The 143,810-nt window shown below is 41.8% G+C and overlaps 9 protein-coding genes across 12 annotated transcripts; 4 read left to right on the forward strand and 5 right to left on the reverse strand.

The window, feature by feature from the left end:
* Positions 1-3,117: 3,117 nt before the first annotated feature.
* Positions 3,118-6,555, reverse strand: snrpb (small nuclear ribonucleoprotein polypeptides B and B1). The gene is made up of 7 exons (XM_029684891.2): positions 6,426-6,555; positions 5,577-5,728; positions 5,242-5,353; positions 4,788-4,940; positions 4,078-4,207; positions 3,705-3,830; positions 3,118-3,335 (listed from the first exon to the last, which is right to left on the reverse strand). Exons 1-7 carry the CDS (start codon positions 6,426-6,428, stop codon positions 3,298-3,300), a joined length of 714 nt encoding a protein of 237 aa, XP_029540751.1. The 5' UTR covers positions 6,429-6,555; the 3' UTR covers positions 3,118-3,297.
* An 8,740-nt stretch (positions 6,556-15,295) lies between these two features.
* Positions 15,296-31,958, forward strand: LOC115144135 (E3 ubiquitin-protein ligase RNF182). The gene is made up of 2 exons (XM_029684903.2): positions 15,296-15,632; positions 29,615-31,958. Exon 2 carries the CDS (start codon positions 30,503-30,505, stop codon positions 31,301-31,303), a length of 801 nt encoding a protein of 266 aa, XP_029540763.1. The 5' UTR covers positions 15,296-15,632; positions 29,615-30,502; the 3' UTR covers positions 31,304-31,958.
* A 1,179-nt stretch (positions 31,959-33,137) lies between these two features.
* zgc:109913 (regulator of G-protein signaling 9-binding protein) lies at positions 33,138-36,308 on the forward strand. The gene is made up of 3 exons (XM_029684917.2): positions 33,138-33,242; positions 33,754-34,285; positions 34,570-36,308. Exons 2-3 carry the CDS (start codon positions 34,084-34,086, stop codon positions 35,097-35,099), a joined length of 732 nt encoding a protein of 243 aa, XP_029540777.1. The 5' UTR covers positions 33,138-33,242; positions 33,754-34,083; the 3' UTR covers positions 35,100-36,308.
* ube2c (ubiquitin-conjugating enzyme E2C) lies at positions 36,103-39,767 on the reverse strand. 2 transcript variants are annotated; one of them, XM_029684948.2, is made up of 7 exons: positions 39,671-39,767; positions 39,048-39,156; positions 38,259-38,286; positions 38,059-38,145; positions 36,644-36,848; positions 36,419-36,478; positions 36,103-36,272 (listed from the first exon to the last, which is right to left on the reverse strand). In XM_029684948.2, exons 2-7 carry the CDS (start codon positions 39,146-39,148, stop codon positions 36,235-36,237), a joined length of 519 nt encoding a protein of 172 aa, XP_029540808.1. In that variant the 5' UTR covers positions 39,149-39,156; positions 39,671-39,767; the 3' UTR covers positions 36,103-36,234. The 2 variants fall into 2 exon arrangements, with proteins under 2 accessions (XP_029540808.1, XP_029540815.1); XM_029684955.2 differs by having other exon boundaries at positions 39,667-39,767.
* Positions 39,768-40,468: 701 nt separating this feature from the next.
* LOC115144164 (deoxynucleotidyltransferase terminal-interacting protein 1) lies at positions 40,469-52,946 on the reverse strand. Its single transcript, XM_029684970.2, has 13 exons — positions 52,529-52,946; positions 52,066-52,136; positions 51,352-51,448; positions 46,803-46,901; positions 46,635-46,703; positions 45,942-45,995; positions 45,785-45,846; positions 45,474-45,519; positions 45,170-45,228; positions 44,943-45,003; positions 42,943-43,014; positions 41,738-41,793; positions 40,469-41,495 (listed from the first exon to the last, which is right to left on the reverse strand). Exons 1-13 carry the CDS (start codon positions 52,604-52,606, stop codon positions 41,381-41,383), a joined length of 939 nt encoding a protein of 312 aa, XP_029540830.1. The 5' UTR covers positions 52,607-52,946; the 3' UTR covers positions 40,469-41,380.
* Positions 52,947-53,350: 404 nt separating this feature from the next.
* pcif1 (phosphorylated CTD interacting factor 1) lies at positions 53,351-73,802 on the reverse strand. Its single transcript, XM_029684983.2, has 16 exons — positions 73,697-73,802; positions 72,324-72,467; positions 71,740-71,864; positions 69,868-69,999; positions 69,452-69,597; positions 65,837-65,991; positions 63,736-63,883; positions 62,907-62,990; positions 59,745-59,844; positions 59,428-59,590; positions 58,946-59,115; positions 58,057-58,143; positions 57,501-57,685; positions 57,141-57,234; positions 56,677-56,852; positions 53,351-56,318 (listed from the first exon to the last, which is right to left on the reverse strand). The coding sequence occupies exons 2-16, from the start codon at positions 72,445-72,447 to the stop codon at positions 55,973-55,975; spliced, it is 2,235 nt and encodes a 744-aa protein (XP_029540843.1). The 5' UTR covers positions 72,448-72,467; positions 73,697-73,802; the 3' UTR covers positions 53,351-55,972.
* Positions 73,803-78,098: 4,296 nt separating this feature from the next.
* Positions 78,099-102,743, forward strand: pltp (phospholipid transfer protein). 3 transcript variants are annotated; one of them, XM_029684997.2, is made up of 16 exons: positions 78,099-78,247; positions 83,095-83,215; positions 93,343-93,442; positions 93,955-94,083; positions 94,327-94,482; positions 94,823-94,886; positions 95,200-95,263; positions 95,415-95,506; positions 95,825-96,001; positions 96,386-96,445; positions 97,111-97,275; positions 97,430-97,497; positions 97,767-97,809; positions 101,015-101,078; positions 101,219-101,295; positions 101,581-102,743. In XM_029684997.2, exons 2-16 carry the CDS (start codon positions 83,110-83,112, stop codon positions 101,674-101,676), a joined length of 1,461 nt encoding a protein of 486 aa, XP_029540857.1. In that variant the 5' UTR covers positions 78,099-78,247; positions 83,095-83,109; the 3' UTR covers positions 101,677-102,743. The 3 variants fall into 3 exon arrangements, with proteins under 3 accessions (XP_029540857.1, XP_029540866.1, XP_029540874.1); XM_029685006.2 differs by lacking the exon at positions 78,099-78,247 and adding an exon at positions 78,340-78,556; XM_029685014.2 differs by lacking the exon at positions 78,099-78,247 and adding an exon at positions 81,731-81,876.
* ctsa (cathepsin A) lies at positions 102,386-125,639 on the reverse strand. The gene is made up of 15 exons (XM_029685028.2): positions 125,531-125,639; positions 125,154-125,314; positions 124,733-124,844; positions 123,940-123,990; positions 123,272-123,358; positions 122,739-122,894; positions 114,956-115,047; positions 114,668-114,752; positions 111,060-111,151; positions 107,751-107,829; positions 107,124-107,272; positions 106,548-106,623; positions 104,665-104,754; positions 104,321-104,422; positions 102,386-103,626 (listed from the first exon to the last, which is right to left on the reverse strand). Exons 2-15 carry the CDS (start codon positions 125,312-125,314, stop codon positions 103,543-103,545), a joined length of 1,416 nt encoding a protein of 471 aa, XP_029540888.1. The 5' UTR covers positions 125,531-125,639; the 3' UTR covers positions 102,386-103,542.
* Positions 125,640-130,547: 4,908 nt separating this feature from the next.
* Positions 130,548-143,175, forward strand: ncoa5 (nuclear receptor coactivator 5). Its single transcript, XM_029685038.2, is given in 12 exon segments — positions 130,548-130,676; positions 134,460-134,748; positions 135,164-135,271; positions 137,004-137,070; positions 138,640-138,912; positions 139,006-139,115; positions 139,603-139,732; positions 140,050-140,252; positions 141,248-141,452; positions 141,773-141,858; positions 141,997-142,611; positions 142,614-143,175. Coding segments are annotated over 11 exon segments (2,073 nt in total). The 5' UTR covers positions 130,548-130,676; positions 134,460-134,576; the 3' UTR covers positions 142,718-143,175.
* The last annotated feature ends 635 nt before the right edge of the window (positions 143,176-143,810 follow it).

Genomic DNA, 143,810 nt, shown 5'->3' on the forward strand with positions numbered 1-143,810 from the left:
TGAGCTCAAGTGCATCCTGTGTTTCCATTGATCATCCTTGAGATGTGTCCACAACTTGATTGGAGTCCATCTGTAGTAAACTCAATTGACTTGACATGATTTGGAAAGGCACACACCTGTCTTTATAAGTTCACACAGTTGACAGTGAATGTCAAAGCAAAAAAACAAGCAATGAGGTCGAAGGAATTGTCCGTAGAGCTCAGAGACAGGATTGTGTCGAGGCACAGTTCTGGGGAAGGGTAACAGGTAACCACCAAGACTCTTCCTAGAGCTGGCCGCCCGGCCAAACTGAGCAATTGGGGTACAAGGGCCTTGGCTAGTGTGGTGACCAAGAGCCCGATGGTCACTCTAACAGAGCTCTAGAGTTCCTCTGTGGAGATGGGAGAACCTTCCAGAAAGACAACCATTTCAGCAGCACTCCACCAATCAGGCCTTTATGGTAGAGTGGCCAGACAGAAGCCACACCTCAGTAAAAGGCACATGACAGCCTGCTTGGAGTTTGCCAAAAGGTACTTAAAGGACTCTCAGACCATGAGAAACAAGATTATCTGGTTTGATGGTACCAAGATTGAACTCTTTGGCTTGAAAGTCAATTGTCACATCTGGAGCAAACCTGGCACCATCCTCACGGTGAAGCATAGTGGTGGCAGTGGCATGCTGTGGGGGTGTTTTTCAGCGGCAGGGACTAGGACTAGGGCAAAGATGTACCTTCTAACAGGACAACGACCAAAAATACACAGTCAAGACATCGCAGGAGTGGCTTCAGGACAAGTCTCAATGTCCTTGAGTGGCGCAGCCAGAGCCCGGACTTGAACCCGATTGAATATCTCTGGAGAGACCTGAAAATAGCTGTGCAGCAAAGCTCCCCATCCAACCTGACGGAGCTTGAGAGGATCTGGAGAAAAGAATGAGAGAAACTACCCAAAGACATGTGTGCCAAGCTTGTAGTGTCATACCCAAGGAGACTCAAGGCTGTAATCGCTAACAAGTTGCTTCAACAAAGTACTGAGTAAATGTTTGGATACCTACTCATTCCATATTTTTTCATAATTTTTGCTATTTTCTACATTGTAGAATAATAGGGAAGACATCAAAACCATAAAATACCACATATGGAATCCTGTAGTAACCAAAAAAGTGTTCAAGTGTTAAAAATATTTTCTATTTTTCAAAGTAGCCACCCTTTACCTTGACAGCTTTCCATTTCAATTAACAGTTGTGCCTTGTTAAAAGTTCACCTTCTTTCCTTCTTAATGCGTTTGTTTGCGACGAGGTAGGGTTGGTATACAGAAGGCCAAGTCCATATTATGGCAAGAACAGCTCAAATAAGCAAAGAGAAATGATAGTCCAGGAAGGTCAGTCAATCTGGAAAATGTCAAGAACTTTGAAACTTTAAGTGCAGTCGCAAAAACCATCAAGCGCCAATGATGAAACTGGCTCTCATGAGGACCACCACAAGAAAGGAAGACCCAGAGTTACCTCTGCTGCGGAGGATAAATTAATTAGAATTACCAGCCTCAGAAATCTCAACATCAACTGCTCAGAGGAGACTCTGTGAATCAGGTATTCATGGTCGAATTGCTGCAAAGAAACCACTACTAAAGGACACCAATAAGAAGATGCGACTCGCTTGGGCAAAGAAACATGAGCAATGGACATTAGACCAGTGGAAATCTGCCCATTGGTCTGATGAGTCCAAATTTGAGATTTTTGGTTCCAGCTGCTTTGTCTTAGTGAGATGCACAGTAACTGAACAGATTATCTCTACATGTGTGGTTCCCACGTACAGGTGTGATGGTGCTTTGCTGGTGTCTGACTTAGAATATGTTTTTCAACAGGACAATGACCCAACACACCTCCAGGCTGAGTAATGGCTATTTGACCAAGGAGAGTGATTGAGTGCTGCATTAGATGACCTGGCCTCCACAAGCACCCGATCTCAACCCAATTGAGATGCGTTTGACCGCAGAGTGAAAAGCAGCTAACAAGAGATGTGGTAACTCCTTCAAGGATGTTGGAAAAGCATTCCAGGTGAAGATGGTTAAGAGAATGCAAAGGGTGTCTACATTGAAGAATCTACCATATAAAATATATTTCGAGGTAACACTTTTTGGTTCCTACATGATTCCGTAGTTTGTCTTCACTATTATAATGCAGAAAATAGTAACAATATTTGAAAACCCTTGAGTAGTTGACCAAACTTGACAGATACAGTATATAAATGTGATATTTCCATTTTTTTATGTTTGCAGAAATGTCTAAACCAGTTGTCATAATGGGGTATTGTGTGTAGATTGATACATTATAAAGAAGCAATAAAATGTGGAGAAAGTCAAGGGGTCTGAATACTTGAGACCTTTGGATGGTTTATGCCATCTACTGGTCATTGAGGCTTTGAAGCCACTGGTCAGTAATATTGGCACACCCGAGTAGGGCCAGTCCTCTATAAGAAATAAGTAATTCAATTAAACTGTTACGGATAAAATTACATGCATCAGTATTTTGGGGACATTAGCACTCGTGATTACTATACACTAAGGGCAGTTTAAAGTATTTGTATGCTTAGCTGAACATAAGTATGCATTGTATCTAAAATAAATGTAGACGTACATTTCTCTAAATTCCAATGATTCCCAACCAGGGGGTACTAGGCCTATCCACATGAACCTTCCAGTTGCTGGTAGGGAACCAGTTAATGTGATCATGAAAGTGCTCAACCAATACAATACTTCCCAGGCAAAACTAGTTCCCCACCACAGGTGAATGTATTTATGGTTCAGTTTTCAAAAACATGCTCATACTTTAAGACCAATAGTCAACTGCCATTTTCCACCCAAGTAATTGTGGAAAGATCAGACAATCGTCAGTTAAAATGACACAATACTGCCATTACCCCTCCCTAGCTGTGAACAGCAGTCCATCATGCCACTTGGTGGATCAGATTCAGGAAACTGGCCCAATAGTCTGATCCATCAACACAAAGAAATTAGAGACCTGGCCATCTTAATTATTGAGAGCATGGTGGATTGATAAATGCAAGGACAAGCTCTCTTAAGATAATTTATTAAGACCATATTGTCTGTTCAACAAATCACACGTATGCGCTTCAGCCAAACACGGCATCAATATTCACTTTAATCTGCATAGCAAGTCAGAGGCCAACATTTTAAAACAAATCGTCCATGACACTTTATTAAAAAAATCAAAACAAAGTTACAAAATTCAAACTATACAGGAGCCTAAAGAGAAGGATTTTGTAGGGATTACACTTAAAAGACAACAGTCCAGTGGGGAGACTCAAGGTCTGGAAGGACGCATTCCTGGGGGTAGTGGGCCTGGAAAGAGAATATTCAGGATTAGTTAAACAGTGCCATGGCTTGAATAATGAAGGATTAACTCATTTTAACATCAAGTCTCCAAAGAGAGAAAACTCAGTCTGAGTTCATGGTTCTGTGCTCAGAGTAATCCTGCTTCAATGAGCTTCATCAGCATCAGGTTCAGCTCTAATGAAAATCATCACCGCAACAGAACCAATGTCTCAAAGGCTGCGTTTACACAGACAGCTTAATTCGGATCTTTTGTCACTAATTGGTCTTTTAACCAAACAGACCTTTTGCCAATAATTAAGAAAAATAACCAAATTCAGCTGACTAAACGCAGACAAACATAATTTACTCAGACTCCTGAAAGAAAGTCACCCTCACCTCTCATGCCTGGGTGTGGCGGCCTCATGCCGGGAGGGGGCATGCCCATTGGACCTCCACGGCCAGGGAGCATTCCCATTGGAGGACCCATGGGAGGCCTCATGCCTGGGGGAGGGCCCATCATACCTATAGTGGGCAAAGCATAGATTATGTTAATCTTAGTCATTAAATTAATGTAAGCATAAATATCCACTTCCTGAATACAAATGTTGATCATTCGAAGTTAAGTGAATGTTCTGGGCTCAGAGTAATCCTGCTGATGTAATGTTTCAGCATCAAGTTCAGCTCAAATGATCAATCATCACTGCAACAGAACAAAAGTCTACTTTCCACTGCAAATGAAGCTAGGCAGCCGTTGTGATTGAGTCCTTACCTGGAGGGGGTGCACCGCGGCCCATGGGAGGGGGTCCTCCTCTGCCTGGTGGGTACTGTGTGGGGGCACCAGCGAGGGTGGCACCAGCTGCTGCTGCAGCGACCGTTCCCCTGCCCTGTGGGGTCATTACCTTGGGAGGGGGGTCAAGGCACCATATTTAACAAACCAAAATTGCATAGTTCCAAGGCCCCGACTCAGATATCAAACTCTGGAGACAGATTAATACTGAACTTGTGTAATCAAACTCGTGCAATTATACAGAACTCTACATTATGATCTCCGCTCAGATGCAGCAGAGAGAAGATTGTGCTGTTTTAAAGCACATGATAATTTCTATGCACTTTACCATGACTTTCAGCAAACAAAACCGATACTGCTAAATATATTGTTTTGGAATTTTCTGTTTGCCAAGCAGTGTTATCCCGAAAACAATATTTTTATAGGTTTGGACGTAAGCAAAAACATAGTACCCATCCAATAATTTTAATTACAGAAAAATCTTTAGAAATCCTGCTTCAATGAGCTTCAACTCAAATGAAATGCCTCCCCTGAAAAATAACCAAAGTCTCAACCTTTTAGAACTTCAAAAACTGAAAAGCTGCAGGCTAATCCCCAGTAATCATCCACCATATAGCAATTATCCATCTTTAGTTTTCACTGAGATGCAGATGGGCTAAGAGGAAACTTGTGACCCGAGAACATGGCCTTACCTGTTGCGAGGGGCCTCCCACTCCTCTGACCGGCCCAGCAAGGCCTGCAGGTGCCTGGGGCATGGGTGCTCCGGCAGGGACGCCTCTGCCAGCTGCCCTGCCAACTCCTGGGCCTCCTGCCACACCAGCCAGGGGCACACGGGCAATGCCAGTCTGAAAGGGGGGGCAACACTAAGTCAGATAACACACCTATGAATTTCTAAGTACAGTTAAATCGCAGATGATTAAACTGCTCTGGGCTCAGAGTAATCCTGCTTCAATTGGTTTCAGCATCAGGTTCAGCTAAAATGATCATCACTGCCACAGAACAAAGTAACTTGTAAACCTCTCACAATGATCCAAGTAAGCCACCCATCGAGTAGGAAACCCCAATGGCTGATAAAAATGCCTTCATTATGACAGATACTGAGCATTTACACTACAGAAAACCTACAGATGGTGCGGAATGGCTTACATCTTTGGGAGGGGGTCCTTCCACTGTCATGGAGACCAGATTCTCTCCTCTGAGCAGCACCAGGCCCAGTACCCTCTTCTCTTCACGCTCAGGCTGTTTAGAATTCTTGGGCCTGTCAAGGGGAGAGTATGGATTAAATCAAAATATATTTTTACCCTTAAGTCTGGAAAGGAATACACAGATTTAACAAAACTCATTTTAAGTCACTGTTCATCCAATAGTACACACAAATGTTCCTTCTGCCGTTCTAAGCCTGCCCTGTTTGAAAGCGGCAGATGTAATGATAGAGACCCAAAAGCAATTACTGATTGTTCTTAACAAAAAACATTATTTACTTGATCTTTCTGAACTCGTCGCAGTCACACAAGATGAGGTTCATGTGTTTGTCAAAGGCTTTGAAAGTCCCGATGAAGATACGACCGTCCTGCAGGATGCACCGCATCCTGAAGTCGATGTGTTGCAGCATCTTACTACTCTTACCAACAGTCTGAAAAAAATTAGGCATAAATCAATTCATGCGAAATTTGCAATACTATAAGAACTGACAAACATTCTTTAATACATTCTTAACTTAGATCATGTTCAGACCTGAAGAACAAAAATGAGCCTTGATTGTAACTAGACAACTAGGTAGGTTCTAGATTGAATATATTAGCCAAGTGCTGCTAGCTACCCCAAAAAAAGGGACTAGCACAGACAAGCGGCACTTTCGCCACGATAAGAGGTAAATTGTCAGATGGAAATTTCGATAGCAACATACAATCATGAAGCAACATACAATCATGATAACATTGGCGGGCTTGGAGCCTAACATGAATGAAGCCGTGTATGAGCATGCAGCCAACCAACTAGCGTTAGCTAGCTATGTTACCTAAACAAGTTCTGGTCATGGTCAACTACGGCCAGGGTTTAGTTTTGGATGGACGTGTTGGTCAAAACTATACTGTATGCAAAATCACATTACAACAGGAACATACGGTATGCAATTTGTTTCAAGTGGCGAATGTAGCTAGTTAGCCATTGTAGTCTTATAAGCTAAGAGTGAAACAAAGGCCTACACGCCTACGTTGCACTGACGTTCATCACCGGGACAGAGAACAGAAAGTTTCCAACGAATAAAAAAACTAAAATATATCATAAAACACGTAGATCACACTTCAATTGAGTCCAGAATAAAGCCTTACCATGATTGCAGTTCTGATGGCTCCGATGTAAGTCGGATCACGCCAAACAAACTCAAAAAATTGACCCGCGAAGCTCCCAAACTAGGTGCTGCCAGGTCCGTCTTTATCCGCGAGTTACAGGAAGTGACGACGCACTCGTGTGAACCCGTTAAAAGCGAGAAGCGCTCTTTACACGCCACTTCGAGATAAGCTATGTCCGGAAGTAACTTCCGTTCGTAGTTGCTATCGAAGTTACGTGAAAAGTGTGTCCCCGTTAAAACCACCGTGTGTCATTCATTCAGTCACTCAAAATAACGGACCTTGCTATCGTGGATTTAAAATGGTTAAGGCAAGGGTGAAGGATAGTGTACAGGTTAGGTAAGCCTTTAGTTAAGGTTAGGGGCTAGGGTAAGAGTAGGGACATCCCAAGGATCCCGGATAGCACAAAACTCAAAATAACATCTAATTTATATTTTTGTTTCATAACTCAATTATACACATTTAAAACAGATACTGGTACACATGTATGATAATAATATCATGTACGCTCTGAATGGGTTCTTACGGGAACATAGAAAGTGAAACACAATTATTATTTTTTGCGCAAGAGTCGCGAGTCACATGGCTTTGACACATTTTATGACTTGAGACTTCATTTGATAGAAAGTAAAATAACTTGACTTGACTTGGAGCCTCAACACTCAGGACGCGACTTGATACTGATTACTTGCAATTGTCTGCCCAGGTTTTGTCAATCATTTTGTGGCACATAGTTTCAGCGGATTATTTTCCACACAGCCAGGGACAGTAGTGCCCTTGCAAAAGGAAAAAAAAATGATTGGCTAGGGAGACGCACACTCAGCCCTCTGATTAGACCAGCCAACTGTCAATCTCCACAGGCCGGGATGAGCTAGCTCAGTGAGAAACGTTTGGCGTGTTAGTTGGGTCATGTGGAATCGGTGAGGGTAACTAGAAGTGGTCTAATGATAATTGTTTGTGTTTATGTTGGGCAGAGGAAGAATGCGCTCGAAGTAAAACGAATTGTTTCGTTCTCAAGAAAAGGGAACCAATGAAAGGAGTGATAACTGGGGTAGTAGTAAATATTAACGTTGACCAGTGTATGTGATGCTCGTCGTTTGATGCGACGCAGACATGGTGGGGAAACAGAAGAGTCATTGTCTCTCTGTTCTTTTGAGTTTTGAAGTTGAGTCTTTGCCTGACAAAGTGAAGTTGGGATATATAAGTTATCCTGTAGTAGCGTATGTGCCGAATACATAAAGAAATTACAGGTGTCAAGTTTATGGGCATGTGGCAGCAGTGTGTAGGAGGGGAGGGTACAAGGTATGAGAAATGCAGAAGGGCATGAGACAAAGGAATGTGTTAATTGTAGAGGTGCCCATGGAGCTGGGGATTAGAAATGTCCCATGTGAGAGAGGCAGGTTGAGGTTTCCAGGGTTAGAGCAGAAGTTGTCATATGCTGAGGCAGTGAAGAAAGTAGAGGAAGATGGGAAGTGGTGAGAGTAGTAGAGATATACCAGTACAGAGGGATAGGCAAAAAATATATGAAATAAGTTAGAGTAAGATTGGATTTTTAGCATTTATAGCAATGGTTATCAATTATGCTACTGGGATGGAACGGAAGTCTCAGAAAATTGAGGTTGGGGTGGCAGCTGCAGAGAGGTCATTTGGGTGTGCGAGACTTGACAGCAGAAGAGTTACAGGATGTGTTAAGTGGTGATGTCCCATCCTTTCAGGGTGATTGCACGAGGTAGGAATAAATACATTTAATTAGTGGAGTAGGGGGGTGTTAATTTTATTTTATATAATTTTGAAATGAGTGAGTATGGTGTTAGATGGTAGGGTATTTATTTAGTACATTTTTCAAGTAGAGTATAAGTGTGTCTAGTAGGTGGCTGTAATGCAACAAATTGGATGCCAACCGCTGTTAAACCTTATAAAAGAAGAAGGTTTGGTGGGTGGGTTCCCACTGAATGGGAAAAGTATTTTTTTCATACATATTCTATTTGGCTACATAACATTTGCATTTTATATTTATACCATTGCTTATTCGATCTAGTCTCTAACATAGGCCTATGCCATTGCACCAAATTCTTGTTTCAAAAACATCTAAACTAAACGCAACATCTAAACGCAACAAGTTGCGTGTCTTGAATGCTGATCAATGATCTGTCAACGTCATTTGGTGCACAAAGGAAAGGCTGCCGTACACTTTGATCCAGAAAATCCCAAACATGCTCAATGGGTGACATGTCTGGTGAGCAGGCCCGGCACCACGAGGGGGCAAAAGGGTGCAATGCCCCCTTAGTTGGAATATTGTGCCCCCTCAGTTTTGTATCCTTATTCTGTACCACAATCTGCCCCCTCCGTCATGTCCAACTGATTTGTTGTGTATGCTTCATTCATGCATCATACGTACGTCGTACGTCATACCCATTTTACCAGTTTGATTGGCCTTCACAGTAGAAGGGCGGGGTAAATTTGACCGTTTAGGTTTACTTTCAAAGTTACATACTACGAAGAAAAAAAAGTTTCACAGCGCAGCTGGATGTAATTTAGCTAAGTTTAACAGTTAGGTAGGTAGCTGATAGCATGGTGGATATTAGAAAGTGGCTTCGCCAGGGCACAACTGCAGCATCGGATCAAAGTGGCGGGGAGGGGGAGAACCCCAAGGCCACTGAGCCGATGCTAATCACCAAGGCGAAGGTCATCGAGGCACGCATCAAGCAAATAACATTTGAAATGCATGGTACTTTGGACAGAAAAACAAGCAAGGAATGCACGGGAAGCAGAGATTTCAAAACTTGTGAATTCTGCACAGCTTGCAAGATATTGTATGTATTTATCATCGATTGTGGAATTTCCTGCTATCAACGAGCTTCCTCTCAGGTTAACTTTGGATACGATGGACGCAAGAGGGGAAGGGGGTGGTGGACTATTCCTGGTGATGTTAGATTATATGCTCAGGAAAGACGAGGAACTTGCCTTAAGCACAATTCCCTGCAATGCCACACACATCTCATGACATCCAGAACAAAATAATTGGGCTCATGAGTGATGTAGTCACAGAGGAAAAGGAAGTAGGTGATTCATGGTACACAGTTAAAGTGGATGGGACTGAAGACCCAACCGGGTGCGAGAACATTTCAATTGTACTCGTTATGTGGGCGAAAACAACCGTGTTTGTGAGCGGCTAGTGTCAATGGCAACGAGTAAAGAATGTGATACTTTATCGCTGACTAACTTGGTTCCTGTCAGAACTAACAAATGTTGACCTTAGCACCGAGAAGATTCTTAGTCAATGTTATGAAAGGTGGTGCAGGGCAAACTGAATCGGGAAGTGCCGTATGTGCATTGCTTTAATCACCAGCTGCATTTAGTCAAAGTGCACGCTATGTCCTCTTGAGGTTGCATTGGATGACTTTTTTAACGTGTGTATTTCCCTTTACAAGTTTCTCAGGAAACCAACTGTGTCTGTGCAATATTCAGGAGAGAAACTGGCCACAGTGAGTGTCATTATAAAATCTCTGGACAGCATCATCCACCTGCTCAGAGAAATCGAGAGTACCCGCACCTACGGTACAGAGGTGCGACTTGAGGCTGTGGGCCTATTGGACGCTGTTTACAAACCGTGTTTCAGATTCATTGCCTTCATGGATCACAAAGTACTCAGCCTGCTCGACCCCCCCCCCCCCCCCCCCCAACAAGCTACTTCAGGCTGATTAACTGATCTGTACACTGGCATCCGAGTCGTCCGCAGTGCGTGGAAAAACTGCGACGTGACAGTGAGTTTGATGAGTTATGGGAGAAACACATGGACACCTCCGCTCCAAGCAAACGGCGAAGAGTAGTGAGTAGTAATCTGAAAGAATATGTGGTCGAAAACAACAATGGGCCAGCAAGAAGAAATAAATGAGAGGGAGTCCAACATTTTCTTTTTCAGCACTCTGGATGCTGTACTGGGAGAAATGTCAGCAACATTAAACGAACAAAACAGTCAACTTGTCGAGGCCCTGTGTGCCTTGCACCCAGAAAATGAAACCTTTATGGATGTGAAAAAGGTGAAACCACTGCTGGACTTAATCTCATTAGACTTTGTGGAAACTGAGTTTACTGTCACACGCCAGTTTCTACAGACTGAAATCACCTGATCTGGAGAAGATCTGGGGCATCTAACAGCAATGCTTACTGTGATGACTGGCATTGAAACTGGGATGAACATTTGAAGCATCCACGGCAATTTGTGAGAACTCTTTCAACATTGAAAAACGTATTCAGTGAGCACAGACGAAGCATGTTGCACAGGAGGAAAGCGCAACTGATTCAACTGGCATTTGAGAGGGATTTTAGAAGCAAATTCCGTGGGGAGTGGGAACGAGAGACTGCTGAGGAGGTTCAACACAGCATCAAGGCGGCTGCAACTCTTTTGAATCTGGGTACGAACAGGCAGCCTGGCTGGGCTTGTATTATTTAGTTATTTGCTAGCTTTTGGAAATGCGTGGCAAATGTCAGAAATAGGCGTAGAAGTGATTTTCTTTATTGGAGTTGCTGCCAAGTTTTCTGCTTGATATCTGTGATTGGATTGGAAATGTTTGGTTTATAATCAGATTGTTTTTTAATGTTGTTTTATATGGTAGAAGAGGCGCTTTGCATTACATTGATAAGGGTGGGCAGACCTTGGCCAATGGTTGAGTAACAATGTAGCTATAGTGTTGCCATGGAATACTAATTTCTCTGATATCATATGCAGCGTAGTACTGCACTCTCGTGGGAAGACAGCTTGGTAGCTGCGTCCAAGCTGAATTGTACTGATAAATCCTGGTAGTGTATTGTACATTATTGTTTGCTTTCCGCTATTGGAAATGCATTGTATTGGCATTGGTTATTACAGTAATTAGCAACTGTTTTGCATTGCATTGATGAGTATTATGCATGTAGCGTTGTCATAACTTGCAATTTCTCCAGTTGGTTATTAATTGTCCATGTTTGTAAAGTGGTGCAGTAGCCTGTATTCTTGTGGCAAGACAGCCGTGTGTGGCTGCAAATACATTGTGTGTAATTGTACTATCGATTATTTTCCATCCTGTGTTAACAGCAAGCGAAAATAGTTGTGCCCCCTTAGTCATTTCTAATGCCCTCTTGCTGAGTTAATCCTACTGCCGGGCCTGCTGGGAAATGTTCAGTTTCCAGGAATTGTGTACAGATAATTGCGACATGGGCCTTGCATTACCATGCTGAAACATAAGGTGATGGCGGTGGATAAATGACACGAAAATGGGCCTCAGGATCTCGTCACGATATCTTTGTGCATTCAAATTGCCATTGATAAAATGCAATTGTGTTCACTGTCCGTAGCTTATGCTTGCCCATACCATAACCCCACCGCCACCATGGGGCACTGTTCATAACTTTGACTTCAGCAAACCGCTCACTCACATGACACCATATGTCACACGACACCATATGCCATCTGCCCGGTACAGTTGAAACCGGGACTCATCCGTGAAGAGCACACTTCCCTTCTTGATATGCCACTCCTGTCAGGTGGATGTATTATCTTGGCAAAGGAGAAATGTTTACTAACGGGCATGTAAATAAATGTGTTGACATAATTGTAGAGAAATAAGCTTTTTGTGTGTATGGAACATTTCTGGGATCTTTTATTTCAGCTCATGAAACATGGGACCAACACTTTACATGCTGCGTTTATATATATTTTGTAAATATACACCTCAATGATGGTACTAGCTATATCTAAAGATAGCTGTAACATCGCACTACCTTCAATACTTATGGGATGAAGATGTAACATATTCTGGTGAATGAATTACAATATTTTTGAGGAAGAAAAAGGCTACAGACTGTAACAGACAGATCATGTTTTCCAGTGGTGACCTGTCATTCAGGGCAGGTTGGGCCAAATAATACAAAATATGTGTTGCCTGTTTTGCATGTTATTTTAGGATTAATATGTGTCACATATCACTTTGCAAACAATGTCAAAATGTATATATATATATATAAGGTAATAAAGCAGCATACAAACATGGTCTCTTTTTTGCTTTCTTGAGTAAGGCAGCTCCAAAATACAGACGTTTCAGCCTAGCTCAGTGTTTTCTGTTGTGGTGGGGCAGCCATCGGAAAATACAGAGCGTAGGGGTTGGTCATTTTCTCTAGTTATGCTGTGATTGGCTTAGAGTTCTGTCACTCATGTGGACACTACGTCACAGCAAAATCTACGGGAGAGCTTTAAAATTCAAGCCCCTTAGGTGCTGCCATAGATTTACATTAGAAGTGCCCATCCAAGAAGGCTAAGGGCATTGGCCAAAGAATAAATTAAGTCAAATCACATATCTAATGTAGCTTTGATTGGACTGATCATGTCAACATCATACTTTCAAAATCTTAGCAAGCAAACTAGACAAGCAGTCATCATCATGAATCACGTTGACAATCTACTGGCAAATCCTTGTCATATGAAGATAAATTATAGATAAAACGTATCAGTGCTCATTGGCCATTGGACATAAAATGTACACAACAAATTGGAAATCGCAAATTCAACAATGAGTAGTTTGGAAGGAATCAGTGGCTAACTGCAAGAGTTGCAAAGCAATCACTAGCCTGCTATTCAGTGGCAAGGGTGTGTGGTCCAATTCTGGGGTTAAGGGTCTCTTTACCAAGCTTGAATGGATAAACATTCACATGCAACACCATGTGCCAGAAAAGGTTGAATACATAGGCCATGCTGTCAATCCAGCATGACTTCTGCCATGTTCAAAACAACTGGAAACTCAGAACTGGGAATTCTCAAATTTCAGTGAGTTCAAGACAACTGGGAACTCTGAAAAATAATTGCTACAACTGGGAAAATACCTTTTGAACAGTCATCCAACTCAGAATTCCAATTTGGGAACTCGGGCCTCTTTCTAGAGCTCCGACCTGAAGGGCACTGACGTCATGATTCAACCTTGTTTCTTTCCAAGTTCCCAGTTGTCTTGAAAACACCATCAATCTAGAGAATGCCACTTTGATGACAAAGTGCAAGGACCGCCGCGCCACCTTCCTGTTCAAGTGAGCACAGCACAACAAGGTGAGTCCTACAATGTATTGTATGCTGCTGCATAAATTATGAAATATGACAGGGAGAAATGTATACTGTAGCTAAGAAAGTAATACTAAGTGTATGTAGTGTAGTAAGCTGTTAGTAGCCCATGTGCCTCACCCTAATCATTTGGTCCCTTTCCCCATCATAACTTAGCCTACGGTTCTGACTTGGTGTTGCACATGTAGCCTATAGCCTGTTTTAGAGAAATGTCATCATCGAATGTCGTAAGAGCTTTGATTAAATGCCTCCTTTATTTATCATATGGTTCTGACTTGGTGTACAGGGAGAATACTGTAGGAATGGCCCATGTTCTGAATTCTGTCGCTGTACATTTCAAAAGTGCTGAACAAATAGTTATATTGACTACATCAGTCTTAACTCGCTCATTGTCTTAATTTAAATTACAGATTACCTCTTATCCGCTCATCATTCCCTTATGCCATAGTTTGTATAGCTCAATTGTCCTTAGAAACCACAGTTGTTTAAGCAAGTTAGCCATATCAGCTGTTTTTTTAAGGCAGTAAATGAGGCTGAATTAACTGTTTCGCTGCCAGACAAGGCTCCGCTGATAGCCAGGTGTAGCTGTGGTAAGGATTCACTCCATGGTGCTGAAAAGAAAGCTCTGCTGTTGGGACAGTTTTATGTAGGCCCTAACAGTTTGTTGGCACCGTTTGTCACCGTTATAGTGCAATTAATGTATTGTTTAGTGTTCTGTAGTGGCTTTGCTGGCATGCATCTAAAATAATCTGAGTTTTCCCCACCAAAATGTACATGCTAAAATTGCCACTGATGTTTTCCATCCGATTCTGCATCATCCGCTGCACACAGGTAGGCCATATGATCCTTCTTGCTCTGGATTCCAGAGAAGTGGGAATGTGACATATCCGGAGACGATATTGACTGCTATCATGAATGACTTTCAGCTCAAAATGCAGGTGTAAAACGTCGTTTGTTTCTGTATCTTGCGTTTTGAAAATGCATCACCGTTTATGGCTGTAATTACAGGCTACATTTGCGCAGCCATTGTGCGCGAGTGCATGTGCGGTGGTTGCAAGCTTTGAACCACTCCTTTTTGGGGCTTGTGGGTCAAAAGGTTTGAAAACTACCGAGCTAGCGAACAGATTGGGGATTTGCTGTACAGCTAAAGGATCAGGTGCAGCCCAACGGCAAATAAATTGTAGGGAGAGAGTATTGCTCAAGAATATGAACAAATTTGGCAACAATTGAGAGCATAGGTCTACAGGACTTTACTCTAAACTCGACCGGTTCTACTTATGACTGACTTCGAACTTGTGATTTGAGACTTGCCTGTGACTCGAATAATAGTGACGTGTCCCACCTCTGATTTTCGGTAACGCTAACCAATTTCCTAACCTTAACCTAATTATCCTAACATGCTACATTTATTCTCCTAACCTGCTGTGTAAATTCTAATTTGCCACGAAAAAAGGCGTGTTTTGTTCCGTACTCGCCTTTCCATTGAGGGATAAAGTGGTAGTTTCCTTGGAAACGGCTCGGGCTGCAGCAAAGGCTTGCGACAAAGACACAATTTGTATTTTTACTCCTGTCTGTAGGATATTCTTTCAGTTTCTCAGCTCATGCCCCATGCTTTTGTTTGATTTTGTCTGTGTGTTTATTTGTAATTTGTTTAACATGGAATGGTTATGTAGAATTTCTTGAAAATGAATAATTCAATTTATACAACCTTCCAGTGATTGGCATTGAAATGTAATGGTTCCACACAGTTCTGCCACAGGTTCTGCTGTCTCCAGCCATCACAGGCCACAGCGAAGCTTGACCGCCGAGGCTCGCGCAGCTCAGTCGCATGCAGCATGAGCTTGGTGTTGTTGCCACAGCAACCACTGAAGAGAAATCGGTGCAGGTCCTGATACTACGGAGCTCGCGCTACCGCATTGAGGGGGATGTAGCAGTCGGACACGGGCAGATGGGACCTCAATATCGACAGTGACTCACCGACAACGCGCGACATTAGATAACGAGGGAGGGAGAATGTGATGGCGATAAGCCTCAGGTACCTTGGACCTTGACGGGAAGACATTGTCACACGGTGTGCCAGGTTGTCCTACACTTGCGGATCAAGGGTGAGTGCACCTAACTGCGGCGAAATGTGATTGCTGGATTAGTCTGAATCTAAATTGGGCTTGTTGCGACTGGGCTATATTCAATCGCAATGAGGCTATGAATTATACAATTGTCACACGGCTCACACCTATATGGTTTTGGCAAATACATAAAATTATATAAATATATTCGTACAATATTATTAGTCTATAAGCTAGTATACAGGAGAATAGATTGCATAATGTATTACATCTTCGGGATGTTGAATTCTAATGAGTTGGTTCTAAATACTACTCCAAAGCAACAGGGCTGACATTTGTTCTTGTTAGGAATTATAATACACACATTAATGCAGCACAACAGGCTAATAGAAACAACAACAGCTGTAAACATGTTTTTGCTGAAATAAATATCTAGCCTATCACAATAGGTTCTAGGCTAGAATGATATTGTGCAGTTTAATTGCCTAAACTAAATATGGAGTCCATTTTAAAAGGCGTTTTTGAAATCGCCTGTAGTGATAAAACATTTGCAACAGGAGTTCCAGAGGCTTGCTGCTGATCAAAACGGCATGGGTGTTTGACCCCCACTTTATTAGAATAAGCTATTGTTTTAAATACTCATAAGCCTTCAATTGGACATATGTGTTTTTACTCACAAAGTAGTAATTTCATTAGTGCCAAAATAGTGTTAACATGGTAAATATAAACAGCTCAATGTCTTGACTTTGAGAAACGTCAAAAGATATTTATAATTTAAAAATGACATAAGACAGGGTTGAATAATGAATCCCCAAGAACTAGTATAATCTAAAAAAAATGTATGTGTCATTATTTGACTTGGCCATTTTTACCCCAAAAATAAAAAGAAAAAAAATGAAATGATAGTCGGAGAAGAAGAATTGACTGAATTATTGATTTTTTATTGTAGATACTCTATATATAACTATTTAAAAATGTGATTTGATTAATGTTCCAAAATGAATACAGGTCCTTCAGTACAGGTCTCAAAATGCCTGGCAACAACATGCATCTAAAACAATGTTGTTTTACTGCATGTCTTATACTTTAAAAGCAACCATGCATTTGCTGTACGATAAGAAAAGAAACCTAATTGTACAGCTTTTAAAAAATAATGAGTGACTTCAGTCAGTCAGACCGGGAATGCAATGAGTGGAAACGTGTGGTTGACCACCACTATTCCCAGTTGCATTTCCTATCAACCTGTCTGATCACACCACATCAGAACAGAGTTGACTATTTGCTGTGTCTCATACCAGAAAGAAGAAGACACAATAGTGTCTGTCTCATAAAGTATGGATTGTTTCTCTATATTTTTACATTCAAGTGAATTGTTCTTATATTTCAGTACCAAAAGTATAGTTTCCAGGTTCAAAGTGAATTAGGAAGGAAGGTTAGAATTGGGCTACCAAAATGCTATATTTTTTACATTCAAAGTGAATTAGCTTCATCGTATTATACAGTACCAAAAAAAATATATCTCAGGTTGAATTACCAAAATGCTACTATTTTGAATATATTCAGGTTCAAAGTGAATTAGCTTCATCGTATTATTACCAAAATGCTACTATTTTGAATATACAGTACCAAAATGCTACTATTTTGAATATATCTCAGGTTCAAAGTGAATTAGCTTCATCGTATTATACAGTACCAAAATGCTACTATTTTGAATATATCTCAGGTTCAAAGTGAATTAGCTTCATCGTATTATACAGTACCAAAATGCTACTATTTTGAATATATCTCAGGTTCAAAGTGAATTAGCTTCATCGTATTATACAGTACCAAAATGCTACTATTTTGAATATATCTCAGGTTCAAAGTGAATTAGCTTCATCGTATTATACAGTACCAAAATGCTACTATTTTGAATATATCTCAGGTTCAAAGTGAATTATTCAGTGTACAGCAGTTTCTTTTACTTCTTCATATCATCTTGTCAGGTATGTGGACTGTTCCCTGCAGCAAATATAACGTCAACACTGATTGTTTGTTTGTGTTTGTTTACACTATTCTGCTTTGTTTTATAGTTGATTTAGGATTTAAGGCCTGTAATGCAATTGGTGTTTTCTTGTAATGGCGATAGCCCCAGTAATGGCTAAGTGCCTTGAGCAAGGCACTTAACCATAAAATTGCTCTCCATTCAGGGGCGCTGTACCGCAACTGACCCTGTGTGTTTGTCTGGAAGTGTTGGGAAATTTGCCTGACGACTCAAACTGAATTATTCCGCTGGTCTATGTTCGCTACATACTTCAGTCTGAGACTGCCGTGAGGTGTTGTACAAAACAAAGTGATCAGCCATTTGATCGTCTCTAATCAATCAGAATGTCAAAGCCAATGACACATTTTCTAAACACTGCTTTACCCACTTGTGTTCTGGCTCTGGCCCGAACCCATCTGTTTCTGGGACCAATCCGAACAGTTAGAATGTGTTTGTGTTCTAGAAATTGTCGGGCAGGTACTCACGTTCAGACTCACTGCGGAGAAGAAACTAACGTCCGTGGGCGTGGTGTATCATTTGGCCGGAGCCAAATTGGGAATTGGGAAATAGGCAAAAGACGAATGGCCATTATAACCAAATGGACAATAACATTTCTATTATATTATTTTATATTCTATTCAGTTACTTTTCTACATTGTGGAACAGCCAGGCACAAGGGATGTGTAAACATAAACAATATTTGAATGTTACCTGTTTTTTTTAAAAGAACATCTGTACAATTTTGTTTCTGAATGAAAATATATTGTATAAAAAAGCAATAATTCACTATATAAATGATAGCATTTGTTTGCGGATGTAGCATGTAGGGAGCCATGGTATTGGCACAGTGATGTGTGTCAGTGTTTGTGCCTGCCATAGAAAAGGGGCCACAGATGTTTGCCTGTTGATCTGACATCATGCTGTCTTCTTAACAGGTATCTTACCTCCGACCTAGCAGGCCACACCAGCAGCCACAGGCAAGGCTTGATGGCATGTAGATTTCCTAGAAAACAATGCCCAAAGCTACATAATCCCTTTTGGAAATAAAATATATTGAATATATGTATTTTAATAATTTCAAATCACTCAATTTATTTTCTAAAATATACAGTGTAGTATATTGATAATATATTTGTGTGCAATATATCTCATGTCATAATATATTGGAAAAATATACAACTATTTGCCACATTCAGATATTGTAATATACAATACAATGACAACATTGTAGGGCAGTGGGGCAAAAAAGTATTTAGTCAGCCACCAATTGTGCAAGTTCTCCCACTTAAAAAGATGAGAGAGGCCTGTAATTTTCATCATAGGTACACTTCAACTATGACAGACAAAATGAGAGAAAAAAATCCAGAAAATCACATTGTAGGATTGTTAATGAATTTATTTGCAAATTATGGTGGAAAATAAGTATTTGGTCAATAACAAAAGTTTATCTCAATACTTTGTTATACACCCTTTGTTGGCAATGACAGAGGTCAAACGTTTTCTGTAAGTCTTCACAAGGTTTTCACACACTGTTGCTGGTATTTTGGCCATGCTGAAAGACCCAGCCACGTTTCATCTTCAATGCCCTTGCTGATGGAAGGAGGTTTTCACTCAAAATCTCACGATACATGGCCCCATTCATTCTTTCCTTTACACGGATCAGTCGTCCTGGACCCTTTGCAGAAAAACAGCCCCAAAGCATGATGTTTCCACCCCCATGCTTCACAGTAGGTATGGTGTTCTTTGGATGCAACTCAGCATTCTTTGTCCTTCAAACACAACGAGTTGAGTTTTTACCAAAAAGTTATATTTTGGTTTCATCTGACCATATGACATTCTCCCAATCTTCTTCTGGATCATCCAAATGCTCTCTAGCAAACTTCAGACGGGCCTGGACATGTACTGGCTTAAGCAGGGGGACACGTCTGGCACTGCAGGATTTGAGTCCCTGGCGGCGTAGTGTGTTACTGATGGTAGGCTTTGTTACTTTGGTCCCAGCTCTCTGCAGGTCATTCACTAGGTCCCCCCGTGTGGTTCTGTGATTTTTGCTCACCGTTCTTGTGATCATTTTGACCCCACGGGGTGAGATCTTGCGTGGAGCCCCAGATCGAGGGAGATTATCAGTGGTCTTGTATGTCTTCCATTTCCTAATAATTGCTCCCACAGTTGATTTTTTCAAACCAAGCTGCTTACCTATTGCAGATTCAGTCTTCTCAGCCTGGTGCAGGTCTACAATTTTGTTTCTGGTGTCCTTCGACAGCTCTTTGGTCTTGGCCATAGTGGGGTTTGGAGTGTGACTGTTTGAGGTTTATTATTTATTTTACATTTATTTCACCATTATTTAACTAGGCAAGTCAGTTAAGAACAAATTCTTATTTACAATGACGGCCTAACCCGGATGACGCTGGGCCAATTGTGCTCTGCCCTACGGGGCTCCAAATCACATCCGGTTGTGATACAGCCTGGAATCGAACCAGGGTGTCTGTTGTGATGCCTCTAGCACTGAGATGCAGTGCCTTAGACCACTGCTCCTCAAGGGAGCTCATATGTAGGCATACAAGTGTGAAATGTTCTAGATAATTATTTGCCGTTTCTTTGTCCACTATAAAAGGCAAGAATAGACTAGCAATAAAAGCAATACTGCTTGCCAAGTTGACATTCAATTATAGGGCCAGTCCGCAGTTGAAACAATAACAAACCGTCATTTGAGGGATGGGCCTGGAAAAATGTAACCACTCTCAAATTAATAGACTATGGATGGAAGGACTGACAATTCATGACAATTATCTTTTTAACCATGTTATGAGGCTACAGTGTTTGTTTACATTTACAATGTTTACACCCATTGGAGTAAAACAAGCTTATGTTTTGGGTTATGATGGGGTGTGCCAGTTGAACTTAAGCTCATGAGGCATTTATAAGTTATATTCTTCAAGAATCAAATTGATTTAAGTCCAAACATTTATGTAGCAACTTCAGATGTCCCCTTTAAGGAAATGGTAGGCGATATATACTGAACCAAAATATAAACACAACAATTTCAAAGATTTTGCTGAGTTACAGTTTATATACGTAAATCAGTCAATTTATATAAATAAATTAGGCCTTAATCTATGAAGCCGGTTGGACATACTGCCAAATTCTCTAAAAGGATGTTAGAGGCAGCTAATGGTAGAGAAATTAACATTAAATTCTCTGGCAACAGCTCTGGTGGACATTCCTGCAGTCAGCATGCCAATTGCATGCTCCCTCAACTTTAGACATCTGTGGCATTGTGTTGTGTGACAAAACTGCACATTTTAAAGTGGCCTTTTATTGTCCCCAGCACAAGGTGCACCTGTGTAATGATTATGCTGTTTAATCAGCTTCTTTATATGCCACACCTGTCAGGTGGATGGATTATCTTGACAAAGGATAACATTTGAGAGAAATAAGATTTTTGTGCGTATGGAACATTTCTGGGATCTTTTATTTTAGCTCATAAAAAATGGGATTAGGACATTTTATGTTTTGTTACTGAGAGCCATGAAATGACACAGTTGACTATTGTCTTCCTCATAATTCTACCTCTGGTGAAGAGTGATGCCTCCTCCACCTGTCTAGAACCCACCCTGGATGTATTGTCAGCTAATTAGACAAGGAAACACTATGTATTTCCACTGGGCACACACTGGTTGAATCAACGTTGTTCAGTGAAATGACGTGGAATAGACGCTGAGGTGACGTCTGTGGCCAGAGGTGTCTGCAAGCGTGTTAATGCCTTTGCAAATGATCAAACTGACACCAAATGGAAGTTGTTAAAAGCCACGAGAAGAGCTCGATTGTCTACTGGGCTCAGGTCAATGGGAATCGCCAGTAGTCTATTTTCTCTGTGTTCCTCAAACAGCTGTATCAGTCTCTGTGTGGTAACATGAGAGTCACGGTTCCTACAGCGTTGCCGTTTGTCACTCAGTTCGCTCGGTTTCCCAAAGAGCTCTGGTAGGATACAATAGTATCTTAGGGAGACTCAGTTTCAGTGGCCTAGAGGATTTGTTTTGACAAAAAAAAAAAAATACACATAGCTTAGTCTTAGTGCATATACCTATAATCTTAGTCCTAAATGCATTTTTGTTACCCTAGTTCCCGCAAGTTATTTCCAAATATTAGCTTCAGAGGGACCAAGCTATATTTAGCTCATGCACACAAGCTTTTTCGAAATGAGGGCAACTTCATTTTGTGCTCATTAACTAACCAAAGACACACACTCGCTTCATCAAAGTGATAAAATACAGCTTCATCAGAGGGATAAAATACAGCTTCATCAGAGGGATAAAATACAGCTTCATCAGAGGGATAAAATACAGCTTCATCAGAGGGATAAAATACAGCTTCATCAGAGGGATAAAATACAGCTTCGTCAGAGGGATAAAATACAGCTTCATCAGAGGGATAAAATACAGCTTCATCAGAGGGATAAAATACAGCTTCGTCAGAGGGATAAAATACAGCTTCATCAGAGGGATAAAATACAGCTTCATCAGAGGGATAAAATACAGCTTTGTCAGAGGGATAAAATACAGCTTCATCAGAGAGATAAAATACAGCTTCGTCAGAGGGATAAAATACAGCTTCATCAGAGGGATAAAATACAGCTTCATCAGAGGGATAAAATACAGCTTCATCAGAGGGATAAAATACAGCTTCTTCAGAGGGATAAAATACAGCTTCATCAGAGGGATCATCAAAGTGATAAAATACAGCTTCGTCAGAGGGATAAAATACAGCTTCGTCAGAGGGATAAAATACAGCTTCATCAGAGGGATAAAATACAGCTTCATCAGAGGGATAAAATACAGCTTCATCAGAGGGATAAAATACAGCTTCATCAGAGGGATAAAATACAGCTTCATCAGAGGGATAAAATACAGCTTCATCAGAGGGATAAAATACAGCTTCATCAAAGTGATAAAATACAGCTTCGTCAGAGGGATAAAATACAGCTTCATCAGAGGGATAAAATACAGCTTCATCAGAGGGATAAAATACAGCTTCATCAGAGGGATAAAATACAGGGCTTCATCTTCATCAGAGGGATAAAATACAGCTTCATCAGAGGGATAAAATACAGCTTCATCAGAGGGATAAAATACAGCTTCATCAGAGGGATAAAATACAGCTTCATCAGAGGGATAAAATACAGCTTCATCAGAGGGATAAAATACAGCTTCATCAGAGGGATAAAATACAGCTTCATCAGAGGGATAAAATAGTGATAAATATGTCCGGGCGTTTTACAGTGTCCCTTCAGGATGTGTAGCCGGTAATTGCATTTTTTTTTTTTTTTTGCAGACCAAGAGGACAACAGTGCTGCTTCTAGTGCCTCCTTGTCCTTAGAATAAACATCTATTAAAATAAACATATATTCCTTGGCCCTAGCATAAACATCTATTCAAATAAACATCTGTTCCTTGGCCCTAGCAGAAACATCTATTCAAATAAACATCTGTTCCTTGGCCCTAACATAAACATCTATTCAAATAAACATCTGTTCCTTGGCGCTAGCAGAAACATCTATTCAAATAAACATATATTCCTTGGCCCTAGCATAAACATCTATTCAAATAAACATCTGTTCCTTGGCCCTAGCAGAAACATCTATTCAAATAAACATCTATTCCTTGGCCCTAGAATAAACATCTATTCAAAGAAACATTTCCTATTGTTTATGCAACCTTGTGTTCTTCTTCCCATCCCCAGATCCCTTAGAGACAACCTGCCACCCAATGTCATCGTCATTATCTGTAAGCTATATCTGTCTCTTCGCTCTCCTCTTTTTCAGTCTCTCTATTCCATCAGCATAAAGAGAGGGCTCCCCTCCAACCTCCCTATCGCCCTGCTGTCTTAGAAGGAAAAAAAGGAGGCATTATATAAAACAACTTGTGTATCCCACCCAGCTCTACAGGTGGGATATTTATAGGCACAGTTCAGATTCTAACAACCTGTGCACAGGAGAAAAAAGGGAGGAGGAAAGATGGAAGGAAGGAAGGAAGTGTTACATAATGACAGAACAAGCGGTGAGAGAAATCAGATCTGTGCACTTGTAGTGTGCTGTGCTGCTCCTTCACTCTCCACAACTCTCTCCCACTGACATTCTGGTGTGTGACTCATCATCTTAGTAAACACACACAGAGAGAGCGAGGGAGAGAGAGCGAGCGAAAGGAGAGAGACCATACATATGTGCTACAACTTGTTGGCTGACTATTTCGATAGAAGGAAAATTATTTAATGCATTTTAATGCCTGATAAAAAAAATAAGGTACAGTTGAAGTCAGAAGTTTACATACACCTCAGCCAAATACATTGAAACTCCATTTTTCACAATTCCTGACATTTAATCCTAGTAAAAATTTCCTGTCTTAGGTCAGTTAGGATCACCAATTGATTTTAAGAATGTGAAATGTCAGAATAATAGTAGAATAGTAGAGAGAATGATTTATTTCAGCTTTTATTTCTTTCATCACATTCCCATTGGGTCAGAAGTTTACATACACTCAATTAGTATTTGGTAGCATTATCTTTAAATTGTCTAACTTGGGTCAAATGTTTCAGGTGACCTTCCACAAGCTTCCAACAATAAGTTGGGTGAATTTTGGCCCATTCCTCCTGACAGAGCTGGTGTAACTGAGTCAGGTTTGTAGGCCTCCTTGCTCGCACACGCTTTTTCAGTTCTGCTCACAAATGTTCTATAGGATTGAGGTCAGGGCTTTGTGATGGCCATTCCAATACCTTGACTTTGTTGTCCTTAAGCCATTTTGCCACAACTTTGGAAGTATGTTTGAGGTCATTGTCCATTTGGAAGACCCATTTGCGACCAAGCTTTAACTTCCTGACTGATGTCTTGAGATGTTGCTTCAATATATCCACATAATTTTCCTCCCTCATGATGCCATCTATTTTGTGAAGTGCACCAGTTCCTCCTGCAGCAAAGCACCCCCACAACATGATGCTGCCACCCCCGTGCTTCACGGTTGGGATGGTGTTCTTCAGCTTGCAAGCATCCCCCTTTTTCCTCCAAACATATCAATGGTCATTATGGCCAAACAGTTCTATTTTTGTTTCATCAGACCAGAGGTCATTTCTCCAAAAAGTATGATCTTTGTCCCCATGTGCAGTTGCAAACCGTAGTCTGGCTTTTTTATGGCGGTTTTGGAGCAGTGGCTTCTTCCTTGTTGAGCGGCCTTTCAGGTTATGTCAATATAGGACTCATTTTACTGTGGATATATACTTTTGTACCTGTTTCCTCCAGCATCTTCACAAGGTCCTTTGCTGTTGTTCTGGGATTGATTTGCACTTTTCGCACCAAAGTACGTTCATCTCTAGGAGACAGAACGCGTTTCCTTCCTGAGCGGTATGACGGCTGCGTGGTCCCATGGTGTTTATACTTGCGTACTATTGTTTGTACAGATGAACGTGGTACCTTCAGGCTTTTGGAATTGCTCCCAAAGATGAACCAGACTTGTCGAGGTCTATAATTTTGATTTGTTTTGATTTTCCCATGATGTTGTCGTGTCTTTGGCATCATTAACCTGAAGATGAACCTTTATCAAAAATTCTCTGTAATTATTATTACGTGATTAATCTACTTAATCATGTAACTGTAATTAACTAGGAAGTCGGGGCACCAAGGAAAATATTCAGATTACAAAGTTATAATTTTCCTAATATAACTTTCAGATCTTTTAATATCTGATAATTTAGTCTTCTGATTAATGAATTCTTAATTCCCTCACGTTAGTCTCATTCCAAACGTTGTAAATTGTTGGTTATCTGCACAAACCCAGTCTTCACTATGAGTCATCCATACATCAATTGTCTGAAAATAATTTATTTACTAACTAAGTACTCACAGAAATGCATAACAAACAAACAAGATATGGTTACAAAGAAATGATCGGGGTATGTTCCCTAGTGGGCTAAACCGGTATGGCGGCTTGTTAGACAGAGTGATAATTATAACAATTTAAATGCTAATCCTTTGCACATGAACGCCTACTCATTCGGGAACAATTGCAATCAATATATATATATTTACGCTCAGTGTGTCGTCGGGATCTCTGTTGAAAAGTTTGTTTCTGTTGGAGAGTCTGTCCGCCCGCTCTCTCTCTCTCTCTGTCGTGGTTAGAATTCAGAGTGACATTCATTCTTGTCGTTATAGAATAGATGTTTCGGCGGTTGTCGGTCTTCGCGTTCAATGTTACCGAATTCCTAGCTGCAGACTAGTAATTAATATCAAAGACTTGTTCTTATTCTGTCGGTATCGATAGTCTAAAAGTTTAACCACGTGGTATGGTTAAAAGATTCAGCCATTTACTCAAACCTTAGCCCTCTCGTTATCGAGGTAAGCTGGTCTGCAACCTTTGTCCTCTCGTAATTGAGAGAAACATGGTCTGTTGAGAAATTCTCAAGATGGGGGTTTTATTCGGAAGAGCAGAAAGGGGCCTGTCCCAGGACGCCAGACCATAACTGTGCTCATGGGCGGACCTCTGATTTAGTTCAACTCCAAAGGGAATTGGAGTTTCCTTCATTAAACAGTCCAAAATCACATTACACAATTTCACAAACAGTATAATCCTCACTCATTCATTTTATACAACAATTAGATGTAAGCCTCATATCTGAGGCTATTGAATAAACAGCGTTATGGTAATGTGGCCGTATTGCTCCCATGAGTTTCACAAAATTGTACCAAACGGACCAGTTCGTAGCTGGATTCTTCACCGATCTTTTATACCTTCTCCAGAACATAAATGTTGTTCGGACCTCAAGTTCTGTGAGGTGGAAGAAATTCCTTTGTTCTCTCTATGAAAACTCACTCTCTCTCTATACTGTGGCCATGAGGAGATAATCTCCTCCAGGAATTTACGACCTGAGGTCGCAGCAGCCTGAGTGTAGGAGACAGAGAGAGGGGGATGGTGCTTGCTGTACCCAAAGAGGGTAACGTCATGACAATGTCAAGCAAAGAGGCACTGAGTTTGAAGGTAGGCTTTGAAATAGATCCACAGGTACACCTCCAATTGACTCAAATTATGTCAATTAGCCTATCAGAAGCTTCTAAAGCCATGACATCATTTTCTGGAATTTTCCAAGCTGTTTAAAGGCACAGTCAACTTAGTGTAACCTCTGACCCACTGGAATTGTGATACAGTGAATTATAAGTGAAATAATCTGTCTGTAAACATTTGTTGAAAAATTTACTTGTGTCATGCACAAAGTAGATGTCCTACCGACTTGCCAAAACTATAGTTTGTTAACAAGAAATTTGTGGGTGGGTGGTTGAAAAATGAGTTTTAATGACTCCAACCTAAGTGTATGTAAACTTCCGACTTCAACTGTATGTAAAGGAGGGTCCCATAACACAATAGTGGTTTACAGTGCCACATGTCATAGGGCTTCCATCCATCCCTTTGCATACCCAACCCCCGTGATGCACAACTTCTCAGTACTGTGGATTGTATTAAAGAGAGAGGTGTGTGTGTGTGGAGGGTGGATTGATGCCCGTGACAGAAAGGAGGTGATGAACGGTGACGAGGTAAATTAACAGAGGGGAGGGAGGAGAAAGGCAAGTTAAAGGGGGCTATAGACCCCTTTCTGCGTTTACAAACATTGGCGCATGAGGGCAATGCGCGCAAGTTGGTGACAGAACAAGGGGGAGTTATTATAGAACGCCAGCAAAAAAAGCCTCTATTTACATGTTGCTTATGAGTGCATTTCACATTACTTTTGGATTATAATTGGATTTTAAGTCTCGTATGAATGTCCTTGCTTAATATAATGTTTGTCATCATCACAAATCAACTGCATAATACTAAAACCTTTCAACCAGTAAAATGGCTCTTTGGCTAGCTTTTTGCTATATCAATGAGCGTTAGCATTCCAGCTAACAACTGCTGCATCCAAAACAGTTATTTTGCAAAGATCACAACCAAATATAATCTTAACGACTGTTCAAGCAAGAATCAAAATATCATTGCAAGCGTATGAGAACCCCAAAATGTCATTTTGTTTAGAAGTAATAAAAAATTACATCTAGGCTATGTTGAATGGGCACAGATGGAGATGGCTTTCTTACTACCGCCATGAGTCGCGCGCATCTGAGCGTGATGTCAGTGTGTCGTGTACTGAAATAGGATCTATTACTGGGGACATTGAGGATCACCACAGTACCTATTATGGATGATGAATCATGATAAGCCCATTAAAGGTTGCAACTGGAATGACATTGGATGACCATAAATAAAGCATGAGATGAACACTCTCTTCTGATGAAGGATATAGCTCTGGGATGTAGGCTATATGATAGTGATGAAGGATGTGGCTCTGGGATGTAGGCTATATGATAGTGATGAAGGATGTGGCTCTGGGATGTAGGCTATATGATAGTGATAAAGGATGTAGCTCTGGGATGTAGGCTATATGATAGTTATGAAGGGTGTGGCTCTGGGATGTAGGCTATATGATAGTGATGAAGGATGTGGCTCTGGGATGTAGGCTATATGATAGTGATGAAGGATGTAGCTCTGGGGTGTAGACTATATGATAGTGATGAAGGATGTGGCTCTGGGATGTAGGCTATATGATAGTGATAAAGGATGTAGCTCTGGGGTGTAGACTATATGATAGTGATGACGGATGTGGCTCTGGGATGTAGGCTATATGATAGTGATGAAGGATGTAGCTCTGGGGTGTAGACTATATGATAGTGATGAAGGATGTGGCTCTGTGATGTAGGCTATATGATAGTTATGAAGGATGTGGCTCTGGGATGTAGACTATATGATAGTGATGAAGGATGTAGCTCTGGGATGTAGGCTATATGATAGTGATGAAGGATGTAGCTCTGGGATGTAGGCAATATGATAGTGATGAAGGATGTGGCTCTGGGGTGTAGACTATATGATAGTGATGAAGGATGTGGCTCTGGGGTGTAGGCTATATGATAGTGATGAAGGATGTGGCTCTGGGATGTAGGCTATATGATAGTGATAAAGGATGTAGCTCTGGGATGTAGACTATATGATAGTGATGAAGGATGTAGCTCTGGGATGTAGGCTATATGATAGTGATGAAGGATGTAGCTCTGGGATGTAGGCTATATGATAGTGATGAAGGATGTGGCTCTGGGGTGTAGGCTATATGATAGTGATGAAGGATGTGGCTCTGGGATGTAGGCTATATGATAGTGATAAAGGATGTAGCTCTGGGATGTAGACTATATGATAGTGATGAAGGATGTAGCTCTGGGATGTAGGCTATATGATAGTGATGAAGGATGTAGCTCTGGGATGTAGACTCTGATGGGATGTAGCTCTGGGGCTATATGATAGTGATGAAGGATGTAGCTCTGGGATGTAGGCTATATGATAGTGATGAAGGATGTAGCTCTGGGATGTAGGCTATATGATAGTGATGAAGGATGTGGCTCTGGGATGTAGGCTATATGATAGTGATGAAGGATGTGGCTCTGGGATGTAAGCTATATGATAGTGATGAAGGATGTGGCTCTGGGATGTAGGCTATATGATAGTGATGAAGGATGTAGCTCTGGGATGTAGGCTATATGACAGTGATGAAGGATGTGTGGATACAATTCTTGGATAAAGACAATAGGCTGATATTGAAGAAATGCATAGACCCAAATTCATTGAATTAAGTATTGGTAAACTGGTGTTGACATTACCAACATTTTGACAATAACCTGACACCTTGTCCGTTCATGCACTCTGAAATGAAAAATAGAATCCGGTCAAAGTTGATCATCTGTCGTAACTAGTGCATATTTTTTTTAAGGAGTGGAGCAGTCCCAAACGGAAATAGCAGTAGGCTGGATTCAAACCCATGCAGCGTACTGTATATGCAGCGGCTTAGCCTGCAAGACAATCAAAAGGCGGTGTGCAGGTTTTAGATATATTTTGGATTTCCAATGTTCCCTGACATATATTCCCTTGTGTTCTTTCCACAGAGGAGGGACCATGTTGCTGTACCAAGGTCCTGGGAATACCTATACTGGGAATACCACTGCCCCTCTCTAGCTGGATCATCTGACACCAACTCCCCCAAGATTTCCTGACGGATATAATCCAATTCATCCTTCCATATTTTGGATATTCGAAGCAATAGTGGCATTGGCACATGTAAACATGGTTCCCGCCTTCTATACACTTGTGTATTTTTTTCTGTTTACACATTTTACACATAACAGGGATTTTCAAAACCGGAATGTTCTCTCATTAAATTGTTCAAATGTTTTTGTCATTGGAAACTCATCTGGAGAGGAACATCTCTGATCCGAGGTGTGCATGCGCTACGTTTTGGTAGCGACCAGTCATACAGCATTGTTGAAGATGTAAAGCTGTCTAACCTCAGTCCTATGCCCTCAAATGCTAATTTAGCACCATACATTGTTCTGAAAGTAAAGCCATACTCAGCATGCATACTCAACTGTGAATACGAACTCTATTATTCAGGGTGTTCAGGATCAACCATGAACATATATCAGAGCATGATTGTTACCTGTGCAATGTAGGTGTGAATGTATTTTTACTATGAAAAGGTGTAAAAAAGTATGAGCCATCATATCAGTGTCTTAAATCATAATTTGGATTCCACTTCTTGTGCACGTCAACGTGGACAATACCAATTAATAACATTCACTGTATCTTCATACAAATCTTTTACAGAAATCGTACAAATCTTGGGACAAAACTTTACCGGAGAGACCGCAGCTGTTGTTGAAAGTGCAGGGTGTCTCAGTGCAGGGTGTCTCTAGAACACGGCACTGCTGCACTAGTGCCTACATTTCTGGCTAGCTGGGCATCCCTCCCTCCCTTCTCTCTCTCTCTCTCTTACAATGAGCCAGAAGTTGGAGAAGTTGACCTTGGAGACGGACCAGCCTCTGGTCTACACCGTGGAGGAGCTGGAGTGTAAGATTTGCTACAACCGTTATGACACTCGTACCCGCAAGCCCAAGGTGTTGGGCTGCCTCCACCGCGTCTGCGCCAAATGCCTGAAGAAGATCGTGGAGAACTCGTCCCCCAGCATCGTCAGCTGCCCCTTTTGCCGCCACGAGACGCACGTGTCCGACGATGACATCTGGCTGCTGCAGGACGACAGCAACATCCTGGCCATCCTCACCTACCAGGACCACGCCAGGAAGAGTGGTGGTTCCATCACCCCGAGTGGGGAGGTGCTGCTCACTCCGGGCAGCCTGAGCGGGAGTGGAGGTGGAGAGGGTGGCTGTGGTGGTTCTGGGGGCGGCTGCGTCACAACCGGTGAGCAGTCACACAGCTCCTCCGACTGCCTGGTCATTACCATCATGGAGGTGCCGGGCGAGTCGCAGTCATCAGACTCCATGAGCATGCTCAATATGGTGCGCCTGTACCGGCCCGCCAGCCTGGCCTCGCTGCCCTGCCACCTGCCTGCGCAGAAGTGCGGCGCATGGACCTCTCGCACCTTCCCCAGCTTCCTTATCGGCGTCCTGTGTCTAGTCTACTTCTCATCGCTGCCGCTGGGCATCTATCTTCTGATGATCCAGCAGCTCACCCTGGGAATTATCCTGGTCAGCCTGGTGCCCTCCACCCTGGTTCTGTGTGTCTTCTACGGCTTCTGTCAATGCCTGTGCCATGAGATCATGCAGTCCATAGCGACATAGCCACGCCTCCGCTTAACTCCCCTCCCCCATCCTAATACCAATGTATTTCTATCAGTGGATGTGACATAGCAAGACCTGTAAAAGACAAAGCCAAATCACCAATGCAAATCTATACACCCTGTCCTTTTGTAAAATATCCCCCCACCCCTTCCTTTTACCTTCTTCAGATAATACCAGCACTAAAACATCCGAGTGACCACTTGGATTTGGATGTATGGCTTGACTATTCAAGACAACCTGTGAAAGGCCCACGGCCTGATGAATGGTTTTCTAATTACACAGCTCAACCTGCATCAGATTGCTGCCGTTTGTGTTCATGCAGCTCACCGGAATGGGCTTCAGTTATTACTGTGATGATCACCAAACTGTATTGTTCAAAAATAATATGATCCTCTCAGTGTTAACTGTACTGTGGTAGAATACCCATCTGCTCGACCTATGGGCAACAGACTATGAAAACCCATAGTTTTAAGGATGTATTCAGACACTCAGCATAGTCACCATGTATACGCCATGTTCCTAGTTGCCTTTTAAAGGCATGTCTGTTTGTGCCCCTGCAGTAACTTAACGTTGTAAAACCTGTCTGTGTCATTGCATTGGGAACGGACAAACCGCCTAAACTGTTACTAGATATTTCAATAAAAGACTCAAGACACTTTTGTGATCTTTGCCATTCTTTTTTTTTTTTCCCCATAACCCACATTTCCTGGGCAACTGATTCCAATTTGCACTATTAATTGGATACAATCACATTCCTTGTACTTAAAAATGAAGATGGAATAAGTTATGTAAAAATGCAAAACATGCAAGTTATCATATAGGAAGACGACACACAGCTACATAAGAAGCTTCATGAACACTACCCACAAGGGACTGGAGAAATCAATGTATTATGCACAGTAGTCGTTTATGCTGAAGAATTACCCGCAGTGAAAAGTGTACCATTTTGTGATGTGTGAATCAGTCGGTTCCAGCCCCACAGACCCATTCTGCTAAAATGCTGACGTTTTGCTAACTCGAACTAATTTTAGTGTTGTTGCTCCGGAGACCTGGCACATGGGAGCACCCCCATGGCGTCGAAGGACCTCAGCTCCTAAAAGCTTCTTGTTAGCTATTACAGGAGAGCAACTCAAAGGAATATCTGGCTGGCACAATCAAATGCTACTAATTATAAGAAACCTTACCTAGCACTAGAACTTAGAAATAGCATTAATCAACCACAATATGAATATGATAGAACCACACAATTTGTGCAGAACCTGTGTCTAATGGTAACACTCCCAGTCTATTAGATCATGTCCACCATTTTTTTTTTTTTGCCTTTATTTAGGCAAGTCAGTTAAGAACAAATTCTTATTTATAATGACAGCCTACACCGGCAACACCCGGACGATGCTGGGCCAATTGTGCACTGCCCTATGGGACTCCCAGTCACGGCTGGTTGTGATACAGCCTGGATTTGATTTGGTGTCTGTAGTGACGCCTCAAGCACTGAGATGCAGTACCTTAGACCGCTGTGCCACTCGGGAGCCCAAACTAGCAACCCTCCAGTTGCTGGCTGGCCTCTCTAACCGCTAGGCTACCTGCCACCTCAACAATAAAAAAGCATCCAAAAACACAACTTTAGATATGATTAGGGAATATGATTTGTCAAAATGTGTTGACGTAAACCACTTTTATTTATGGAAGAAGAGCCAAGGGAACAGATGGTTCCATGGGCCTCAGCTGCTAGGGTTGGCCTAATTGAATAGTGTCTCCCTGAAGACCAGTTCCTGCCAGTGCCAGCAAGGAAACAGTAAGCAGGTGGGATGTGGAGGAGGAGCCCAATACTGACGGCTCACCCTGAAGTTGCTCAGTTATTTTCAGTCGTGTCGAAGGTTGTCAACTTGGCCGTAGGCTATAAGAAAGCATGAGACCCTGAGGAGACTTCAAAACAGAGGTGGGTTCTTAATCTAGCTTGATTATTTGGTAATGAATAAATTGCGAAGTAGCTAATAACTCTTGATTCCTAATTCCTTTATTTTGTGTTTCATATGTGGTCATTGTAATATTTGGTGGAGTTAGTGGCACAATATAGACTTCTGATAGTAATGCTAAGTATAAATGTTTATTGGAATATAAAAGGGAGACATTATGAAGCAAATACAACTTTATATTTTTTGTGAAAATTATATGCCAATCATCAGATTACATTATCAATACTCAGGTCTATATTGGTTTTATAATACCAGTCCATTTACCTGGTTTAGTGAAACTGTGTGAAGAAACATATTAATTCCATCACAAGGTCCATGACAAGGTTATTGCTTGATGGGCTTAAAGACGTCAACCAGTGACTTTTGTACTTTTACTGTTGAAGCGATATCCCAAATACAAATACAGTAAAAGCACACACACGAAAGGGTCAAAAATATGTTTTGAGCAAAATAGTTTTTTTTTTCTGACACAAGCGCAAACATCAAGGAGTATGGAATTCAAGGACTTGGTCTGATGGTAATCGGTGATGTCGACGGCCTCCCCCCTTGCTTGAGGAGCAATAGAGAACAAAAACCACCCCCACCCACACAACTTGTGCTGTCATGACATACCCGGACCACCTATTGAGATGTGCCTTTTGTTAGGTAAATCAGTGAGGTGAAAAGGAGACTGGAGTGTCACATTAAGGTCAGAGTGGCAGGGCTGGGTTGGTTACTTTCTAAATGTAATGTCACCTAAATAAAAAGGTACCTAGGCTGTCCAAAATTGTAATCGGTAATTTAGCTCTCTCTTGCAAGGTTCAGATGAATCGGTGGCGGAGATCAGTGGATGAGATTCAGGCCAGGAAACGGCAGGTCACAGAGTGTGAGCGTGCCCTGGAAGCCCTGTGCAAGGTGACTGCCTGTTTCCAACAGATGGCCATCTCTATCGGAAGTAACTCAGACGGCAGCTTTCTGAGAGAGGAGATGGACGAGACCAGAGCACTGGCTCATAGAATCTGCACAGGTAAGGCCACTATAATGCTGTTGAATGTTACATGAACCTCAAGATCTGACCCTTTCTTATTCTATCATTGAATGGGGTTCCACAAACAAAAGGGTACTGTGATCTGACCCCTTCCATTCAAATTCAGGTCAAATCTTTAAGTGCAACATTCTCTCAGCCAATTGGTGTCAAAAAAAAATCAAAATTGTTGACAGCACTGTCTTTTCAAAATCACACGTACTTTGTATAGTGTAAATCATACGCAAATTCCACTGTGAATAATTGTGCGTCGTCTCATGATCCAGGGTTGCACAGACGCCTGGTCCCTCTATTGACAGAGACGGCGACTGAACCTGGACAAGAGGATCGATTACAGGTGCAGAGACTGTGGGTTCTTTTCCTCACTGGGCTAGAGAACCTCCAACAGGACCTGCACAAGGCCAGTGACTTAATAGACCACTTCCCTTTGAAACAAAGAAATGACCGCCGGGCCCTGGTGAACACAGGAGCTACAGATGGGGTCACTGGGGTGTCTGCCAGAGCTGCTTCAGTCCAAACCCCGTGGCTAGCAGTAGAGGTGGAGCAAAACCCTGACCTAAAGACGCACATCACCCAGATTGACGTCCTGGTCAAGGAGATGCTCCAGAAAGTCAGCATTCCTTTCTGGGCAGTGGAGGCTACCCAAGAGGCCTGGGTGGAAGGCACTCAGTCTCAGGACGCTGCACACGATCAAGATGAGACTCTGGAAGAGATGATGGTGGTGTCCCAAGATGACCAGATGTCTAGGTGTTGTCAACCTCTAAACTGTAAGTTAGGGTGTATGTTTTGTCTATAGACCTGAAGACTGGGGTGTACTCTGAAACTGTTAATGGTCAGTGAAACTTTGAATAAAGCCTCATTCATACTGTACATACATTGTGCAATAACTACAAGTAGCTTTGCAAAATGGCAATCCTGTGTAAAAACTAAAATGTGTAGTCCTGCAATTTTAAAACGACAGTACACAGGACCGGCATTTTGCATAGCGTCGTGTTGCATACACATGGTATAAATTAGGTTTTTACATGCACAAGTCATTTCTATTTACTATTGAAAATTATAAACGTTAAACATCTGTAGATGCAGTCAAAGAACTAACACATGCTTTAAGGTATGATCAACTATAAAGAGCTCCTTGATAAAAGGATAGATTTGTATGTTCAAGACCTTGTATACCTAGGTTATTGATTCATTTTGTAATACACTGACTACACCAGGTGGATACATCCAGCCACACAAGCAGGTTGAAATAGCATAACAACATTAATGGTCACCAGTCAAAACAGTCACGGACATTTAGCTCGCTAAATGGTCCTGGGATATAAAAATTGCGTTATTTTACCCGAAATACACCAGGTCGTTTTTCCCCCCCTTTCAGGGGTTTTGACCTATTGAGTCACAAAATCATGTGCCCTCTACTCCGACAATTAAGCCACAGATAAAAGGGGAAACCTAGTTTATTATATCTCCTTCATATGCTGTTTGGCAACCAACTTTAAGGTGCCAACTGGACTTGAGTGAGGACCTAAATTCAGCTTTCAATCACCCACGTGGGTAAATTCTCCTAAAAACCAATGACAAGATGGTCGTGTGACACAAATAGAACCAAGTTGTATTTTAGCGCCTGGCTACAGAGACACACGCGAGCAGTTTGGGTAAAATTATTGAACATGTGAACATTTATTTTGCAACAGGGCCGGTGTGGTCAGCATGTTAGAATTAACGTTGTATTGATTGCTTGAAAATGTATTATGCAAATTAAATAAAGTCAAATGTTGATTGGAAAATAACCAACAAAGCCACGATCACACTTTATTCACATAAAGTTTATACAAACATAAAAATATTGTACAGACATACCCAGTATTTACATAATCAGAAGAAAGAAACACTTAAAAATAGAACACATGGCAGGATTGTAGGATCTTGGGTCAGTTCTTGTAGGTAGAGTTCAAATGGGCTTTGAATGCTGTAAGAAAGACCTTTGTTCAATACCGTACAAGTTTAACAAAACTGTTTAATTCATGACACTAATATTTACAAGGTACAAATTACCTATGGGCCCTGGTCAAAATGTGTGGGTCCTATTGTAACAGACATTGTCCATCTACTAACCTTCCTGGTTATGCCAAAGCTCAGCAGCAGCAGTGTTCAAGGGACTCTCATTGTTGGGCTCTGGACAAGACAGATTTTGGTACAAGGTTAGCAAATTTTTTAGTGGCACAAAACCTAAATTTTTTTTTTTTTAATGATTTGAACCCGGTGCATTGATAAATCTGATCAGACCCCCTTATGAAAATGGTTGGGCGACAACAGACGCCAAATAAAAAGACACCTCACCTCCTAATAAACTCTGGATGGACAGCAGGATGGAACGCACATCGTACAGAGCTGACCATTTGTCTTTCAAGATATCCAGACAGATGAATCCCTGATCGTCAACGTTGGGGTGGAAACACGATGTGATGAACTTCACGCGTGGGGCTTTGTAAGGGTAGCCACTAGGGAATTCCAGCGACAGCTTGTACCTCAGGCCTTCGTAAACCTAAGAGAAGGAAGAAGGCTGACATTCTTTAATATACTTTTTTTTTTTTTTACTGCACAAAAGCTAATCAAGGCGAGCATTTGAATGTTGACGGAAGACATGTAGATCTTGTTATGGCATCCGTATAACGCCTATCTGAAACAGTTCATGTATATATTCTGACGACCTTTTGGTCGCAGGAAAGAGTTTGGCTGTTCATGCACACAAATTTCTGTCCAGAGGCAAGCCAAAGCCCACGCCCCTTCGTCGGTGATTGGTCAAAAGTAGGTCATTGTTTGTGGTCTTTCAACACGAGACAAAAAAAACCGCCATTGCTTCTTGACACACTGCTCGCTTAAACTGGAAGCCGGAGGAAACGCAGTACAGCTGGTGACCGAAGTCAGCGGGCATGCGCCTGGCCACCACAAGAAGTCGCTAGAGCTCAATGGGACAAGGACATCCAAGCCGACCAAACCCTCCCATAACCCAGACGAAACTGGGCCAATTGCGCGGTGCCTCATGGGTCTCCAGCACTGCCTTTGACCACTGCGCCGCTTGGGAGGCCCTACACCAAACATCTTATTTTGTCAATTCACTTTGGCTATCTACTCCGCATTCAGAACAGTCTCATCGGAGTGTGCCAGGGTGTCAGTAATCAGCAACAAAGCGTAATTAAATTGTTGCCGGCAGCAGTCAGTCACCAAAGCTCTGGATAATCAGCTCTGCTAGGGCAAGTAAAATAGTCAGTGGGGCACTCTCATTTGTGTCTGGAAGTAGCTAGCAAGCTAGCCAACATTAGCCAGTTAGCTTGGGTGCTTGACTGCCGTTGATGTCAGAACGCTCGGATCAACACTACTCCTCAGCCAGAGCGTCCACTCTGGCACTTCAGATTGAATTTACGAACACAACCGTAGTTTGACGTAAAATTTTGTGACCAAGATCTCCTCAGCAAAAAATTTAAACTGATGACAGATTTATGTAGTCATCTTACGTTAATTATATTTTGAGGAAGTGGCTACGGCGTCTCAAGTTCAACAAACTTTTTTCAAGCAACGGTCTTTTAAGGGAATACGCAAGCACAAGCGGTCTGTTCACCTAGCCGAAGCATGCCAACACCTTTACCCATGTTCATCAGGCAGGGTTACACACCATCTACATTACTGGTCTTACAATCAGAGCCCCTGCCAACGATCCACTTTTCATGGTGGAGTATAAAGAAACCTTTACTTACTGTTCCCTGAGCGCCGTCTATCGTTCCGATCCACTTAAAAAGGTTGTCAGATTCTGGGAAAGCCGAGATCCCCTTATGTCCAGACATCTATATGACATGTGCAAGAAATAACCTTCAGATCTAAAATAGTTGCTTTCCAAATAGATCAATTGACATCTCCAATTGTGATTAGGACATAGCCCTACACAAGGAACACTTACCATTAGTGTCATCAGCTCTTGTTGAAGTCTAGGGAGTAAAAAAATAGACATTTAAAATGTGCCCAAACTTTGTGCAATGACTAGCCCATATACCAATGTAAGTAGTACTTATCCCCCATCTTAAAAATCCGCTAACATGTAGGCTGTTACAGAACAATACTTTTTGGTTCACTTAACAGCTAAATGACAATTTCTCTAGGACCATTTGTTAAGACCCAGCCTTAGTATAAAAGTAAGCAGGGAATAAATCTAGAGTATTCGAGGTAGACTAGCAAAAGTTGCGGTTTGATTACGGAGACAACTAGGTTAAATAAATATGTCGACATGCCATTGAGGAAGGCACTTAACCAGAATTGCTCCTCTATGTCGCTCTGTATAAGAGTATCTGTTAAACGACAAATGTACTCCGTTCTCTCACTTCTGCCCCACAACCACTAGTGGAGGACAGCTCCCGTTGAGACCATTGAAAGATCATGTCCTGGCACCCCGATGGTGTAACCAGCGTCCCCTTGAAGCTATGCCCAGTTTCAGAAACCCTTTCTTTTGAAGATGTAGGGTTATCCTAAATATTTGCACTGCACCTCAACACAAAGAGCCTTTCGTGAACAAACATTGGCACTTAACCCCCTCCTGACTTTGCTGATCGCTACTTTGAGGAACAAATTACTTTGACAGATGGTTGTCCCACCTAGGCATCTTAATTAAGATGAATGCACTAACTAAGTCTCTCTGGGTAAGATCTTCTGCTAAATGACTAAAATGTACATGACAGTAACAAATGTCACAAACCTTTTAGTGACTGAGCCCTTTGCGGCACTCCCACCGGTCTCATTGCCTTTCAGAGCGGCTGTGGATGAGGAAGCTGCAGGGTCCATATTTTGAGAGGCCATACTTGTAACTTATTGGAATAACATAATTCGAGAGGACGGTAAGTAGTTAGCAAAATAGAAGGCAACAAACAAAAATGTACACGTTACTTGAAACACTCAAATGCACGTTGTATCTGTCATTTTGCTTCGTGCTAGCAAGCCACTAATCAACAGGGGTGTCGTCATGACGTTAGCTAAACAAATTACAGTAGTTAGCTAGAAAACATTTGATTTGAAGTTGCCTTGGCTAATTAACAGTAGTTGGTTAGGTTTGCATTGGCTAGCACAGAGACCCTATGACCTAAACATAAACTGTCGAATTCACACAAGCCAATAACACAAATGGGTATATTTGCTAATCATGTTAGCATAGCAAGCTAACGTTAGCTTAGTTAACGACGCAGTTAGCCGAGTGTCGTCTCGTTAGCGTTATTAATGCTGCAGTGTACTTTTCAGCCAAGCTACAGTTTTGTTTGTTTGTTGAATAACCAGTACTGCCTATCCTATACTTCTGAATGAATAATAAAACGTCGCCATACTTGCCTGGTGTGTCGGTTCTGTCCACCGACTCTATTCTTCTGCTACTGAGTTTTCAAACTGTGTCGGTACCCGCCCACCCGTTTAAACCGCCTTTATCAAATCGGTGTCACCACCCCATTTACAAATATGACCAATCGCAACATCAGGTTTAAAACAAAGCAACGCTGTAAACAACCATTCGGAAGACTGCACTTTACAAAACACTTCGATGTAATTGGGTGAAATATCATTCGGAAGAGACAGATTTGCCGATGGTTGTACGGTCGCACTAAACACAAACTCGCGTTCCCATGCTAGTCGGAACTAGGAAATTCGGAAATGTCCGTCTTGCTGATTCGTTGAAAGCGGCACACGTGTGTAACGACAACCAGTTAGCAAGTTGACTTTTTTTTTTTGAGTTTCATAGATCCAACGACCACTTAAACGCGGCATGAGCAATAGTCGGTCGGCCAGTCATAATTATGGCTAAACCGCGCCCATTTCTACAATGTATATTCTTAAAACCTAACCATACTAACACCGCTAGCCGTGTTTCTACCCCTAACCTTAATTTAAGATCCAAAAAGCACATTTTTGTAGTCAATTTTAAAATGTGAACATGTCTCAATAATATATATTTACCTCCACTATTGTGGAGGTAAATATAGATACAGACTGTACATTAAAATATCTCACACATTTGCTTCAATATTTTAACGCAATAAACCATATAAAAAGGTAGACAGACATACAATGGATATTTGAATAGAACGCCTGTAGATAAAATAAACGTTCTGACAAACATACTGAATAAATCAGACATAGACAAATCAAAACCTTTATTTCTAAGCGAATATGGTTGATTCATATCTTCACTAGAAAAAAAGTATATGGTCTAAAAGTTCATCATGGTCTATATGCCATGAAGTACAATGACATAAAAGCACCTGACATTGTAGAAACATATTACAATATAAAATTGAGAACACAGTTGAAGATGGGAAAACAAAATGACTGATTTTACAAGAACAGTAACTCTTTATTGAACTCAATATTCAATGTGGGCGGAGGCACCCCCCCAGGCCCCAAGAACCGTTCTATTACCAAGGGGCCATAGGCTGCCAAAGAGCCCCTTTTAACCATCAGAGTACTGTAAGGAGTGTTTTGTTTTTTAATTAAGAAAAAAAAAGGATGGGGGGGGGGCATTTCTTCATCAAATAGAACTGATCAATTACTGACTTGGCTAGTTAAATAAAAGTTACATTTATAATATATATATCTATAAAAATAAACATTAAAAATAAAACTCTGTAATGGTATACAATGAGATCCAAAGCCACACGGGCAAAAAAGACATTGGCACTCTTGTACAGTCTCTCGTGATTTGATACGATTGATATATTCATTATTTCCGTGGTTTTCTACGGCTGTATCAGAAATTGACATTTTACATTTGAGTCATTTAGCAGACTCTTACAGAAGCAATTAGGGTTAAGTGTCTTGCTCAAGGGCACATTGACAGATTTCTCACCTAGTCGGTTCAGGGATTCAAACCAGTGACCTTTTGGTTACTGGCCCATTGCTTTTAATCGCTAGGCTACCTGCCGCCCACAAAATGGCACCCTATTCCCTTTACAACACTACCTATGTCCAGGGCCAACAGGGCTCTGGTCAGCAGTAATGTATTATATAGGCTAGGAAATAGGGTGCCATTTGCCAAGGTAGACTAGGACTCTACTCCTTCCCTGAACTCTGGACCTCCATGGCCTTCTGCATCTTCTCAATCATCCACCCGGGAACTGTGAAAGGCTTCAACTCAACTGGCGTCATTTTCAGGTCAGGGCAATCTCTTTAAAAAACAACAACAGAATCTTAATCTCACCCTGAAAACTGTGTAACCCCCTTTAGGCTTGATTTTAGCCTGGTCGTCCCAGATCTATTTGAGCTGATGGCTACAGCCAATTTATCTGGGGTGACCAGGCTAGGCATGCCTGGTTTAAGAAGTGAATATCCATCGAAGATACTCCATTCAATGACAGATGAATTGACACTTGTTGAGTAAAATGGGGGCCAACAAAACATCTTCCTTACTTGTAATCATTACTCAGAGAAAGGTCCTGGACATCCTCTTCAATAAGGAGATAGGCCTATAAAATTATAAAATGTTTAGATCATGTTAGATTAGCTTACATTAGTTCATAGATTTAGCAGAACATACTAGTTTTTAAAAAGGTGCAAATATGTAGAAATCTCTCCTCCATTACCTGGTTGTTCAAATTCTATAATTTCTGCCTAATTTCAAAGTTTGTAATAAAACAAGCAATTTATAGTGTAAAGGATCATATTACAATCTTTTCAATAATAAAAAATATTGTATTTTAAGCTGATGGGCATTCACTCACTGCTCTAGGATGTAGTGAAATAAGGGTCAAGAGGGTGCTACTAAATTCATGTCTAACCGTAGTTCTTTGCCCTATGCCATTATGAATCAGATTCGACTAATCATTAGATTGGTCTCTAAATATCATAACCTTGGAGGCCTCCCGACCGAGTGGCGCAGTGGTCTAAGGCACTGCATCGCAGTGTTTGCGGTGTCACTACAGACCCGGGTTTGATCCCGGGTTTGTATTATAACTTTAATACGCTAGTACTTAACAGTGTTGATTAAATAAGAAGGTAGACTTCACTTAGAAAAACCCAATTTGTGTCACACAGGAACCTGTAGCCACTAGTTAGCTTGTCAGTTGACGTTAGAGCCGTTCTGCCCGCGGAGCATTGACATGGTTCTATTGACCAGCGACCACTTTCACTCTAATCATGCTAAATTTTCTGAGTAGATCGTCTATCCTGTGAACCATATATGGTAGAGACATAGGGTCTGGACTATTGTTTTTTTTAATGCAATTCTATATTGAAATGATGTATTATTATTTTTTACATTGAAATAATAATGTTATGGGCGAACACCCTATAGCTGTATGAAGCTGATGTGTACAAAACTGAAAGTAAAAAGACACAAAAGCTAAACTTAAGGACCGGGAAGCATAGAAATGACCGCTTAGACTTGCTTTCAATGAGAATGACGGATCTATAACTCACATTTCTATGTGAATTTGGTCGGGTCGCCCACAAAAGATTGGTTTCTGCTTTAGCCAACTCTGCATGAAAACTAACATGACAGAGGAGTTTGGCTAAAGCAAGATCTGCGACCAGGCTAGAGATCTGCGACCAGGCTAGAGATCTGCGACCAGGCTAGAGATCTGCGACCAGGCTAGAGTTGGAAACAGAGCTCTTACCATCTTTCCACCTGTAGCTCTCATATGCTGTCTCTCTGCCAACCAGTGTTTGTCCTGGGCATCGGCAGCATACTGAAAACACACACAGACACAGTACTTTATTACTTGGCTGTAAGCTTTGTAATGGTTTATGGTAGGGGAGAGGGGATGGTCGTCTCACTCACAAGTTGGTTAGCAGACAGTGAAAAAAACGTCACAGCACATGGCCACTCCGGTTCCACATTTACTTTAGACTTTTTTGATTCAATTCTATGTGCTCCTTTCATTCAGTTATTAGCTACCAATGTACACATGAAATACAATTTACTTAAACAAATATTGCGTACTTCTAAATCTACAGCTTGTTGTGTAACCATAAGATAAAACATTACAAGGGGTCATCCACCTACAGGTAAATGCCAAATAAAGGAAACATGAAGTGTCTTAATATGATGTTGAGCCAGAACAGCTTCAATGCACCGTGGAATAGATGCTTACAAGTGTCTAGAACTCTATTGGAGGGATGCGACATCATTCTTCCACGAGATATTCCATCATTTAGTGTTTCGTTGAAGGTAGTGGAAAACGCTCTAGAATCTTCCATAAAGTGTTCAGTTGGGTTGACATCTGATGACAGATGGCCAGGGCATATGGTTTAGATTTTTTTTATGCTCATCAAACAATTCCTTGACCACTTGTGCCCCTGGAAGAGACAACTCCCATCAGAATATAAATTATTCACCATAGCTGATCTCACAGAATGGCTGTGTATTTCTTGGGGTTTACCCTGCCCTCTAAACCATCAGAGCCACCAGAACCTTCATTTCCTCAAGTGTTTCCATTGTTTTGGCTTTCCACTAGATGTTGGAACATTGCTGCGGGGACTTGCTTCCATTCAACTACAAGAGCATTAGTGAGGTTGGGCGATTAGGCCTGGCTGGCAGTCGGCATACCAATTCATTCCAAAGGTGTTCGATGGGGTTGAGGTCAGGGCTCTGTGCAAGCCAGTCAAGTTCATCCACACTGATCTCGACAAACAATTTCTGTATTGACCTTGCTTTGTGCACGGGGACATTGTCATGCTGAAACAGGAAAGGGCCTTCCCCAAACTGTTGCCACAAAGTTGGAAGCACAGAATCGTCTAGGATGTGATTGTATGCTGTAGCATTAAGATTTCCCTTCACTGGAACTAAGGGGCCTAGACCGAACCATGAAAAACATCCCAAGACCATTATTCCTCTTCCACCAAACTTTACAGTTGGCACTATGCAGTCAGGCAGGTAGCGTTCTCCTGGCATCTGCCAGACCCAGATTTGTCTGTCGGACTGACAGATGGTGAAGCGTGATTCATAACGCCAGAGAATGCTCCAGAGTCGGAAAGGTAGCATCCTATGACAGTGTCACGTTGAAAGTCACTGAGCTCTTCAGTAAGGCCCTTCTACTGCCAATGTTTATCTGTGGAAATTGCATGGCAACGGATGTGGCTGAAATAGCCGAATCCAGTATTTTGAAGGGGTGTCCACATACTTTTGCATATATAGTGTATATCGATTTGGATTCTGCATTTAGTGCTTATTAAACCTTCTAGATGATGCAGAGCAAATTCATTTATTTTACAACTGTTTGATATACAACCACATGTACATCCTGCATTTATTATCGCCTGACGGAGAGAGCAAGAGAGAGAAAACGAGAGAGAGAGCGAGCAACACAATTAAACCCAACCAAAACATGAGAAAACAAAAAGAAAATCACTTGACATATTGGAAAGAAATAACAATAAAACTGAGCAAACTAGAACCCATATTTATGTTCATTTATTTTCCCTTTTGTACTTGAACTATTTGCGCATAACATGATATCTGCAAAGTCTTTTTTATTTTGGAACTTTTGTGGGTGTAATGTTTACTGTTAATTTTTGTTTATTTCACTTTTGTTTATTATCTACTTCACTTGCTTTGGCAATGTTTACATATGTTTCCCATTCCAATAAAGCTCTTAAATTGAATTGAGAGAGTTACCTTGAAGAGGTCAGCATGTTTGATGTAAATCCTTCCTCTGGTGCCACCCATTCCTAAAGCTCTACAATTAAGCAGGGATTTCAGGTTTCATTAGGAACATAAGATAAAAACAACGAAGACCAAGACAGTTGGTGGACCACGCTCCCATGTAACTCAATTGAATTATCTTTTTTTTGCGTGTGAGTCAATGAAACATTGTTAATACTCAACTTCCAATTTCCACTTACTTATTTGCTCTGGACCCAAGAACAAATGTGCTCCCTTCATTCAGTCTGGAAGGGTCCCACTGTAGAATGTGAAAACATTGTATTTTATAGGGAAAATGTATCATACTCAAATCCATGGAACAGAATGTATTTTTTAAAATTTATTTTAATTTCTTTAAAAAAAAGTCAAATTACTATTCACCCAAAAAGGACAGTTTGTGATCTTTAACTTGTTATAAGTATATGGTATAATTGATAAATGACTATTGCATTCAGCCATTACTATATAACTAATTAATAGAAGCAATAACATATAAACTCTTGCCTTAGGTCCCTCACGCTTTACGGACTCCGATGTCTTGGGCTTAGGCCTACAGAACATGCATATGGATCACAGCATTTTACATCATACAAGTTTGAATATTCACGTTAATCTAGATTTCCATTGAAGAAATATGCGATGACAAAGTTGTATTTCACCTTTATTTAACTAGACTAAGTAGCATCACTTGCATGTGAATTAGAGTTTGAGCATTCATGCAGCAGTGATTTTACATGTAGGTTTTGACAATGAAAACAACTGCTCACTGACAGCAAGGTAAAAACAGGTGTTGTCGAACAGGAGTGCATACTCACACATTACTATACATAGTAGGCTTGAAAGTGGACCCGACAGGAGCTGTCATGCGCCCTTTCCGCTGGGAGAAAGACATTGCCATATTGTCAGTTATTCTGCGTTTAGGGTTTTTTATTTTTTGATGAAGGTTTATTCTACAAGGGCAGACGAGTTTACCTTCTTTGGAACAGGGCTGGATCTTTGACTGGACTCATCCTCCAGCTTCACCCGCTGCAAGAAAAGAGATATTGTCGCTGAAGTGGAAGAGACAGCGATAGCATTATATCCTTATTTTCCCGCCAAAAACTTCATTCAAGATGTGGAGGCAATAAGACTAATGCAATGAGGAAAACACTCATTCATACTTCCAGCCGGCATCCTCACTTTTTTATTTGACCTTTTTTTAACTAGGCAAGCCAGTTAAGAACAAATTATTTTTTACAAAGACGGACAAAACCCGGACGACACTGGGCCAATTGTGCGCCGCCCTATGGGACTCCCAATCACAGCAGGTTGTGATACAGCCTGGGCTGAGATGAGATGCAATGCCTTAGACCGTTGCGCCACAACATCCCTTTTTGGAAGCGTAAATCAGTGTCATGTTCACTTAAAAATCTGCAACTTCACTTAGGATGACAACTACGTTTAAGTTATGAGACTTGGACTCATTCTAGATGAGTGTTTCTACAATACATCTCACATCCTACCTCCTCGCCTCCTTCTCAACCGTATTGGAGGAAAAGGGCCAAGGTTCCTAACCTCCCTGCCAATGCACTTTGAGGTAAAGAAAGAGGAATGTGAGGAATTGATGAAAGATGGATTGAGAAAGAGCCATCGTGATTTTCACTCAAAAAAAAAATCTTCCTTTACCTTAACTGGAGGCTCAGGGCCGGGTCTTGCCACTGCCGATTTCTCCCCGTCTGAGAAGAGCTGTTTGGCCTGACCATGGACAGGAACATTACTCATAGATGTCTCTGTGCATTAACCACAGAATCTAAACACTGACCATTCTTGAAACACATTTAGTTGGCATCTTACATTTTCCAAGCAGTTTCTGCAGGCTTCTCGGATCAGCTGCTCGGTCTGGATGTCCTCTTCGAAGTTCTCCTTCACGTTGCTGGCTGCTTTCTCGAAAAACTGTCGCAAAGAAAGAAAAAAAGATTGCCACCCCTGTTTTCAGTACTCCAGCACCTTACCCGTTTGAGGGTAACAACACGGAGGCTTTTTTGTTTTATGAGATTAGAGAGCACATTGGAAGGAATTATTGACCATTCCTCCATACAGAATCTTTCCACATTCTTGATCTCCTTCGTCTGTACTTATGGACTGCGGAGAGCTCTATTTTCATGTAATTTGACCATAGCACTGCCTGGAGTTTGATAAAAGGCATTGGTGCATGGACTGGAATCGGTGCTATGAGTTTGTGTTTGGAAGCATTCGCAGAAAAGTACCTCATACTTACGGTAAAATATGGTGGTGGGTCTTGTACGTTATGGGGCTATTTTACTTCCACTGGGCTTTTGTTACATTTACATTTAGCAGACGCTCTTATCCAGAGCGACTTACAAATTGGTGCATTCACCTTATGACATCCAGTGGAACAGTAGTGCATCTAAATCTTTTAAGGGGGTGAGAGGGATTACTTTATCCTATCCTAGGTATTCCTTAAAGAGGTGGGGTTTCAGGTGTCTCCGGAAGGTGGTGATTGACTCCGCTGTCCTGGCGTCGTGAGGGAGTTTGTTCCACCATTGGGGGGCCAGAGCAGCGAACAGTTTTGACTGGGCTGAGCGGGAACTGTACTTCCTCAGTGGTAGGGAGGCGAGCAGGCCAGAGGTGGATGAACGCAGTGCCCTTGTTTGGGTGTAGGGCCTGATCAGAGCCTGGAGGTACTGAGGTGCCGTTCCCCTCACAGCTCCGTAGGCAAGCACCATTGTCTTGTAGCGGATGCGAGCTTCAACTGGAAGCCAGTGGAGAGAGCGGAGGAGCGGGGTGACGTGAGAGAACTTGGGAAGGTTGAACACCAGACGGGCTGCGGCGTTCTGGATGAGTTGTAGGGGTTTAATGGCACAGGCAGGGAGCCCAGCCAACAGCGAGTTGCAAGGTCACAACAGCATCATTAACGTTACCAAGTACCAGGACATTTTAGATCCAAAACCTGGTTACCGCTAACAGGTGGCTGAGGAGGGTGCTAAAGTATTGAAAACAGAGGTGCCAATCATGAGGGTGCTGGTGTATTGAAAACACAGGTGGAAAAATGAGGAGAGTGCTAGAGTATTGTAAACAGGGGTGTCAATAATTTCGACTCCTATCCTTTTTAGATGTGTTTATTACTTTTCCAAACAAAATATATTCCTTGTTAGTATAAAATAATATATTTTCCCAATTTTTTGGAGAACATATATCTCAGTATTTGCATTATTTATGTTATACAGTCTTATTTTCCTCATCTTGATCAAGGGTGCCAATAATTATGGACCTGACTGTACGTATGTATATATGTATGTACAGTACCAATCAAACGTTTGGACACACCTATTCATTCAAGGGTTTTTCTTTTGTTTACTATTTTCTACATCAAAACTATGAAATAGTTATATGGAAACACATATGGAAATATATAATACACATATGGAAACGTGTAGTAACCAAAAAAAGTGTTAAACAAATCAACATACATTTTCTATTTGAGATTCTTCAAAATAGGCACCCTTTGCCATGATGACAGCTTTGCACACTCTTGGCATTCTCTCAACCAGTTTCATGACGTAGTCACCTGGAATGCATTTCAATTAACAGGTGTGCCTTGTTAAAAGTTCATTTGCGTTATTTCTTTCCTTCTTAATGCGTTTGAGCCAATCAGTTGTGTTGTGACAAGATAGGGGTGGTATCAGAGGTGTGGACTCGAGTCACAACTTGGACTCGAGTCAGACTCGAGTCACAAATATGATGAATTACAACTCGACTTTGACACCAATGACTTGTGACTTGACTTGTACTTGAGCCTCATGACTCGAACTGACTTGAAACCCTCCCCAAGCCCAAATGTAAAAAATTATGCTAATAAAAAAAAGTGTGCAGCGCATTAACTCTTAATTTAAAAGATTACAGTTTGAATCGGACAGCAGCCAATCAAATTGAGCCAGCTGAGAAAAAGTTGCACGTGGCAGTGCAGAGGAACTTTGGCGGTGAATTCAGATGGAGCCCTTGGAAAGATGATACTCAAAATGTTTTTTTTTTTCCGGATATAAAGACGACGCTGTATCAACAAAAAATGGATTGCAACTTGCAAAACACGCAGGAAGAAAATTACAGACGGAGGAACAACAACTTCCAACTTTGTTCGACATTTGAAGCTGCACAAAGAACGGTAAGTCGTGGCTAATATAGCCAACAGCTATTTATTTGATTACTTTACTAGTGTATCATGTAGGCTAACGTAACGTTAAATCAATGAGCCTCCACACAGTCAGTCAGTGCAGGAACATGATCATTGCACCCAAGATTGAGCTACAACTGGCTAGACAGTTGGTAGCCTAAATCCTGCCTGATGTTACTGCTGTTCCTAAAACCATTGACACATGTTAGCCTACCGTAACCACACAAAGAGAGAGTGTGTGTGTGTGTTAAGGATGGGCGATTGTGTACAAGCCTACATCGCCAGATTGCACCCCATAGCGATCCTCGATAGTCAATCACTATTGGGGGGGGAGGGTCTTTCATGGCTACCCATGTATTTCCATGGAAATATAAAGTTTATTTGCTAAGTAATAAATGCATAGATATTTTTAAAAGCATTCATGATTTGCGTAAATGTAATATACTGACTATTACTTGTTAAAAATATGAAATGGTATTACATTTGGTGAAGAGCACATTATGACTTGTTTAGGACTCAAAACTCAAAGTTTAGGACTTGAGACTTGACTCGGACTTGCCTATTTGACTTGGGACTTGAGTGGTAAAGACTTGAGACTTACTTGTGACTTGTAAAACAATGACTTGTCCCACCTCTGGGTGTTATATGGAAGATGGTATTTTACCAAATAGGGCTAAGTCCATATTATGGCAAGAACAGCTCAAATAAGCAAAGAGAAACAACAGTCCATTATTACTTTAAGACATGAAGGTCAGTCAATCCGTAAAATGTCAAGAGCTTTGAATGTTTCTTCAAGCACAGTCACAAAAACTATCAAGCACTATGATGAAACTGGCTCTCATGAGGACCGCCACAGGAAAGGAAGACCCAGAGTTACCTCTGCTGCATAGAAAACAATACTAAAAGACACCAACAGAAGAGGCTTGCTTGGGTCCAGAAACATGAGCAATGGACCTTAGACCGGTGGAAATCTGTCCAAGTTGTGACTCGAGTCCACACCTCTGATACCACCCCTATCTTGTCACAACACAACTGATTGGCTCAAACGCATTAAGAAGGAAAGAAATAACGCAAATGAACTTTTAACAAGGCACACCTGTTAATTGAAATGCATTCCAGGTGACTACGTCATGAAACTGGTTGAGAGAATGCCAAGAGTGTGAGTCCAAATTGTAGATTTTTTGTTCCAACCACTGTGTCTTAGTGAGACGCAGAGGAGGGGAAAAGATGACCTCCGCATGTGTTGTTCCCACCGTGAAGCATGGAGGAGGAGGTGTGATGGTGCTTTGCCGGTGACACGGTCAGTGATTTATTTAGAATTCAAGGCACACTTAACCAGCATGTCTACCACAGCAGTCTGCAGCGATACGCCATCCCATCTGATTTGCGCTTAGTGGGACTATCATTTGTTTTTCAACCCAAAACACCACCTCCAGGCTGTGTAAGGGCTATTTGACCAAGAAGGAGAGTGATGGAGTGCTGCATCAGATGACCTGGCCTCCACAATCACCCGACCTCAACCTAATTAAGATGGTTTGGGATGAGTTGGACCACAGAGTGAAGGAAAAGCAGAAACTCATTCAAGAATGTTGGAAAAGCATTCCTCATGAAGCTGGTTGAAAGAATACCAAGCGTATGCAAAGCTGTCATCAAGGCAAAAGGGTGGCTACTAAATCTATTTTGATTTGTTTAACACTTTTTTTGGTTACTACATGATTCCATGTGTGTTATTTTATCGTTTTGATGTCTTCACTATTACTCTACAATGTAGTAAAGATAAAGAAAAACCCTTGAACGAGTAGGTTGAAGGGGGGGCCTTTCCCCCTCAGAAATGTTTGGGAACTTGCAGGTGCCTTGGTGGTAACATCTCACAGCAATAACTGGCAAATCTGGTGCAGTCCATGAGGAGGAGATGCACTGCAGTACTTAATGCAGCTGGTGGCCACACCAGATACTGAGTGTTACTTTTGATTTTGATCCCCCCCCCCCCCCTTCGTTCAGGGAAACATTCATCCATTTCTGTTAGTCACACGTCTGTGGAACTTGTTCAGTTTATGTCTCAGTTTACTTCTCTTGAATCTTGTTATGTTCATAAATATTTAAACATGTTACGTTTGCTGAAAATAAACACAGTTGACAGTGAGGACGTTTCTTTTTTGCTGAGTTTATAAGCACCCCCCAAAAAAATGTATATAAATACAGCAGACTCACCTTCATGTATTTTCTGAAGACTCCCATAATGTCTTCATTGAAGCTGGGCTGTAGAACTGTTCGCAAGAGGTCCATGGATATAACAGGGTCTGTGTAGCTAGATGCACAATGACACTACCAGCTATAACACACCTTTTGTAAAATCGGTCTGGAAAGTCACTCAACAAAACACATCGTCATCACAGTTTCTGCTCTATCTTAACTTGACAATATTACACATACACAATATTTGGTTTTGTATCAAAGAGATTCTCCTGTACGTTGTTTACTTATTAGCCAGTAGTAGTAGTTCTAAAAGTAGAGCTTGTGCTCCCCGAAAATTGCGTACTGTCACATTATGTTCACCACTTCATTGCGCTCTCTCGCTCTGCTGTTAGTGCATCATGTGCGTCTTGCTAGTTGTCACTCATATGGCGAGGGGCTGATTGCTCATTGGTTGAAATCGATGTGGGGGACAAATACTGCAGTACATCTTCCAGAAAAACAGTCGCTTTTAAAACTTGGGCTTTCCTGGCTAATTAAGGTAAGACAGTAATTATGCTCATAGATGATGCATGTATGAACTACACATTGACACATCCAGCTCAAAGCAGGAGGTTTAAATAAAATACAAAGTAATTGCCAAAGTTTAGGAGCATGTCTTTAAAGGCAGACTAACAATACTCAAATGTGTTTTTGTTGGTGTACTATCCCTTTAACAGGGAGTCAACTTACCTCATGGTCATCTGTGAGCGTCTGCCCCGGCGGTAGACCTGTCTGTGCTTTATCATGATGTTCCATGGATTCTGGAAGAAGAGACCAAAGGATGCATAGAGTCATTGAATGTCACCTGAGTCATCATCCCATTCCCATCACATGAGGTGTGTTGACAACCACTTTTCCACATTCCCCTATGTTAAGTGACATTTGAAATGTTAGTTAGATATACATTTTAATGACAACTATAACTTGCTGAACTTGTCGACTAGCTGATAGTTAAAACGACAATCGCTATCGATCCACCTCATCGAATCACTTCCAGGCACGATCGGAATGAGCTCGAGCGGTCAATCTACGAAATGTCACATTAAGTTGTTCACATTGTTTCTCGTAACATAGTTATGTAACGTTAACTGTGTAGGAATCACACTTAGGAACGGTAATAATTTTGCAATTTTAATGCATGCTCAGAGCTCACCATAGTTTGTATAGGTGGCTGTTCAACAGCATCTTGTTGAAGCCAGTCCCTCCGTCCCTCACCTCGATGGGCACCCATTTGGCAACAGCCCTTTTGGTATCTGGCTGGATGGAGTGTGATTGATCCACGAGGACGGTTAAAGCTTGAGACGGCTCCCAGGACAACTATTTTTGATCCCTTTTGTCGAGGTTGTTACAGAAGTGTGCAATGCTCAAATTTAGCTTACGTAGTCTGATTCTTTTTATTTCAATAGGCTAAAATGATCCAAATGCTGATTTAAATGCGCGCTGGCAAATTACTTCCGAGTATTTTTTTTTACTGAATATTCTAGCATTCAAAATAAACCATTATCCTATTTTCTAACCACACTGTTGTTTTAAAGAGCCAGGGTGTTTTTCAAGAAACCAAAGCGAACTCTTTACTACCGCCATCTATTGCACGGGAGGTACAAAAATGTATTTAGCGCACGCGTAAAAGCTACGAAGGCGTGTCCGTGCGACGAAGGCTTTGAACCATTGCAGCCGCCATATTTGTTGGGGCTTTCAGAAGCAACTCATGATCAGCGTTTGGAAGAGAAAAAAATACTATTGCGCTCTATCACCCGTTTCGTCTCTTAACATTTAGGTTGTAGTGACCAGCATTGCAGTATACATTTTTCTTTCACTAAAGTAATATGGAGTAATGCAACAACTATGGCATAATGTACAGGTATGTCATATCTTCCAAGAGATGGCTCTGGGGAACCTTTAGGGGGTTCAAAGCCCAAAACATGGGATGTCAGCAGACCAGTCAGCATCTTGAAGAGAGCCTAAAAAGTACAGCTACGGTATGGTAGTTTATTAGAAATGCAAACAACATACATGGTTTGACACATTTTACTGGGAACAAATATGATTCAGCGCATCTGTATGCTTGTTCCAATGGAGAAACATTGATAATCTACTCAGAGAGAAGACTAGGAAGATTAATGAATGAATTCAGCACAGACAGTATTTACATTCTCCTTATTCTTGCCCATAGGAATCACATTGAGAAAAACATTCATGGCATTACAAATGTTCTACAGACAATAAATTACCATAAGGGTAAACAGGGATAAATACATGTCGTCATACTCATACTTTATGTAAAAAGTCTATGAATTGATTTAAGAATAAACGTTATGATTTAAGTGTCAAAAGTGTCATGCAAAATAAATTCCAAAACATACAATCTGCTCTTACTAGAACAAAAAAACAAAAAAAACGAATTATAAAAATAAACTCAAGGAGTAATTTTGCTGGTTACACCTTATCCATTACTGATGCAATCATACACAAGTCTACTTTTAGATACAAGATAGATTTTTTTCTTCTTTTAATAACACTTTGGTTTAGATTAAAACAATTTCTATGTGATAAACTGTATAATACATAAACATATTTTAAAATTATGTTAAATGAACTCATAAAAAAACATGGAGAAAGACAACATTCAATTGTTTTTTTTTTCTTTCATCAGAGCTCAATACAATTGTGTAACAGAGAAAAATAACACAATTCATACCAATTTTCTGTACAATATCTACAATTTGTTTTGCTGGTGACAGAAACATACTAGGATCAGGGTATGTGACTGGTGCTCAATGTTCAAATGACAAAGAACGAATTGCTAGAGTTTGTATCCAGGTTCTGGGGCGCGATGCCAGACTTACTGTAGTACGTATTATGTTCAAAGAGCAAGATGACCATCATACATTTTCAACAGCATAAACAGATCTTTGTCTTATCCTACAGCCTTATGCCTGCAATCATTGTAGTTCTCTATAAAAAACCTCACTACTAAGTATATACAAATGGGGCAAAGGCAAGTGATGCTATCTAGAAGAAACTATGTCTAAGCTCATTGTACAAAGCATTTGGGCTATAGATGAGAGCATATGTTGAGATGACAGTCCGTGCCTGATGATCATAGTTTACAAGGACAGAGACAAATTTGTCATACAATGGAGGAATTGTACAATAACATTTGTCTTTCATCTTATTTTTATTTTTTTAATACATGAATTCTCTCCCCTCGATGACTGAGGCCGAAGTGAGGCTCTTGGGCCTGTGTCCCAAAAGGCAATCTAGTCCCTATATAGGGCACTTCTTTTGACCAGAGCCCAAAATTAGGGCACTACAGAGGGTACAGAATGCCACGTCGGACGCAAGGCATCATTGACCTTCTTGTTTTGCCTTTTCAAATTTTACATTCATAGTGCTGCCCAGTGATGCGTTCTAATCTCATACTGGTGTAAACATATACAAAAAATACAATTGAGATTGGAGGGATTAAAAACAACGTAACTAATCTATTTTTCTATGCCACACGACAATGTGAAAACACCACAACCAAGGTTGAACACAATGGACATTTTTTCTATGTTTAAAGAGGGTATAATTTTATCAGATATTTCATTTAGTGCTTTTCCTTATTTTAAAAGAGGTGGGATAGTGCTCTAAGGGAAGTGACACATTTTGCTCAACAAGCCAGTTCAACTCCTTTCGTAGTTGTTACTTTGGACTTACATATAGCACAGGGGGAAAATAAGAATAATTCAGCTGTTGTTCGAGCCAATGGTTTACAACATATTGCCATTGTAAGATGTATTAAAGGCCTGTATTTTGCGTGCATTGGGAAAGCGGTTAACAACTTGATGAGCTTTCTTCAACCGCAGATATGAAAACGGTGCATGGACATGGACAGGGCCAATATGGAACTACTACTCTCTGGTATTTCTGACCTGCATAACAGTAGTCCACAATGCAATGCAGCAATATAAAGGCCTGAATCTCTCTCGTTCAGTACTCCAACTTACTGCTGGCTGTCGTATGTACAAGGGTTGCCTCTAAACTGTTTGTCGGCTTAAGAGGGTTAGAAACATAGCTGCCTTATTACCCAACGACACCTCCATCCTATTAAGGATTAGAAGGGATTTGGACAAAAAACTGAAGTCTTTCAAAATACACATTTTTCAATTCCACACATCAAAACTGACAGCCAAGTCCCGCTGCTCGGGAGCAGATCACTATCCATGAGTTCCAAATAGCAGCCTATTCCCAGAGTGCCATTTGGGACAGACAGTACTTCAAAAAGGCAGATGAACAATGACTAGAATTACCCAATAATTACTGACGACGACAGCACCAATGATAGAAAAAAGGAATCCTAGTAAACCACAACCACTAGCTACATTGATAAAAAGCAACAAGCGTTACTACAGTAAATAACGACCAGAATTATAAAAACCTAGTAGAACTAATATTAAATAGTTGAGAAAGTAAACTGATTTTAAGGGAGGCCCTCCTTCGTAGTCCACTCTAGCAGTCGAAGACCAAATCTCCCCCCCACACTCAGCACCATTTGTGGTCTACCCCCACCACCAAACGCTCCCTATCCTCACCTACGTCCCCTCCCCTGCTTTTAAACGCTGGCTGTTTCAGAAGGTGGTGTAGTCTTTTCCACAGGATTACTACTACTGCTGCTGCTGTTGTCCTGGCGAGCGGGTGATGTGTCCAAACTGGCTGATCGTTCGGGTGCCGTTTTGGCGGCAATAGAGTCTTTGTCGCCAGACCCCCCTGCACTGGCCGGGGAGAGCGTAGTGGGAGCGGAGGAGGGACCTGGGGAGCCCAAGGCTCGCCTGGAGACCTGGTAGGCTGCCAGCAGCTCCTGGATGCGCTCCGGCGTGGGCTCCCACTTCACAAAGCCGGCGGCGTTCTGCAGGAAGATGACCACCGTGCCGTGGACGGCCTTGTAGTACATCTCCTCCCTGAGAGAGATAGAGAGAGCCATTGAAACTCCCTTCATACAAATCAAAATACAGCTACGCTTGTGTCCTCTTTAGGGTGCATCTGGGAGCGTAATTTCCCAAAATACAGCAAAGAGCACTTGGGCAGCCAAGTGAAAACACCAAGCACATTACACTTGTTGGTCCTTTATATCAAATATTGTGCGCTATAGCTTGGAAAATAAACTAAATGTGACTGGGTGACAAAAAAAAAAAAAGACTGTTTCAAGCATCAATAAATTAAGTCTGCGTCATGTTTTTTTTTTCTTCCATGCCATGAGTATCACGATAACGTGACCCTAGTCAGAACAATGGAACCTGCGCTGTTGGACACACTCACTTCTTGCAGATGTGCTGCGAGCCACTGCGGTACTCGTGCTCGAAGGCGGGCACCGACATCTGGTGGCGGCGGAAGGCGCTGGTCTCCATGCGGTGGAGGGCCGGGGTCAGCGGGTCTCGCCACTCCGGGACAAAGATGATGAAGGACAGAGGCTCGCTGGACTTCTCCAGCAGTTTCTATAGGACACATATATTTGTTAAATACACACTCTCCCAGGAATTCAAAAATGAACAGTTCAGTTGAAAGTTAAGCTGGAGTTAAATATTGCTAATTGTCCCCCCTGTTCATGTAGGATGTATGTCCTGCAGATTCTCTAATACAGTCGGTGGGATCTACACAGCACGTGGTATATGGACTCATACCACTTTTGAAGTATAAACACATCAGACAGAATTTGAATGAGGGGTGAACCGTCACTTTAAATGAGTTTAACAAGCAATGAGTAAATTACTAAGGAGGAGCACCTCAAAGTGTGTCACCATGGCATCCATCAGCTCCTCACTGAAGGGAGGGTTGGCCTCAAAGGAGCCACTGGCTGGTGAGAAGTTCAGAAAGGGCCTGGGAGGGCAAAGAACATTTTAGAACAGGCTCAAACTAGAAAACCATAGAAGAACAAATAACTAAAAGTACACAGACCATGTCTGGGTGGTCTCGGTTTAGTTGTGATGGGGTAGACCAGTGTTTCTCACATTGAAACTAGCATTGTAAAATAGACAAAAGTCCCTGGACCAGAGGTTGAAAAACACTGGGATAGAGAACATACATGTATGTTTTAGGATGAGAAGCAAATCTTTTTTTCAGTTTTTTTGTGATTCTAAACCTACCCCCTGGATCCGAAAAAGCCATCTGTGTCGGGGAAGGCAGAGCAGAACTGCTTGAAGTAGGAGTTGAGTGGTGAGGCGAAACACTCAAAGGTCACCCCAAACTGCTTGTTGAGGGCCTCAAAGACAGGCACGGGGAGAGCCCCCTGTAAGCCCGTCCCCTCATTCACCCCGGCACCAAACATCACCTGCACGACAAATAGTGACATCAGCACAATAAAAGATGACGTCAGCACAACAAATGTCAAGTCGTAGCCAGACAGAAAGGATGGCGAGAAAGAGTAACGGGACAGTGATTGTCATCACGATATGGAGGGAAAGTGGACTATAAGAACATCGCCTCTAAACAGATGGCTTCATACTTTGGCAGTGAAGACATTGAAAAAAATATATAGAAAGAGCAGTGAGTCAAAAAGGCATGGGTAGAAGGGGTGAGGGGGAGGTGAAGTAAGGGGGTGAGGGGGAGGTGAAGTAAGGGGTGACGGAGGTGAAGTAAGGGGTGAGGTGAAGTAAGGGGTGAGGGGGAGGTGAATGGAGAGGGGTCTAACCCCTAATTTACCAGGTATCTCTTGATAAGGCACCACACTCGTGACAGGAACTTCTCGAACCTGGGATCGTCGATGGAGCTGTATCGGTATAATAGCTCCTGAAAGAAAGCAGAGAGGAGAGTCATTTAGCAGAGGGCACGCAATGTGCCAGAAGGCAATGCTAGTCAATTATATCCACAACACCTTTACATCCTGGTAGTTTCTCAAACAAGAGAGCAATTCATCTCTCTGGTCATGTTGGACTTCGGATTGCATGCATTACAAACACTCAGTGGTACTGTGCTAGTATCAACACTCAACCAATGACACCCCAGTACTCCTGCATACACTGAATGTACAAAACATTAAGAATACCATATTGGAGTTGACCCCCTTTTCCCCTCAGAACAGACTCAATTCATGGACTCTACAAGGTGTCGAAAGCTTTCCACAGGGATGCTGGCACATGTTGACTCCAATGCTTCCCACAGTTGTGTCAAGCTGAATATCCTTTGGGTGGTGAACCATTCTTGATTCACACAGGAGCTGTTTAGCATGAAAAAACCAACAGTGCTGCAATTCTTGACACAAACCGGTGCGCCTGGTACCTTCCCCGTTCAAAGGCAGTTCAATATTTTGTCTTCCCCTTCACCCTCTGAATGGCAACAATACACAATCCATGTCTCAATTGCCTGAAGGCAAAAAAAAAAAAAAATCCTTCTTTAACCCGTCTCCTCCCCTTCATCTACGCTGATTGAAGTGGATTTAACAAGTGACATCAATAAGGGATCAAAGCTTTCACCTGGATTCACCTGGTCAGTCTGTGTCATGGAAAGAGCAGGTGTTCTTAATGTTTGGTACACTCAGTGTATATTTGTACTTCTATAATATACACATTATCGCTGCTACAACATTACTCACCAGCTTGGTGAAGTAGCTGCGGTTGACCTTGACCATTTCTCCCTTGTAGCGCAGGCAGGCGATGTCGTTCTCAAAGTGTAGCTCCACGCGTGGCTGAGCCGGCGAGGGCAAGGCCAGCCGAATGGGGTAGCAGTATACCAGCCTGTCCTGCACATCTGCTGCCTCTGGGTCTGGGAGAGAATGAGGGATAACAGTAGAACAAAAGTAAGTTAAAAAACAGTAAGAAAAACCACAACACAACCAGTCCATCATGGATATTGAACGGCTTAAATTCAGAGTAAAACCACAATATCAACAACAGACTTTGGGGGGTTTTAAGTTGCTAAATTAGTTGGGCGCAAAGATACTGAATGATTAGAAAGGACATCCCCATTCAGAGTCAATCCATTTCTATGGTTGTGCACCAATGTAATCAATGTGGTCCCCTATGAGTCAATTGGTAAAGCATGGTGCAGAGTGTGAGGCGATTTAGCACGTCTCACCCAACACGTTGCAGTCCTTCAGCAACGTCTGGTGGGCCTGGTGAATGCGTCGCACGTACTCTGCTGAGATGTGGTAAATCTTCGTACAGATCCCCTCCACAGAGTCTTTGGCCACTGCTGCTACGTGGGGACCACACTGTTTCCGCAAGTGCTCCAGACGATCCTGAGGGGGAGGATTTGTTTTGGGATCCGTTTATTTTAACATATACATGTCAGTGTTCATTCCGTTGAGGTGAAATTTATACAGCCACGGATTATTTTGTTGTTGCCACATATACATACAATACACCACACTTCTAAACCACACACACACACACCATGTAGTCTTCTTTACTGGCCGAGTGGTCCCTCCGTAGCCAGTTCATGGTGTCCTCTGCATTCCATTTCACAACCTTTCGGCTGTCTGGTGTGGCGTTTCTACCAGGACATAAGAGACACCAGTCATTCTTCAGCCAAGACAAAGCATTTCAAAGCAAAGTGCCGTTCAACGAGCCAAATCAAGCTCCCATACACATGCTATGTTCAACGAGCCAAATCAAGCTCCCATACACATGCTATGTTCAACGAGCCCAATCAAGCTCCCATACACATGCTATGTTCAACGAGCCCAATCAAGCTCCCATACACATGCTATGTTCAATGAGCCAAATCAAGCTCCCATACACATGCTATGTTCAATGAGCCAAATCAAGCTCCCATACACATGCTATGTTCAACAAGCCCAATCAAGCTCCCATACACATGCTATGTTCAATGAGCCAAATCAAGCTCCCATACACATGCTATGTTCAACAAGCCCAATCAAGCTTTCTTTTCTTTCCAGTAAGACAGTTGGGGAAAGAGAACGGACTGGTTTTGGTTTAGGATCTGAAGCCACAGGTTTCTGATTCAAGTTTATCAGTGGATGCACATATAAATGCTTTCTGTGTGTGATGGCGAGACATGGTGTTGCTTTTTATGTTACGATCTGGATCTTCCAAAGTTGTGGCAAAATGGCTTAAGGACAACAAAGTCAAGGTATTGGAGTGGCCATCACAAAGCCCTAACCTCAATCCTATAGAAAATGTGAGGGCAGAACTGAAAAAGCGTGTGCGAGCAAGGAGGCCTACAGACCTGACTCAGTTACACCAGCTCTGTCAGGAGGAATGGGCCAAAATTGACCCAACTTATTGTGGGAAGCTTGTGGAAGGCCACCCGAAACATTTGACCCAAGTTAAACAATTTAAAGGCAATGCTCCCAAATACTAATTGAGTGTATGTAAACTTCTGACCCACTGGGAATGTGATGAAAGAAATTAAAGCTGAAATAAATCATTCTCTCTACTATTATTCTGACATTTCACATTCTTAAAATAAAGTGGTGATCCTAACTGACCTAAAACAGGGAATTTTTACTTGGATTAAATGTCAGGAATTGTGAAAAACTGAGTGTAAATGTATTTGTTCTGACTTCAACTGTATGTATGTATGTATGTATGTATGTATGTGTGTGTATGTATGCGTGTACAGTGCCTTGCGAAAGTATTTGGCCCCCTTGAACTTTGCGACCTTTTGCCACATTTCAGGCTTCAAACATAAAGATATAAAACTGTATTTTTTTGTGACGAATCAACAACAAGTGGGACACAATCATGAAGTGGAACAACATTTATTGGATATTTCAAACTTTTTTAACAATTCAAAAACTGAAAAATTGGTCGTGCAAAATTATTCAGCCCCTTTACTTTCAGTGCAGCAAACTCTCTCCAGAAGTTCAGTGAGGATCTCTGAATGATCCAATGTTGACCTAAATGACTAATGATGATAAATACAATCCACCTGTGTGTAATCAAGTTTCCGTATAAATGCACCTGCACTGTGATAGTCTCAGAGGTCCGTTAAAAGCGCAGAGAGCATCATGAAGAACAAGGAACACACCAGGCAGGTCCGAGATACTGTTGTGAAGAAGTTTAAAGCCGGATTTGGATACAAAAAGATTTCCCAAGCTTTAAACATCCCAAGGAGCACTGTGCAAGCGATAATATTGAAATGGAAGGAGTATCAGACCACTGCAAATTTACCAAGACCTGGCCGTCCCTCTAAACTTTCAGCTCATACAAGGAGAAGACTGATCAGAGATGCAGCCAAGAGGCCCATGATCACTCTGGATGAACTGCAGAGATCTACAGCTGAGGTGGGAGACTCTGTCCATAGGACAACAATCAGTCGTATATTGCACAAATCTGGCCTTTATGGAAGAGTGGCAAGAAGAAAGCCATTTCTTAAAGATATCCATAAAAGTGTTGTTTAAAGTTTGCCACAAGCCACCTGGGAGACACACCAAACATGTGGAAGAAGGTGCTCTGGTCAGATGAAACCAAAATTGAACTTTTTGGCAACAATGCAAAACGTTATGTTTGGCGTAAAAGCAACACAGCTCATCACCCTGAACACACCATCCCCACTGTCAAACATGGTGGTGGCAGCATCATGGTTTGGGCCTGCTTTTCTTCAGCAGGGACAGGGAAGATGGTTAAAATTGATGGGAAGATGGATGGAGCCAAATACAGGACCATTCTGGAAGAAAACCTTATGGAGTCTGCAAAAGACCTGAGACTGGGACGGAGATTTGTCTTCCAACAAGACAATGATCCAAAACATAAAGCAAAATCTACAATGGAATGGTTCAAAAATAAACATATCCAGGTGTTAGAATGGCCAAGTCAAAGTCCAGACCTGAATCCAATCGAGAATCCGTGGAAAGAACTGAAAACTGCTGTTCACAAATGCTCTCCATCCAACCTCACTGAGCTCGAGCTGTTTTGCAAGGAGGAATGGGAAAAAATTTCAGTCTCTCGATGTGCAAAACTGATAAGAGACATACCCCAAGCGACTTACAGCTGTAATCGCAGCAAAAGGTGGCGCTACAAAGTATTAACTTAAGGGGGCTGAATAATTTTGCACGCCCAATTTTTCAGTTTTTGATTTGTTAAAAAAGTTTGAAATATCCAATAAATGTCGTTCCACTTCATGATTGTGTCCCACTTGTTGTTGATTCTTCACAAAAAAATACAGTTTTATATCTTTATGTTTGAAGCCTGAAATGTGGCAAAAGGTCGCAAAGTTCAAAGGGGCCGAATACTTTCGCAAGGCACTGTATGTGTGTATGTATGTATGTATGCATGTATGCATGTATGTATGTATGTATGTGTGTGTGTATGCATGTATGTATATGTATGTGTGTGTGTGTGTGTATGTATGTGTATGTATGTATGTATGTATGTATGTATGTGTGTGTATGTATGTGTGTGTGTATGTATATGCGTTTATGTGTATTCTAAATTGTTAAGGGAAATACTGTAACGTTATACCAGGAGGTAGTAGTAGCTGGAATTCTTTGAGAGCATCTCTGACTTCATACTCGGAACGATTTCAAAGAATATTAGGTCATATTCAAACGGAATTTGGCCAACTAACTCCAGTGTGCCAGAAACACCTACCTCGAGTCAATCATTTTCTTGGCTGCTTCGGCGTATTTGAATAAGAGCTTTCGGGCCTCCTCTTTGTACTTGATGCGGGACAACCTGGTGTAAGAAATGACAAAGCATGTGGTCAATAAAACTAATTGTTGAAATGAGCCGCTATTGTCCAAATTAACCATAAAAACGGGGTGAATTGTTAAGACGACATTTCAGTGTGTTGACAACGCATACTAAAATGTAAATCAGACAATAGTGCAAAAAGTAAACATTATTTTTGACAACATATCGTATAATTTGACAATATCGCAATATTATTTTTGCGCTTGTTGGCATTACCTGCACCAAAACCCAGTTTTTTTCCATTCATAGCTTGTTCTCTATCTTATTTTTTAAATAGGGAGACAATTTGGTTTCAACACTTATTTCCATGACTGATTAAAACTTGTTTTCTCATGGCTCTCTTGACCCTCTGCAGCAGACATGTGTTTGCAACATCGAATCACAATAAATATTGTATCGGCACTTTCAAAATATCGTATTGTATCATCCCTGGCAATTCCCAGCTCTATCAGACAACATAATTCACAATGAAGACCGGAACGGAATCTAGCCATACCAACCATAGTGAATCAAGTCCATCCCAGGGTAGACTAGAATTGGTATCTAGAGATAAGACCTTGGTTCAAAAAGTACATTTTAAAATATTTTGAATCCATTGAGCATTTGCGTGTCTGATGGGTGGGGTTTGCAGTTGTTGGGACTATTCCATTCGTTCCGTTACACCAGGCATGATCAATCAAGCAAATATTTAACCCTAGGACTAACACAGATTCTCTTTCCCACTGACCTGATGGGGATGTCATTCATGACCTCTCTGAACATGGACGGGGAGATAATGGGGTCACACTCGCTGGGCAGTAGTGGGTCTGGCCCTTTGTCCAGCACCTTGCGCTCCAGCAGCCAGCGGTTGAAGGACTCCCGTGGGGGCTCGATACCTATTAGATAGGGGGAAAATCATTGATTATCAAGGTCAGCCAAGAATAGGAACCCCTGGGTTATGTTCACTAGGGCATGCTTTAGGGAAAACATTAGAATCCATTTCATAATGAAACATGAGAAAAGCAACACCAGGTCAACTTTGGCAAAAAAGGGAGAATAAAAAAAGTCTTAAATGCTAGGACAGCGTAGCTACGACCGACTTTAGGATCAGAATTTACACCTGTTGCATTAACAGGAAGACTAATGGTAGCTAAGTCTGGCGTCAGCAATGCGCCTTCATGAGATTTAATGCTTCATAAGGATGGTTGCTAGGCAGCGCTCGTTAATCGGCTATTACTATTCTCGTGGCAGTTCTAAACATTGTGAGGCATTTCGAGTCAACCACCACCACAGCTGGAAGGATCAATCAATAATTACTGTCGGGATTCATATCACTGAACAATGAAAATATTGGAAGAAAGTAGGCTAGAAAATGTTAGCCAAATTAAGGTGAGTGTTCATGATCTTCGGTCTAGTTATCAGAACATTTTGCAAGCATGTTAGTTAGCTATGTAGCCTACACTATCCTAGTATAACAGGTGGGTTATTTTGCTCTTCACCCTCTTAGTAACCGAGACTATGTCACGACTAAAAGCCCTAGACTTGTCTGATAATCAACATGATTTTGTTTGACTGAATCTCAGTCTGTATATTTGGTTATTTGATCTCTGCCTAGGGAAACAAGTGGTGGCAGCTCACCTTTTTCAAATCAAATGTATTTATAAAGCCATTCGTACATCAGCTGATATCTCAAAGTTCCTGTACAGAAACCCAGCCTAAAACCCCAAACAGCAAGCAATGCAGGTGTAGAAGCACGGTGGCTAAGAAAAACTCCCTAGAAAGGCCAAAACCTTGGAAGAAACCTAGAGAGGAACCAGGCTATGTGGGGAGGCCAGCCTCTTCTGGCTGTGTCCTGGGTGTAGATTATAACAGTTTGTTTGTTTGTCAATATGTGATCAGACACATTCAACATGCTATGTAGCATAAATCAAGTGTATTATATTGTTATTGACTCACGTATAGGTAACTCGAAAAGCCCAGAGGTTATGAAATATGAAAACTAGGCTCACATCCTTTTGAAAATATAGATATTTTCTTCATATATCATGAAAGAAGATCGTCCCAATTGAACACCCTACCCCTGCTCCCTACTAGGTGTAAAATCCAGTCTCAATTTAACACCCTAGGTGTAAAATCCAGTCTCAATTTAACACCCTAGGTGTCAAATCCAGTCTCAATTTAACACCCTAGGTGTAAAATCCAGTCTCAATTTAACACCCTAGGTGTCAAATCCAGTCTCAATTTAACACCCTACTAGGTGTAAAATCCAGTCTCAATTTAACACCCTACTAGGTGTAAAATCTTGTCTCAATTTAAGACCCTACGCCTGCTCACTCAAATCTACACCCAGGTGTAGCAACAAGTCAAATGTTTAGGTCCGGCATAGAGCGCATTTTACACTGGACGTATCGTTACCACCGACTGGTGCAACCGGCCCCTGGGTTGTGTTCACTAGGGCATGCATTAGGGAAAACATTTGAATCCATTTCATAATGGAGAATAAGTGTTGCTTATATGAAAAGTTCAGCTAGTCCGTCGCCGTTTCAGTCCGTGGTCTTCCGTTCGGTGCCTAATGAACATGACCCGGGGCTAGAGTGAAAACCTGCCCACCCTGCTGCACTCCAGTAGCAGGGGTGGAGGAGTGACCACAATGGCTTTGAAAATATTGTCAGCGCTGTTTCAGACAGACACTTAATGCTCACCTAGAAAGTAAACGTCTAGCTGCCTAATGGGGATACACCTCGAAAAGTAAGACTTTATGGTAACAAAAGCAAGAAATAAAAGGTTTAAAAAAGATATATATATATATATAGTTTGACTTGACAATTGCAGTTGCATGGGTAATGTACCTTCTCGTTGGTAGCAGAGCTCGTGGTAGTGCTGCCGTAGCTTGGTGGTGAGCTGGGCACGTTGGAGCTCCATCTCTGGGTGGGGCGGTAGATGGTTGGCAGGGGGTCGCTCTCTGATCACTGCGTTCGTCTGAACATCCAGGTCCCAGTATATTCTACCACAGGATCGATATAACTGGTTATTTCAACTTGACAGAACTGTATTATAAAGTTACGGTGCTACATAAAATCCAAAACAAGACCCGCCTGCCCTGTATATTGCAGAGATCACACAATTGTGAACTGTGGGTGCACTATAGGCTATACAAATTAGGGATGTGTACATTTCCCTTTTAAGACGATTCAATACGTATCTAGATACATGGGCTCTGATACGATACAGGAACGGTATATTTAAGTTTGAAGGGATTCGGTTTGATTGGAGAACGAATCAGTGCGAGTCGTTTCAACGCATAAACACAATCATTTTCAAAATTAAAATCTGCTGCTGATGGAACTCACGAGCTGACTTGTCTGTCTGTGTGTGTGAATGACACGTCTATGGTGTATACTATGTAGTCACCTCATCTGAGTCATAGGGGAGACTAGGCAACTACCACTATCAGATTAGGGCAATGTAGCCTGTTCTTTTGTTTCCCCCACTTTGGTTCTGAAATCACCATCGGCCACTAATGAACTTGTCATTTTTGTTGATTGTGTTTGAGCTTGTAATGTGTCAACATTTATCATTTACAAATCAGCTATGACATAGCCAATGAATATATAGCATAACTTTGGATTTCAACACATCTCAAAATCGAATGGTTTTGACCTTTTAGAGAGCTTATTTTCTCCTACCGCTTTGGCCATGCAGTGCGCCTCGCAAAAGTGATTCCTCGTAATGAAATGATCAACTTTACACTGTATATCAAAACATCACACTGACTGTTGGGCTGCCGAGTGGCGCAGCAGTCTAAAGCACTGCATCTCAGTGCCAGAGGAGTCACTACAGACCCTGGTTCGATACCAGGCTGTATCACAACCGGCCGTGATTGGGAGTCCCATAGGGCGGCGCACAATTGGCCCAGCGTCGTTAGGGCGTGGCCGGGGTAGACAGTCATTGTAAATAAGAATTTGTTCACAACTGACTAGCCTAGTTAAATAAAGGTTAAATACAAAATTGTTTAAAGCCAAACGTACAAAACTTTTGCTGATAGTGAACCTGAACAATCAAAATATCTATTGTTTCCGGTAGCTTACTTTTATTCCGGTAAAACACACATTTTCAACAGCGCATAGATAATAACCTAGCAAATTACATACGTAATTACAAATTACGTACATACTCAACTAATGAAGCCTAAAATCGAGCAAGCCATTTTAGCATTTTAATGCTTATGGTGCCGCACAGATGTGCAAGATCAGGAAGAGGCCACCCACCATATGTTGGTCAGCACGCCAAGCTGGACACAGTGCCCAGTTTGACTAGGCTACTGATATTCCCTCGGGTTGTTCGGCATGCAAAATGACTTGTAGATCAATGACTGTCAACACAGTTTCATGCTTAGATCGACACTGAAGGAGAGGAAGCATCAGTTGTCACAGTAGATTAGGTATTTTCGGAATGAAGAAAGTAATATGAGCAAAACATTTTAGTGAATCAGCGGTTTGTAATGTTTGAATACTTTTTATGACCAATGCATGGATCGGTTTGGGGTCCACGGACCAATGTAGTTGTATCTTAAACATCTGAATCTGGACCAATGCATATAGGTGAATCGTTACATCCCCAATATAAATATTTACAGACATGAGCAGATCAACATATGTTACAGCAGGACCCCCACTGCAACGCGTTTCGACCAAAAAGGTCTTCCTCAGGCAGTGTCCATGAGATGTCTACCTAAGAGGTCTTCCTCAGGCAGTGTCCATGAGATGTCTACCTAAGAGGTCTTCCTCAGGCAGTGTCCATGAGATGTCTAGTGTCCATAAGAGAGGTCTTCTCAGGCAGTGTCCATGAGATGTCTACCTAAGAGGTCTTCCTCAGGCAGTGTCCATGAGATGTCTACCTAAGAGGTCTTCCTCAGGCAGTGTCCATGAGATGTCTACCTAAGAGGTCTTCCTCAGGCAGTGTCCATGAGATGTCTACCTAAGAGGTCTTCCTCAGGCAGTGTCCATGAGATGTCTACCTAAGAGGTCTTCCTCAGGCAGTGTCCATGCGATGTCTACCTAAGAGGTCGACCGATTATGATCTTTCAACGCCGATACCGATTATTGGAGGACCCAAAAAAAAGCAGATACCGATTAAATACACATGACAATTACAACAAAACTGAATGAACAATGAACACTTATTTTAACTTAATATAATACATAAATAAAATCTATTTAGTCTCAAATAAATAATGAAACGTTAAATTTGGTTTAAATAATGCAAAAACACAGTGTTGGAGAAGAAAGTAAAAGTGCAAAATGTGCCATGTAAAAAAGTTAACGTTTAAGTTCCTTGGTCAGAACATATGAAAGCTGGTGGTTCAATATTCACAGTTCTTCAATATTCAAAGTTAACAAGTTTTAGGTTGTAGTTTTTATAGGAATTATGACGAGTCAACTATTTCTCTCTATACAATTTGTATTTCATATACCTTTGATTATTGGATGGTCTAACAGGCACTCCCAGCCTAATCTCGGGAGTTGATAGGCTCGAAGTCATAAACAGCGCTGTGATTCAAGCATTGCTAAGAACTGCTGGCAAACGCAGTAAAGTTTGAATTAATGCTTACGAGCCTGCTGCTGCCTTCCACCGCTCAGTCAGACTGCTCTATCAAATCATAGACTTAATTATAATAAACACAGAAATACGAGCCTTCGGTCATTAATATGGTCAAATCCGGAAACTATAATTTCGAAACAAAACCTTTATTCTTTCAGTAAAATACGGAACAATTACGTATTTTATTAAATGGGTAGCAACCCCAAGTCTAAATATTGCTGTTACATTGCACAACCTTCAATTTTATGTAAAATTCTGGCAAATTCGTTCGCAACGAGCCAGGCAGCCCAAACTGTTGCATATACCCTGACTCTGCGTGCAATGAACCCAAGAGAAGTGACACAATTTACCTGGTTAATATTGCCTGCTAACATGAATTAAATATACAGGTTTAAATAAATATACTTCTCTGTATTGATTTTAAGAAAAGCATTGATGTTTATGGTTAGGTACATTCGTGCAACGATTGTGCTTTTGTTAACCCATCACCCGTTTTGCAAAGTAGGCTGTGATTCGATGAACAGGCACCGCATTGATTATATGCAACGCAGGACAAGCTAGTTAGCCTAGTAATATCAACCATGTGTAGTTAACTAGTAATTATGTGAAGATTCATTGTTTTTTTACAAGGTAAGTTTAAATGCTAGCTAGCAACTGACCTTGGCTCCTGCTGCACTCGCGTAACAGGTGGTCAGCCTGCCACACAGTATCCTCGTGGAATGTAATGTAATCGGCCATAATCAGCGTCCAAAAATACTGATTGTTATGAAAACTTCTGCCTAATTAAAATCAGCCATGCCGATTAATCGGTTGACCTCTAGTCTACATATCAATTCCAGCGATTGTGATGTGGCTGTACTCACACGCTGGGACGGTATGGGGCTGGGGCAGGCATAGAGTGCTGCCCTGGCTTGTCTTCTGTGCCTGTGGTAGAGTTCCATGGCTTAGCCCCGGGGGTAATGGGTGAGATGGGAACTATCGGGGTAGTTGGGGTTACAGGTACCTCAATCTGTCAATGACACAGTAACATATCGGATTAGACTGACAATTAAGACAGTGGAAATATTCAAATACATGTATGAAACAATCTACAGAGACAACGGACTCCAGTAAATTCCAGTAAAACATGAATTTCGTCATGTCAGGCAAGACAGCACTGCGTCGTCTAATAGATAAGCTTGAAAGTGAATCACATTGGTAAAAAAGCGTGAAAATTGTCACGCTTGTATAATTTTACGGCATTGAAGTTGTAAGAAACGTGTTCTTCTCAATGACTCACCTTGGACCTCTTGAAGCTGTTAGGACCCCCCTGGGCGGTCTCCTCCGACAGGCGTCTCTTGCGTTGCCCGTTGCCCACGCCGGCGTCGCCCGTTCCCTCGGCTGGGGCAGCGTTCAAACCCAGCGGGTCAGACTAAGAAAGACAGAAACAAACAGACAAGCCGCCAAGTTAGGAGCAGAACAGGAAAACAAGACAAGTGATGTCGATATAATAAAAGGAGGTTCAGCCAAGCTCCATCAAGAGACAAAAGAGGACGTGAGGTACTTGGAACAGAACTTGAGAAGGATAATTATCCCCTCTGTCCCAAACAGCGGTTGGCATCCAATTATTGTTGCATTACCGCCACCTACTAGACTACAACTCCCATATACTTTGCTTGAAAAAACAAAAAACAAATACCCTACCATCGAACACCACACTAACAAACAACCCCCCCTCCCACTAATTAAATGTATGTATTCCTACCTCGTGCCAACAACCTGAAAGGATGGGACACCACCACTTAACACGCCCTGTAACGCTTCTGATGTCAAGTCACGCACATCCAAATACCTCTGCAGCTGCCACCACAACCTCAATGTCTGTGACTTACGTTCCATCCCTGCAGTACAATTGATAACCATTGCTTTAAATTCTAAAAATCCAATCTCACTGAAACATACATCACTTGTTGTTTTTTTCCCTCTGTACTGGTACAGATCTACTACTCACACCGCTCATCTCAGGATCCCGCTCATCTCAGGACCCTTGTACAGGATAAATTATATATCCTAACATCGCTTTGTTGGGCAAAGACTAAACATCAAAACTAAAAAGAACAGACAACGACTCTTCAGTTTCACCACACACGCTACCCTGTCTGCGTCTCACCAAACGACGAGCATAAACACCGGGAATCTTCCCCTTCAGTTGGTCAACTTTTACATTTACTGCTACCCCAGTTCACTCCTTCAATGGCACCCTTTTCTTGAGTGAAACAATTCACATTTCTTGCCCCCATTCATTTAACACTGACCGCCTTTCCCCTCTGACTAGCAGAAACAAACAATAATCACAAGACCACTTTAGGTTACCCTCACCGATTCCACAGTACTCAACTCTGTTTTCATCCACCCTGAAACCACAAATAGATCAGCCAAAAGGCAAGGGTCCACTTTTTCCAAAATCTTCAACCCTACTGTCACAGACTCATCTTTACCTGACCCTGGGTGCAAGCCTCGGGCTTTGAAAACTTCACCACACCTACCACCTCCGATACATCGACCTCATTCACTTCCATTTTTCCTCCTGTCTTCAGATCACTCTGCTTACACTTTCTACCATTCTTCTTTAACAAACCATCTCCCTTTTCCCCACCATTTTTAACCAACTCAAGCTCACAGTCGTCCGCCCCCTCTCTGACCTCCTCTGCCTCTCTTTTTCCCCTCAATTCCTCCTCCGTATTCCAAGTATAAATACATCTTGTTCTTGCTTTCTCAAGGGACGCCATTTAACCGGCTGTCACAATCTCCGTACAATCAGCACGAACCCCTCGGGATGTCGCGCTCAACAGTGCATCCCACGTATACATAAAAAAAAAAACATGTTTTATTTATTTAACCTTTATTTAACTAGGCAAGTCAGTTAAGAACAAATTCTTATTTATGATGATGGCCTACCCCGGCCAAACCCGGACGACTATGGAACAATTGTGCGCCGCCCTATGGGACTCCCAATCACAACCGGATGTGATGCAGCCTGGAAAGGACCTGCTTCGTCTTGATGTTTTCCTTCATCAAAAGTTACAGCAACACTTTTCCATTTTCAAACAAGCACGCTCTTCCAACAACCCATCTGTCACAAAACAAACAGTGAAACCCATTTTTCACTCACAATGACATCATGCTGCCCCAGGACTGGCATCTCCCACAGCGACTGATTGGTGAAGCGGTTGAACCAGTAGGGCCTGTTCTCCCGCTTGCTCCAGCATTTCGACCAGCCTGCCTGGACGAGTTCGTCTGCACAAACAGGAAAGGTGTCAGAAATGTCTAATCTATCTCCATTCAGTTGCATGTCACCATAGACGGAGCCAGCAATCTTTCCTTCATCAGCACTGATCTCAAGACAAGGCCTAATTTATACCCTACATATATACACATAGGATACCCATTTTTGGTAGTTTACTTGCATTTCCTACTTAGGGTATACATTAGGTTTTAAAATAATTATGAATGCTTGGTAAGCAGAGCGGAAAGCTGAGTTACGCCATATATATATATCACCAGGGCTATCTTCAGTGCTGGACTTGGGCAGGAGAACCAGCACCTCAAATGTTTTACTGCTTCAGCTCCTGTTCCACATATAGAATATAATCTCAAAAGTATTGTGGAGCTGCTACACCTAAATATAAACAACACCAGCACCCAAAATGAGTACATGCACCTATTTTAGTCCAAGTCAAGCACTGGCTATCTTACCTGGCAACTCTGGCATTGGTTTGCTGGTTGAAGGTGAGACAGGAGACCCCTGTGTGGCAGAGCCTGTGGGAGACATCACCATAGAGGTGTCCACCTTCCCTGTTGTGTGATTCTCACTTGTCATCTCTCCTCATCTGTCCTGTCCTGAAAATAAAAGGTAGCATATTAGAAAAAGGGGTATTCAGTTCACATTGCCAGGTAAAAATACTGTGTATGCTACTTTATTTTATGACACAACACTGTCTAAATAATTAATATTATTTTATGTGATCAAATGTAAACATGTCCCACAATCTCCAAGGTAACCGAGTGGTGATTGGACATGCTTTCCCGAAATATGACAATCAAGCCAGTTTTAATCCTCCTGGCATTTTGAAAACCAGACCCTAATGGACATTTCTTGCAGTCTGGTGTGAATGGTAGCCTACTACTACTACTCATTAATTCCCTAAATGATAAGACTCATCCCAGAGCCGTAGTGTGTTTTGCAGTAGCAAAAATAACAGTTGCTCGCCCGAGACGGTTGAACATTTAACAGTGAAACGTTAAATGAACGCATGATTAGTCTACAGTAGCGAGCTAGAATGTGTTGTGCTTGCACAAGGTTTTATTGCCAACATTGTGCAGACAAGATACCATAATATCCGGATAGATAGTCCCTAAGAACGACAGTCCCTAAGAGCTTAACTAGCTAGCTAACTAGTTAAGCTAACACGAATGTGTTACGTACGGGACATGTAGCTAGTAGCTAGCTACACCTATGCCTTTTAGCTACGTGGTTCATGATTTATTTAAATGTGATTTAGATAGAACATTCCAAATTGACATCTTGGAGATGCGTTTTCTATCTTTTGTCGTTGATAACACAAATGGGCAAAAGAAGGACACGCATGCGCCTGCTACACCGCCCACCCCAGTTTGAGCTGCCCGAAAACAAACACGGAGGAGGAGGGGAAGCCGCTGGATAGCTGCGCTACACAACAAAAGGCAACGGCATCATCTCGGGAACCTAGGCGGGGGATACGTGGAATAAACATTTAATATACGGTAGGATACTGTACGAAACAGGGTTAATGAGACATAAAAAGGACGAGAGTTAGTAAGACTACCCGTGTATACTGTCAAAATAGAGAATGGAGGCGTATCTGACCTCCTTATTTCAAACACATACACAATTTTGGGCGCGCACTTTGGTTAAGACAAGATGGCGCGCGCGCTCTCGACTCATAGCCACTGCACCCCTTGCAGGCAATATTGTTTGTTTATTTCGTGCAATGACAATGCGTGCATTTTGAGTAGATAATATGATACCCCGCATATTCCACCACCTGCCCATGCCCTTGCTGTAGCGCTAAATTGGTTATTCCCCTTACCTTGTAGAGGTTTGTTGAGAACCCTGTATAGGCTTTGCTCTATTCAATCCGTACCCGCCTCCGCCTCTCCCTCCCCACCTTCTCCGCCATCTTGTATCGGGGACTCGGGCCTTGGTATTGCGCACGCGCCAGTTTAGTTGTCATTTCAGGATAACGTTGTCATTGAGAAGTAGCCATATGTAGAAGGGCATTTGTAGGTAGGCATACAGAAATAGTTATTCACAACGTCGCTTGTGAAAGTAATCATGCAAAAACACATTTGCAAACTCGTCTGAACTATTTAACCAGTAATAACTTCGATGGCATGTTTTGTGCTGTGCCTACTTTTCCCATTGATAGCCTTCAGCTACATGCTCATTAGTCTATGTATTTATTCTCATATTATTAGAACACTTTATTATGCCTGTGTGATAGGTCTGTTATTTATGTATGTGAAGAATAATAAATGAACAACTTTCAATTCATGTTGCTGTTCTGTCTCTTATTATGTGTGCACTGAATGGTAAATATTATACAAAATAATATACATGTTATAAAAATATAAACATATTTTGGGTCTTGGGAAAGTAGAAGTTGTAGTCCTGAAAACTGGAAGTTACCTCTGATTTGTTCAGACATTACCTATGGGGCAAATTAATGGGGAAAGAATGGAGTTTTGGGATAAACAATGAAAATAAGTTCTGAATTTAAAATGCTTAGGAGATCTTATGTTTTGTTTTATGGGATAATATCAGTCAGTTAACTTGACCTTTATGAATTATGAAGCCTTTATGTGCTTGTTTTGATTACATAAATGCTTCAATGCATAGAAAGTGACAGTAGATGATGAAGATTATCTCACAGAACAAAACGTATACAATCTCCTAAGCCTGTGTTTACCACAGACCTTATTTTCGGCATTTATCCAAAAACCCAACTAATCATTGCGGAGTTAGTGCCTACAAAATGACTCCATTTCTATTTAAAAGGTTTCTAACAACCAACGCTATCTGTGCCTTGCACATGATCTCAATAAATAGCTTTTTATGATAGTTACTGTGTTTCAGGTGTGACTGGGTTGTTTGAAATGTGTAGGAATACAGGGTTACATAAACGTCCCGTTTTCAGGACCCCGTCTTTCAAAGATCATTCTGAAAAATCCAAATAACTTCACAGATCTTCATTGTAAAGGGTTTAAACACTGTTTCCCATGCTTGTTCAATGAACCATAAGCAATTAATGAACATGCACCTGCGGAACGGTCGTTTATAACAGCTTACAGACGGTAGGCAATTAAGGTCAAGGTTATGAACACTTAGGACACTAAAAAGGCCTTTCAACTGACTCTGTAAAACACCAAAAGAAAGCTCATCGGCGTGAACGTGCCTTAGGCATGCTGCAAGGGGTTATGAGGACTGCAGATGTAGCCAGGGCAATAAATTGCAATGAGATGCCCAAGACAGCGCTACAGGGAGACAGGACGGACACTGATCATCCTCGCAGTGGCAGACCACGTGTAACAACACCTGCACAGGATCGGTGCATCCAAACATCACACAGGTACAGGATGGCAACAACAACTGCCAGAGATACACCAGGAACACACAATCCCTCCATCAGTGCTCAGACTGTCCACAATCGGCTGAGAGAGGCTGGACTGAGGGTTTGTAGGCCTGTTGTAAGGCAGGTCCTCACCAGACATCACTGGCAAAAACGTTGCCTATGGACACAAACCCACCATCGCTGGACCAGACAGGACTGGCAAAAAGTGCACTTCACTGACGAGTTTTGTCTCACCAGGGGTGATGGTCGGATTCACATTTATTGTTGAATGAATGAGAGTTACACCGAGGCTTGTTCTCTGGAGCGGGATCGATTGGAGGTGGAGGGTCCGTCATGGTCTGTGGCGGTGTTGGACAGCATCATCGGACTGAGCTTGTGGTCATTGCAGGCAATCTCAACGCTGTGCATTACAGGGAAGACATCCTCCTCCCTCATGTGGTACCCTTCCTGCAGGCTCATCCTGACATGACCCTCCAGCATGACAATGCCACCAGCCATACTGCTCGTTCTGTGCGTGATTTCCTGCAAGACAGGAATGTAAGGGTTCTGCCATGGCTAGCGAAAAGCCCGGATCTCAATCCCATTGAGCATGTCTGGGACCTGTTGGATCAGAGGGTGAGGGCTAGGGCCATTCCCCCCAGAAATGTCTGTGAACTTGCAGGTGCCTTGGTGGAAGAGTTGGGTAACATCTCACAGCAAGAACTGGCAAATCTGGTGCAGTCCACGAGGAGGAGATGCACTGCAGTACTTAATGCAGCTGGTGGCCACACCAGATACTGACTGTTACTTTTGAGTTTTACCCCCCCCCCCCCCCTTTGTTCAGGGACACATTATTCAATTTCTGTTAGTCACATGTCTGTGGAACTTGTTCAGTTTATGTCTTAGTTGTTGAATCTTGTTATGTTCATACAAACATTTACACATGTTAAGTTTGCTGAAAATTAACGCAGTTGACAGTGAGAGAACATTTTTTTTTTTTGCTGAGCTAATGATATTGTACAACAGGTCAGGAGAAAAGTCATGTCTCACTTGTTGACCATAAATGATGTCATCACTGACATCTGGTGATGTATGGATGATCTGTTCTTCTATGGCCATTAAAGGTGTTACACCTAGAAACCCTCCCCTATGCGGAAGCTATGTGAATTGCAACAGCACTAGGCTGCATTCACAACACATCTCCCCCTCCCCTGCATTCCATAAAATGGTGAACTCTCGCTTTAAAATCAAAATTGGTTTTAATTAAACATTTCTATTTCAAAACGCGATTTAGATGGTACAATGATTCCCTACACTATTCATTGATTGTTTTCTCACATAAACTGAAATTGAGCGAAAAGTGTAGAATTTTAGCAACCAGGAAATGACAGAGCAATTTCTACATTGGTGACTTGACCCGATTTCCACTAGATAACACAACCACAAAGTCAAAACAGCATTCCCATTTTGACAACACATGCCACTTCGGCGGGAGAAATCAATAGGTGAATATCAGAGCAAATCACAACACTGGTGGGTAAATAATACTCTGAAACACTATCATTACACTATTACTACAGATATACTGTATTATGGCCATTTTCTGAAATTACAATGCAAAAATTCACCCATCACATTTTAAGCTGTAGTCTACAATTGGTGCAGAAGCCTCACGCCATATACTTAATTTAAAAAATATATCCTCCCATTTCTCTGAACAGCTCTTTTATGTTGTGTTTTTTATACGTCAAATAAGTGGGCTGAGCCATCATTGTGGCACGGAGTCGGGAACCACTATGATCTGTGTGGTCCAGAGACTTAAATGGCACTTAACGCAGTGAACCAACCCTGGCCCTGCTGCTCCCAATTTGCTCAGTGCATTCCTGCACAGTTCAGGAGTCTTGTGCAAATGAACATGTGGCATGGCATGAAAGTTACCTAAATCGACATGACATAGCACAAAACTTACCTAACAATGAACCAGGTTAATAAAACTGGTACAAAATAAATAAATAAAGAGAAATATGGTATAGGCCTACAGTAGTAGTTTTCAGGAAATTCTCACTTTTTAAAGAGTAGGCTACAATTATATCCGACCAGTGGTTTAGCCCGATCTTTCCAAGGGTTGGTACAAGCTATTTTTAGCATTTCACCTCAGTCAGAAGAATGCAAAGGCTAACCTATTATTTAATGAACCTCGTGGCATGGAGTACCTCAAATTACCTTTGAATCATCATACTTTGAAAAAGCAAAAATGGAATTCTAAGAAGTGAACACCCATTTATAATAGAGGTACTCACAAATTAAAGGACAGCCTTACCAAAAAAAGTTGTCTGCAAAATGGGACCCTCAAATATGTTTCCCGTCATGAACATGAATCACAATTTTATATTTCGCATTCACACTTATTTTTCTCATGTGTATTCTGCAATTGGTACAGTATGTTGTATGATAACGATTCACTACTCAAGTGAAAATAGGCCCTCTTGAATGTCAATTATTTGGGCATTGAATGTTCTGGGCATTTTACTATGATTGAAATCAGTGGTCTGGAGTTTTGAAAAAGTTGCCCTATGTCCGAAAAGACTTGTATCACATGTTTTTATTAGTATCAATCCTCATTTTGGAGCGGCTTTTGACATCGCTAATAATAATGTTATTTATAGAAATTACCCACTGGGCACACACAGGTTGAATCAAAGTTGTTTCTATGTCATTTCAACAAAATTACATTAAACCAAACGTGGAAAAGGCTACATGTTGAATTGACGTCTGTGCATCAGTGGGTACTGTCATCACAATAGCCACAAGAGTCATGTGACCTATACAAAGCGAGTCACTCCCCTTTCTCCACAACTTGCCTATATAGACAAAGGATGAAGAAAGAGTGTTTGTGTAGATTAGAGGAGAGAGTCACTTCAACATCCCTCCAGTCATTGAAGCTGAAAGCAGGAACAAGTATTTGAACCAGGGAAACCCTTGGGAGCCGAGTCAACTCATTTGCCACAGAGATATTGCCAATAACACACTGTAAGTATTGCAGTTTATTGTGTAAGCCCATTTAGAGGGGGGAAGGAGGGGTGGGGGAAGGAAAATATATTTTATAAGATGGAAAGTCTGCACAAAGGTGGTAGACAGACCAAGCAGGCTCAGAACTCACAGTACCCAGGATTCGATGATTTGAGTTGGGAGGACAAAGACTTGTATTATTTCTTATTGTTGTTGCATTGTCGAGAAGGAACCTGCAAGTAAGAATTTCATTGGGAGGTGTATCACCATACATACGACTCATAAAACTTGTAACTTCTCTGTGCCAACTCCACAATGGCACAAGCAAAGGTGAGTGTGGGTATGACTTTCAGGTATAGTCTACTAACAAAGACTTGAAAGAATGTAATCATCGTTAGAAACGTATATCTTGCTGATTTTAATTTAGGTAATATGAGATGGAACAGAACTCAATGCTGCACTTTTTCCAGACAGGTTTGTATTTGTGTTTTATGATTTGGGATGACGCAACAGAACAAACTAGCAAGGATTCACAAAGTAAGGGGCTACAAACTGGTTGTTATTAGTCAATTCAAAGGGTATTAAGTGGATATTGAAAATACTGTTTATGTACACAGTGGTTAAGCAGTCTGTATTTAAATCCTATGGTTACTGTAATTATGTCTTATTATGTCTTCTTACATTGATTCCAACACTGAGATGACAGATGTTTGGTAAACTCTCAATACAGTCTTCTGTGTTTCACTTTAGTGTATGCGACTATGTTAGTTAAAGCTTAATTGATAAGGACCATCGATCACAATAGTGAAAATTAACGTGCTGTGTTTGACTATTGATAAAATTCTAACTTTGAGATGGTCCATGGAAGATGTTGAAAAAAATAATGAAACGATACCCCGGCAATAACCAAAGATGGCAGTATTGCAACTCATCTTTGCTCAAAAAAAGTAATAATTTAACGAGCAAATTACAAAGCATAAGCTATGAATAACTTTGAAATAGTTTTAGGCCTATGTTCCATCAAAAAATAATCGGATCTGTGCAGAAACAGAGAGCTCCTTGTTTTACATTTTATTTTCTTGTATAGTCACCCCATTGAAGTGTCCTGGGTGAAGGAATATTTTTTGGGTAGTCACCCCATTGAAGTGTCCTGGGTGAAGGAATATTTTTTGGGTAGTCACACTGTTGAAGTGTCCTGGGTGAAGAATTTTGGGGGGGATTTTCAAGTCTCTCAGTCGAGCACCTGATTCCCTTTTTGTTCAAGCTGAGCTAAAGTGCATTTGGGTACACTTTCCTTCCATTGAAATAGGAGCTGAGGCTTTGAGTCCTTATGACTCATACTCACAGGGCCGGACCTAGCCTTTTGGGGGCCCTAAGCGAGATTTGGTTGGGGGGCCCTCCCACCTCGCGGGCAAAACATTTTAGCCCCCCCCCCCCTTGACAGCGGAGAGAACATTTTGGTTTTAAAATACATTTCCTGCAATTATCAACATTTCGCCATGGGCAGTAGAGAAAATGTTAACATTTTAAAACAACTTTCTGCAATTCTACACGTTTTGCCATGGGGCAGAGAGAAGTTTAGCAATGTAATAACATATTCCAGGCAATTATACTCATTTAGCCATGGGGTGGAGAGAGAAATGTTTTCTGTTTTAAAGCTAATTTCCTGTAATTCTACACATTTTGCCAATACTTATTATATGTTAATGATATCTGAATGAGATTGACTAACAAAATCAAAGGGGGCCCCCTAGAGTTCAGGGGCCCTGGGTATATGTCCTGTGTGCCCAGTTGGTATTCGGGCATGATTACTACACAGTTTAAATAGCTGACTAGACTAATTTACCAATATAAAAATTGTTAGCTGGCATGGCCAATTGAGTGACTGCCAGTGACTGACTTAACAAGAGAAAAACGGATGCTGCATAATCAAATTTCGAAATGGCACCTTGTGTATTCTACTATTCTAACACTGAGTTCATAAAAATAGTTATGTTTTTTTGGGTGGGCCCCCTAGTGGCCAGGGGCACTAAGCAACCGCTTATGTAGCTTTATGCCTGGGGCCGGCCATGCATACACATCCTTATGTAGTTCTACAGCAGGTGTTGAATAAGTCAACTCTGACATGCTCTGCAGAATATCTTATTCAAGTGACAAAACTTGATGCAAAACACACTGTAACATCACTCGTTTGCTTTGCTAGTTAGTTGAGAGCATCTAGCAAGTTTGTTGATTAGTTTAGTTTTTTGGCTGCTCTTTCTTGAGGGGCTGCTCTTGCCTATGTGTGCTGATTACCTGTAACTACATGAGTATGGTTAACTTTAACTTAACACAAAAGGGCATGAATACAGCACCTCTCATGAAGCACAGTATGGGCTGTTGTTAGGGTTTGGGTCTGGCACACACACGTGCCCTGTTCCCAGAACTCTTCACTCAGAGTTCTCTATTGGTCATTGGCCTGGATACGACCGTACACTTATCAAAACAAATCAAATAAAAATGTATCGGTCACATACACGTGTTTAGCAGATGTTATTGCGGGTGTAGCAAATCTCTTGTGTGTATGAACTGAAGTACCCGCACTCTCCTCCATTGGGAAACACTTGTTTCCCATCAGCCAAAATAGTTGCCTGGAGTGAGATAACTGGGGGATGGTGGATGATATACAATAGATGACATGGTTTCAACACAATAAAAAAAATGGATGTTGGGAAAATAGCCTGTGTCAAACTGACTCTGGAACATGTGCCATCTTGCCATCACCCTCAATAATTCTCAAGCTTTGGCCACCAGCATTTGACCATTCATAAATCACTCAATTAGTAACACTTTTAAACACTTGGTGGTTTTATGATGTAGGTGCACTTATCCTTGTGTGGTGGTCACTGTTGTTGTGAAGAAGACACTGTTTATGATCAGAATCACCTTTATTCGCCAACTACATTTACACATACTTAGTGATATGATTCTGCTCGTGATATACAACATTTAGAGACAGAGTACAGGCAGGAGTTTACACAAAGTTTCTCCCCCACACAAGCTGTTCCTTCTAGGAATCCGCAATCTTTGGCCCCTGTACAGATTCTAAGAAAGGGGTGAGGAAATTGTAAATTGTCCATTCAAGGGGAAAGGTCTTTAGGGAGATTAAGTTTGTTGAGTTAGCCGTTTGTATGAGTTTAAACTGTAGAGAGTCTAAATGAAATGGGTTTGGCAGCGGGGGTGGGTTGTCCAGCAGTCCCTCCTAAAACCTTACGGGTCAACGAACATCCTGCTCTCCTTCAAACCTTTTCTGTTCCTCACTGTCGGGGGTTACTAGAACTAACTGCTGCCCCTGCTGTTAAACAAGACAAAGAGCTGTGCAGCTACACACGCACACACGCGCACACGTGCACACACACACACACACACACACACACACACACACACACACACACACACACACACACACACACACACACACACACACACACACACTCTCTCTCTCTTTCTGACTCACCTACTTAGCAGCCATACATGTTACAGCAGGACAGGGAATCAGACTGCAGCATTTGAATTGCACACTGTGGAGATACTGTAAAGAAGACAAACATTTAGGGGTTTTCTTTTGTTTTTCTCTTTTATTTGGCTTCCACAGACCCTCCGTTATTGAGGTAAGAGATTTTGGTGCAGGATTTTGTCAGGGAGGAGAAATGCATCTTGGAATTCTTGCTTGTGATGGAGATAAAGAGGGCTAAGAGCCTGAGTGATGTACAGGACAAGAAGTAACAACTACATTGACATCTGAATTACTATAAAACATCTGTAAGCAAGGTTGATGATATGAATACACAAATTAGCTTAAAATGAGATATATTATTGTAAATACAACACAATGAGTGTTGTTGTTTGAGAGGACTTTATTACTCAGAGCAGTTCGGTAGTGTGTACATTGTCCCAGTACATCTTAACTGCCTATCTTTGTGAAAATATAAGGGGCGAGAATGTACATGTTTGTAAGCGACTAATAATCATCATCTATGTCCATGGATTCTGTGCATTTTCACTGTTGCAGGACAATGGTGAGAGAAGAACATTGAGATACGCAGTGCAAATAGTTCCTCTAAAAGGCATTCATAACCTTTGACTTTAATATGAAACGTTGTTTGAAATGAATACCCATTTATTAGATGATATATAAGTTGATGACCTCGATGACTTCTGGATAATATTGTGTAATTCAGTCTCATGGAATAAAGTGCCAATAAGGTTCATAGGAACTGAATGAATTATGTCATCTCCTTAGTTTCGAGGGAGATTGATGCAACCCCAGAAAGCTCGTCACCAACAATAAATCACTCCTTTTCATTTTCATCTGCGGTGAAAGGTGGCAGAGCTACATCGGTGTTGTCAGACCACGAGACATCCCGAAAATGTCCCACAACCGTCACGAGACTCGCCTAAAGTCGGTACCACCGATCTGCCAACTTCTGTCTGTAGCATAGAACAGTTTGGGCTTGGTTGTTTAGGACGCCCACAAGCAACACCAGAATCGTCTGAAGACCAGTTTAAAAAATGAATGGAAGCATATAGAAGTAGTTTAGTGCCTAAAAAAAGGGTGAAATATGATGTGTAATTTTAAACCAAATAGCTAAATGATCTTTGGTATGACCATTTTAAAACAATTACATATATTAGTTTAGTAAATAACCCACCCCACCCCCCGGCTTAGACTCTAGGGGGGTTAATTCAATTGAAATAAAATGTATTAAAAACGATCATAGTGCTATGATGCTTTTGGGAAACCCAACCCTAGTATTTAGTGTTTGAGCTTTGAGGTGACTGGATCCTTCCCCACGCTCTGTCTGTCTGTCTGTGTTGACTCCCTGCAGGTTGAGTGAGTCGTGATGGCTTCCTGCACGGTGTCTATCCTCTTCCTTCTCATCGTTGCAATGTCAGCAGCAGAGCCGCCAGGCTGCAAGATCCGGATCACAAACAGAGGCCTCGAAATGTGTAAGAAATTGACAACAAAAACACTCTGTGCCTTCAGAAAGTATTCATACCCTTTGACTTATTCTACATGTTGTTGTGTTACAGCCTGAATTCAAAATAGATTAAATTAATTGTTTATTGAAAATGAAATACAGAAATATCTCATTTACATAAGTATTCACACCCCTGAGTCAATACATGTTAGAATTGCCTTTGGCAACGATTAGAGCTGTGAGTCTTTCTGGGTAAGTCTAAGAGCTTTGCACACCTAGATTGTGCAACATATTTGCACATTATTCTTTTTTTAATTCTTCAAACTGTCTAGTTGGTTTATGATCATTTCTAGACAGCCATTTTCAAATCGTCATAGATTTTCAAACCCATTTAAGTCAAAACTGTAACTCGAACATTCACTGTCTTCTTGGTAAGCAACTCCAGTGTAGATTTTGCCTTATGTTTTAGGTTCTTGTCCTGCTGAAAGGTGAATTTGTCATCAATTGTCTACTAAAAAGCAGACTGAACCAGGTTTTCCTCTAGGATTTTGCCTGTGCTTCGCTTTATTCCATTTATTTTTATCCTGAAAAACTCCCTAGTCCTTGCAGATGACAAGCACACCCATAACATGATGCAGCCCACCCCCATGCTTGAAAATATGAAGCGTGGTACTCAGTAACGTGTTGGTATTCATGACAAAAAGTGAATTGCTTGGCCAAGACGTTTGCAGTATTACTTTAGTGCCTTGTTGCAAACAGGATGCATGTTTTGGAATATTTGTATTCTGTACAGGCTTTCTTCTTCTCCTTCTGACAATTAGGTTAGTATTGTGGAGTAACTACAATGTTGTTGATCCTCTGTTTTCTCCTATCACAGCCATTATCTCTCTAACTGTTTTAAAGTCACCATTGGCCTCATGATGAAATTCCTAAGCACCGCTTGCCTCTCTTCCCAGACTTATCAATAAACGGTCCGGGTCCCACCTCAGTGATCCGGGTCCTACATAGACTTTCAGGGCCAGGCTAGCTAACAAACGCTGCACAGCATGCTAGCCAGGTTAGCTAACTTGCCGAGAGCTAGCTCCTTCTAGCTATTCCGGCTTCCTAACGATGGAATTGCTTGAGTAGCTATCTTGTTTAGTGTATGTCGCTAGCGTTAAGTCACATGGTTATTCTAAATGGACCATGCTGCAGTCAAATAGGCTAGCTAGCCTAGCATAGCCTACAAGCCTCATGGCTAACATCAACTAGCATGCATAACTTCTGGCGAATGAAGCTTACTAGCGTTCCCCTGGTGTTAGAGGCAATCCCATTCCTATTTACAATTCCTGAAGTTGGAGGGAGTGGAGGAAGTAGGGCTTGCATGCACCTCCGATAAGGTAGCATCCTCCAAGCACTTGCACGGGTAACCCCCCGGAGCGAGCGACCAGTGCGTCCCTCCACAAAAACATTACTGTGATGTCAGTGCCCCCACGTTTGCTTACGGAAGGCCAAATGGGGTGCTAAGTCAGCCATTGTCGGAGCCCCCTGTGTCCATAAGGGTCCGGGCTTCATCCAGGCTATACAGTCTCATGGAAGCATACCTTAATTGGAAGTTTGTCCATGTTTAAAGCCCCTTATGTTACCCCTTTCACAGGGTTCAATAGGTATATATGGGTTCTATGGGTGATTGGTTTAATTCCTGGGAATTAGATTCCATTACGAATCATCCCTGTCTGTTACCACAGAAGGGAGACATTTTTCTGAGCTGTCTGTCCCTTTTCCAGCTGGGTTACAAGGTGGGTATGATAACCTCCATGATAACATTTTTTCCCTGGGTCTATTTTGTTTGCGTGCGGTTCAGCGCTGGGTTCCAGGTCGCATCTTAATAATAAGTTGGGTGTTGCTTATATTTGTCTGGTTACACACGTGTGTAATGGAAATATGTTTTTTTGTGTATCTCAACTCCCCCTGAGGGAGTGGGGTCACAGCCAGGGTCCCCATTGTACAGCACCCCTGGAACAATTAGGGTTAACTGCTTTGCTCAAGGGAACAGCAAGACAGATTTTTCACCTTGTCGACTCCGGTATTCGAACGAGTGACCTTTCGCTCTAACCTCGAGGTTAACCTGGCTAGCGTGCTGTGGAACACTTGTAAGCTAGCCTGGTCTCAAAAGTCTATGTAAGATCTGATCACTGAGGTGGGACAAGTACCGTTGATTGATAAGTCTGGGAAGAGAGGCAAGTGGTGCTTAGCAGACACAGGCGACGGGGGGATACCCACAGAACCTGGTCTTCCTCTCTCTTACCGGCCTAAACCGAGTGAAGCTTGTTGTGACAGAAGTAACTCCAAGTGGGACTGCCAATCAGGGTACGTCATTGATTGACGGAGCCCCTTAACCCAGACTAGACCGGGCTTCAGGCAAACACAGTTGTGTCAACCTTAAGTTCCACAGTGTGCACGGGTGTCAAAAGTGTTGCATCTCCCACATGTGGCTTCAATGAAAAGTGTCCCTTCTCCACATTCAGACACATGGTGCTCGTGAGTGGTGGAAAGGGAAAAATAACCAATCTCTTTCTACAAGGTGGCGTTCCTCCCTGTCAGATGGCACTTGACGGGAGGCTCGCTGTCTGCTCCAACCAATGGTGCGCATGTGCGGTATTGCTCTGGATCATGCGAACATGATTTTCCAGCGCTGAGTGCTAGTCTTTCACTTCTCTCAGGCCTACGGGCCCGGGCCAACCGGGTGGGGCCCTCTGTTATTGTCAGGGGGTTACCATGGTTTCAGTTGTACCCCACAGGGCGGTCACGACAGACACATTCACCCCGAGGGTGGGGTGACTTGAAAGATGGCAGAGCGCACTGCATATCAATTACCTGGAGCTCCTAATGGTGTATCTGGTGCTCAGGCGCTTCTTCCCGGCTGTGTCAGGCTGGCTTGTGATGGTCAGAACCGGCAATATTTATGGTGGTGGTGCCATACACCAACAGACGGTGAGGGACTCAGTCTCTCTCCCTCCTAACCTTAGTTTATTGCTGTGGAGCAGCGCTCACATGTTCTCGCTTCTCTATGGTTGCCTCAACTCGGGCGCAGATCTTCTGTCCAGGTGGGCCCCTCTCTCTTAGGAGTGGTGGGTACACCCCTGGGGGGTCTCCCAGATATATGAAATGTTCGGCAGGGCCAACGTAGATCGTTAAGCATCGCAAAGAAGCACTCTTTGTCGTATGTTTCTCTCGATGAGGGACCTGAACACTTCATTGAGAACTGACACACTCGTACTCTCTTTTACACATTTCCCCCTGTTGTCCACATTGACGGGGCTGTAGTGGATCAGATCGAGAGCTTTAAACACTTCGGTGTCACCTCACTTAGGACCTATCGTGGTCAAAACACAGCCTCCCCCTCAGGAGGCTGAAAAGATTTGGTATGGGACCTCAGATCCTCAAAAAAGTATTACAGCTGCACCATTAAGAACAAAATCAAATCAAATCAAATCAAATTGTATTTGTCACATACACATGGTTAGCAGATGTTAATGCGAGTGTAGCGAAATGCTTGTGCTTCTAGTTCCGACAATGCAGTAATAACCAACAAGTAATCTAGCTAACAATTCCAAAACTACTACCTTATACACACAAGTGTAAGGGAATAAAGAATATGTACATAAAGATATATGAATGAGTGATGGTACAGAGCAGCATAGGCAAGATACAGTAGATGGTATTGAGTACAGTATATACATATGAGATGAGTATGTAAACAAAGTGGCATAGTTAAAGTGGCTAGTGATACATGTATTACATAAAGATGCAGTAGATGATATAGAGTACAGTATATACGTATACATATGAGATGAATAATGTAGGGTATGTAAACATTATATTAGGTAGCATTGTTTAAAGTGGCTAGTGATATATTTGACATCATTTCCCATCAATTCCCATTATTAAAGTGGCTGGAGTTGAGTCAGTGTGTTGGCAGCAGCCACCCAATGTTAGTGGTGGCTGTTTAATAGTCTGATGGCCTTGCGATAGAAGCTGTTTTTCAGTCTCTCGGTCCCAGCTTTGATGCACCTGTACTGACCTCGCCTTCTGGATGATAGCGGGGTGAACAGGCAGTGGCTCGGGTGGTTGTTGTCCTTGATGATCTTTATGGCCTTCCTGTGACATCGGGTGGTGTAGGTGTCCTGGAGGGCAGGTAGTTTGCCCCCGGTGATGCGTTGTGCAGACCTAACTACCCTCTGGAGAGCCTTACAGTTGTGGGCGGAGCAGTTGCCGTACCAGGCGGTGATACAGCCCGACAGGATGCTCTCGATTGTGCATCTGTAGTTTGTGAGTGCTTTTGGTGACAAGCCGAATTTCTTCAGCCTACTGAGGTTGAAGAGGCGCTGCTGCGCCTTCTTCACGATGCTGTCTGTGTGGGTGGACCAATTCAGTTTGTCTGTGATGTGTACACCAAGGAACTTAAAACTTACTACCCTCTCCCCTACTGTTCCATCGATGTGGATAGGGGGGTGTTCCCTCTGCTGTTTCCTGAAGTCCACAATCATCTCCTTAGTTTTGTTGACGTTGAGTGTGAGGTTATTTTCCTGACACCACACTCCGAGGGCCCTCACCTCCTCCCTGTAGGCCGTCTCGTCGTTGTTGGTAATCAAGCCTACCACTGTTGTGTCGTCCGCAAACTTGATGATTGAGTTGGAGGCGTGCGTGGCCACACAGTCTTGGGTGAACAGGGAGTACAGGAGAGGGCTCAGAACGCACCCTTGTGGGGCCCCAGTGTTGAGGATCAGCGGGGTGGAGATGTTGTTGCCTACCCTCACCACCTGGGGGCGGCCCGTCAGGAAGTCCAGTACCCAGTTGCACCGGGCGAGGTCGAGACCCAGGGTCTCGAGCTTGATGACGAGCTTGGAGGGCACTATGGTGTTAAATGCCGAGCTGTAGTCGATGAACAGCATTCTCACATAGGTATTCCTCTTGTCCAGATGGGTTAGGGCAGTGTGCAGTGTGGTTGAGATTGCATCGTCTGTGGACCTATTTGGGCGGTAAGCAAATTGGAGTGGGTCTAGGGTGTCAGGTAGGGTGGAGGTGATATGGTCCTTGACTAGTCTCTCAAAGCACTTCATGATGACGGAAGTGAGTGCATCTCGACTGGTTGCATCACCTCTTGTTATGGCAACTGCTTGGCATCCGACCGCAAGGCACTACAGAGCGTAGTTCGCGTATGGCCCAGTACATCACTGGCGCCGAGCTCCCTGCCATCCAGAACTTCTATACCAGGCTGTAACGGCTTTCTACTGGTGAAGGAGAGTCGGACCAAAACGCAGCGTGTATATTACGATCCATGTTTTAATAAACAAACGTAACACGAATCTAAACAACACTACAAACAATAAACGAAACGAAAACCGAAAACAGCCTATACATGTGTCATCTAACACGGACATCAAGACACTCAGGACAATCACCCACAATACAACCAAAGAATATGGCTGCCTAAATATGGTTCCCAATCAGAGACAACGGTAAACACCTGCCTCTGATTGAGAACCACTTCAGACAGCCATAGACTCTCCCAGAACACCCCACTAAGCTACAATCCCACTAAGCTACACACCACATACAAAAACCCATGTCACACCCTGGCCTGACCAAAACATAAAGAAAAACACAAAATACTTCGACCAGGGCGTGACACAGGCAGACTCAGAGGAAGCACCTCAAAATTGTCAAAGACCCCAGACACCCAAGTCTTCTACTCACAAACCATAAGACTGCTAAATCATTTGTTAAATAGTTACCCAAATAGCTACCTGGACTATCTGCATTTACCCTTTTTGCACTAACTTTTCTGACTCATCACATACAGTTAAAGTTGGAAGTTTACATACACTTAGGTTGGAGTCATTAAAACTCGTTTTTCAACCACTCCACAAATTTCTTGTTAACAAACTATAGTTTTGGCAAGTCGTTTAGGACATCTACTTTGTGCATGACACAAGTCATTTTTTCAACAATTGTTTACAGACAGATTATTTCACTTATAAATTCACTGTATCACAATTCCAGTGGGTCAGAAGTTTACATACTAAGTTGACTGTGCCTTTATCCAGCTTGGAAAAATACAGAAAATAATGTCATGGCTTTAGAAGCTTCTGATAGGCTAATTGACCTCATTTGAGTCAATTGGAGGTGTACCTGTGGATGTATTTCAAGGCCGACCTTCAAACTCAGTGCCTTTTTGCTTGACATCATGGGAAAATCAAAACAAATCAGCCAAGACCTTAGAAAAAAATTGTAGACAAGTCTGGTCAATCCTTGGGAGGTACCACGTTCATCTGTACAAACAATAGTACGCAAGTATAAACACCATGGGACCACGCAGCCGTCATACCACTCAGGAAGGAGACGCATTCTGTCTCCTAGAGATTAATTTACTTTGGTGCGAAAAGTGCAAATCAATCCCAGAACAACAGCAAAGGACCTTGTGAAGATGCTGGAGGAAACGGGTACAAAAGTACCTATATCCACAGTAAAACGAGTCCTATATCGACATAACCTGAAAGGCCGCTCAGCAAGGAAGAAGCCATTGCTCCAAAACCGCCATAAGAAAGCCAGACTACGGTTTGCAACTGCACATGGGGACAAAGATGGTACTTTTTGGAGAAATGTCCTCTGGTCTGATGAAACAAAAATAGAACTGTTTGGCCTTAATGACCATCATTATGTTTGGAGGAAAAAGGGGGATGCTTGCAAACCGAAGAACACCATCCCAACTGTTAAGCAGGGGGGTGGCAGCATCATGTTGTTGGGATGCGTTGCTGCAGGAGTGACTGATGCATTTCACAAAATAGATGACAACATGAGGAAGGAAAATTATGTGGATATGTTGAAGCAATATCTCAAGACATCAGTCAGGAAGTTAAAGCTTGGTCGCAAATGGGTCTCCCTAATGGACATTAACCCCAAGCATACTACCAAAGTTGTGGCAAAATGGTTTAAGGACAACAAAGTCAAGGTATTGGAGTGCCCATCACAAAGCCCTGACCTCAATCCTATAGAAAATTTGTGGGCAGAACTGAAAAAGCGTGTGCGAGCAAGGAGGCCTACAAACTTGACTCAGTTACACCAGCTCTGTCGGGAGGAATGGGCCAAAATTCACCCAACTTATTGTGGGAAGCTTGTGGAAGGCTAAACAATGCAAAGGCAATGCAACCAAATACTAATTGAGTGTATGTAAACTTCTGACCCACTGGGAATGTGATGAAAGAAATGAAAGCTGAAATAAATCATTCTCTCTACTATTATTCTGACATTTCACATTCTTAAAATAAAGTGGTGATCCTAACTGACCCAAAACAGGGAATCAAATGTCAGGAATTGTGAAAAACTGAGTTTAAATGTATTTGGCTCAGGTGTATGTAAAATTCTGTCTTCAACTGTATGCTGCTGCTACTGTTTTTTCTCTGTAACTTTATTCCTAGTTATATGTACTTATCTACCTCAATTACCTCGTACCCCTGCACATCGACTCGGTACTGGTTCCCCTGTATATTGGAAAGTTATCGTTACTCAGTGTGTATTTTTATTACATGTTTTACTTTTCTATTATTCTCTATTTTCCTTTTTGGTTCACTGAGATCATTTGCCTTTTAGGCGATGACCTGTGACAACTCCGGTTGTGCAGGGACCTGTGGTCCCAGGCGCACGGGCAGGTTTGGAACGCAAAGCCGGAGATTTGATTTCTATCAGCCTGGCCCTAGGAAGGCCAATCAGGTGGCTAGATCTAGAGCAGGCTTGGGCAACTCCAGTCCTCGGGGGCCTGATTAGTGTCACACTTTTCCCCCAGCCCCAGCTAACACACCTGACTCCAATAATCAACTAATCATGATCTTCAGTTAAAAATGCAATTAGTTTAAATCAGGTGTGTTTGCTAGGGATGGGGGATAAGTCTGACACCAATCAGGCCCCCGAGGACTGGAGTTGCCCTGACCTAGAGGGTTACCTCTGAACGTTATTGCTACTATTTAGTCTGCAAGGGCGCCCTCAACAGGGGGCTGTGTATGTATAAAATGGCAGGGGTTGTATCTCTGGTGCCAAGATAAAGGGCTGGTTCCTTTTTCAGTGCTATGTGAGGGACATCTTTATGTTCCTATAGGAGCTTTTTGAGCAAAGGGCGGCCATTCTCCACACTAAAAGTGTACATGACGGATATTTCAGCATGTCATGTGAGAATTGATGTTGCCACTCCCCTAGTAATGCGGTTTCTAAAAGGGTGTGGTCTCTAAAACCTATTGCGCCCACTAGGGATTTAGCTTTGGTTTTGGATGCTCTGTGAGGCCCCGTTTGAACCACAGGAGGCTGTGGATCTGAGTATCCTCTCCTACACCACCTCCCTGCTTGTGCCTTTGCCTTGGGACATGCGTGTTTTGGACCTCCACGTGTTATCTGTACACCCTTCCTGTACTCAGTTCACCTCGGGCGACTCTAAGGTGACATTGCGTCCAAATGGGTCCTTCGACCCCAAAAGTCGGGGCTATGTCCTACAGGTCCTTAACTTTTGAGTTATTTCCCTTTTCGCCTCCTCCTTTTGCTTCTGAAGAGCAACAGAGGTTACATATCCTGTGTTTAGTACGAGCTACAGATGTATGATCATAATTTGAGCCAGTTTGCTACAGCAGGAAATGAGTCCTACAGCAATAGGATATGTGAATTATTATGTGGATTATAATTAATGGGCATTTTTTTCTAGTGGTTGATCATTTTTTTGTTACGGTAAATAAAGTCTACAATTTTAAAGTGGAAATCACTAACTTTCAAAGCCCCTATAAACCTTAATACATGACAAGTTTATGTTTCCTGCCATGCAGGAAAATTCTTAGCAACAAAAGAGTGGTCAAATTAAGATCCTACATTTCTATACGCACGTACATTGAGGGACCCGGGATATCCGGTTATGTGACCAGATTTATGTCTGTTTCGCTAATCCAGGTCGAGGCAGGGCAGCATCTCCCGCAGGATTGTGGAGGCTGTCTCCCTGTCATATCACTGTCTCCCTGTCATAAGGGGCAAGGGTTACCTAGCAGTGTATGTGCCGACTTCACCAGGGGTCTGGCAGTGTCTTGGGAGTTTGGTATTTTGGAATTTTATTAGGATCCCCATTAGCTGTTGCAAAAGCAGCAGCTACTCTTCCTGGGGTCCAACACAGAACATGTAACATAATACAGAATGACATAATACAGAACATCAATAGACAAGAGCAGCTCAAGGACAGAACTACATACATTTTTTTTAAAGGCACACGTAGCCTAAATATCAATGCATACACACAAACTATCTAGGTCAAATTTAAGGGTTGACTGTAGGAAATACAGTATTTGTGCTGTGGTGAGTTGGGCATCACCACACACTGTTGTGAGGTTTTATCGCTTGGATGTCACTGCTACCAGTGTAGCCCACAGTGTGCTTACAGCTGGGACAGGGGAAATCACTAGGCAGCATGTCGTGTACACAATACCCAGGTCAGTTCTGGGTGGTCTGCCGTGGGCCATTTTATTTACTACCCTTGGGGTCGGTTTAGGGTGGGATTCCATTTCCACATAATATGTTGTACCGAAGTTGACTGACTGAAAGGCAACGTAACGTTATGACTTCAACTACTGTTCCCTGGAGGAGAGGTAAAACCCCTGTTAGGCCCCGCACCGCCCGTTTCTGGGCTCTGTGAAGAGCTTCCAGCGAGGTGCAGATTTCATTGGCCTTGTCAGGCACGATTTTAGTTCCTTCAGTGAACAGTAGCTGTAGTCATAACGTTACGTTTTCATCAGTCTCCAACAGTACTGAATGGTTGCTAGTTCAAATTTGTCGTTCTTCCCTTAACAGTCAGCTAACCCACTGTTCCTAGGCCGTCATTAAAAATAAGAATTTGTTCTTAACTGACTTGCCTAGTTAAATAAAGGTAAAATAAATCAAATGGTCCTGGAACGTCTTCAGTCTTGACCAAAGGAAGACGTCACCTCCACCTCATTGTCACTATCAGGATTTTGCTCTAATTTAGCCTCCATTACCCAAACAAAGCACCCTAATCCACTTAGATCCTCTTAGTTGTGTGGGCTGTCTTCTTAAGGCATTGGCTATGTAGCTTTAGACTCTAAACTTAACTCTTTCAAACCTACCTTTCAGTGAAGTACGAGACCCAGAAGTTTGTGGTGGAGGAACTGAGCAACATCACCATGCCAGAGATGAAGGGCAATGAGGGCCGCTTCGAGTACACCATCAATGAGTAAGCCCTGAGCTGGGATCCATCCACCTTAACGGTCCAAAGTTGCTGCCGCTGGATCATGATTCTTTGATATCTGTGCCTATTAATGAACTGTGGGTAGTGTCTGACTGGATTTCTAGAAGATGACCTATAAAGCTCAGCAACTGAATACCCCTGTTTAAAAGATAAATACCAGATGGCTTCGCTCACCACATGAAGTGAAAAAGAAAGGTGTGCAAAGTTATCTGTCTGGTCTACGAGGCTAGAACTTCTTCATCTTTTGTAAAAGAAAGTCCAGTAGCTAACTTTATGGGTCATCTTCTAGAAATCTGGGTTCTTGGAAAATCAACTCTGGTAGACAGTATTGCTACCCATACAGTGTTTCTGCTTTGGTCAACTTCAACCAACTGGCAACCAGGCTACAAGATTGTGGCTACCAAAAGGGAACTTCTAGTGAATTTCAAGTGACTTTCAAGTGAATTTCTAGTATCAGCCCAAGCACTGATCCAATTGTCTTCGTTCCTGTGGTTCAGGGTGAAAATAAATGAGTTGAACCTGACCTACGCAGACCTGGCATTTCAGCCTGGTCTGGGACTGCTCTTCGAGGTGCAGAACTCGTCTATCGCCCTCAGCTTCCAGAGACGCATCCTGTATTGGTTCTTGTAAGTCCTTCTCTCTATCCTCTACGGTCTCTCTCGTGCATTTTACAAGAAAATAATGGGTTTGTATACAAAATTATGCCTGCGGGGAAATGCTCACAATGGTATATTGTACAGCCTCGAGGAGTTCAGTCATACAGAGGTAGGCTCGATTGATGACTTATCTTCCTTCTGGTGCTAAATATGGTTGAGATGATTATGTTGATGATGATGATCTGAGAAGGTTTCTTCTCTATGGTCTTGTAGCTATGACACGGGAGCCATCAACGCCTCTGCAGAAGGCGTGAACATCCACACTGTCCTGCACATGACCAAAGATGAGTTGGGTCGTCTCAAGATCTCCAACATCACCTGTGATGCGTCCATCGGCAAAATGAAAATGAAGTTCACTGGCACCTTAGGGTAAATCATGTTGATAGGTTTTTTGGGGGATACTTGAGCTCATTTCTTGACCAGAGGCCATATGTATCAGGCATCTTAGAGTAGGAGTACTGATCTAGGATCAGGTTATCCTTGTCTATACTAATTGTATTCATTATGATCTAAAAGGCAGAGAACCAAATATTGCGGGCAATGTGGAGCTATTAGTCTGTCATGAATCAAGAGAGACTAATTGCAGTGATGTAGGCTAGTAGCAGTGTTTTCAGCTAGTGAATTTTTTGACATGAGTGGGTGTAATCAGATTCAATTTCTTAGATATACGTCTCTGGGTGTAATTAAATTCTGCTTTACTCCTTTGCAGGAGGGTGTATGACTTCTTGGCGACGTTCTTGACCACAGGAATGCGCTTCCTTCTTAACCAACAGGTGCTGACAGATCAGTTGATTTAATTCTAGAACGCTGGTTACTACAACATGGCAACACCTACGACTAAATACTCATTGGCTGAGCTGGCAAATCAGCTGTTTACTGATCATGAATATGTATGATGACTGTCACGCCCACACCGTTTTGTTCAGAGTGAATATGGCAAATAGGGGTAGACATAAAAGCTGCTTTTTAACACACTGAATTATAATTTTTGAAAGAAAATGTATTTACCTCATCTTGTAATAAATTATGTTTCATTAAAATGTGGACCACTGGACTGTTACTTTAACACGTCTGCTGTTTTCATAGATCTGCCCTGCCATGAACCACGCTGGTTTGGTTCTAATCAACTCTTTGTTGGAGACAATTCCAGGTAATATAGTGCAGTGGTTCATTGGCAAATACCTTGAGAGATTGGTTATAAACAACAGCTCTGACCATAAGTTACTTCTCTGACCATAAGTGTTGAAAATAACTTTTGCACGCCGATAATTGTGTGATTGTTTTGATTTGAACCTATCCAGTGCGAACTGAGGTGGATAAGTACGTGGGGATCGACTACTCTCTCCTTAGTGACCCAGTGGTGACTTCAAGGAGTCTTGACATGGATTTCAGGGTGAGTGAGATAGTCTAGCTACCTATGCATTAGTCTTATGCATTGTGGCCATATCATGTCTATATTATGTATGTTTTGGGTATTAAACACTTTATTGGAAGGGTAACACACTCAAATTCACACATTATGCATTCATAAGCAGCACATACAAGTTGATATTTTCGTTATGTCACAGTAATGTCACATGCAGGTGTTGACATAATTGAACTGCTCAGTAATGTGTTATGAAACCTTTATGTAGGTACCCCCTCAAATAAAGTGGAAAACTATTTTGCATCTCTCACTCTCTTCTCTCATCTCTCTTTCTGGGCCACACAGGGCATGTTCTTTGAGCTCGGGAACGAGAACAACACCTTGGTCAACTATGCCGTTAACCCAATCGTGAGAGAGTACGATCGAATGGTGTACCTGGGTCTGTCTGAGTACTTCTTTGACAGTGGGTTGTACTCCTATTATAAAGCCGGCATATTCCAAATGAATATCGCCAACGAGCGTGTAAGTATGAGACCGGACGGTCTGCTGTTATGTGTTGCAAACCTATTTTCTCCCCTGCACTTTAGCCTACATATGACATTACTTCAGTTATTCTTAGCTCCAAGGTGTAAATGATTCTATATTGGCCTGACAACTAGTGTATGCATCAGAGGTCCAGTCAGACATGTTGACACATATTTTAATAAGCAGTTGAGTCATGATTGGTACTGCACACTTTCACATAATAAGGTGATCTGCCGCAAACCCAATCATTAACCAAATCTATATAGTAAAAATGGAATTTGGAGTATTTATTTGACCAGTATTGTTCTGGTAGTAATATGACATGAATATAGTAATTTCAAATACATGCAATTATATGGCTGTTGAATACTATGTTCTCAGATGCCAAAGGATCTGGAGATGCTCCTCAGGACAACCTATTTTGGCACCATTATGATGATGGTGAGTATGTATGTCACGAATGTGACCTGATGCCTCCACAAATAGGGTCAAGACCTTAAATTCTACTTTTGCATTCCACTCACTCACTCACTCCTGTGTTTGTGTTTGCACGTGAAACCAAAGTCAGTGTGCTTCTCACAGTATATCCTCCTCCATTGGGAGGGGGGGGGGCAACAATGTCTGAGCAAGGCCCCCCCCCACTACCACCCCCAAATAATAATAATAATAATGATAATAATTAAAACAATTATTATAGTTTTTCGCTGGGAAACAGCTAACTTCCTAAAATTCTACTCATTTTCCCATGGGGCAGAGGGAACAATTTGCAGTTTTACAGCTAATCTCATGCTATTCTACACATTTTGCAATGTGGCTGATAATGTAGAATTATTTTTGATAATTTCCTGCTATTCTAAACATTTTTGCCATGGCTTATGACATGTTCATATGCTCTCTACGGAGGTTTGTGGGGGTGTGTGGTACGCCAGTGCGTCCTGCTTGACAACGTACCAACCGGTTGATCTATACAAAAGGTACAAATTGGATAGCTCGGCGAAATTTCAAGTTAGCTGTGGAGTGAGTTTACAGCACATTCTTAACTCTGTTACACACTCGTGTGTGCATGCTTGTGGTCGTTTGTTTGTGCGCGTGTGTGTTTATCTCAGAACCCAGCCCTGGTGGAGTACCCTATCTCCCTGCGACTGGAGTTGAACTCTGCCCCCAAGACTACCATCAAGACCTCCGGGGCTACTGTGGCCGTCACCGCCATCGCCACGGTGATGGTGCTGCCGCCCGGCACGGCGCCCGTGCAGCTCAGTAGCATGACCATGGTGAGGTCGTTATTCATTTGTCAGTTACTGATTTTTTAAAAAAGGATCCAAAGGAAGTCCATTTAGAATGGTTGACATTGATTTCCTCAAAAAAAGCAGGGAGGAAGGGTGAAGATCAGCGCGCTGATTAAGCTTCACTTTCTGTTCCTTGCAGGAGGCCAAATTCAATGCCAAGGTGTCCATGAAGGGCAAGAGACTGGCTGTCCTTGCAGACTTGAGGAGGTATGCATGCATGCGCACGCACGCACGCGCACATGCACGCACGCACGCACGCACGCACGCACGCACACGCACACACACACACACACACACACACACACACACACACACACACACACACACACACACACACACACACACACACACACACACACACACACACACACACACACACACACACACACACACACACACACACACACACACACACACACGGCATATCACTGTAGCATCACAGGCAAATTCAGAAAGTATTCTGTTTTTATCAACAGGTTTAAAATCTTCTCCAACCAGTCTGCTTTGGAATCACTGGCGGTAAGATTCTGTGCGCTGTCCTCCTGTCTCTCTCTCTCTTACAATTCTGACCATATACAGTGGGGCAAAATAGTATTTAGTCAGCCACCAATTGTGCAAGTTCTCCCACTTAAAAATATGAGAGAGGCCTGTAATTTTCATCATAGGTACACTTCAACTATGACAGACAAAATGAGGAAAAAAATCCAGAAAATCACATTGTAGTATTTTTAATGAATTTATTTGCAAATTATGGTGGAAAATAAGTATTTGGTCAATAACAAAAGTTTATCTCAATACTTTGTTATATACCCTTTGTTGGCAATGACAGAGGTCAAACGTTTTCTGTAAGTCTTCACAAGGTTTTCACACACTGTTGCTGGTATTTTGGCCCATTCCTCCATGCAGATCTCCTCTAGAGCAGTGATGTTGTGGGGCTGTTGCTGGGCAACACAGACTTTCAACTCCCTCCAAAGATTTGTCGTTCCACTTCATGATTGTGTCCCACTTGTTGTTGATTCTTCACAAAAAAATACAGTTTTATATCTTTATGTTTGAAGCCTGAAATGTGGCAAAAGGTCGCAAAGTTCAAGGGGGCCGAATACTTTCGCAAGGCACTGTACTTACCCAGAAAGACTCACAGCTGTAATCACTGACAAAAGGTGCTTCTAGAAAGTATTGACTCAGGGGTGTGAATACTTACGTAAATTATATATTTATTTATTTTTCAATTAATTCAGAGAACAAGGCTTGATAATGCTAAGTTTATTTTGTTATGGTCTAGAATCAAAATGTATATATTTTGACAGGCATTTTCATGTCATTTGGATTTACTTGGGGATGCCTTTGGAGCTCTCCTATGGCAGGGGTGTCAAACTCCTTTTTGTCCAAGGGGCTGCATCCGGTCTTTCTTCGAGGTCCGGAGGGCCGCACTGGAAATTGGTTATATTTACTCGGTGTCCACATAAAAAAAAAAAAAAAGTCCTCTATTTATCGTTTGTGACATTTTCGATGCTCCTTGACTGTCAAGCTTTCATTTAGGTGATTATTGGTGAGCTGGACACAGTCAAAAAACTGTATGAATGTCAGTACATCATCATTTCTAAACAGTTTCAATTTGGTTTCAGTCATTTTAAAGTATATTGAAGTATATTTAAAGTTATTTTCCCCCTGCCACACAAAATATTATTGTTGCTCAAACCACCCGCCGGCCAGATTGGAACCCCTTGTGGGCCGCATCCGGCCTGCAGACCGTATGTTTGACACCCCTGTTCAATGGCATATGCCTAACCTTAAGGTGGAGAGAACACATTTTCAGGGAACAATGAGGAATTCAACTCTTTGTAGGAATAATTCAACTCAGAAATCCCCCTTTGGACATCTGGGCAGCAGTCATAATCAACTGAAAAAAGGCCTTCCGGCAAGCCAAGGTCTGCTATCTCTTCAGCTTGATAGCTAGGTGACATAATTGGACCATGATTTAGTATTGGTTTGGTTCATAAGCACACCACATAGCAGTGGTCTGTTGCATTATTTTCTCCTCCCACCGGGATCCATGGGATGGCTGTGCATTGAACAGGAACTTTACTGACCTCAACAGTTATGTTATCCTCCTTGTTTCTCTCACTGGTCAATGCATCAGAATAGAAGAAATAGAACTTCTTGCACTGAGGTAGTTTCTGGTAGAAGTAGTTTGAAGGTACAGCATCGTGGTGTGATGGACCTGCATGGAGATCAACATAGTAACCTACTGTAGCTGTACAAGGAAGTTATCATTTGATGAAATACCTTTTAAATCTTTTTAATTTCACCTTTGAAAAACAAACAATTCCCCTTACCTCCATGTTTTGTGATGCAGACATGAATTGGCCAGATGGATTTTAATCTAAATTGTTACAACAATGTACACATTTGACAAGCAACCTGAGACAACCATGTCCAGTATCCCCTACCCTGTTACAAAGCTTACAGGTACATAATACAGGTGGATCTTCCTCTCTCTCTCTCAATATAATGAATATCCACTATCAAGTCATTTTCAAATATTACACTGAGTATACAAAACATTATGAACACCTGCTCTTTCCATGACTCCTAGACTGACCAGGTGAAAACTATGATCCCTTATTGTCACTTGTTAAATCCACTTTAAATCAGTTTATATAAATGGGAGGAGACAGGTTAAAGTAAGAATTTTCAAGCCTTGATACAATTGAGACATGGATTGTGTATGTGTGCCATTCAGAGAGTGAATGGGCAAGACAAAATATTTCAGTCCCTTTGAATGAGATATGGTAGTTGGTGCATGGCGCAGCGGTTTGTGTCAAGAACTGCAACGCTGCTGGGTTTTTCATGCTCAACAGTTTCCTGTGTGTATCAAGAATGGTCCACCACCCAAAGGACATCCAGCCAAATGGACACAACTGTGGAAAGCAATGGCGTCAACATGGATCAGTATCCCCGTGGAACGCCTTCGACACCTTGTAGAGTCCATTCCCGACGAATTGAGGCTGTTCTGAGGGCAAAGGTGGGGGGGTGGGAGGGGTTCAACTCAATATTAGGAAGGTGTTCTTAATGTTTGGTATACTCATTGTTTAATATTAGTAAGGTGTTCTTAATGATTGGTATACTCAGTGTATAATATTAGGAAGGTGTTCTTAATGTTTGGTATTCTCAGTGTATAATATTAGGAAGGTGTTCTTAATGATTGGTATACTCAGTGTATAATATTAGGAAGGTGTTCTTAATGTTTGGTATACTCAGTGTATAATATTAGTAAGGTGTTCTTAATGTTTGGTATACTCAGTGTTTAATATTAGTAAGGTGTTCTTAATGATTGGTATACTCAGTGTATAATATTAGGAAGGTGTTCTTAATGTTTGGTATACTCAGTGTATAATATTAGGAAGGTGTTCTTAATGATTGGTATACTCAGTGTATAATATTAGGAAGGTGTTCTTAATGTTTGGTATACTCAGTGTTTAATATTAGTAAGGTGTTCTTAATGATTGGTATACTCAGTGTATAATATTAGGAAGGTGTTCTTAATGTTTGGTATACTCAGTGTATAATATTAGGAAGGTGTTCTTAATGTTTGGTATACTCAGTGTTTAATATTAGGAAGGTGTTCTTAATGATTGGTATACTCAGTGTATAATATTAGGAAGGTGTTCTTAATGTTTGGTATACTCAGTGTACATCAAAACCCTTTGGTCTGTCTCTTTAGCTTATTCCCCTACAAGGCCCTCTGAAGACTATGCTGCAGATCTCAATAGTACCAATCATCAACAGTAAGTATCCTTTTATAGCAGATCAGTGTAACCCCACAGTACATCAATATACATAAAACATTTAGGTAACAGAACCCCATGAAATTCTTTAAGACTGTTGACTTTAAACATTTCAACTTTTATCCGGAATTCAATTTCAGACTGGACCAAGAGAGGTGTCTCGATCCCTCTTGCAGATGGTTTGGACTTCGTAGAGGAAGTGGTGGAATATCATAACGTAAGTTTCAAGGCTTCTGTTGTGCAAAAACACATTCAATATACTTCTATCAAATTGTTGCTGGTGCAATATTTTCTGAAAGTGGAAATTGTCACAATTTGACAACCGTAGCCACCTACAACATCAACTTGACATCTCAGCCAATCCCAATGTCATGGAGCTATATTGTGTTGCACACTTCGGCTCTCATTTCACATCTGGAATGTTCCACACAATGTTCGGCTTCTCAACATGGCCCTGTTGATGTACAGCAGTCAACCAGCTTTCCCACCCTTGACCTTTCAGGGTTACCTCATCATCGGGGCAAACCTACATTTCAGCAAGGGACTGAGGGAGATGATCGAGAGGAAAATCCAGACTGATGCCGAGAACGCCATCTAAGAGGTTTCGCCACCTGAAATAACTAAGGATATAGATATCTTAGATAACTCTATCCAATCCTGCATTTCAACGTCACTTCCCTATGTTCAACATGTAGACTAATGTAAGTCTACAAACCATGCAGATCACACACATTAAGGCTTCAAGATAAGGCGCTAGGCTACGTGTCCAATTTCTGAGATAGAAATTGGACAAAAAAAAAAAAAAAATCACGCTTATGTATAACGATCACCATAATACCGCAACTTCCATATTTTATATCCATTTGCCATTTTGAAGTGCTTTACAGATATTTATACTGTTGCCTGTATAGAGATCAGGTTGCCTTACCAAGTCATGTGCCTGCACTACTCAAAACAATATTGGCCCTCTAACGTAATTGCCCATTGTCATGTCAATGCTCCTTGTAATTTCTTAGGAATTGTGCAGTTCTGAACTATCCTTTTAAAAATGACAATGCTTTACTGTGTAATATTCAACTTGAGAATTTCACATGTTTTCACAAACACAACTACCTTCCTTACCATTAGCCACAGAAGAGCTAGCTGGAAGGAAATACCGTAGAAGACATGAAATGTTCAAAAGGAATTATGGCTTTATACCTACAGAGTATTCAATGATCAACATGTTCTCCTTACATTCAGTACGGCAGTGTTAAGTCAGTCAATAAAACACCATTCTTGTCGCTGCCAAATCACACACAAGTGAACAAAGTTGATCAGGTTTTATTATGAAACCATGGCAGAATCAATGTGAATACAGCTAAACATAGACATGTTCCCTTTTGATCAAAGTGATTACAAGTAATCATTTCTGCGATGAGGCACTAGTAATAACTTCAGATTATTATTTTAATGATTTATAGCACATCCAGGTGTCTTCTTCCAAAATACAAGAATGCCTGACAGTGAACAGAAACTCCCTACAGGTATTAAGGGTAAATCCTATTTAATTAATAGCTGAACTTCCACTTAAAGCTGCAATATGAACTTTGGGTGACCCAACCAAATTCACAGAAATGTGCATTCTAGATCTGTCACTCATTAAAATAAAGTCTAAGAAGCATAGATCAGTTCCATGTGCGCCATTTCTATACATCCTGGTCTTAAGTTCCATTTTTGCATCTTACTTTGAAGCTTGTGCACAAAACCTAAACAATATTTTTGGTTATTGAAAAGAATTCACAGCGGTTTACATGGTACAATGATCTACACTACCTGCTCATTTCGTCAAACAAGACCATTAGAATTTTAGTAACCAGGAAGTGGTTTCTGCATAGTGAATCTTTAATAAGATTGACTAATTACTAAAAATAAAGAATATTTGTGAACTAAGGTTTCATTTTGTCATTATAACGGTCGGTAGAACCACTTCATCCCCGATTGATGTCAATGAGAGACTAAGTGAATTTCACTTAAGTAAAGAGTCACCCCACCATTGCCTTGTGTACCACGGAATGCTAAATACATACTTAGTGGTAAGAGCTCAAGCCAATGTGAGTGAATTTTATTTTTTATTTCTCCTAATTAACAAATAGATTGAACTCAATCTCAGCAGAATCTAAATGTGTGGCGTCTGCTTCAGACAAAACACTAGCCCTCGTCTCAGATCAGCTTCTGCTGTATAGCCAGCCAACTACCATGGTTGACCAAACTGCATAAACAGATCTGGGATCAGGCTAACAAAACACTTGGAACATTATGTCAGTGGTCTTTGGATTTACAAGCCAGTGCTTTATCATAAACTAGTGCAAATCAAATTATTCAGCAGGTCCCAGATCAGCTTCTGCTGTATAGCCAGCCAAATCCCATGGTTGACAAAAGGCATAAACAGATCTGGGACCAGGATAAAGGCTTCGTTCACAGATCAGTAGGGGTGTTTCTTGATGAAGCGAGAGAACATGGTGAAGGCAGCGATGGGCTTGTCTGTGGGGACCATGTGACCTGAACCCTGTTGATAAACAATGAGAAAGTTGGTTAGAACTCTCCCGGCAAACTGGGTCATGTTCATTAGGGAACGCAAAGGAAAACACTTAAACGTTTTGAAAAAACAGAACTCCCAGTCGGTTTTCATCCATTTGGTGTCTAATGAACACAACCCTGATTTAAAGCACTCCTGTGTTTTTCCAGGCAAGACTGAACACAAATCTGGACTTTCTCTGAAGCTACGTGTTAAGATAGTGGTATCTTTCCACAGTACCTGCTTCCCCAGAGAGGAATATTAGAATCTTTTTACTGCAGTGATTGGCTACAATGTACTGTATACCTGACAGCAAAACCGACTTCGTTCTGGTCGGAAACATTATCAAAAACCTCCAACAATCCCCTATTCCTTTGGTCTAAGGGAAGGGAGGAACCAGTTTGGTGACCAAGACTGTTCTGTGAATCGTTGTCTTGTCTGAGATCTGAAACCTTGCCTAGCCTTCAGCTCAGTGATCTAATACAAAGTCTTTGGGGTTAAATTGCTCTACCTAATGGAGTTAGTTTGCACAGATCCGCAAACAGGCTAGTGGAGAGGGCAGGGGGTTAGAGTTTAGTATGTTAAATAGAATGTTCTAAATGATAGTACTTGCAACCAGAAATCCATACAGCCACAGGTAATGATGGAACACAGGTTCGAATTTTCTATTTGGTTAAATCGTTACCTTGACGGTGAGGAAGGCCAAGTTGGAGAACTCCTTGACGAAACCGCCCACCTGCTGACTCTCGCCGGTGTAGTAGAGCCAAGGCCTCCTCTTCACCTGGACCTGGAGAGAAATGGGCCAGAGGTCAAGGGCCATGCCACAGTATAGAACAGGGTGAAGTTGTTGCTGATCTTGCATCAGTTTAGCATTTCCCACTAAATTGATTGAGAGAAAGGAATCAGATCCTAGAGCTGTACTCAGGGAAACTTCCCATGGTGCACACAGAACCGGACATGACACCTCATCTCTGTTCCGTTCCCATCCGGTCATGTAGTGTCTTTACTTTGTGCAAAAGGTTAATCTACCTCCTGATGGAGAGACTCCACGAACCACTCGTCTCCAAGGAAGTTGCAGGCCATGTCTACGTCACCGTTGTACACCAGCACTCTGTACTTCTACAAGACAGACGGAAGACATTTATAGCACTACTGCCAAGACCACTAATTACAGTCAGACCTGGGTTCATACACATACAGTACCAGTCAAAAGTTGACACCTACTCATTCCAGGATTTTTAGATTGTAGAATAGTGACATCAAAACTATGAAACAGGGAATCATGTAGTAACCAAAAAGTGTTAAAATCAAATTTATTTTATATTTGAGATTCTTCAAAGTAGCCCTCCTTTGTCTTGACAACTTTGGCATCATCTCAACCAGCTTCATGAGGTTGTCACCTGGTGATCCTGGACAACACCCTGTCGTTCTCAACTAACATCAAGGCGGTGGGCCCGTTCCTGTAGGTTCATGCTCTACAACATCCGCAGAGTACGACCCTGCCTCACACAAGAAGCGGCGCAGGTCCTAATCCAGGCACTCGTCATCTCCCGTCTGGATTACTGCAACTCGCTGTTGGCTGGGCTCCCTGCCTGTGCCATTAAACCCCTACAACTCATCCAGAACGCCGCAGCCCGTCTGGTATTCAACCTTCCCAAGTTCTCTCACGTCACCCCGCTCCTCCGCTCTCTCCACTGGCTTCCAGTTGAAGCTCGCATCCGCTACAAGACCATGGTGCTTGCCTACGGAGCTGTGAGGGGAACGGCACCTCAGTACCTCCAGGCTCTGATCAGGCCCTACACCCAAACAAGGGCACTGCGTTCATCCACCTCTGGCCTGCTCGCCTCCCTACCACTGAGGAAGTACAGTTCCCGCTCAGCCCAGTCAAAACTGTTCGCTGCTCTGGCCCCCCAATGGTGGAACAAACTCCCTCACGACGCCAGGACAGCGGAGTCAATCACCACCTTCCGGAGACACCTGAAACCCCACCTCTTTAAGGAATACCTAGGATAGGATAAAGTAATCCTTCTCACCCCCCTTAAAATATTTAGATGCACTATTGTAAAGTGGCAGTTCCACTGGATGTCATAAGGTGAACGCACCAATTTGTAAGTCGCTCTGGATAAGAGCGTCTGCTAAATGACTTAAATGTAATGTAAATGTATGCATTTCAATTAACATGAGTGCATTAAAAGTGAATAGGGTAGCCTAGTGGTTAGAGCGTTGAACTAGTAACCGGAAGGTTTCAAGTTCAAACCCCCAAGCTGACAAGGTACAAAATCGGTCATTCTGCCCCTGGCAGGCACGGTTCCTAGGCCATCATTGAAAATAAGAATTTGTTCTTAACTGACTTGCCTAGTTGAATAAAGGTAAAAAATAAAGTGGAATTTTTCCTTCTTAAAAAACATTCACAGTATAGGTGAACCCAAAAACTAATTTAGGTAGCTAACCTTGAGTCCAATCAATGAGACATTGGTTAGAGCTGCCTTGACCCATTTAAAAAAAATAAAACACAAAATTTGAGTTAGCTTTTCACAAGCATTGCCTGATGTGAACCATGCCTCGAACAAAAAAGATCTCAGAAGAGTTGCCTTGCATAAAGCTGGAAAGGGTTACATAAGTATCTCTAAAAGCCTTGATGTTCATCAGTTCACAGTAAGACATCTATAAAATGGAGAAAATTCAGTACTGTTGCTACCCTCACTAGGAGTGGCAATAGTTGATGTCTTCACTACTATTCTACACTGTACTTTTGACTGGTACTGGATGCATGTACACACACACCAAGTGATGGAGCCTGCCTGGAGTGCCCGATATGGTGCAGGGTTCGCACTTTTAGAACCATTATATTGGCGCCATTGTTCCAGGCAAGCTCAAACACAGTATATGGAAGAACACACTAACAAGCTCACCAGAGCTCCCAACAGCTTCAGGTACTGCTTCCTCATATCCATGTACAGCCGGTTGTAGTTCAGATTCACCTCAGCGCTGTAACAGCAGAGAACACAAATAGTCCAGCTAGATCAAGACCTAAACCTACAGTTATTTATATTGATGCAGTGATGGGGAAAACAGGTCCAGTCTGAAACACAAAACAGCACTGTTATCAATTAAACAATTTAACCCAATGCAAGTTTGTTGCTCTCCGAACCAATCACCTTTTATTGGCCCCAGTCGCCCAGTGAAACCCTTTTCACTCTCGTGCCGACCCAAAATGACAGGTTCCAACAACTTGGGTGAATGAGTAAACAGGATTGTGCAGCTCTGCCCCACTCAGTATTACAGAAATCGTTTAAAAAAAAAAAAAAAATGTTTAAACTTCTCCTAGGTAATCTATAAACCCACCCACAACACCCCGTCATATAAAGGGTTAAAAGACAGTGTCAAGACCTGGATGTAGGACCTGTATCTTGACCATATTATCTACCCTCTGAACGTCAGATAGCCGTGAGTCAAGTTGCCTCATCCTTGTACCCAACGTAACTTACCTGCATACCGACCAGGGTAGAGCAGAGGGGGAGATGTGGAGGGCTGCTTTGACGTAGGGGTTGTTGAGGTACAAGGTAGATGGGGTAGAATTGGTGCAGGGAGGGTCTAGCCTCACAAGCTTGTACAGAGACGCCACACCCTTCAGCTTCTACGAGATCGGAGAGGTACACAACTAAGGCCGGATATAAAGTCTCCTACACCAGGGTTGGGGGTCCATTTGAATTGAAGTCAGAAGGATTTTAATTTAAATTCATATAATGAAAGACTTGATTTGCAGTCAGAATATGTGCTCTGTCCTTGGTCAACACTGCACCTAGACATACTATGACATAATCATGCATCGTACAGATAGGCTCCTTATGGACATTTTGGTACATGTAGGTTGAAACCATGCTTGCTCTTTACGTTTTGCTACAGAGACCGCTTTGAGTATATACACCCAGCCTTACTGATGAGAAACGCTAACTGAAGGGACTGGTAAAAGCCACAACTACAAATTACCATTGCGTACAGCTAATACATAAATATAACAAAATCAGCTAGAATGTGAACATCCAAAGACGTGAAAAGGAACCATTGAAACAGGTCCTCAACACAAAGTATTCTTTTAGAGTAAATTAATGTACCTGGTTCCAGAGTTGAGTCCATTCATGGTTAATGAAACTGTTACCCAGATCTCGAATCACCAGGTGCCCATTGTCAGTGCTGCACAGAGAACATCAACATGTCAGAGAAGAAAGCAAGAGGACATTAACACATCTGGAGCAGAAGAAGGACACCTACTAGCTTAACCTATGCAGAGCATAGGTGGTGAGAGGAGTTACTATAAGACCTGTATGCAGGGCCCTATGTCATGACCCGGGTTCAGAGTTGAAGGATCAGGTTACAGTGGGTGCGCTCAACAGCGCCCTCACCCACAGAGGGGAAGAGGGGTGAAGCTGTATGTTTTATGACAGTCGTAAATACCTGCAGGGGAACTCACTCACTCTCAGAAATTAAAGTTAAATATATTTGTTCCGCGAGAGAGAGAGACACACGCGTTGCATTATGGTAACACAAGGTTGAATGAAACTCTATTCCAAGCAGTTGGAAGGGTCATTGTGTACTTAAAACAATATGGAATTCATTATTAATTTGTGGTGTAACAAAGGACAGGAAAACTCTGAATGTGTATATTTCCCAGTGATCAGATTCACATCCAAATGCTGGGGAACTTATGATTAAATATGAGAGATGAAATGTTGGCCTTAAAATGAGAAATGTTTTTTCCATATGAAGTCTTAAGTCAGCCACACAAGCACAGACAACACCCTTTCTTTCGAATGAGCGGCTGTTCATGTGCAAATTATTAGCATTTCCATGAGCCTAGTTCTCAACTGTATGTAATTCGTCCATTCTGTCCCCACCCCTTTCAATTGTCTACCAAGTCGTCAGGGTTTTGTCCACTAGGGAATTTGCATTGCATTATGTACTAATCAATGTATAAGCTATTCTGTTTGTGTGTTTAAGTCATTCTGTGCGATTTATTTACTAAGCCAATTCATCATTTATGCTAGGGTTCGTGCAGATAAGCAAGGATTTAGCGACATTCAGAATGAGAGATACCTTTGACCTAAAAGATTTTACATAAGAGTTTATTCGGAAAAATGGTAACTCAACTTCTCCGTGGTACACCAAGACCGCTAATGAGGAAATTGTTACAGGATTATTTTAAATCGTAATAATTAAACAGTTACTTGATTTGATAAATCATACCATTAATGATAGCCAAGACACAACTACATAAGTGGGGGCCAACTACCTGCCCTCCAGGACACCTACACCACCCGATGTCACAGGAAGGCCAAAAAGAACAAGGACAACCACCTGAGACACAGCCTGTTCACCCCGCTATCATCCAGAAGGCTAGGTCAGTACAGGTGCATCAATGCTGGGACCGAGAGACTGAAAAACAGCTTCAAGGCCATCACTGTTTAACAGCCATCACTAACATTGAGTGGCTGCTGCCAACATACGGACTCAAATCTCTAGCCACTAATAAATACATCACTAGTCAAACAATGACAATTTATATAATGTTTACATACATTACTCATCTCATATGTATATACTGTACTCTATACCATCTTGCCTATGCCGTTCAGCCAACCATATATTTACATGTACATATCCTTAATCATTCCATTACACTTGTATGTATAAGGTAGTTGTGAAATTGTTAGATGTTCTGACCATGCAGTATCATCTGCTAACCATGTGTATGTGACCAATACAATTTGATTTGAAGACTTAGGACCTACTGTATGCAGAGCCATATACCTAACTCAGAAAAAGAAACCCTCAACTACATTTATTTTCAGCAAATTTAACATGTGTAAATGTGTGAACATGAGATTGAGACAAACTGAACAAGTTCCACAGACGTGTGACTAACAGAAATTGATTAATATATCCCTGAACAAGGGGGGGGGGTCAAAATCAAAAGTCACTATCTGGTGTGGCCACCAGCTGCATCTCATTGACTACACCAGATTTGCCCGTTCTTGTTGTGAGATGTTAACCCACTCTTCCACCAAGGCACCGGCAAGTTCCGGGACATTTCTGGGGGGGGGGGGGGGTGGCCCTCACACTCAGAGCCAACAGGTCCCAGACATACTAAATGGGATTGAGATCTTTGCTCGTCGCTGGCCATGGCAGAACACCAACATGCCTGGAAATCAGCCACTGTTCGTTCTGTGCGTGATGGCATTGTCATGCCGAAGGGTCATGTCAGGATAAGCCTGCAGGAAGGGTACCACATGGGAGGAGGATGTCTTCCCTGTAACACAGATGAGCAGGGACCCTGGGCATCTTTGTTTGGTGTTTCAGAGTCAGTAGAAAGACCTCTTTAGTGTCCTAACTTGCCATAACTGTGACCTTAATTGCCTACAGTCTTTAAGTTGTTAGTGTCTTAATGACCGTTCCACAGGTGCATGTTCATTAATTGTTTATGGTTCATTGAACAAGCATGGGAAAGTGTTTAAACCCTTTACAATGAAGATCTGACGTTATTTGGATTTATACGAATTCTTTGAAAGACAGGGTCCTGAAAAATGGACGTTCACATACGTGGTTAGAGTTAAAGGCAACTTTGGTCAACCAGTACCAAGTGGTTCACCTTTCTAACAGGTATATTTCTATGGCAACGAAACCTTCAGAATGAACCTGTTGCAGGGCAAACCAACTCAATTTGTCCTGAATGAAGTGTGAGCCACAACTTTAGGACCAATGAAATCAACAGTCACTTAAAGATGGCTTCAGAAGTCACTTCATATGAGGAAGATGACCGATTAAATACAGGTTTTAAAATGAATCACATTTAGTAATGAGAATTACTTTAACTTCACACACTAAAAAGTAACGCTATGTATTGCTTGTGAATTGATAAGCAATACACTGACGATAATAAAATAAAGCCAGCACTTCTAAAAGAGCCCATTTCACACCATAGCCTACAGAATCTGTAAGATGGTGTTTCGTTTTGATTTCAGCACAAATTACAATGTGGCACTGACTTAGCAAGTGTCAATGAAGAGTTGGGCGTTCGACTAGCATGCATGACATGCACGTGCCTGCTAGAGTTAGCGGCTTGCGGAACAGTAATAACCACCGTAGTAGTATGGCTGAAGCTGAATAGCTTTAGAAAACCCAAAGTACATTACCTAAAATCATAGGATACACCTCAGGTCTGAGATTCAGTTGAATTACCATAGCTTGTGTATTAAGCAGGGTGTACATTCCAATTCAATCCAGGAAGTAAACAGAACATCTAATTCCAAAAATGAGTATGTTAACTTCCCAAATTTAATTGACCCCAACTTGAAATCCTTCATTTTCATGTAGGAGTTAAGCTGGTTCGTGTGAAACAGTGAAATCTGTCAAGTAACTGGTCTTACCCAACTCTCTGGCCAACTCCTCCAGGACAGGGGGCATACAGGTTGTAGATGTTCAGTCCAGAATTGTAGACAACATCCTGCACCTCATTAAGCTAGGTGATATAAAGATCAAATTAATAGTTACCAGACAACTTTGGACACCTACTCATTCAAGGGTGTCTATTTTACTATATTATAGATTAATAGTGAAGACAAACTGAACCCTTATGGAATTATTTATTAACCAAAAAAAGTGTTAAATCAAAATATATTTTGATTTTAGACTCAAAGTAGCCACCCTTTGCCTTCATGACAGATGTGCACTCTTGGCCTTCTCACAACCAGCTTCATGAGGAATGCTTCTCCAACAGTCTTGAACGAGATCCCACATACACTGAACAATTGTTTGCTGCTTTTCCTTCACTCTGTGGTCCAACTCATCCCAAACCATCTCAATTGGGTTGAGGTCAGGGGATTGTGGAGGCCAGGTCATCTGATGCCCCACTCCATCACTCTCCTTCTTGGTCAAATAGCTCTTACACAGCCTAGAAAGGTTGGTCATTGTCCTGTTGAAAAAATGAATGATCATCCCACTAAAGCGCATGCCAGATGGGATGGCGTATCACTACAGAATACTGTGGTAACCATGTTGGTTAAGCGGGCCTTGAATTAAATATAATCAGACTCACAAGCAAAGCAACCCCAAGCTTCATGGTGTAAACCACACATGCAGAGATCATCCGTTCCCCTACTCTGCGCCACAAAGACACGGCGGTTGGAACCAAAAATCTAATGGACAGATTTCCACCGGTCTAATGTCCATTAGTGGTTTCTTTTAGATGTAGACAGATTATGATTCTGGTCATAATCAACAGCGATATTGATTGGAGGACCAAAAAAGCCCATAGATTAAATAGAGTCACACCTTTGTAATAATGACAATTACAACAATACTGAATGAAACTCATTTTAACTTTATATTATTTATTTTCTCAAATGAAAATTTTATAATTTGGTTTAAATAATGCAAAAAGTGTTGGAAGTAAAAGTGCAATATGTGCCATGTAAAAATCCTAACATTTAAGTTCCTTGCTTGGAACATATGAAAGCTGGTGGCTCCTTTTAACATGAGTCTTCAATATTCCCAGTTAAGAAGTTTTAGTTATAGGAATTAAAGGACCATCTCTACGCCATTTGTATTTCATATACCTTTGACTATTGGATGTTCTTACATGCACTTATGCATTGCCAGCCTAATCTCAGGAGTTGATAGGCTTGAAGTCATAAAACAGCACTGCTGCTGCCTACCACCGCTCAGACCAGACTTTATAATAAACAGTAATACGAGACTTGTCAAATCCGGAAACAATCACGTCAGAAACAAAACTTATTCTTTCAGTGAAATACAGAACCGTTCAGTATTTTAATCAAACAGGTGGCATCCATAAGTCTAAATATTGCACAACAGTCAATGTCATCATAATTAAGTAAAATTCTGGCAAAATAGTCTTTGTTAAGAAGAAATGGTCTTCACACAGTTCGCAAAGAGCCAGGTGGCCCAACCTTACATTTACATTTACATTTAAGTCATTTAGCAGACGCTCTTATCCAGAGCGACTTACAAATTGGTGCGTTCACCTTAAGACATCCAGTGGAACAGCCACTTTACAATAGTGCATCTAAATCTTTTAAGGGGGGCGGGGGGTGAGAAGGATTACTTTATCCTATCCTAGGTATTCCTGAAAGAGGTGGGGTTTCAGGTGTCTCCGGAAGGTGGTGATTGACTCCGCTGTCCTGGCGTCGTGAGGGAGTTTGTTCCACCATTGGGGGGCCAGAGCAGCGAACAGTTTTGACTGGGCTGCGCGGGAACTGTACTTCCTCAGTGGTAGGGAGGCGAGCAGGCCAGAGGTGGATGAACGCAGTGCCCTTGTTTGGGTGTAGGGCCTGATCAGAGCCTGGAGGTACTGAGGTGCCGTTCCCCTCACAGCTCCGTAGGCAAGCACCATGGTCTTGTAGCGGATGCGAGCTTCAACTGGAAGCCAGTGGAGAGAGCGGAGGAGCGGGGTGACGTGAGAGAACTTGGGAAGGTTGAACACCAGACGGGCTGCGGCGTTCTGGATGAGTTGTAGGGGTTTAATGGCACAGGCAGGGAGCCCAGCCAACAGCGAGTTGCAGTAATCCAGACGGGAGATGACAAGTGCCTGGATTAGGACCTGCGCTGCTTCCTGTGTGAGGCAGGGTCGTACTCTGCGGATGTTGTAGAGCATGAACCTACAAGAACGGGCCACCGCTGCATACTCTGACTCTGCTTGCACAGAACGCAAGTGAAGGGACACAATTTCCCTAAGTAAAATAAATTCATGTTAGCAGGCAATTTTAACTAAATATTCCGTTTATTTTTTTAATACACGTGTATTGATTTTTAGAAAGGCATTGATGTTTAGGTACACTGGTGCAATGAGTGCTTTTTTCCCACCAAGGCGCTTATTAAAATCACCCGTAGGCTGTGATTCGATGATAAATTAACAGGCACCGCATTTATTATATGCAACAGCAGGACAAGCTAAATAAATTAGTAATATCAACCATGTGTAGTTACCTAGTGATTATGTGAAGATTCATTGTTTTTTTTAAAGATACGTTAAATGGAAGCTAGCAGCTTAACTTGGCTCCTTGCTGCACTCGCATAACAGGTGGTCAGCCTGCCACGCAGTCTCCTCGGAGTTCAATCGGCATCCAAAAATGCAGATTGTTATGTAAACTTGAAATCGGCCATGCCGATTAATTGGTCGACCTCTAGTTTCTTTGCAGCAATTCGACCATGAAGGCCTGATTCACAGTCTCCTCTGAACAGTTTATGTGTCTGTTACTTGAACTCCTTGAAGCATTTATTGGGGCTGCAATTTGAGGTGCAGTTAATTACCAATTTCTAAGGCTGGTAACTCTGCTGCAGAGGATAAGTTCAATAGAGGTAACTCAGGGTCTTCCTTTCCTGTGGCGGTCCTCATGAGAGCCAGTTTCATCGCAACTGCACTTAAAGAAACTTTCAAAGTTCTTGACATTATTCAGACTGACCTTCATGTCTTAAAGTAATGGACTGCATTTCTCTTTGGCTATTTGAGCTTTTTTTTGCCATAATATGGACTTGGTCTTTTACCAAATAGGGCCATCTTTATACCACCTCTACCTTGTCACAACACAACTGATATTCTAAAACACTTTGCAGAAAGAACTTCCACAAATTAGCTTTTACCAATGCACACCTGTTACTGAAATGCATTCCAGGTGACTACCTCATGAAGCTGGTTGAGAGAATGCAAAACAGTGAAGTGTGGCTACTTTAAACAAATCAAAATATATTTTGATTTATTTAAAAACACTTGGTTACTACATGATTCCATAGGTGACGTCATTATTCTACAATGTAGAAAACAGTAAAACTAGTAAATTGATGCTGACAATTAACAGTATTTTACACAAACTAGTCATAGCAACTACTGAATATACCTCTAGACTTACAATACTTTTTAGTGCCTTGTTTCCATTGAGAATCAATGTGACCGAAGAACGTTGTCAATAAATCCAACATCTATTAAAAATGGAGAATCAATCATCGTAAATGGACTCACATTACTGGAGCAGTTAGGGTTCTGATTGTTGTAGAAGTCACATTTTCCACCGTCGCAGCAATAGGCCTGCAAGTCACTCCACAAACTGCCAGGAACACAGAACCACATAACCAGTGGTCATTCATTCTGTGCATGTAGGCTTCACTTAAAAACAGAGCCTGACTAAGAGCTAGTCTCTTGGTACCATCATACCCAGCATGCTTAGCTTTGACAAAAACATAAATTGGCAAGGAGACAAAAACAGATCTGAGACCAGGATATGACATTAGGAAAACGCAATAACAGTACCTTGTCCCAAGGAGTCCATGGTAATAAGCAAAGTAGACGAGAGAGTTGTCGTTCATCTCATAACTTGACATCCCATTGCCAACTGCAATACCCTTGGAGAAAAAAATACAAATTGTTAATCTGATTTGTTTTAGGGAATCGTCATTAGTTCCTTCCAAGGAAGCAGCTACTCTACCTGGGGTCCAAACACATTAAGGAACTTAAATCACATATTATACCACTACAATACAAAATGTATAATAACCCCATACACCAATATTACCATTTACATGTAGGTAGAGTGTGCAGACGAGTGTCTCTTCACAGTACCTGCTGTTCCATAAAGCTCATTTTTTAATCTGATTCTAGCACTTGCATCAGTTACCTGATGTGGAATAGAGTTCCATGTAGTACTGTACACCTCCCTTGGTCTGTTCTGGACTTGGGGACTAAGAGGCCTCTGGTGGCATTGCTTGTGGGGTAGCCATTGGTGACAGAGCGGTGTGCAAGCAGTTTAAACAGACGGCACATTCAAATTGTCAACACCTTACAAAAACAAGTAGGGATGAAGTCAAACTATTCCACTTTGAGCCATGAGAGATTGAAATACATAATGTTAGCGCCCAGTGTATGTTTAAGGGCCAGCCATGCTGCCCTGTTCTGAGACAATAGTACATCCGAGGTCCGTGGCACCTGACCACACGACTGAACAGTAGTCAAGCTGCGACAACTAGGGCCTGCCTTGATAGCGTTGGTATGGCAGAGCAGCATTTTATTAAGGATAGACTACTACCCAGCTTAGCTACTACTGTATCAATATGTTTTGACCATGACAGTTAAGAATCCAGCGTTAAGCGAAGCAGTTTAGTCACCTCAACTTGCAATAAATGTGGAAATTGAGCATGATTAATTAAGTTAAGGTTTGGGTTTTAGTGAATGATTTGTCTAATACAATGCTTTTAGTTTGAAATATTTAGGACCAACTTCCTCGCCACCCATTCTGAAACTGCTGCTCTTTGTTAAGAGTTGCAGTCATTTCAGTCACTAAAGTGTAGTGTTGAGTCATCCGCATTCATAGACACTGCATTTAGTTAATTTTAATTTTATTTCACCAGGTAGGCCAGTTGAGAACAAGTTCTCATTTACTACTGCAACCTGCCCAAGATAAAGCAAAGCAGTGCAACAAAAGATTTCACTGTATTACAATTCCAGCAGGTCAGAAGTTTACATACACTAAGTTGACTGTGCCTTTAAAACAGCTTGGGAAATTTCAGAGAAGGATGTCACTGCTTTAGAAGCTTCTGATAGGCTAATTGACATCATGAGTCAATTGGAGGTGTACCTGTGGATGCATTTTGAGGCCTACCTTCAAACTCAGTGCCTCTGCCATTTCCAAATGCATGAAGGTACCACATTCATCTGTACAAACAATAGTACGCAAGTATAAACACCATGGGACCACGCAGCAGTCATACTGCTCAGGAAGGAGACGCGTTCTGTCTCCTAGAGATGAACGTACTTTGGTGCGAAAAGTGCAAATCAATCCCAGAACAACAGCAAAGGACCTTGTGAAGATGCTGGAGGAAACAGGTACAAAAGTATCTATATCCACAGTAAAACGAGTCGTATATCAACAACCTGAAAGGCCGCTCAGCAAGGAAGAAGCCACTGCTACAAAACCCCCATAAAAAAAAAATCCAGACTACAGTTTGCAACTGCACATGGGGACAAAGATCGTACTTTTGAGAAATGTCCTCTGGTCTGATGAAACAAAAATATAACTGTTTGGCCATAATGACCATCGTTATGTTTGGAGGAAAAGGGGAGAGGTTTGCAAGCCAAAGAAGACCATCCCAACCGTGAAGCATGGGGGTGGCAGCATCATGTTGTGGGGGTGTTTTACTGCAGGGGGGACTGGTGCACTTCATAAAATAGATGGTATCATGAGGGCGGAAAAAGATTTGGATATATTGAAGCAACATCTAATGAAATCAGTCAGGAAGTTAAAGCTTGGTCGCAAATGGGTATTCCAAACAGACAATGACCCCAAGCATAATTCTAAACTTGTGGCAAAATGGCTTAAGGACAACAAAGTCATGGTATTGGAGTGGCCATCACAAAGCCCTGACCTCAATCGTATAGAAAATTTGTGGGCAAAACTGAAAAAGCGTGTGCGAGCAAGGAGGCCTACAAACCTGACTCAGTTACACCAGCTCTGTCAGGAGGAATGCACCAAAATTAACCCAAATTGTGGGAAGCTTGTGGAAGGCTACCCAAAACATTTGACCCAAGTTGAACAAATTAAAAGGCAATGCTACTAAATACTAATTGAGTGCATGTAAACTTCTGAACCACTGGTTATGATATTAAAGAAATAAAAGCTATAAATCATTCTCATTTCACATTATTCAAATAAAGCAGTGATCCTTACTGACATAAAACAGGGAATTTTTAATAGGATTAAATGTCAAGAATTATGAAAAACCGAGTTTAAATGTAGTTGACTAAGGTATGTAAACATCAACTACGTGCAAGTACAAATACTGGTGTGCAAAAAAGAAAAAAACAAACATGGGGATAAGGTAGGTAGTTGGATGGGCTATTTACAGATGGGCTGTGTACAGCTGCAGTGATCGGTAAACTGCTCTGACAGCTGACACGTAACGTTAGTGAGGGAGATAAGTCTACAGCTTCAGTGATTTTGAAATTCGTTCCAATCATTGGCAGCAGAGAACTGGAAGGAAAGGCGGCCAAAGGTTACGTTGGCTTCGGGGATGACCAGTGAAATATACCTGCTGAAGTGTGTGTTGCTATGGTGACCAGTGAGCTGAGATAAGGCGGGGCCTTACCAATGAATATGTAGTGAGGACCAGTCAACAAGAGCATATTGGTCGAAGTGGAGGGAGGCTATACTGTAAATGACATCGCCGAAGTCTAGGCTCAGTAGGATGGTCAGTTTTACAGCATGAGTGAGGGATGCTTGTTGCAAAATAGGAAGTTGATTCTAGATTTAATTTTGGATTGGAGATGTTTAATGTGACTACAGTAACCAGACACCTAGGTATTTGAAGTTGTCCACATATTCTAAGTCAGAACCTTCCAGAGTAGTGATGCTAGTCGGGAGGGGCAGCGATCGGTTGAAGAGCATGCATTTAGTTTTAATAGCAGTTGGAAGCCACATGTTGTATGGCATTGAATTACCCACATCACTACATTTCCTGGCTAGCAATAAAGATGTAATGTTGAGGGAAGGAGGAGACTTTTCCTAAAGTAGGGTGTGTACACACGGGCTGGTGGGGAAATCTCAGTTAAGCTATTTGAACAGTTGGGTGAATAAACTTGGTTTGAGCTTTCCATAGCTGTCTGTCATGTTCTAAATAACCTGAAAAACAATTCAACTGTTTAACTTTTGTTAGCAAGCAAATATATCCAAGTTAACTAAACGTGAAATATAAAGATTAGTTGACTAACCACTAGCACATGGGCTTGATGAGACATTAGATTTCCCATGCCCACGACAATAAGTTAATGAAAGTGCATTATGCATGCTTCTAGTTATATTTGTAACAAAGGGAATTTTCATAGACAGACTTGAAAGCCAGATCTGTGATGAATGCAAGAAAGTCAGTTAAATTAGCAGGTCTTATATTTAGCCTTGAATTCAATCGATTGCTGACTATTTGAAATGCAGTGTATTTGCCTTGAAAAAAAAGTACAAAGCTTATTTAGAGTAGACATGATTTTTAGGCCATGTCATTAACTTCTTTGGATTCGGGGGCAGTATTTATGTCCTGATGAAAAGTGTGCCCAGTGTAAACTGCCTGCTACTCACACCCAAAAGCTAGAATATGCATATGATTAGTAGATTTGGATAGAAAAACTCTGAAGTTTCTAAAACTGTTTGAATGATGTCTGAGTATAACAGAACTCATAAGGCAGGTGAAAACCTGAGAAAAATCCAACCAGGAAGTGGGAAATCTGAGGTATGTAGTTTTAAGTGATTGCCTATCCTATACAGTGTAAATGGGGTCAGATTAAACTTCCTAAGGCTTCCCACTAGATGTCAACAGTCTAGAAATGTTGTTTCAGGCTTCTACTGTGAAAGGGGAGCGAATAAGAGCTGTTTGAACCAGAGATCTGGTTGAAAGCCTAGAGTTTAGTCACACGCGTGGCCGTGAGTTCCCTTTCATTTCTAAAGAGAAGGGAATTGTCCAGTTGGAATATTATTAAAGATTTGATAAAAACATCCTAAAGATGTCTAACATGGAGACCTGGGAGTGATTAATTTTAACGCTATTTCCGACATCTCTCCTTGGTTGGAAAATGGCTGTATGGTTCTGTGGCTAGGCGCTGACCTAACATAAATCGCATGGTGTGCTTTTGCCGTAAAGCCTTTTTGAAAGCAGACACTGTGGTTGGATTAACAAGAAGTTTAGCTTTAAAATGGTGTTCAATACTTGTATGTTTGAGGAATTTTAATTACGAGATGTTTGAATTGGCCACCCTGCACTTACACTGGATGTTGGTCAGGTGGGACGCTACCGTCCCACTGGTGCCAGACAGGTTAAAGTTGTGGGGGGGGGGGTAATTTATTTAATTTTTTAAAATAGCGGTTGAGACATCTGCCCTGGGGCATTCCTGATTCTACCTGGATTATGTTTAGAGGCTACCATTAAGTTAACAATCCAAAATATAGCAGGGGTGTAAAGCATAAGAAGTTTGCCATCAGACCAATAATGTCAAAAGCTGCACTGAAGTCTAACAGCCCCCACAAGCTTGTCATTTGTGTAAGTCCTGTGCTTGTTGAATGTCATTCCTATAAGCATGCTCAAGTCTCGTCAATTGGTTTACTTGAAATTAGCATTGTATCTAGTCAGACAATTATTTCCAAAAGGTTGTAACAGGCCGATTGGTCAGCCATTTGAACCGGTAAAGGGGGCTTTACCATTCTTGGGTAGCAGAATGACTTGTTAACCCTCCAGGCTTGAGGACACACTTTCTAGTAAGATTAAAATTTAAGTTAGGCATGGCAATATCATGCCCTATTATGCTCAGTAATTTTCCAGCCAAGTTGTCAGACCACGGTGGCTTGTCATTGACAGAACTTTCACCTCTTCCACACTTGCCTCTCATAATTTGGTCAGAGTACTCAGACCTTCACTTGTTACTTTATACCCTTAAACTAAAATTATAAATTGTTATTCCCTCAATCAACAAAGGTAAATTAGCAAAAGTATTAAAAATAAATTGAAATTTCACATTTCCTTAAGCATTCAGACCCTTTGGCAGCAATTACAACAGAGTCTTCTTGGGTATGACACAAGCTTGGCACACCTGTATTTGGAGTGTCTCCCATTCTTCTCTGCAGATCCTCTCAAGCTCTGTCAGGTTGGATGGAGAGCTTTACTGCAGCCATTTTCAGGTCTCCCCAGAGATGTTTGATGGGGTTCAAGTCTGGCCGGGCCACTCAAGGACATTCCATTTCTCAAGGAGACTTGTCCCGAAGCCACTGTGTCGTCTTGGCTGTGTGCTTAAGGTAGTTGTCCTGTTGGTTAGGTGAACTCTCACCCCAGTCGGAGGTCACAACTGCTCTGGAGCATGTTCTTGTCGTGGATGAATTTTATGTCAGAAGAGAATCTTATTTCTCATGTTTTGAGTCCTTTAGGTGCCTTTTGGCAAACTCCAAGCAGGCTGTCATGTGCCTTTTACTGAGGAGTGGCTTCCGTCTGGCCACTACCATAAAAGCCTAAATTGGTGGAGTGCTGCAGAGGTGGTTGTCCTTGTGGAAGGTTCTCCCATCTCCAGAGGAACTCTGGAGCTCTGTCAGAATGACCATCGGGTTATTTGTCACCTACCTGAGAAAGACCCCTACTCCGATTGCTCATTTTGGCCGGGCAGCCAGCTTGAGGAAGAGTCGTGGTTGTTCCAAACAAAATGGGGTTCACTGTTCTTGGGGACAGTCACTGCAGAAGTGTTTTTCTGGTACCCTTCCCCAGATCTGTAATGTGACAATCCTGTCTCGGAGCTCTACAGACAGTTACGTCAATCTTATAGCTTTGTTTTTGCTCTGACATGCACTGTCAACTGTGGGACCTTATATAGACAGGTGTGTGCCTTTCCAAATCCTGTCCAATCAATTGACTTTACTACAGGTAGACTCCAATCAAGTTGTACAAACATCTGAAGGATGAGAAATGGAAACAGGACGCACCTGAGCTCAATTTTGAGTCTAATGGCCGAGGGTCTGAATTAAAAAAAATATATTTTTTAAATACATTTACTAACATTTCAAAAACCTGTTTTTGCTTGGTATTACAGGGTATTGTGTAGATTTTTAAATCATTCAGTCAATTTTAGAATAAGGCTATAATGTAGCAAAATGTGGGAAAAGTAAAAGGGTCTGAAAGCAATATAGTTGATGTAGTGTTGGCCTCTGTCGCTGGCATGTCATGCCGAAATTTGCTAATCTCGCCGATGAAAACCGTGGGTTGTGATTAATGAGCCAAAGTTTCATTCAAGGTGCTCAAATACTTTTTACTATGTTTTCTTAGTTTATTATTATTACTTTTATCCCAGTTAAGTCACATGATCTATTTGCCAATCAGTTGTGCAGCCATTTCATTGCCATACCTGTCGCCTCAACCATACAATTTTCAAATTCCTCATCAATCCACAAGGATTGAGCAGTTCAGTAATTTTCTAACATCGATGCATGCTTATTAGTAACTGGAATAAACAATTTCATAAGCGTCAAATGCAAATATGGTTGCGCCTCATTACACACCAGCAAATATTCTTTACAACATAAGAGTACATAAAAAAATGTATTATGTTGTCTTCTACACTATTAGGCCCAGCCTTTGGTTTTCCTAGATATGGCTATGATATTGTGATCACTACATCCTATGGACATGGATACTGCTTTAAAGCTAAAGATTTGATCAACACAAGATTTCATTCATGTGCTGTTTGTAACCACCCTGGTAGGTTGACAACCTGAACCAGGATGGAGGCACTGGTTACAAAAGCTTTTTCTGGAGTGGGCAGCTTGATGAAAGCCAGTCTATATTGAAAACACCCCAAAAATAAACCTTTGGATAATGTTTGAAATGCCTGACAATGACTTAAAGACTGTTAGCACTTGGTTGTCTAGAGCAACGTCCCACCATAATGAGCTATAGGGAAGGCAGATGACCCTGTAGCCATTAAACTGCAACAGTATTTAAAATGATTGTCTACACTTTACATTAATGTGGTTATGAATAGCCAGCATGATTAGGAGACTTGAAAATAAATCTATGAAATAGCCTACATTAGCCTGGAGGAAAAACATTTAACATCCATTCTTACTTGAGGACTTAGGTGAAAATGTACCACAACCTACAATGACAAACAATTTTAAATGCAGTGGTGCGCATTCGGCTAAACCAAGCAGAAAGCATTTCTTCAAAGACCAGTGTTGAGGAAAACCCCTACAATGCGACAACTGTCAATGAGGGAGCGTGGTAGCCAGTAGACATTTCCAAACATACAACTAAATCGCTCCCTTCTACCCATGGTAACTCAACCTCCTAGATCAGGAGGGGCTGGATTGATAGGCATTACAGTGAAGCCAGCTCAACCTTGCACTCAAATAAGCCAACCACTATGGATATTACTCTTTCAATTTCAGATTCGGCGGGGGACGAGAGAGTTACTGAAGGGATGAACTCCTACAGATGCATCCTAGTTCCCATTGAGTGCTCTGCTCTACTTCTGCCCATGGGATAGGGTGGCATTTGGGATTGCAGGCCATCTTCCTCACCTGCAGGTTCATGCTGGCGTCCTCCATCACTCTCTCTGCCAGGGTGGGGATGTAGATGCCGCCGTAGCTCTCACCCGTCAGGAAGAACTCATTCTTGATGTACTCTGGGAAGGCTTTGAAGAACTCTTTCAAGGCCAGGAAGTTATTCATGGACACCTAGAGAAAACATAGAACTCCATAAGCTTATGTACAGTCACAGCAGTGACTCCATTAATAGTAAATGGCTATTTGGATATTCATAATGCACATGTAAATATTTGGCTTTATGTGTCAGTCTTGATGGGTGGTCCTGTGAGGCTCAGTTGGTAAAGGGTCGTGGGCTAAATTGCAGTTAGGGTCACCAATACAATAGTGTGGCCATACATTTGTCAGTCACATTGGATAAAACCATCTGATAAACTGCGTTACTTAAAAATCAGTGGCTACGAGTAATCCCAATGATTTCACAAGTCAATTAGGTCCTGGGTTCCTCAACATGTCCCCTAACGGGTTAAACAGTGGTTCTTCAGGTACCGTGCATATTGATAACTCACCTCAGTGTCATTGGTGGTGTAGTTGCTATCGTCGGAGTATGAATATCCAACACCTGCTGGGGACTCCAGGTACAGCATGTTGGCAATCTAAAAACACCACATCTGCTATAATGTGTATAAATGGAGCACTGCCACCCAATGGAATGGTTAATAAGACAACTACAGTCAAGGGTTTTTATTTCTACATTGTAGAAAATACAGCAACTATGAAATAACCTAGTACCCCCCCCCCCCCAAAAAAAGTGTTCAACAAATTAGACTGTTTGGGATTAGTTGGACTGTAGAGTGAAGTAAAAGCAGCCAACAAATGCTCAGAATTTGTGAGAACTCATTCAAGGCTGTTAGAAAAGCATTCCAGGTGAAGCTGGTTGACCAAGTGTGCAAAGCTGTCAAGGGAGGCTACTTGAGAAGAAAAAAATATATATTTAGATTTGTTGAACACTTGGTTACTTCATAGTTGTCTTTATTATTCTACGACATAAGAAATAGTATAAAGAAAAACCCTTTAATGAGTAGATGTCCAAACTTCTGACTGGTACCAAGATATCTTTCTAGTCTGAATGCCAGTCTGTGCCATCGTGACACTTACAGCAATGGATTTGGCAAGAGCACAAACAGACCTTGGACCAGGTTAGGAAAGATATGCTAGAGGAAAGAAAGAGACAAACCATGTTCCAGGAATAGGGGTTGTACTCCAATGACATGCCATCGTTCTGAATCTGAAATGAGATCATAAGACTGCGTTCAAAGACTACAGAACCACTGGCATGGCAACAATACAACTTAAATGGAATACAATGATAAATTCAGTTGTTAGATTGCCCTCTGATCATTTACACTAACAGGAGAATTGAACGAGCAGCATCTAACCTCTCATGGACAGATAATATGCATGTACCGAAGAATCTGTCACGACGGGATTGAATGCATAGGATAACAAGCAGCAGTTGTAGTGTTTGGGTTGTCATCACTGATTATTTGGACATAGATGTGGCAAAGGCAGTGCTTAAACTGTAACTGCTTTGCACATGTGGTGAAATTAGCAGAAGGGTTGGTGGTGCTTTGACTGAGGGTTTCCTATTGAGAGAGAAGACTTCTCACAAGTCTCAATTTTGACCATGTATGGACCCAGAACTAAATCACAGCTGACCAAATATCCCAGAAGTAGAAGTGTAACAGATTGTTTTATTTCACTAGGAAAGTTAGTTAAAAACAAATTCTTATTGACAATGACAGCCTACCAAAAGGCCTCCTGCAGGGACAGAGCTGGGATTAATTCTAAAAAGTAGAACAAAGGAACATCACGACAAGAGCCCTAAAAACAACAAAGTATGGCAGCAACAAAGCATGGTAAACATTGGGCAGAGACAAAAGCAAAGGGCAATAAGATAGAGAACAATACATCACTGGTAATCTAAAGTGTAAGAGGCAACTAGATCATTTTTTGGCGTTTCTCCTTACCAAGAAAGGCCCATGTTCTGTGAGCAAACCGTCAAGGGAGCTGCAACCAGGGCCACCATTCAGCCACAGAACCACTGGGCTGGAAGCTGGATCCTTCTGAGACTCCACAAACCTGCATGACAGGGAAGCAGTGTAGGACATGGTACCCACATGAAGTCTGTAGACATAACTTGCAGAACTGATCAAATATAAAACTACTCAAGCGATAAGCTGGATGGGTGTCAAATTAAGTTGTATACTGGTTTGAATGTTCCCTCATACAAACCAAGACACTTCCTCATTACTAAAGTCATGTGCCCTACACATAAAATGCTCCCTACACATAAAATGCTCCCTTTAGGTTTGAAATACATATGTAACTAGTTATTAGGACACTACTAAGCCATTATAAATGGCTAAAAAGATAAGGCTACCCACTCACCAGTAGTGAAGGTGTTTGTTGCCGGCCACATTGAAGTAACCCGAATACTGTTTGAAGTTAGGCTGCTTTTGAAGCCCAGGGAGAAACTTTATTTCATCCACGTCAGGTGCGCCGAGAGTCCCCAAGGCTCCGAACAGCAGGGACAACGCCAAATGATACATCTGGGAGTAAAATGACCTGACATTTTAAGCAGTTTACTAGTAACAAGTTATGACATGTCTAGACTTGAAAGACAATCTAACGTTAGCTAGTTAAAGTCCGAGAAGATGTCAACAGTGATTGCAACAGGCTAGCCAAGGTTTAAGTAAACAAGAGTAAACGGGTATTTGAGTACACTGCATTATTAATGCGCTGGATGAACCAACACTGGCACTTACCTTTTTCGTCCGAATTAGGCCGTAGGTACCTACAAAACAGCTACAATACTTATGCACTCACAGATCACGGAAGGAGTAGTCATGTGTTCCCTTTTGCGGCTGGAGCTCGTGATGAGCTGGTCACATGACAACGCATTAGCGCGCTTCAAATTGCGCAGACGTTTGGCCTCACATGGTTGTCACTAGTTACCACAGCCACAAAGTCAACATTGGCTGGAGTGTAAAATTAATGAAAAAAAAGTTAGGGTTAGGCATAAGGTTAGTAGCGTGGTGTTGTGGGTGAAATTACAAGATTACATTATAATACTGTTATTGCATCAAATGGTTGTTTTATGCAACATAATAGGGTTCTTATAACTCTATTGTGTCTGTGGGATCTGAGAGGAGCTTTTGGAGCTGACAATTGATTTATGCCATAGAATGAGTTGATGTTTCTGTGCTGTGAGGTAACAGTGATGAGATGGGAACCTTGTCTTAGGGGATAAACTCTGGTTTCCTTACAATAAGAACATTCTTCATGGTAAATGCTATCTGGCTGGGGATACTCCTTTCCCATATATAAAGTCTCACCTTGTGACCCATTCCATACATCTGTTGTTTGTCATGAACATTCAGGAAGATGCACTTTGCTATAAAATGCTGTGGCTCAAATCCGCTCGTTGACCTCTCAACTAATCATCTAAGGGTAGTTCGGCGACCAGCTTCATTATTGCAACAATTCATCAATGTTATTTATACGCTTTGAATAAAGTAATATCATGATTGGTGATTGACCTTATCTCTCCTCATTATTGATTAAAATTTAAACGACATTGGTTAGGCTTAAAATTGTAGAAATAGACAGAGTTCGTGACTTTGTGGCTGTGGTAAACAGCAGTCAAGTTTTCATTTTGGATATTGATTTGATATTTGGAGTTTGCTCATCAGTACAGCTTCCACGGAATGATTAGGATGATATATCTAGAATCAGATGATGTCAGAGAACAAGGTACAGCCTTTTTCTCTGTTCTGTTCCGTTTAAAAAAAGTGACTTTACATTGATTTCAATGGGGGAATATTATCCACTGACAGGTAGCCTAGTGGTTAGAGCATTGAACTAGAAACCGGAAGAATGCAAAAACGAATCTCCTGAGCTGACAAGGTAAAAATATGTTGGTCTACCCCTGAACAAGGCAGTTAACCCACTGTTCCTAGGCCGTCATTGAAAATAAGCATTTGTTCTTAAACTGACTTGCCTTGTTAAATAAAAGTAAAAAATCACACCCAAAAACTTTTTTACAGCAGAAAAAAATGAATTTTTTCCCTAAATTAAATTATCTACAGATCTTAAACTTACTTTATGTTTTTTTACCACAACAATGACATTCTAAAATTGTAACTTGTTTATTTTTAATGGATTTTATGTAATAATACGAGCTCAACAAACATAAATAGACCTATGATCTTTCTCACTCCTACCCAAACTACTGTAGCCTAGCGAGACTAGCGAGCTAAAAATCACTTGTAGCAAAGTCACTGATGTCCCGTATCCAATAAGAATTCCCATTTTAAAGTTCCCTGGTTATAAAATGAATAGTTAATGTCATAATGATCATTTTTAAAGGCTTCCAATCCACATGTGCCAGAGATCTACAGACAAGTGCAGTGTGTTCCCTGACCTCTTAACAAAGCGATTTAGTTTTTCAAAATTCCTCCCCCTTTTTCCTATTACAGTTGTAGTTATTAGTTCACATACAGAGCTAAGTTTCTATAGCTTCCAGTCCAACTGTCATATACATCTAAAACCATGGCAGGTAGCCTAGTGGTTAGAGCGTTGGGACAGTAACAGTAAAGGTTGCTAGATCAAATCCCCAAGTTGAAAATCTGTCTTTCTGCTCCTGAACAAGGAAGTTAACCCACTGTTCCTAGGCTGTCATTGTAAATAAGAATTTGTTCTCAACTGACTTGCCTAGTTGAATTTTAAAAAATGTTACCTCTCACCTCTCCAAATTAGACCCATTAGAATTGCAATTATTTATTTAACTGATTTAACATGAATATTTCCTGTAATAGGACAAGTGTTTAATATTTCACCGTCCATATGAGCTACAGATCTACAGATACGTGTGGTGGGTTCCTTAACCTCTCTTGTAAAAGGTACAACTTTTATTTTTTCAAAATTCCCCCCCTTTGATTTTCTAAAAATAATGACTCCTATTACAGCTGTGGATATTAATTTGATTAATTTTATTGAACCTTTATTTAACTAGGCAAGTCCGTTAAAAATAAATTATTATTTACAATGACGGCCTAGGAACAGTGGGTTAATAACCGAAGATAAAATTTTCCATACTTTCCCGTCCAAATTAAAAGCCAGGTGTGGAGGCCCTGGGCACATGGTCTGCGGTTTGTGAGGCCGGTTGGACGTACTGCCAAATTCTCTAAAATGAACATCCTGCATCCTCACACAAAACATATAGTGCTGGTCTATGATGTGCTTCTCTCTATATTAACAATTTAGGGCTACGGTGGATGGCCTGCTCTGAGGCTAGGAAACACTGTTACAACCAACAAATCCACTATTATTGAGAATTTCAATAAGCATTTCTCTACGGTTGGCCATGCTTTCCAACTGGCTACCCCTACCCTGGTAAACTGCCCGGCACCCTCCACAGCAACCCACCCAAGCCCCCACCATTTCTCCTTCACCCATATCCAGATAGCTGATGTTCTGAAAGAGCTGCAAAATCTGGACCCCTACAAATCAGCCATGGCTAGACAATCCGGACCCTCTCTTTCTAAAATTATTTGCAGAAATTGTTGCAACCCCTATTACTAGCCTGTTCAAGCTCTCTTTCGTATCGTCTGAGATTCCCAAAGATTGGAAAGCTGCCGCAGTCATCCCCCTCTTCAAAGGGGGAGACACTCTAGACCCAAACTGCTACAGACCTATATCTATCCTACCCTGCCTTTCTAAGGTCTTCAAAAGCCAAGTTAACAAACAGATTACTGACCATTTTGAATCATGTCGTACCTTCTCCGCTATGCAATCTGGTTTCCGAGCTGGTCATGGGTGCACCTCAGCCACGCGCAAGGTCCTTAACGATATCATAACCGCCATCGATAAGAGACATTACTGTGCAGCTGTATTCATCGACCTGGCCAAGGCTTTCGACTCTGTCAATCACCACATTCTTATTGGCAGACTCAACAGCCTTGGTTTCTCAAATTATTGCCTCGCCTGGTTCACCAACTACTTCTCTGATAGAGCTCAGTGTGTCAAATCGGAGGGCCTGTTGTCCGGAACTCTGGCAGTCTCTATGGGGGTGCCACAGGGTTCAATTCTCGGGCCGACTCTCTTCTCTGTATACATCAATGATGTCCCTCTTGCTGCTGGTGATTCTCTGATCCACCTCTACGCAGACGATACCATTCTGTATACTTCTGGCCCTTCAGTGGACACTGTGTTAACTAACCTCCAGACGAGCTTCAATGCCATACAACTCTCCTTCCGTGGCCTCCAACTGCTCTCAAACGCAAATAAAACTAAATGCATGCTATTCAACCGATCATTGCCCGCCCCTGCCCGCCCATCCAGCATCACTACTCTGGACGGCTCTGACTTAGAATACGTGGATTTCTACAAATACCTGGTGTCTGGCTAGACTGTAAACTCTCCTTCCAGACTCACATTAAGCATATCCAATCAAAAATTGAATCTAGAATCGGCTTCCTATTTCGCAACGAAGCTTCCTTCACTCATGCTGCCAAACATACCCTCGTAAAACTGACCATCCTATCGATCCTTGACTTCGGCGATGTCATCTATAAAATAGCCTCCAACACTCTACTCAGCAAACTGGATGTAGTCTATCACAGTGCCATCCGTTTTGCCACCAAAGCCTCATACACTACTCACCACTGCGACCTATACGCTCTCGTTGGCTGGCACTCGCTTCATACTCGTCACCAAACCCACTGGCTACAGGTTATCTACATGTCTCTGCTAGGTAAAGCCCCGCCCTAAAATCTCACTGGTCACCCCCAAAGCCAATTCCTCCTTTGGTCGCCTTTCCTTCCAGTTCTCTGCACTGACTGGAACAAACTGCAAAAATCACTGAAGCTGGAGATTCCCATCTCCCTCACTAGCTTTAAGAACCAGCTGTCAGAGCAGCTCACAGATCACTGCACCTGTTCAAACCCATCTGTATTCAGCCCATCTATCTACCTCATCCCCATACTGTATTTATTTATTTAGCTCCTTTTGCACCACAGTATCTCTACTTGCACATCCATCTTTTGCACATCTACCATTCCAGTGTTTAAAATTGCCATATTGTAATTACTTTGCCACCATGGCCTATGTATTGCCTTAACTCCCTTATTTGACCTAATTTGCACTCACTGTATATATACTTTTTTTTCTTTTTTTCTACTGTATTATTGACTGTATGTTTTGTTCATCCCATGTGTAACTCTGTGTTGTTGTATGTGTCGAACTGCTATGCTTTATCTTGGCCAGGTCGCAGTTGCAAATGAGAACTTGTTCTCAACTAGCTTACCTGGTTAAATAAAGGTGAAATAAATAAATGCAATTTAAAAAATGTAAAAATATATATCATTGCCCCAAGTGGTGAAATAAACTCTGTCCTGCAGACATAGGCCAGGGCTATTAATATTCATGTGAAGATGGCTTACCCAGTGCCAGCCCTTCACCGGCACCCTGGGGTGATTCAGGAGAAGACAAGGAAGCTTGTTTTCTCTATTGTTCTACACAAGTACCATCAACACCTCCAGTGGTGTCAGGTTACATACTGACTGCTGCTGGTCCACTGTCCATCAGTTCAACCTCGGCTTATAAAACAATGGAGTTTTGACGTTTAACATTGTAGCACTGAATAATTCAGATAGGTGTTTATTGTATTATAACGCATTAAAACATAAATTGACCTTGCAACAAGCCCTCCTATACAGCAGATGGCAGGGTTGACATAACACAACCCCGAGGCCCGAGACCATTGCTTTAAAAACCACACAAGAAGAAGCGGGCGGCCATTATTGTGTGGCGACGAAGGGGAAGCTGTTACGGGTGGTCAGAAGAACTTACTGGAGGACATCAAAAAGCACTGCAGATTTTTTGTTGTTGTTGGAAACCTTAATGTTGAAGGTAGGAGTACAATGCTGATTATAATAAACTACACCGTGTTCGTTAGTGACTAGCTACAGCCAGCTACCGTTATCTCACGGCCCTAAGCTGACCAAGCTAGCCAACATGGCGTCCCGTCGCAGAACCATCGCTAGTCCCGTGTTAGCATCTTCTTGGATAGTAGTGGGCCATGATATGTAGCTAGCTAGGCCTACGCCCGCCGTCATTCATTCAAGCGCTGTAAAGTAAAACGCTACCTAGCTAACGTTGTCTGTCGAGCTAGGGTAGTTAACGCGGAACTAGTTAGTTAACATTACTACTTTAGCTAATGAGTTAGCGAAACCTGTTTTGGTTTCAGTGATTTCATTAAGTCTCGTTATGAAATACAGTAACGTTGGATCGCTAACGTTTTATAAAGTTAGCTGTGGTTATCCAGCATTAGCCAGACAGGGCATGACGACGAGCTTGCTGTAGCCTCCCGCCAACAGAGAGCAATAGTAATGGCGTCTTTTTGTAAGCGCTAACTCCGCCATGGCTCGTTCGTCGAAAGCTAAGTGGGTTTTGGATGTTTTTTGGATAAACACAGGCTTAATAAAATGTCTTACGTTTTATTCGATGATATAATCGTTATAATTTAACGTTGTGAATTTTGAAGTGCTGAGCGGCCCAAATATATCACGATGTTTTCCGTATTTTATGTTTTTGAATCAGTTTTATAATTTGCTTTGAGTTGTGCATGACCGTAGGGTGGCAACCAATGATTTATTTTTATTATATATATATATATATCACACACTAGATGGCTGACGGGGAGTTGTTAGGAAGCCACCACGCATCCATCTTGGCGCTCTACCACCGTTGCAAAAAATATTTTGTAAGCTTTAGAAATGTATATCCTAATGTCCCATTTTTTTGCCACGTTTATTCTATTGGACAGCTGTAATGCATACTTTTAAATATGTGACCTAAAACATGAAACATTTCCTTCAAGTAATTATTTTTTGATGGTACTAATGTAACTGTCCCCACTAAAACAACATACTTTTGTCCTTTACACATGTTAAATAAAATACTGTACAATTCCATTAATTCCTACGGGCGGCTGCTTTTCTAAAGAGTGCCATTATGGATCAGCAATCCAGGGTTTATATAAATCATTGGTAGCAACACATACTTTACATTCTAAGTAATTTCATGGTGGCTTTCTCCATTCTGATTTGTACTGTTCAATCAAACTTCAACCAAATGTTTATAATTTCCACACTGCCATATAGGGCTACATGATATTGGCAAAAAAGTATATTGCTTTTTTGCTTGCGGTTTAGATCAAAACACTTGGGTGTACTGTTGGATTCATGGAATAGAATGATTATTCTAATTTTACATATACTGGTGGGCACTTTGAATGCAATGTTTTACATGACAACGAATTAGAAAGCCAGGGTGGTTTTGATGATAGAATTAGGAACAGAATACTAAAAGGATCTCTGGAGTCGTTATTGTGACAGGGTAGGAACAAAAGTGTTGGTCAGTATTTCCCATGGGAGTGGGACCCTATAATCTTTGGCTACATTAAATGTTTTCTCTTACTTCATGTAGCTAACATTCGTGCTTTGCCTGATTTAGAAGGTACTGTTTCACAAACATGCTGATTTAGGATTACACAATCACTGGTATCGGGCTGTCTTAGCTAGCTATGTTAGTATTAGCGGCAAGCACAATTTATTTTTAGCCACAACTTGCTAAGAAAAAATAAACTAGCAGTTTGCAGACCATGAGATGCTATTATAACTATTATAACGCTTGTGGATTTATATTAAGAAGGAAAGTGGAATGTAGCATCATTGTCATCAACATATTGATGCATCTGCTTCATTGACCATGCAGACTGAAAAGTGAACGTCGGCAAATTATCTTGTTGTCGAGCAACAACTGTGCTCCTTGAGTGATGGGGCAAGACTTGGTGAGCGAGGAAGAGAGATGACTCGAGTAGCGTAAACTATAAACGGAGTGGCTTATCACATTTAACAAACCAAACATTGAAATACCGCTATAGAAGGTCAAGTAAAAAACACAAACCGGTCTGTTCATCAATACCGGTGTAGGTGGTAAAAAATGCCTGGCCCTATTTTGATGCATATATGTAATAAACGTCATGGTAACAGAATGATTCTCATAGAACAAAATGTAGATCTCCTAAGCCTGTTTTAACCTCTGACCTTATTTTTGGCGTTTATGCCAAAACACTTCGCCCATAGGAATGCCTGAATGAACCAGAGGTAACTAATTTCGGGTTTTAAGGACTACAAGCTGGCGAAGTCCAATAGCTGCTTTTAGAAATGCTGGTGTATTTACACACTAAGGTTGGGCTGCAAAAAAATGAGCAGTCCACGGGATGCCAGAGGTTAAATACAATTAAATTTAAACTTGGTCCCCCAAGTTATTCCTTTTATTTTGACATGAGGTAAGCAGAGTGGAAGTGGGCCACATTTGAGTCTGTTGAATAATACAATCCTTTACCTATTTTGTCTAACCCCCCCCCTTTTATAAGGACCAACCACAGGCAGAGTAAGTTTGAAATGTTATGTATTTTTGCAACGCCAAGTGTGTAATTGCACCAGCGTTTTTTGCCAGCAGCAATTTGCCAATGTAAATGTTTTACCATTTTGTTAGCTAGCTAGCAAGCAATGACGTCATATGACACTAAGGATGGTTGAAGTTTAGAAGTTAATTTGCCTGCTAACAAACGTTATTTATCTAGCTAGAAGGCATATGCATTAAGCCAGATGGCTACGCCTAGAGGAAGGTATATTCACTGTCTGCCGTTACACGTCGTATGTGTGTACTTTCACTCTGACCTGTAAGTATATTGGCAAAGTGTAACTAATTATACCACCCAATGTCTGTGTAATAAACAGTAGCAGTAAAGAAGGACACGTATATGTAAATGAGGTGGCCTACATGAAAGCAATACAGGGAATTATTTGGCTGAAATATAAACCAGTTGTTCTGGAAGAATAAGAGTACAGGTGTGACCTAGGGTTGCTAGGACTGAAACATGCTAGGAACAGCCCAAACATGACTTGCCAACGCACACATTGCATACAAAAGGTGTACAAGCCCTCATTTTTAGCCCCTTTAACAACGTCAGAAAACACTTTACAGTAACCTTTCCTACCTGTGTCAAACCCCCAATCTGGTGGAAACTCCCTCCAGTCTAGGCCTACACGTTTAAATCCCTGTAGGGAATTTTGTTATTGTAGATGCTATGGCCTAGCTATAACATATTGCCTGTTGTGAATCTTAATAAAACATTTGTAGACGGTGACATTTCATACCTAAGAACAAAAAAACGGACTACAGACGGCCTTGTCTGCCTAAACATCTCTGTAAAGGAATTGGCTGTTTTGATTTACAGCCTGTTGTCATTGTATTTCAAATGGATGAATGTCTTTCAGCGGATATACAGAACTTACACTTAATTATCCGAATAATCATTCTGAAAGACTGGCAACTTCTTTGCATTCAAAGAAGACTAACCTAAAATATATGATTCACCCTTAATTTATTCAACAGTTTATATCATCAGAGCTTCTCAAAGTAACAGTTGTGATCACAATAACCAAACGCAACAAAGAGGGCATTGAATGACTGTCTTGTCCTAATTTTGTTGAATTTCGTAGGAATTTGTTTTCTCTTCCTTAGAGTGCAACCTAGGCGTAACTATTTGGGGCTCTGCTGTGCTGAATCATTTCATCCATGGGATTTCTTTTCTCTTTTTCTTTACCACGCTGACATTTTTAGGACCTTGGAAACAACTTTTGAACACACGCGCAAAAAAAAAAGGAAATTGAACAGTACCCCAAAAAATTTACGCCAAAGAAAAGAATCGCTAAGGTTGGGATCTAGCCGAGTAGCGCCATGTCTCACAGAAGAAGCCGCAGTGGATCGCCGTCTGGCCCTGTTCGCTCATGCACCAACAGCCAAAATCCCCGCGATATGGAGAGGAGGATTTTTGTGGGGAATTTACCGACATCACTGATGGACAGGAAGGACATGGAGGAACTATTCAGTCCCTACGGGAAGATTCATGGTTAGTACTTAGGCTACCTACTAGGAAGGAATACACATTTCATCCTCAATTTTTGAGCATCATTCGTCTTATTGAATTTAAGGAGTCATCATTTAAAAAAATAAATATGTATCTCTTATCTAGCCTAATTTACATGTATTGTTTTTGGTTACAATGCAGTAGCCTAATATTAAACTTGCCCAAGATTAAGCTGTGATCAATTCAACTGTAGATTCATCTTAAAGAATCACAACATTTTGGGATAAAGTTTTGTAACTTTGAACCAAATTCTGAACATTGTACATTTTTATATTTCATTGCATAACTTTTTTATAATATCACTTAAACTACCCTTAGAGAGGAAATCATAGTTTTAAACCTGGCCCTTGTTTCCTTTTATATGAAATCAAAACAACAAAAATGTTCCTTTTTCCAGCCTTGTCCATGTTCCAAGGGTACGGATTTGTGCAGTTTGAACGTGTTGAGGATGCAGAGGCTGCAAAGGCGGGACAAAATGGTCGCCCTTATAAAGGTTATAAAATAGGTAAGAGTTCACTGTATTAGATGTGACTGTCCAGGTAACAGGTGACTGAAGGGGAGCAATTTTGTCATGGTGTTCCTGTCACTGTAATGCCGAGAATACGCTGTACGATATTAGAATGATTAACTCATCCCAGATCATTTGATAAGATCAGAGTGAAATCTTAAGGTCGGCGGCGAGGACAATGTCTTAACTGCTCCTACGTGCTCCCAACAACACTAGGACCCTTGGATGTTTTTCCTGTCATTGCTCGTGCAGTGTGACATGTAATGTGTTCAAATTCCCCCCAAAATACTGCACTAGCCCATAGAAATGCATGATGAGCGGATGACCTGGTCAGCTACGAAGACTCGCACAGTAGGAGACAACAGCCTACCAAGTTCTCCAATTTAATGCTTTTCTGTTTGTCCAGCACTGTCAATATTTGCTATAATAAGGGGTTTTCCCATTTCTTTGAAATCACATAGCATATATCAGTTTAATATTACAGTAATCTCAGTTAACCCATAGCTAAAGTCTTGCGAAATTGGTCATATGCTTGATTTGTATATTCTGGGTCCATATGTGTTTCAGTGAAGAGATTGTAACTGTAACGATGAGCTCCACCCTCTTCGCAAGTCTATGGGCCAAATGCCCCCATCCCCTTATGTAATTTTAAAGATGCTAACACCTACAAAATCATGATTTGACCAAGGCACCAGAACTAATGCCTGTTTGATATGTCATGCATCCCATTGTATCATGACAGATCTATGGTAGCATTGATGTTTATGTAGTCTCTCCACAGGAGATTAAACGTAGTTAAACTGTAGGCCTATTGTGCAGTGTGGGGTCTTCCACCACACAGTATGTATCCTCTTCTAAATGTGTTAGGTCAAGATTTAATCGCTGTAATAACATTCAATGGCTTATTTAGATATTAGGATTTTAAATTGCTCAATGTATTCCCAGCAGAATCCCCAGACTACAATTTAGCAGCTTTACTTAAGTTATAAAACTGTAGTTTTGTGAATAACTATGAATGTTTAGCAAGTGGGGCAATATACAATGTAATTAAAATTTAAAAAAATAGTCTGCTCCATCCTTTGCGCTTTAGCCAAGAACAGTTTTGTTGTATACATTACATTTTTAGCTCCGCATTTGCAATGACATTTAAACAAAATAAATGATTTAAAACTTGAAATTGTTACAATGTCTTTTGACTCCCGAAGAATACACTTAATTGTCTTTGAACAGTTGGAAGAAATATTGCGAATTTGAACAGACTTCAGAACGCACACACAAGTGGAAGATTAACGTGTTTGGCTTTGTGTCATCAGTGTAGTGTTAATGTTCTCAATGACATAAGTTAGATTTTCCCTTGACCGCTTCATCTCAACTTGATTTTATTTTAGTAGCTGAGTCGAAGCATCCCAGATGATTCTCTCATTCTCAACTAAAATGGAAAGCATCCTCTCTTCAAAAAATACCCATCAAACCTTTCATGCAATATAACAAGGGAAGCCATGTAAAGACAACTTGGAACCTGGAACATTTTCGCCCTCTCGTCCAATTAGATCTATTTTTATTTTTTTAACAATCAATTTGGATTTTCATGCTTGGAAATCTGGAACTCAATTTATGGATCGGGAAAGTGAGCGGCGGGGTTACATTTCATGGCACTTAAAACCTTTCGCTTCATTGAGTTAATATCTGTAAATGTCATGTTGAACGTTTTTGATTGGTTTATTTTCAGCTATAAATATGGCAGCGGAGCGACAACGACAGAATAAAGCTCAATCCCGGCCGAGCCCTCCAAGAAGGTAAAGTAACGCTAATGGGTTATGAAGAAGTACCAACGTTTCAGCTGCTCTGGTAAAATATGTTTCTCATGTCATTTGCCCCGAAGCACATTGACAAAAACAGCTCGTTAAGTTTCTCAGCGTTGTGTTCAGTTAGCGGTAACATATTTCACGTCACACACACACACACACAAAGAAAATCATGAAATAAAACAACATTCTGAATTTAGTTCTGTGTCCTTTGTCTTCTAAAGATGTCTGTTTTCACAATTTCCCTGTTCTGATTAGGCCATATTTAACTAGACAAAACAATAAAAACGGCGTCCCGTTCATTTAATAATAATAAAAAATAAAATAAAACTCTTCAGCATAAAATATCGCCGGTAACGTGCGGCGCCATCTTGCTTCACCGGACGGTTGAACAAATGCTATGCCATGCCTCACCCTTGTGATCGGCTCGGCTACGTTGGCAGCAGAATGGCAATAAAGTAAACTTAAATATCGATTATTGTTTGCGATGGGAAACGATCGGTCTCAATACTTTGACAACCTGAATTATGTTTTGAGCACAAAGATTTAGTCTTTTTAAAACTCTGCTTAAAAATGGCCAACAGATGTCTTTCTAGACTATTACCGCCGCCAACCACCATGTAATTTCGCTGTGGGACGATTCTGGCAACGCCTGGGGAGACTGATTTAGATGTCATGTCTGCTTCTGCATAGTTTAATCAATGTTCATAATTGGAAAATGGTTGACTTTGATGCGCAATATCGACATTGACAATATCAAAATATTTCTGTGATCAGTTATATTCTGTTTTTAGTACAAGTCTTTTATTTCAATCTAGTTAGCCCGTTTTCGAAAACATTTGAAAGTAGGTGCCAGTTGTCAGCTAACAAAAATCTGTATAGACAATAAAGAATATTTTAATGTGTGGTAATTATTTTGTCTCAAGTGTTTCCTGTTGTGTTTTGCGTACGATGATTTCATTGCCGATTTGCTTGGTAGGAACTCTTGAGATTGCTTGATACTCGAGTATTAATGCATTTCTATAAATTTTATTTTTTTACCTCCGAAAACAGGACCTTTAATCAAAAACACATTTTAATATGGAGCATGTGTACGTTTTCATGTGATGTATCACTTCTCAATTTCGACCAAACCCGATGTCAGGTATTTAAAAAAAAATATTTAAGGTTTTCATTGCGTTAAATATTATTTTGAACTCCCTGGAAGTTTTCACGAAGACTTATGTTAATGGGAAGGACAATTTCAGTGGAAAGACGTTTCTGCTGTGACTTTGGAATTGTTAGCATTTGAACATCACTGGCCATCGGGTCATTGTGATAAATGTTAGGTGGGGGGGGGTGGTTCACATTTTTTCCCCCGTCGTGGAATCACACTTGCTCCAATGTCAAGGGGAAATTATGCGTTAATTCGTGGAGTCCTTGAGGAGCACCTTCACTGCTTTATTGTGTGCATTCTAAATAATTAACCAATTTGATTCTGATGTTAACATTAAAACCAAACTATTATGTTAAAGTAACCCAATCCAACATGTTTCACTAAGGCTTTGTTTGTTCTTCCAGGGATCCATATGGAGGTTATGGAGAAGGCAGGGAGCCCCGTCCTCGCTCTCGCTCGCCTATGCACGGGCGCGACTCTCGTGCGCACCGGGGTAGCCGAGAGCACTCACGAGAGCCTGGCCGTGAGCCTCGGCACCCTCGTGACCATCACGAACCGCGAGACCCCAACTTTGACCGCTACCGCACATCCGAGGGCAGGGAAAAGGATCTCAGGGGTGAACCTCGTGGAGACCCTCGCGGTGAACCTCGCGGAGACCCTAGAGACCCCACATTCAGGTGACCGGTCTGGCAAAGGGCCACCCTGAAGGAACATTCTCTGCCCTATTCCAAGCAACTTTTAACCAACGATTGGTCACTTGTGTATTACAGAGAGGAGGGTTATGATCGATATTACCGTGGTGGCGCAGATGAGCACCACCGCAAGAAGGAGGACCCGTACAGGGATCCATGGAACGGCCGACGAGAACCTGAAGGTAAAGGTAGTAATGCAATACTCTTAAACGCGTACAAACGGCATCAGTTTTTGCTCGGTACTAAGTGTTCCATCTCGACTGCTGATTGGCACACTTTTATGGCATTAATGGGATAGTTTGCAATTTGGGCAATTTAAGCCTGTTTTCTACTTACACAGAGTCAGATGAACTGACGCATACCACTTTTATGTCTGCATGCCGTTTGAAGTAAGTTCAATGTAGTTTCTGGAGTGGTTGCTAACAATCACTGGAAGTCAATGGGATCAGCTAGCTGATTTCATCATCTCGCTCCATAAGTGGTATCCATGAGTTTCACCTGACTGGGTAAGTAGAAAACTGCTTTTCTGCTAAAACCTCAAACTTTCTTTTTAACAGCAGACAATTGAAATGAAATAAATACTAATAGATACTTTCTGATTGAACTATCCCTTTTAACTTGTAAACAAATTGAACTGTCAGTGGTAAAAGAATGTAAAGACGGGGTCTTTTTCAGATGACCGTGTGCGGGTAGAGGAGCGGCGGCGTAACGAGCTCTACCGTCAGTACTATGAGGAGGTCCAGAGACAGTATGACCGGGAGCGTCCAGTTGACTGCTCGGTCATTGTTGTCAACAAGGCACAAAAGTAAGTCCATGATTAAATCCTCCATATTACCACTCGGATTAAGTGTGATTTGAGTCTGTATTTGATTAGAGATTATGCATGCAGCAGGGCGGGCCAGTTGCAGTCCACGGGACAATTTTAATGTGGTTGTCTTTCTAAAAAAGGGCTGACACCAGCCCTTTTGACAAATGAGTTATGTACCCTTGGCATACAGCCTAATTGTCACACAAGACCTTCCATAGTAATCTTCTTCGCAAATTGATTGTAGCCTTCTTATTGTAAACATGAGTGGATAAGCATGTGGCGTGTTTCCTGTAGCATCCACTTTGTCCTTGCAGTAGGGAGTATGCGGAGACAGTGGGGCGGAAGGTGCGTGACCTGGGTATGGTGGTGGACCTCATCTTTCTCAACACGGAGGTGTCCCTGACCCAGGCGCTGGAGGACGTGGGCCGGGCGCGCACCCCTTTCGCCATAATCATCACTCAGCAGCACCAGGTGCACCGCTCCTGCACAGTCAACATCCTCTTCGGCACACCCCAAGGTAGGACTTCTGGTTTCTGCTGCCGCGACTTACTGGAATCAGTGCAGCGTCTTAATCCTGCTTTTGGGGTGGAATGACAGGTGGACATTTTTTGTTCAGTGGTCAACTTGAGCTTTTGAAGGGGTGTAAAATGTACTTGATTAAGATGTATTCTTCTTGACACTTGTTCAAACTTATGTACCTACCTGATTTTCTAGTGTTGGGCAGTAATTAAGTTAAAGCCGAAACCCAGGGTTGTTTTTCTAATGTGTCGTAGGTAAGTGTTCTTTCGAAAGAACAGGGGCAACAGTATGGTACTTTGGTCTTTTGTCCTATCTATATGTATGTGTGTGTGTGTGTGTGTGTATGTGTGTGTATGTATATATGTATGTGTGTGTATATGTATGTGTATATATGTATACATACATATACATACATGCATGCATATATATATATATATAACACACACACACACCTTGTGAAATTGCCTGTAATCACAAAGATGTTACAAGCTGCTTTTATCATCTGAATCAATTGACCTTTTGTCAAATCCCACACAGTTACTGTGATGTTCAATAAACTTTTGCCGTGAAGGGCAATTGAGCAAAAGGAGGAAGCCTGTCAAAATGCTCAAACAGTTGAATGCAGACAACCACTTGCTGATCAGACTCATGTTTGTTACCATGGGCTGTTATTACAGTCACTTCACAGGAAGGTAAAATAGCTAGCGATGAATGACTCGTACTCTTAAAAACGTGCCCAGATGTAACGTGAAAGAAATGTGGACGATTTCAGTACCCCAATTGCGCCAATGAAGTATTTAATAACCAAGAGCCCAAAATTCTTTGACAGTATTAACAAGAAGTCCATGCAAACTCGATGAGCGAAGGCTGATCTAACAATTACTTTACACTTCGTAGTAGTCACAGCCCTGCCATGTCTTAGGCCTGTATCCTACATTTTAAATTACTCATTTATTTTCTTTGCCTTCAAAAAAAAAAAATGTAAACTCCTAGAGCATCGCAACATGCCCATGGAGGATGCCATGGTCCTGGTGGGCCACAACTATGACTCCTTCAAGGTGGAACATCGTGAGAAGGAGCGTGAGGAGATCGCTCAGAAGGCTGCCAAGATGGCTGACGACGTGCTAATGAGGGAGCATGAGAGGGAGGGCCACCCGGTCACCCTGCTCCCTGCAATCACTCTGCTGTCTGAGGGCAGGTCAGTCATTCTGCTTGCACGCACACACTCCTTATTTCAATACTGTATGTTATACTGTCTTAACAGCCCGTTCTCTTTCCATTTCACTTTAATCCGTCTTGTGTTCTCCCACTGGTCTCCCTTCATCTCTCTCTTGTAGACTGTCTCATTGCTTATCATTGTGCTGATCTTACACATGACAATGCTCTTTGTAAATTCCCACCCAAACCGGTATGAGGAGAGGGGCTCGGAATGGTGCAGTTGGGATTGTGTGTCACAGTGGGCTTTGTAGCTGTTCATGTGTCTGACATGAAGTGTGTCTTCTGTCTTCAACGTCCTAGGTTCCTGACTCCAGAGGAGCTGGATAGTCTTATAGAGTATTTGAGGGTCAAGAGGGAACGCATCGTAAGAGCCGACCCACTTGCAGGTAAGGCTTTCTCAACTTTGCCCTCAAGTTGGGCTTGAAAGAGGTCCCCTAAACCAACGCTGGGTTTTGCCCCATTTACTGTAGTTTACAGAATTTAACTCATAACAGAAGAACACTGACTGTTTTCTTCCTCTGCAGCAGCGCATCCCCCGGCGACCGCAGCCACCCACGAGCCTACTCTCCAGGCCCAGACGATGCCCCCTGCAGTCCATCCCGGTCACGCACCACCCCCACACAGTGCCCACTCCACCCACATGAGCATGCCGCCGGCCCCCAACGCCACCTCCAACAACCAGCAGGAGCTGCAGGCTAAGATCCTCAGCCTGTTCAACAGTGGCGCCGGGGCATCGGCCTCCGCTGCCAGCCCCGCCATGGTCCCCCAGTCCTACGGCTCCACCATGGGCATCCAGTCCACAGGCCTCCCCATGTCCTCAGCCTCTCCTGTCCCCAAAATGGCCACCACACCTTCCCAAGTCCCCAACATGATGGGTGCCCGGCCCCCCATGCGCCCGGGCCCGGTACCCCTCGGTATCCACCAAGGCTATGGGTCGCCCACAGGCCGTATGGCTGCCCCTCAGGGGGGGCAGAGACCTCCTGTCTCAGGGGGAGCGGGCATCAACTTCGACAACCCCAGCGTCCAGAAAGCCCTGGACACGCTCATTCAAAGCGGACCCTCTCTCAACCACTTGGTAAATGCTGGAAATTCGGCATCCCCCAGACCAAGTCATGGCATGGGCCAAGGCATGGGCCAAGGCATGGGCAAGGCATGGGCCAGGGCATGGGCCAAGGCATGGGCATGGGCATGGGTCAAGGCATGGGTCAGCCTCCGCCCATGGCAATGTACCCTCGCCATTACTGATGATTCCCCTCATAATGTGACCACACCCAACCCTCGAGTCTGCAAAGCAGCTTTTGTTAAATTAATTTACCACAGTTGAAATGTGTAGATGTAGACTGATATTTTCTGTTTTTTTTTGTTGTTTTTTTGCATTTGTAAATGCTTTTAGAGGACCCTTTTTTTACCCTAGGTATTGTAATGACAGACCTCGGTTATTTGGTAAGACTATTTGAAAGTCAGACATTTTCGGTTGTAACCAGTCTCTCCATTTTCTGGTTAGTGTGATTTGTTGTAAAAAGTTAATTGCATGTCCGAAGATATTCAGGATTGTGCTGAACTTGTTGTTCTCTGCTCAACCACAATGTTTGATGGCTAGATCTGGTGTCGGTGTGGGCCAGTTCTACACAGCAAAACTTTTATACAACTTCCTGTGTGATTGTACTAGCAGTGCTCCTGAAATAAACCATTTTTGAATGTGACATTGTGTGGTTATTGCGTACCCCTTGAGTAGTTTCAAACATCAAGGCCGGGATTCAATCAGATCGGGTGTTGTATGCTTTATATACCGCTTTTTAAAGGCCATTTCCCAGTGAGCTGACATGCAGCCCGAATGGAATCTCTGAATGCGGGAACATTCCCTTTAAAACCCCAGATAGAATTGAAACCCGGACAAAGATCATTATTCCAATGACTCGCAAACAAGGCTGTAATAAAATGATATTGGTTTATTGCATTTTGTGCTGACAAATCTATAAAATGGAACAGGTATCGCCAGAAGCTATAGAGATGTAACTTTTTTTCTTTAATATACCATGAAACACAATAGAGAATAGTTTTTATTTAAAATATTTAACACTGACACAAAATTAACACTGACACTAACTTTTGGGTTTATGCACAGAACTCCCCTTACCCAAGACCCCCCCCCCCCCCCGTGTTTACAAGTGCACATTGTGTACACACACCCACAGAACTGAAAACACAGGAACACTACTGCTCCACCAGAATACTTGTACAGTACCAAGGAAGAGGTCTAAGGTTTTGAGAGGGAAAAACGGGTTCACTTTGTGATTTAAATTGTATGTGTATATATTCTTTATCTACATCCATTCCT

This window comes from Oncorhynchus nerka, linkage group LG2 (genome assembly GCF_034236695.1).
Source record: "Oncorhynchus nerka isolate Pitt River linkage group LG2, Oner_Uvic_2.0, whole genome shotgun sequence".
Classification (NCBI taxonomy): domain Eukaryota; kingdom Metazoa; phylum Chordata; class Actinopteri; order Salmoniformes; family Salmonidae; genus Oncorhynchus; species Oncorhynchus nerka.

What these genes read in the sequence shown, in the direction of transcription:
- snrpb (XM_029684891.2), bottom strand. An exon ending in GACGAGTTCAGAAAGATCAA is followed by an intron (nt 5,354 to 5,576) that starts GTAAATAATGTT and finishes TCCCCTTGACAG; the next exon opens with GCCCAAGAATTCTAAACAGC. An exon ending in AAGGACCCCCTCCCAAAGAT is followed by an intron (nt 4,941 to 5,241) that starts GTAAGCCATTCC and finishes CCCCCCTTTCAG; the next exon opens with ACTGGCATTGCCCGTGTGCC.
- LOC115144135 (XM_029684903.2), top strand. Translation starts at nt 30,503, where the DNA reads ATGAGCCAGAAGTTGGAGAAGTTGACCTTGGAGACGGACCAGCCTCTG.
- zgc:109913 (XM_029684917.2), top strand. Translation starts at nt 34,084, where the DNA reads ATGAATCGGTGGCGGAGATCAGTGGATGAGATTCAGGCCAGGAAACGG. An exon ending in GGCTCATAGAATCTGCACAG is followed by an intron (nt 34,286 to 34,569) that starts GTAAGGCCACTA and finishes CTCATGATCCAG; the next exon opens with GGTTGCACAGACGCCTGGTC.
- ube2c (XM_029684948.2), bottom strand. Translation starts at nt 39,148, where the DNA reads ATGGCCTCTCAAAATATGGACCCTGCAGCTTCCTCATCCACAGCCGCT. An exon ending in AAGAGCTGATGACACTAATG is followed by an intron (nt 38,146 to 38,258) that starts GTAAGTGTTCCT and finishes CATGTCATATAG; the next exon opens with ATGTCTGGACATAAGGGGAT. An exon ending in GCTTTGGCATAACCAGGAAG is followed by an intron (nt 36,273 to 36,418) that starts GTTAGTAGATGG and finishes TCTTTCTTACAG; the next exon opens with CATTCAAAGCCCATTTGAAC.
- LOC115144164 (XM_029684970.2), bottom strand. Translation starts at nt 52,606, where the DNA reads ATGGGTGCCCATCGAGGTGAGGGACGGAGGGACTGGCTTCAACAAGAT. An exon ending in GCCCTGAGCCTCCAGTTAAG is followed by an intron (nt 45,996 to 46,634) that starts GTAAAGGAAGAT and finishes CTTTTCTTGCAG; the next exon opens with CGGGTGAAGCTGGAGGATGA. An exon ending in CCAGCCCTGTTCCAAAGAAG is followed by an intron (nt 45,847 to 45,941) that starts GTAAACTCGTCT and finishes TCTTTCTCCCAG; the next exon opens with CGGAAAGGGCGCATGACAGC.
- pcif1 (XM_029684983.2), bottom strand. Translation starts at nt 72,447, where the DNA reads ATGACAAGTGAGAATCACACAACAGGGAAGGTGGACACCTCTATGGTG. An exon ending in TGGGGCAGCATGATGTCATT is followed by an intron (nt 70,000 to 71,739) that starts GTGAGTGAAAAA and finishes TGTCTTTCTTAG; the next exon opens with TCTGACCCGCTGGGTTTGAA. An exon ending in GCCCCATACCGTCCCAGCGT is followed by an intron (nt 65,992 to 69,451) that starts GTGAGTACAGCC and finishes ATCCTGTGGTAG; the next exon opens with AATATACTGGGACCTGGATG.
- pltp (XM_029684997.2), top strand. Translation starts at nt 83,110, where the DNA reads ATGGCTTCCTGCACGGTGTCTATCCTCTTCCTTCTCATCGTTGCAATG. An exon ending in AGCTCAGTAGCATGACCATG is followed by an intron (nt 97,276 to 97,429) that starts GTGAGGTCGTTA and finishes TGTTCCTTGCAG; the next exon opens with GAGGCCAAATTCAATGCCAA. An exon ending in AAGTGGTGGAATATCATAAC is followed by an intron (nt 101,296 to 101,580) that starts GTAAGTTTCAAG and finishes TTGACCTTTCAG; the next exon opens with GGTTACCTCATCATCGGGGC.
- ctsa (XM_029685028.2), bottom strand. Translation starts at nt 125,314, where the DNA reads ATGTATCATTTGGCGTTGTCCCTGCTGTTCGGAGCCTTGGGGACTCTC. An exon ending in CAGAACATGGGCCTTTCTTG is followed by an intron (nt 123,991 to 124,732) that starts GTAAGGAGAAAC and finishes ATCTCATTTCAG; the next exon opens with ATTCAGAACGATGGCATGTC. An exon ending in GGAGTTGGCCAGAGAGTTGG is followed by an intron (nt 107,830 to 111,059) that starts GTAAGACCAGTT and finishes TTCTCTGTGCAG; the next exon opens with CACTGACAATGGGCACCTGG.